Source organism: Cygnus olor, chromosome 2, assembly GCF_009769625.2.
Source record: "Cygnus olor isolate bCygOlo1 chromosome 2, bCygOlo1.pri.v2, whole genome shotgun sequence".
NCBI lineage: Eukaryota > Metazoa > Chordata > Aves > Anseriformes > Anatidae > Cygnus > Cygnus olor.
The window spans coordinates 14,213,134-14,357,312 of record NC_049170.1 but is presented as its reverse complement, the minus strand read 5'-3'; the positions used below and the strand labels follow the sequence as shown (position 1 = coordinate 14,357,312).

Below are 144,179 nucleotides of genomic sequence, written 5' to 3'. Positions count from 1 at the left end.
AACCTTCAATTGCAGAGCATCTTTTCTCATTTCCTCCTCTGTCAATCTAACTGCCAATCCTTTGCCATGAGTTGTATGGGGACCACTGCATGAAGACTTCTTGGGCATGAAGGATCCCTTCCCTGCTTCCTGGTAGATGAACGTGATTGGAAAAAAGCAAGTAACCTGCATATGCTGACTCCTGCTGCTGCCCAAGTGATGAGCTAGACAAGTATCAGTAGCTGCTGTAGTGGGGGTGGGGAGGAAAAGAAGCAGCTTCTAGGCCTTGGAGGAGCAGAGAAACGGTGAAGAGTGGAAATGGGAGGGTACTGATTCTTTCAATATAGTGTTTTTTTTGTGTGTTTTTTTTTTTTTTTTTTTTATACCACATTCCTTTTTTAAAAGGTAAGTAAAGTTATACCAGGGAAAGGAGAATGCAGGGAGTGTTTTCCAGCCCCTGAGTGGGATGACAGTATTGTCTTATCTATGCGGCTTATGGACTTTGATACAGAAAGCCTGAGAGTATACAGTGCTGAGGGCACACAGTCTGTGAACCATGCAGAAAAGAAGAAATTGCCCTGTCAAGGACTGGTGTCCAAGATGATTGAATTTTTGGATGGTGCAGCTAAATGGATGAAGAAAGAGTGTTTTCAGCAAGGCATAAGGTAAGGATGGAGGGGGTTGTGTTCTTTGTTGTGGTTGCCTCATTGCAAAAATGTTTCCTTGCAGTGTTGTTTGCAACAATAAAACTGATTTAAGGTAGTAAACTGGTTTCTGGATTAATACCTGTGTCTTTCTCAGTTACTGGTATGTGAACAGCTCTCACACAATCCATGTCTTGCCACAGTTTTGGCTATGAATAATTTTAGTCAGTCATCAAGAATGCTGAAATAGTTCCAAAAAAAAGTTTTAGGAGTAGTGATTTATGTGCTTAAATATCATAGACTGCTTTTTGCATTTTGTCTTCTCTGTATGTTCAATAAAGGAACATTTATTAAAGAACGTAATGGCTTGTCTCCTCTCTGTGTATTCAATAAAGGAACATTTATTAAAGAAATTAATGTACCTGGCTGTTTCTTGTAGCTCGGAGGGTTGAGCTGGTTGCTATCTACAACACTGGTTACATACAGACTAATCACAGGCCCTGAGCATTTGTGAGTAATTAGAAACACTTTGTTTTATTCATGCTGATTCTTATCACTGGGCATCATCTCTTGTACTGAGGGCACCCCAGGTGGACCCTTGTGTTCCACCTCAGCAAGGGGTACTTTCAAAGGGCCTTATCTATTGCCATATCAGTACAAGGCTCAAACGTATTCCATAATTTGTGTCGTAGGGTCAGGGGGCAACAGAATGGTAGATGATGAGAAAGGGTATGTGGTAAAGTAGGTTAGGAACAGGTACGATCTTGGTGAGCCTTGATGGACGCTGCAATTCTGACAGTGGTGACATGGTTTCTAATCTGTTTAGCTGTGGGGTTGTTGCTGGATACCATATGCTAGCTCTATGTATGTGGTTATGAACCTTGTATTTACAAGTTATCTAGATTTTCTTAAACCAGTATTGTTAGCTTTCTACCTAATGGTGTTGATAAAAGGGAAAGAGGTTTGTACTTAATGATTTTGTTTCATGAGCAGATGCATCTGTGGACTCAGTCTATAGAATCTCTTCTTAGAATGATCTAAATCTTTCTGAATGCCAAATGCAATGAATTGAAATGTCCAAAGATTAATATATTTTCAATTATTTTTGGTCTAATCTCAAAATCACCCAATTTTTACATAGAAATGTTAGTGCCTCCCATGTAACTGACTTTTTGTGGCCTCAATGTGGTGTAAATAAACACCTTTTTTAGTTGGGAATGCAAAATACAAGTGGCTTGTCAACTGATACGATATTTTCACCTTCTCTACATGTGTTAGCACAGCACCATATTAGTACCGTATTAATCGTTGCTGGTGGAAAACATGTTCATGGGATTTGACCTCCTTATAAGCAAGGGCTCTTCCAGGTCATGGAAAGCTATATCTTCAGCTCATGACTAACGTAGGACACTTTTCCTGTCATAGCTGAAATACTGACGCCTAGTTTGCACTTAAAGCTATTATCAAGAAGGTCTGTTAGGGATGGGTATGACTTTTTTTGCTGACATTGCTCTGTCAGCAAAACTCACAGTTCTAAGAATAGAATGGGATCTCTGTCTCCTGTTCATTTTCTGTCTGCAGGGTTGTTTTACAGCTGCAAGTTGCATGAGTAATGCCTGGAAATGCATGAATTGTCATGTTTAGTGCCTGTACTGATGGTGGTTCTAGTGTCAAAGATAGATTTAGGGCAACACTTGGGAGATGGTATAAGCACAAACATTGGTTAACTGAACTACTTGCAGAAAGAAAGAAGACTGGATGTCAATATGATGATGAAAGGGAAAGAAAGAAACTATTAGTGAAGCTTGTGATGAGCAACACACAAACTGAAGGATGAGAAGTACAAAAGTGAGAAGCTTCCTTGGGTGAAATCATTCCAGAAAAAAATAAACACTTTGAAGCGTTTGATGGATCAGGATTGTCATTTGCTGATCCTACATACAGCAGCAGAAATTGCAAATAGTTCTAAAGAAGTTGGTAGTGGAACAGAGGAGTAGGAATGGTGTAAGTGAACTTGGATTATGTCTTGAAACGTGTCCTTGTCTCTTATGATGCAGTACTGGCGTGCCTCTTTAATTATCTTTCATCTACATGTGCAACTTTAGTTGGAGGTGATGATCGGAAGAGTGGGGTCTTAGTGCCTGACTCCCTTTTCTCCTATGCAGAGAGAGACCCTAACTAAAACTTAGAGCTAGCCTCAAGCATGTGCGTATTTGGTATTTGTTCAAGTTATTTCACAACATCAGAAGTGAAAGCTGGACCAGATAGCAGAATACATTATTTGCACTAGCAGAAATAATTTTGCATCGCGCTCTGCAGGAATTTGGACTTGTTCTATTTTTGAGCCTGAAATAGGAATAACTTGAATGAACTTGGTGCTGTTTTGTTTGAGACAAAGCTTTCCTTTTTCCTCAAAGGATTTTTCAAGAGATGCTGGAAGCCCATTTCAAATAACACTGCCAGAACCAAAGCTGCATACGGAAGCTCTGTGGTTCTGCACTGAAGTTGATGAATCAGCCAAGGTTAATAGAAACTGGTATTTTCACTTCATGTCCTAGAGTCTTACCTTGGAAATAGATGAATTTGTAGTCTTGCAGTCTCCCTCACAGGTGAACCTAGTCTTGAGGATGACAAGGAGAGATATAACCATGGCATTGGTTGCAATCATAATCATAAAAGAGAGATATTTTGAGATACAGAAATTGCAAATTCAATCCCTGCTGTTACCGGTCCAGCCACAGGGGCCATTTAACAAAAGATCCCCGAGTTAATGATTGCTGTTCTATGACAGGGATATTGGACTTATTATACGATGAACACAAAGGTCTCTGATCCATGTTCGTGCCTTGTTTCCTACTTGGGATTCAGCACCACATGGTGGTAACAGTCTGCTTCAAGCAGGAAAGTGTTCTGCTGTGATATCAGTGAGCGATAGCATCAGAAGAACATCCATTTTCCATGAATTTAAACTATTACCGCAGTTAGGTGCAATTATTGAGAATCCCTGTAGAGTCATACAAAAAATGTTGTTTCTGTCCAAAGATGTTGATTCTGGAATGTAGCAGTGCCAGTCTATGACATTCTTAGTTTGGGGTCTTGGTTACTGCTATAAATTGTACCCTGGAAAATGGTTGCTGGGACTATAAATTATAGTGCTGCATTTCAGGCTCTATTTTAAGTACCAGTGGATTTGTGAAACTATACTTATAATTTAAATTTAATTTATATTGTGAAAATATGTTGAAGATGAACCAACAGAAGACAACTTCATGACAAAGAATATTGACTTTGCATATTAACTTCATTAACTTAATGCTGTCTCTTGTGTACTGGAAAATTTTTCAAGTGAGAATAATAGCTTTTGAACTACTTACAGGCTAATAGGTAGTGATTGTAGGCACTAAGACTTTGAATAGCTGTGGCTGTTGATTACACGGATTAAATGTGAGTGCAGTTTTCAATATGGCTGATTTTCCAAAAACTCAGTGTTTTCTGTCCTTCCTTTTGACTTCCGTGGCTAATGACACTGACTTCTAATACATATTAAATTCCAGCAGTGGGGAATTGAATCCCTCTTTCTCCATCCTATACTGGAGATATGGGTGCAGAAACATGCAAGATACTTATTTTGAATAGTTTAGAATTGAAGCTATATTAGTCACAGATAAGATTGCAGTAGTGGTAATTCCCATACAGTGGGGTTTGCTCTGTTTAAACAGCTGATTGGTTATAGATGTTTGTAATATTCATACACTAATTTTTCATGCATTTCATTCCTTATGTTTTTTCTCCTCATATCTGGACTGTCTGTGCATCTCTTTGCATCCACTGTGATTTCTCAGTGAATGCTGGTTCCCAAGTTCTTTCTCTATTCTCTCTCTTTTTTTTTTTTTTTTTTTCTCTCCAGGGCCTAATTATGAAACAGCTTCAAATAAATACAATTTTTTAACAAAAAACATTCTGCTTCCTGTGAACAATGGGCTGAATTTTTCTCTTTATTCTTGGGGAGTTCTTATTCAGTTGGAGTGCTTTGCAGTTGGCTAGTCCTGAGATTTCTGGGAGCTGTAATTGTGTCTCATTAATTCTTACAGTAATGTAGGGTAACTATAAGGAGCATGCAATTAGTGGTCTGGTCAATGAATAGAGCAGTTAATCAGCAGACAAAGGATGGGGCTCAGGACCTATTAGGCTGAAAGGAAGTGTTACTATTGTCACAGGCAGTAGGAATGCATGCAGACATGCCTTAAAGTTGAACTGTTTAAGGGAACTGTGTATGTCTTTTTGCTAAACCAGTTTTCCTACCTATTCCACTACTTGAGAGAGATTCATTTAAGGTTGCCTATTAGAAGTCAGAGACCATATGAGGTTTCAATAGACTGAACAGATTGCTTAGTGCAGTCTCTCACCTTAACAGAGGCAGCCCCCGGGTTTATCAAAAATTAAAGTGGCCAAAGAGATGCAAGACATCCTCTGTCGTCAGAAAAATGGCCAGTGAATGGAGGAGACCGATAAAGTTTAAAGCAGCCATTGTGTTGATTGTCACTCAGTCATACTCTGCATGTTTGTCTTCATAATGAACCTTGTTTGTTCTGAATGGTTGTGCTTTCAGTGCATGTAAATGTATGCAAATAGTCATAATAGTTTTAAAATGGTCGCTCTTATGGTAACAAATAACCTTTCTTACTTCTATGAAGCCGTGTCTTCTACTGCATCTATGGTTTTAAATGCAAAAATTACTCCAACTCCAGACAGTGTTGTTCCGTTTTTTTTTTTTTTTTTTTTTTAGTTAGCTCCAGATCAGAACTGGCAATTGTTTCTTCCTTTGAAAACATATGTACCTCATGAATCCTGTGAAATGTTATGACATATGATGATTATAAAGAAAAAAGCTTTATCAATAAAACACTGCCCTTGAGAAACTCTTATTTCTAAGTAGGCATTGCTTCAAATAGAAAGTCACTTCTTCTCTTAAGTAAAATAGACACTTGGCATAAAAAAGCAGTAATTAAAATAACTTTTTTGGGTGGGAAAAAAGGGAATTGAACTTTAATAATTAACTTGTATCCAGAGCCTAGTGTTTTTCTCAAAACTAAAAGTAATTTTTACTGTCGTCTTTGTATTAGCAGGTCTGTAGCTTTATCTCTTCTCATGGTATTCACATCAGCAGCAAGTAACGTTAGAAGAATAAAGTCTCTCAGGCTTTATTTTAAGGATTCAATTATTCTATATAATTAGCCCTGATTTGTTAAATATTTGAAACATTTTCTACACTTAGGTATGGAACAGCATACTGGAGTGATCAGAACCACAAATGACCTGTACCTTTACTCAGAAAATGCTTCTTATCAAATAATAAGGAAGATTAAGCCTAAGTCTCTCTCTCTCTTTCTGTTTGGATTTTATTCCCACAAGAAATATCAGTTTTGTCCACAATATCTCATGTATTTCTATTCCCTTGAAATACAAAGAAGCAATGGATTCTGGTATAAATTGGGCAGATTTAATGAAATATATGAATTGTAATTTGTGCCTTGAATATAAAATACTTGAGTGAGGCATAAGGCACTTTGCTGATGTCATCATCACCCTTCTGTTTTTTCATTCTTCTGTGCCTGTGTTTTGCTTAATGAAACATTTAGGGGCTGTGGAGTTTTGGGACTAACAGTTTTTGTATGCTATACATAGAAAATCTTTCCAAGGTCACATTTTCCTTTACTCTGTCTTTTATGGTAGCAGGGCAGACTTACCCTGCAAGAGAAAATGAGAAAATGGTACTACTTCTACACTCAGAAGAAAGCTCTTCCATCATATACATGCTATGTATCCATTGAATTAGAAAGTGATTTCTCATCTGATGTCTGACAGCCTCAAGAAAGTGTCCGCTCAGTATCATTGATAAGTGCTATAGGTTTAAAAGAAAGTCTGCCCCCCACCCCGGTACTGATTTTCCTGTTGAAACATGGGTTCAGTCATGGGGGCTACTGATGTAGAAGGGGTCCAGAATAATTCTAAAGTCACTGAAATATTAGTTGGGGAGGTAACCTATTAATTGTGGTCTTCCATGAGAGAAGACCACGATATTACAGCTGGAATGCATGTTATGATAAAAATGATAAACACTCCTCAGTATATAAAGACAGATTAAAGGTCTTTAACCTTATTTTAAATTAACAGAATATCCATCTCTGCATCTCCCTTTACACAGACACATATATATTTTTACTAAGCAGTAAGTGGTGTTACTAAGATGGACAGTATAAGGTAGATTAGACTGCTCTAACAACTCTCTCGCAGCTCTGAGAACTTTTCTTCTCTTTCATAGTGTAGTTGCCCAGTTCTCAACTCTGCAAGAATCCCAGAGCAGAAAAGGGTTACAGATGCTAAGTAAAAATGTCATAACACTGTATTTTAAAGTTCATTAGCTTTACAGAAATCTGCTGCAGATGTCCTGTTACTTCTGGTAGAAGATGACATTGACTATCATAACATACGTATGGGTAGTTACTGTCTAATTTATGCTAGTTGTCTATGCCTCATCTGTTGTCAGAACAGAGAGAAAGTGTTGCTCTCTGGCCAGTTGTCCCATCAGTTTTAAGCTTTGTTCATGAGTACTTTTATTCTTTAAGTGACAGGTTTGACCCTGTTGATGTTGTTTCTGCTTCAGCTGGTACTGTCACCAAGTCCTCCTCCTGTTATAGAAGAGAACCCAGATGACTAATTAAAAAATACCTGGTTTTAAAAGGTGGTTGAAATGAAGTGAATATTTCCATAGTAAAAGTCATTCCTTTGTAACTAGTTCACGTATTAGTTATGCAGTATTTCCATCCTGAAGATTCATTTAAGGGGTCAGGCTATGGTATACACATACACAGCCAGTAGGTTATTTTCTCAATGAGTTGAGGAACTAATTTGTATCATGTATGGTACTGCTGAGAGAAATGGATCGCTGAAGTCACCCATTGTTCCTTCCTGCCCTCCCTCCCCCACCCCCTTATTCCAAATATAAACCTAGAATGCGAGTTTGTAAGAGTAAACTATTGAAGTAGAAAACAATGACTGTGAGAGTGCCTCCTCCTTAACTGCAGGTTAGCCGTGGAGACACCTAAGGTCCATAAGCAACTTTACTGTTGTAGGTGCTTAGTGTACAGCTGAGGCCCAAAACAGCTCTGTTTTGGCAGATCTCATTACCCTGCTCCTTAAGCTTGGTTGGGATTCAGAAATCAGGTGCTCTGGGAGCAGTTACCTGAGAGAGCTGATCTGGGAAATGTTCTCAGAGCTCACAATATCCACGGACAGCTTTATTGCCTCACAAAATGCAGTGACAGCCGCTCCTGCTGGGAGGATGGGGCAGGCCCCTTTTACATAACATTCAGTGGCTAGATAGCCATCCAAGAAATATCTGAGGGAGTTTGCATCCATGTTGCATGTAACCTGTTAGACTGCCCTAGCTCCTAGAGTAGAAACTGGGCTGAGCTAGCAGAGCAAAATAGTTCTAGTCCTTTAATGGCTTTGCATATGAAATGGTTTGTCTGGAATCTGAACCAGAATCAATTCAGTGACCCAGAAGAGAAGTAGAGATGGGGTATTGGTGTGGCATGGTCTGTGTGATTTGTCATAACAAACAAGCTGCTGTGTAGGCTGCTTACTGCAACTGTTGTATAACATTTTCTGTATACAGTTTCTTTAGCAAGCCTGCCTGACTGTAACAAAAGCATGAATTAAAATGGCTAGGAATAAGAAAAGTAGTCTTTCTGATGGCAGTGATGAAAGGACATTTCTTGTGACTGTTGCTCCTCAGTTCAGTATAGTCTATACAGGAAATAAAACTGTTCGTAACCCTTTATTCCAACTGTGTTTGGCCTGTGATGATTTGGTCCATCTATGTACAACCTAGAAATTGTGGTTGAATTTATGACATTCTTACTGTATTGCACAATTTTTATGCATATCTACTTTTGTTATCCACCCCCTGCTGGAGGAGTAGAGGATGTTGTACCTAGTGAACATATTTTGGCTTGCATATAAGAAGGACTGGTGGTAGTGGGAAGATTTGTTTTCTTCCAAAGACCTGAAAAATGAAGAGCAGAAAATGTCCGCATTGTCAATAGGAGGATGGCAGGTATTAATTCACAGACAGAGAGGAAAAACTTTTTTTTTTTTTTTTTTAATAATGAAATCTTTAGCTGAAGGACCAGAGGATGTAGAGGAAGTGGATCAACTGTAAAGATGCCCCATGTCCTAAAGACAAATTCTGAAATATATGAGATGGATTTTGGACAACATGAACTTCTCCCAGGAGTAAAGACCATGGTGACAGGAATTCGCCCAGAGTTGACACACCTCAGTTTGAATCCCTTCACTGTCTGCTATGCCTGCATCAGCTTCAAGATTCATGTGATCCCTGAGTTGCACATAACTTTCTTCCTATTCACGTTTATGTCTTACTATCACAAAGTAAGAACAGTCACACAGGATCAGACTAAACATCTGTCTAGCCGGGTATCCTGTTTCTGACAGCAGCCTGGAGGAGAGTATGAGGAAACGTCAAGCGTGTAATGATCCTTTCTTGGTGTACTCTCTTACCTTCTACTGAATCATGGCTTTGGGACTTCCTGAGCCAGAGATAATATTAACATTTTTCATCCCTCCTCTCAATTCCATTAGTGGTGCAAGCCTTGGAGACTTATTTTCTATTTTATTCAAACCCATTTTCTCATATACAATATCTTATATAAGCACTTTTTCTTGAGCTGAACTGCAAAGCTCCTACATATTTTTCCCTGTTTAAATTCCTCTTTGGAACTCAGTTCTTCCTTGACATCTACCTTTATAAATACATTTATTTCATTTGTGTTCTCTGTTAGTTAGCCACTCATTTATGTGAGGGGAAGGGTGTGGGGGTCTCCAGGGAAGCTGCGGGCTGTACAGGCTCCAGCAGGATGGCTCCATTTTAGTTGCTGTGCTAAAAAACAGGGAGGAGCTAAGGCACTCAGTCCAAGACAAAATACTTGAAAGCTAACAGTTCCAGGAGCCTTTCAACTCCAGAAACACAGTGTTTCTGTGTAAGACAAAACGTACACACTCCAGGCCCCAGTATGACAGGAACCAAGCCAATTGCTGCTGACACTGTTTTTGAGTGACGTAGGTAATCAAATAGTAAAATAATTGATTTGGCTCCTGGTACCCAACAGGTTGTGACTGGCTCTTTTCTAAATCAAACCTTGTCTGAAAAGCATAAGCGGTGTTACACTGTGTGCTGCCTCCCTCCCCCATCGTTGCAGCAGGAAGTAAATGCCTCTGTGAAAGAACTGTGGTGTGAGCAAACACAATATTGAGCCAGAAAATGTGTATTCAGAAGCATGTGAAAACCTGAAGGAAAATGTAGATCTAAAATAAACCCCATACCCAACAACTACTTCCCAGTACCGGCCAAGTATAAAGGAATTTAAAATCATTCGGTGCTTCGATTTTTAGAAAATACATTCTAGTAGTACTGTGATTGTGAGTTAGGCCAGTTCTGTCCAGCTTCGGTATTGGCATCTTCACCTGGAGAACTTGATAGGCAAATGGTGGTATTGATATATTGTATTGAACTTGATGGTGGTATTGAACTTGATAGGCAAATGGAGAGTGGATCCTACTCTTTGCAGCTGTAGACGTGTAAGTGTCTGAGCTCCTACATTTGAAAAATTGCCCTTACTACTAAACTGTTACAATTCTGACTACTCAAATTCTTATCTTAATATCAGAAAAGAAGGAATAAGGAAGGAGGAAGTAATCTCTAAAAAGTTCATACACAGGAAAGAAACAAGAAATATTACTGAGTCATTTTTTGTCACATGGTTGCCCTCTCTAGATAAGACAAAAAGTTTACCATTTTTTTTCTATTGTTACTTTTACATGTTGATGGGTTAAACTGAAGTGATTAAGCCACTGGAGCAGAAGATGAAGTCTATGTGTCAGCTAATGCAGTGCTGACCTGTGCTTTCTAGTCTCTGCGGGAAGGTTCTCTTCTGCTTTAGCATCCTGTCAGCTAATATGAATGCTCTTAATCCTACTATATTTTGTAGTATAGGCCAGGCCAAAAACATGTCTTTATAATTCAGTCCAGGCAAATTAGATGATATTAAGGGACATGTTGAAAGGGTTTGCCTTCTAGGCAAACTCATGATTGTATTGCTCAAATGTTTCACTGTGAAAGCAATGTCTTGTTCCTCCTCTCAGTGTCACAGGAAAAAAAACAGGCTGAAATCACCTTTTCCATCTTCCCCTTCACTTCCATCTCTCAACAGTTTTGATGCCATGCAAACCTCTTTATGCATCTCCTTTTTTTTTTTTTTCTTTTCAGATCAATCCTCCTCCTACAACAGTTTCAAATTTAGAATTCTCCTATTCTTGTTGCCACATCTTTCCTTCTGCTAGCCATCTCTCAAGTCAGTCAAATGTTGCTGTATTTGCTAGTGACAAACCGATAAAAGAATCTGGTGAGAAACCTGGCTACAATAAATGGGAAAAAAAAGGTCTTTCTATCATAAGTTATGCCCTGCTTTTGCATTCTGCTTCTAAACTCTTGTGTGTTGAGATCAATTTTCAAGGGACTGACCATTAGTTAATTTTACACGTTCTGGATCCAAACTACTTTTGGGTAGAATAAGTTGGAAGCCACTTGTTGGAAACCTAGCAGCAATGCTAATTATTTTGTTCTGTTTTCAGGTTTTTCAATTGCACAGGATGATATACTAGTGGAAAAAAAAAGTGTTATTTTAAATTTCAGTGTTAGGAGTTTTTGCTCTTTCTGTGCATGGAAAAGCAAAACTGGTAATAGTAGACTAGAAAGGATTTGGAGGTGAGAATTTTTCATACATATATATATATATATATATATTATTTTTCTCCTGGGCTGGACTAATATCACATCAACAAAATAAAGTAGCTGCCATATTAGTGGCAGAGTCAGAGCTTTGGTCATAGTTTTATGAGTTACTATTTTTGGGAAATAAAACTATGTACCTTCTAACTTTTGCATGCTTGCCTTTTGTGTTGCCTTGTGGCTGTTATTGGGGGTTTCCTGCCTCTGATGAAGAACATTAGACAAAGCACCAACAATTACTCAGAAAGAGAATCACGTACACATGGCAGGTATCATGGGTGAACTATGGGCTTGATTAGTCTCTTGATATACAAAGTAGATACGAGTCTCTGAGGAATGGAGTACAAATGCAAGTAAAGATGAAGACAAGAGTCTTACGTTTTCACATGGCATGGAGCGCCGTATGACAAGTGATACTCTGATTAAAGTGATGGAAGAAGGGCACAGGTCCAGTGAGTCATGTACTAGTCTCTAAGGCTAGGTCCAACAGTCTTTGGCATTGACTTTCTGTGCTGATGATCTGGGGCTGTTTTGTAAACATCCAGACTCTGAATCCACTCCTCTATGCCTGCTTTATCTTCAGCAGGAGGGGTGGTTGTTGAAATACGACTTTGTGCGGGTGCCAGTCATCACCAGATTCACTATGAAACTGTATTTCTGGACTTTCAGTAGCCCTATCTGAGCTACTCTGTCCTGGCCCAGCTATATTGCCAAGACTACACAATTTGTATCCATCCACAGATTAGCTATTACTTTGTACAAAGTAGTGTTATTGCTGCTGAAGTTGTGGTTCAAGTTCACATTCTGGAGTTGTACTATGATGTTCATGTGCCCATTAATGGATGCTTCTGATACTCTGGATTATTAGAATATTGTTGTTCTGCTGTGTCAGACAGAAATTGAGTAGGCCTGGAGTGACTATAAGCAGGATGGACAGTGGATACAGACAGATCACCTTTCAGTGGAAGCAGAGGTAGGCTGTTGGCAAGACATCATGCAGGAGTGGCAGAAATGTACCATATATATGGAACTCCCCCTGCCCATGACATGCATTGCAAAGATGTGGTGGCTACTCGTAGTACGTGTTGAATTAGAACAGTGGTAGTGAAGGGATGGGTAATCCATCCACTGTGCTGTCTTTTTTACTCAAGTTACTATGAATTTGAATTCAATGAATTTTAATTCTCTGAAATTATGTGTATGTGGTATTGACTATGTAGTTTACCATGGGGCTTATTCACTATATTTTTAATTCTTAATGTCTGCTATCTTACCCATCATCTTATAGATGCACAAAGGGCTCTGAAAGCAGTTGTATAGTGAAATTTAGCAGTGCATGGTATATTTTAGTAGGTTTAAGAGCTTGTAAATTAATATAGTAGTTCTGAGAGCTTCAGGATATACCTGCCTGAAAAAATAGCAATGGTAACTTGATATGATATTTGTATGTTTGCTTTTAGTTTGCAGAATGTCTCTGAGAGACAAGCTTCCTGCTAGCCAATTTATTTTTTAGATAACAAGGACTGTCTAGAAGTACATTCAGAAGGAAAACACAGTAATTAATTTGTCACTGAAACCTGAGGGGTCCTCTTCCTCATATAGGTGATAATGAAGGTTTTGCATGTAATTAGCAGGAATAATTAGCACATTTCTGGTAACAAATAGACTGAGTGGTTCTCTGCAAATAAATTAATTGTTGTGCTAACACAGGCAATTGTCTCTTTATTGTCTGACAATGCCCCTTGTTTGCACTAAAGCTTATTTCAGACCTTAGCAGCTTTACGCAGATAGGAAAGAGAATCTATAAAATCGTGCCTCATCCATCTGCTTCTGAGAAACTTCAAGACCACCAAGGGACTTGTTTGTCAAGACTTGTTAAACAATTTGTAATCTTGAACATGTGTTTCACTATATTAACAAATGAATTGTTCAAATTAACTTAGTGGGTAAGCCAGCAAAACCACACTATCAATCAAATCCGGAGTCCGGGCATCTAGGAAAAGAAATGTCTGAAAAATAATATAGCAGTAAAATCATTGCAAAGCTTTGTGGAAGCCGAATGAATCCCAGAATGTTGCATATAATCACACAACCAAGCAGAACTGTTTTTATGTAGTAGATGTTCCTCATAATGCAAGATCACATTGTGATGTGTGTACTCTGCTTCGCTGCTGTAAAAAGCTAAGGCTTCACAGGTCTGCTACCATACCCTCTGAGCTGCCTTCATTTAGACAAGGCTTAGTCAGCCCATATTGTCTGTATTTGTTGTTTTTTGAAGATCTAAAAAGCTGCTGTTGAGCTAGTCTTTATTTTTTTCATTCCTTTCCCCTCTCTTTTTCCCATGTTTCCTCTCCTCAGACGTAACTGTTATCTTGGCAACAATCTTACATTAGCTCCTGGGTCTCTATAAACATGGGAGCTGTGGGTTATGTTGATGTCTGCAGCTAAGTTTAGTCCCTTCCAAGGTGCCCATGGATGGAAGAGGGAGAGGAAAGGGAGAAAATATAGTTTGAAGATGGGACACTGCAGATATAGGATTGGGTAAAATTATAAATTTGTTTTGTGGGAAATAGTGTCTCCTTTATTTTTTGTTCTTACAGTTATAATTCTCCAGCATTCCTCTGGAATATAATCATGGGTGTCTTTTTTTCTTTGAGTGTAGGATTATTGTTATTTTTTCTGAAATAACAATTTGTAATTTCATTTTCGGATGAGTATTTATATTGATGTGTGCTTTAATTTTCATTTTTTCATTATTTCCTAACCTGCCTCTAGTCCCTGTGGCACAGTGCAGGTTTTTTTTTTTTTTTGGTGAATCAATGTTGGAATAATAGTAGTATAAAAATTAAAATAAATCTCAAAACATGCTAGCAGTTTTTGGAATGAATTTCTAAAACTACAGCAAAAGAGCTGGTCCTGCATTTTTTAAAGAGAAATCTTGTTTAATAGATATGGTTTCCCAAGGAAAAAAAAATCACTCTCCTAAACTGATGTTTTCCTGCATGAAGTACTTAACTGAAAATTTAACAATTGGACATGCACATCCCCTTTTTCTGCCTAATTTGAGAAATGCATCATACCATATCCATGTTTTTGTTGCAGTTGACTAATATTGTATATGGGAATTTAAAACAAAACATACAACCAATGCTTTTGCAAGCGTCTGTGCAATTGTGAAATTGCACATTGAAAAGGCTCGTCTATACTTGTAGCTGGTTTACTTCAGTCCATTTATACCAGTGTGGTGGTGCCTGTCAACCAGCTTTTTGTTGTGAATCATGATAAGTGGCTCTGAAAGTGTTAAGATGTGGGCTGAGTCAGGTGAAACTCTGTAAGTGTAAAGGTATTCCCTACTAAAAGCTCCATTTGTGCATCTCTCTAGCCCCCTCAGGGACGTCCTGCAAAAATTTGTTTGGCTTCCTCTACTGTTTGTTTGCATGTCCACCTGATGTCCAATGGTCGTCATGCCAAGATAACTTCTGTGTATAAATAATACTCTGAAGAGGAATGCTGCACAGTAAAAACTTTTACTTTTATATGAAGTATCTCACTCTGAGCTAAGATTTGAACCTTATTATCTAAATAGGAGAAATATAGTTATTGATGGTAATGTCAATTAACGGTTACTATGGAATTTTAGAAACAAATAGTTAGTAAAAGTGTGTACAGCTACTTCTACTTCAAAGTAGGGAAGAGGGCTTGCAAATGGCCTTCTTGAATGCTCAGGTCAGTTTTAGAACCTCTGCACTGCTTGGAAGGTGTGTGGTTTCTGTATGATGTGAAGGCTTCTTGCATTCAACTTTGTGATGTTTCTGCCTTCTGGAATTTTAGGCTACAGCTCTTTTGCTTGCCTAGTCTGGAGTAAATTTTCTATCTTATTTTTCTTTCCTCTAAATAAACCAATACACAACCAGCACTTAGACTCACTGTGTGGGGTGTCTCTACCTGTATGCTCGCTCTCTCTCTTCACATACTTTCAAAAAACCCAGCTGACAAAGGTGGTGGCACTGCAGGAGTTAAATAATAGTGAGCTTGAAGGAAAACCAGTTTTGCTGTAGCTGCAGAGGAAAAAAAGCATTAGAATTATTTTTCTGGCTCACAGTTTCATTACTGCCCTCAGCTTTGAGCCAACATGAGGTATCGTGAGGTAATTTGGCCAAGTCATAGTACATAACACATCTCAAAGAAGAAAGATATTTTATGGCAATTCAGAAAAATGCTTCTTTTTGATTCCTGCAAAATTCTGTTTATCTTCTACTGTGCTGATTGTTGACAGCTAGAGAAGAGATGTTAAGCCAAAGTATTATTGACATCATGCAGAGGTGGCAATAGCAGTCCTGATATAGACTGACTGAATAGTTAACACAGTCTGTGAACCCTTACTCCCTTGCCCTCCTGTGGGTCCCCCCGCAGTGCTGGGTGCCAATGTATTATGTTCTGAGGGTCTGAAGCTCCCTTCTTGCTGCGTTCCACAGTGTGGCTCTGTTAATGCAGGGTTGTGCATTAAATCCCAAGATGGGTTTGGAATGCCCAGTTGTGTAGAAGCAATATGTTCAACCATGTGCTGAGATACACCTTTCTACAAGGATCTCACCATGGGGTGCATCTGTGTACCTGGTCATGTGTTGGCAGTACGCGCAGTCCCAAATGGTCGCAGGCTGGGGTGGGTGCCTGGATGTGTGCTGCAGCCAGAGGGCTGGGCATCATGAGACAATGGATTAAAGGACTGTATGATTTGTGCTAGCGACAGATGTTGACAGAAGAAAGATAAAATCTAGAATTAATATTGTTCTTGTTAAAATGCTTCCTTTGGTGTTCATCCTGCCTGCTGAGATATGGTATTCCTATTTGAACGGCTGAATTCTGAACTCCATGCACGGAATTTGGTAGGATGAACCAAGTGTGGTTCCTTAGCTTTTGAATAAAGCAGTCAAGAGTTTTGACTTCTGTTGATTTGAAGACTCCTGTATGTGATGACGGCATAGTGGTAGTAAAATAGAAGTCTTCTCCCTTTACCTGCATTCTGTTTGTAACAATGAGCTAAATTCACGTTCTTTGTCTTTTGCTTTATGGAACCACTCACAAATCTGTTACTGCAGCACAGATTAAAGTATCAGTTTCTGATTCTGCGTAATCTCAGTGCTTCATCTCCATTGGGTTTCCAGGTGAATAACTTGCAAAAGTGAAATATATCAGGATGTGACAGATGCATCTTAGCAAATTTCTGCAGTGATTCTACAAAAAATAACACTAGAACCTCTTGGAATCATACACAACACCACTGTGCATACTAATGAGTAATGCAGACACAAGAATTTGTAATGTTTGCCTCAATCATGTTCTACAAAGTTCTCAAATATGGTCCAAAATCCAGTATAGAGGGGAACAACCTTGGCGAACAGGTGGTTTAATTTTTCATGCTGGTTTTCTCTGAAGGCTCAGTAATACTGATAACCTTCAAAGGCCTTATGGAATTTGCTTTTAGCCATTGCTGGTAGCCTGACTTTATGTGGTAGGATTAACAGAGAACACTTACAAGAGCTGGAAAAGGTTTTCTTTGGCTGTTGTTTAGATTTTTTCCTCTTGATTTAATTTTAATCTAATCTCTTCTGGGCACCAAGCAGAGCTGAAAAGCGAGTGACTTTTTATCTAAATTGAAGTGATAGCAATTGATCAGGTTTTCATCATCTGTCTTTGCTGTCATTGGAGCTTCCTTTGTGATCTGCAGTTGACTTAGGGAAATGAAAACTTAATTGAATTCTTTAGATAGATGTATGTTTACAGATAGGTATGTTGAAGCATGGTGGTGTAGGGCACAGTTCTGTTCCTTGCCATGAATAGAATAGCTTTATTGATTTCACTAAGAGCAGGAACATACCTTTGAGAAAGCAGGATGAAACTTAGTTTTGCACCATGACTTGGGAACTGGTCATGGTGACTGACAGTAGAAAAGACAAATGGGTCATCCTAGTAAGGTTCCAGGTATATGCTCATTTCCTACCTTTTGCTTTTTGTTACTTAGAAAAAGGTTGAGAAGGCTTCAAAAATAAATATTTTGCAAAAATATGCTAGTCCCACCACGTCTGTAGAAAATGATAATGTACATAACACTACAACGTGCTGCAACTGAACATTCGCTACAACAGTGTTCTGAGGCCTTATTCCAGGTAGATATATTGTCAGTACCAACCCTTTTAGTCACTGTGCATTGATTCCAGCAGCATACAGGGAATTCTTCCAGTCCAAGTTAAAACATTAAGTTCGTAACATAGTTTTCTGATTACAAGCTCTGTGCTGCTTTTTAATTTAGACAGCAAGCTCCTTGACCAAGGATTTGATCAAATGAGGGACAAAAAAATAATAAAAAAAAATTACTAAAACAATGCCTTGAACCTGGTTTTAAATTTAATTCTCTTTAGAATGGAGCAGGGCATAATTTCAACATTTTTTCACTGAATAATTGTATTTCGAAATGTCTTGACATTGAAACAGATTAAGGAGTTTGGAAGTACGTACGATATTTATTGCAATAAATGCCCTTAAGTTCTTGCTAATTCACCATATATTTTCAGAGCTCATCTAAGCTTTAGAGTAAACATGGGCAGCTCAGATTATTATGGAACATAGGAGAAACATCTAAGATTCAGATGTTGTAAACCATAAACATAAAGGATTTTTTTTTTCCTTCCTTTCTCATATTGTGTAGATGGCTTTTCCCCTGTATTCAAGGGCAGAAAAAAAACAGTGGCTCAGAGCAAGAGTCTTTTTTTTTTGTCTGGATCTTTACCCATTGCTCATTCTTAATGACGCTGACTGAAATTCACCAACAAAACACTCTGAAACATTTATTCACTTTCATAGTCTATAAACTGCAAATAGTAGCTAAGCCTTCATTGGGCCTTTTTAATATTCCAGAGAAGTAAAAATGATTTCTATGAACATTGGAGTTTAAACATTCCTAATACTAATCAACAGCTTCCAGCAGTCAAGTAAACAACTCTTATTGAAGTTAAGGGTAAAACTGCAATATGTTTGACAGTAGCAAGACAGGTTCTAGGGGGCAGCATCTTCTTCTGTCCCTGAGAGTGTTATTAATTCCAGCCACTCATCACTGTCATTTAATCTGAATGAGTGCATGTAGTATGAAAGTTGCTGTTGTTGGCACTGTCATTTTCTAGTCTGAGGAGTGTTTATTGCTTTGATAGTAGAAAATGAAATCATATGTCCTGATCTAATAAAATGCTATAGATGTTGTCACTGAATGCTGAAATCTAAAGATATGTAATGAAATAGACCTGATTATGTCTGTGAGCATTCAAAGAGGTATCTGTGGATTACTGTCATAAATTACTTCTACTGCTTAATAAGAAAACAAGAATGAATAGCCTTAAACTTTAGCAGGAGTGAGAAAACTTTAAGAATGAATCAGAAAACCTTGTCAGTAAGAAATATGAATAGGCTAATATGACCTCTGTAATTTTGAATTCATTGTTAGGTTGAGGTTCAGCCACAGAATCTTCTTTTTGTGTGGAGGTGCTACGAAGGGAGGACTGCAGTAGAAAAGAACAAAGAATGGTCTGCTGTCAGAAATAAAGGTATTGGGTTAGGGTTATATATAAAGTACATAAAGACTACATAGCAAAAATCTTCCATGTGTTCACAATACCAAGTTCCAACCCAAGGTAGCATAGTTTTTTAATGGCTGGTAAGAATCAGTTTCAATTATAAGAAAGATGGATCCCAAATTCAGATTAATTTTTTTGACTTCACAAAAAGTGGTTGAGATATTTGCCAAGTTTCAAAGTCTACAAAGTCAACTCAGCCCTCATAGGAGCAATTATGCAATAGCAAAGGCTGCCAAGGGCTGTTTTGTAACCAGTATCACTGGAATATGCAAGACTCAACAAGATACTTATCTGTCAGGGGTGGTGTAGGATTAGTGAATTTATGCTGCAGGAAGCTTGGACTCAGATAGCCTTTGAAATCCTACAGACTGTAATTTTTCCTGATGCATATGATTCTAGGAACACATTGTAAGAGAAGTTACATAATGGGATCAGCATTAAAAAAGAAAATGTATATATTTTTCAAACTTTTTAAAACTTTTTAAAATCTTTTATGCTTTCTTGCAAAATAGTCTTTTTTTTTTTCCCGATGAGAATACATTTAACATAAAGTGTCTGATACCAAAAGTGAAAAAGAGAAGAAAAATCACATGTGTAGAGTTTAGTTATGATTAACCTTTAATAATGATCATTGACTGTTTTCAGATAGTACCAGCCCTTCATAATCACTTTTTCATGAGAAGAATAGATGATCTGGATTTGGTTACTTGGAGAGTTTCTTCACCAAAATGGGAAAATGCAGTTTCACATAAGGGATTATCAGGCATTTAGTGAGAAGTAAAGTGTTCAAAAAAACTCCTGTCCTTGTGATACAGCCGCTAGGTAGGAAGTTTCCTCCTCTACAAACTCTGTGCATCAACAGCAGTTTTTTTTTTTCCTTTCCACAGCCATTAGCATTCTTATAGGTCTGGTTGCAGCTTCTGGGCAATGGCTTTGTGAGGGCAGTTGTCTTTTATTGAAAACATATAGAATGTGGTCCAAGGAACTTTCAGTTTCTGGAGAGGTTAGATAAACTTCCATTCACAGCCAGATCTGCCTGTGAAATTATAAGACATCTAGACAGTCATCTAGTCCAAACACCTGCCCAAAGCAGGGTGAATATCACGGTTAGACAGTGTTGGAGAAGAAGTATTTGACCAGTCCAAAATTCCCAGTGAGTCCCAGAAAGGTGAATAGGCCTTTGAGGATGCAAAATTGATGGATGGTCCTCAAATTTACTGAACACCACTAAAGTTATCAACATTTGTGCTTACATACACTAGTAACACTTAATTTTGCCATTTCTTCCTGGAAATTTGTTATTTCTCTCTTCACGATGCTCTCTTATCCTCAGTCTTCCAATTTATTTTAAACCATTTTTTAGCAGTTTTCTTTGTTCATATTCTATGAATAGATTACCTGTGACAATACTTCAATTTATGTGTTTTTATTTTATTTTATTTTATTTTATTTATTTATTTATTTTCAGAGGTTCCTGTAGGTTTTGGAAGGATCAAGAAACATCCTCCCATGCTCCTGTGTTCTTTCTCTTTGAGTGAGCCAGCTGAGTGGACTGTCCATGCTAGCTATTGAAGCGAGAATATCCTGTGAAGGATAAATTAACTTTGAGACTGTATCAAATAATTAAAAATATTGTCATAATTTTTTCTTTACCCAATTGCTCCAGAGTCCTGTAAGACTGGTATGACCACAATTTATTTCATATAACTTCATGTATTTTGCGGAAGCATAATAGATCGGAATGAAGTAACTCTTAAAGATAGATGAGCACTTCCAGAGGGCAAGTCAGCTGACTGAAGCTGATAGTTTGCAGTACAGGATTTCTCTGTTGAGAACCGTGCCCATCTTTATGTCCCCCTGACTTAGCAAATCATTATCACTGATGGCTTGGCTACACGTTCACCTAGTCAAGAGTAGCCACTCCATAATTATTTCTGAATAGTTGTAAGTGCAAATGTATTTATTCCAACAAAATCTCCCCATGCAGTTGGTTATTCCTAATTGTTCATAATAGACATTGAAAGTTTACATGCACTTTTAATCCTAGGTGAAGCATAATCAGGCTCTAAGAGAGTCAGTAATGTTAACAATCTTTTCCTGCAGTTACAGTGCTTGCTAATAGGTGTTTTCATCCAATGTTATAGCCTTAATTTATCTCACCTAACTGTAGCACTAGACTGAGATTTCACTGCCAAGAATATTGTATTTTATCCTATTTCTTCAGCTAGACACCTATGGATAAGGCTTCCTCATAAAGCTTATCACCATATCAAATGTAGTACTTGTTTTCTAGAGATGTTTGTGTTTCTCTGTGATTACAGAAGGATCCTGAGAAGGGAGGGTACCTATTTAAGGACCTCAGCTAACTGCTGGTGTTCTGTGGGATGAATCTGGACCAGGGTCACTGAGACCTCCATCTGCACAGAAGAAGATGTTCAGACTTATGTTTAGACTGATATATTTATATAACCTTTAGAGCACCATGAAGTTTTATGGGTCTCCTTATGTAGTTTATTTTCTGTGGTTCTCATCATAATTTTAAAGAAAATTTTCATTGTATACTTTGAATATCAATGAGACAGTGATTTCTGCCATGTTTTCAATTTCATTGTAGCTTGGACTCCAAAACTCCATGATTTTCCTGTTTCTGATAAAATTGTAATTAGTGTGGTATCTAGAATGGCTCGGGTGAGTGTGTGTAAGGAGAATAAAGGTACACGTGTGAGAAAGTTCCTGTGGATAATGAAATGCAGAGGAAATAACCTAAGATGCAGGCATACAAGAGAAAACCGAAAATGTTGGTTCAGAAGAGTAGAAATGCAAAAGACAAAGACAGTGCCCTGAAGCTGATTGTAGTTTACACAAATAGGCTGGCAGTGAGTTGTGGTGGGTGAATGACCTCATGAAACTTCTGCTCACACTTTATAGGTGGGTTGGAAGTTGAGGCAGAAATTTTTTGATTCCGTACCTAAATCTGATAGGACCTGCAAGCTGGAAACCTAATTCAAACAAAATGCTATAACTTGGCATGAAGAATGAGTATCAGTTATCTATCTGGGGACTGCAGTTCCTGCTCTAGCTTTGGGACACCATAATGGAAAGTAGCAATGAACTGTATCTTCTGAGGAAATCAGTTGTTCTATTTTGAATAAAATCATTTTTTTGCCCATGAAAAGATATTTTTAAAGGTGGCATCCTGCAAAAAAACCCTCCCCCCCTCAAAAAAAAAAAGTACATTTTCATACTGACACCATGAAAGAGATTCATCTAAGCTTTCTATAGACTGGAAACAATCAGGATAGTGAAGACCATTCATTTCATTTCTACATACAATGTGAAGATCTGAGGTGAGTGTGAGCCAGAAGCATGAAGTTAGCAAAGTGAACTTTCCTAGAATGTAACGTGTATTTACATGAACCATTTGTTAAGTGATTTCAGACAGACACATTTGCATCTGATGTATCTGACTGTAGATAATTTACAGAAATAAAGTTTGTAAGTTGGCTGAGTAAATTCATCAGGGTAAATTTACAACCCCCCCAATCTGCTCTTAGTCCAGTTTTCTCTCATGTGGAACAGCTTTCCTGTTGCACTGAACCTTGCCACTTACCTATGTGACATTTTCTTTCTTTATTTGGATAGAGCCAGTAATTCTAGACACTTCTGATAAAACCCCAACCCACTGAAAGTAGTAGGGAAACTCCTGTGGATTTCCATGAGGATTTCTCTATTCTACAAAATAAACTTTCTGATGAAAGCAAAATGCATTTAAACTTCTGCTTTGTGTTAGACAGTGAATGTAAAAACTGTGACCATACCTAATTAGATCACATTCTCCATTACACTGTTTTGAGGTTATTTGACTTGTACCTAATTAAGGAATTACCATTTCTGGGTGCAGCAATCTAGATGTGGAACTTGAAATTCCCATATCACCTTCAGCTTATATTTTAATCAAAATGTAAATATTTCTTTGCGTTTTAACCAGTTTCTAGCTCTGATGCTGTTGGCAATAGACAGATTTAATCTTTTAATACTTTTTTTCTGTAAATTGTTAATAAAATGTTAAGAATAGCCATCTGATATAAATCCCATGCAAAACAATTCTTGCCATTTTATGGTGAATAGATACTTCAAATTCTGATCTTCTGCTTTCTGTCTATACTTATTTAGTCTCATAATTTTCCTTATCCAGTCTCAAAATTTTTCTTAGGGCAGCTTATATTTAACACTGTATGCACCAGTCTACCAAATGAAAAAATTGTCAAAGGCTTTCCAATAGTCTAGATATCTCTTGCTGTTATAGCTTGTATCAAGGACTATTTCTCTTAGAACCTTAAAGTTAATAAGACTAGTTTGATGTAATTTGGTTCATAAATCAAATATGATCTGGTTTTGTACATCTTTATGCAATTAATATATCTTGTATATCTTTAACTCTTCTGTTACTAATTTTTTAAATAGTCATTTCAAGTGGTGCTGAGGCTGAGTTAAAGCCACTGAAATTGAAAAAAATCACCTATTTGAATCTCAATGAGTTCTGGAGTACATTATTTTTCCACTATTTGATTTTACAGATGGTTAAATAGCAGAGTCCAGCAATATGCTTGGTAACATGGTAGCTTAGATCAAAGTTATCTTAAGCACAATCCCTTTCCCTTCCCCTTTCCCCTCCCCTTCCCCTTCCCCTTATATATTTTGACATATATAAAAACATGTATGACTTACACAAAGACAAAGGAGGAAAAATAACAGTGAAAGCAGTAATGATTGTTTAAAGCTGGAGACCAACTGGAATGAAAACCAGGAGAGCACACCAAGACACTTTGTAAGGGCCTTAGGAGCTGAGAAAGGGAGTGCTAGATCTAGTAGATGCAGATGACAAATTAGAAATGAAGCTAAAAGGGGGAGTAACCATGTTATTGTTGTGTTTATATGAATGCTTTTTCTTTTCTAAAATGTTAGATACATGGGGTGGGTGCTTTTTATTTTATTTTATTTTTTCTCTGTAAGTTTTCTATTATCCAGCCATTCAGCAGCCTTGAGAGTCAAGACATCTGCTTTGGAGATGTACTCATGTTTTGATGAGACTTAAAGCATCGTGATTTTTGACATAGCACTGAAATAATATCTTTGATGCTTGACAACTGCTGGCTGCTTGGAATTTTTATTTATTTTTATTTTATTTTTTTTACATTTTCAGTGTGATGTTTGCTACTTGTAATATGAATGTACGTCATTTTGAAGAGCAGTTTTAATTCCCTTTACCCAAACAACTTTCTGTAGAAGTGATAAATTTGTAGAAGTTAACATTCTTCCGGTGGAGAATGTTGGCACAGCTCTGAATGTGTGTGTGTGAGAGTGCAGACTGGGGATAAAAGGCTAAGTGAAGTTTTGCACATGGTAGCAAAAAGATGCCATCATATGTAATACTGCAACTGATATTATCATTTTGGCATCCCCGACCAGTGCTTACTGTACCTCACAGGGGAGCTGCAGTTGGGCTGCTGTCAGACTTCATAAAATACAAGCGAAGTCCCCAAGAAGCAGATGCAAAGGCTGTTACAGTGCTACTAATGGAAGCTGTAAAACCAGATGGTGAACTCCTGACTCATATGGGTGAGCAATGCAGGAGCAGTCACATTGCTGTGGAATTACTGTGGCCATGGAGACTTAAAGAGAAGTATGATCATGCAGCGTAGGAGCAGACAACTCCTGCTGGCAGTAATGGCTGCCGCCTCTGATCTGTGGAGTGATCACAGACCCAGTTACGATTGATAGTTTACGCTGATGTTATGACAGCCCTTAGGGCAATTTCTGTGCAGCATTTTATTTTCTGTTTATTAAAGATGTCATCTGCCCAGCTGCTCTTCACCAGTGATATTCACTTTTCGCTGAGGCTAAATGGAGAGAACAGCAACCTCTGTTTATGTAGTGATGGTAGAAATAATATGAAGCCAGTGTCCAAGACTTTGTAAAAGCCAAACAGGAACCCAAACCTGTGGGATAAGAAGTTTTGGAGGGAATGCTTGCCACCTCAGCTGATGTGCAGCTGTCTGTGCACAAGGAACAGCAGTGAAAAGAAAGTCAAATGAACAGAGAGAGGCAGAGATGGCAACAGAAAATGTAGAGATGTTTGCAGAGCTTAAATGTACAGTACTTACTAGAAGGACAGACTTAGATTCCAAAATAATTATATTCACCTTTGGTATTGCTTCTTTTTTCCCCGTTTGTTCAATAAAACAGACTTAGTACACATTCTTTCCTCCTCCAAATAGATGCAAATGAGCAAGGCCCCAACTACTGGAAAGCTCTCAGTCAAATGGGAAACAAACTTTCCTTAATTTGATCAAGCCTCATTACCTATGGCAAATTTGCAAATGTGCCCAGGCTTCACCACTACTTTTGGGGTCACTCCTGTGAGGTGTTAAAAATTCTGTCCATAAGCCAGAATGATAGATTTTGTGAGGGATTTTAAATGTGCACGTAGCCCCATGACTTCAGTGGGACTATTTATATGCTTAAATTAAACGTGCTTATGTGTTGCACTGCCGCAGAGCCAGTATGCTTGACACCCTACAGGATCCAGTCCTTGGAAATCAAACTGACACATTTTAGTGCCAAAATGGGGACAAAGGTCTTCTGAAAATCTGTCCTCCAAGTTAGGTGTCTAAATGTTAAATGCTGAGTTTTCTGAAACTCTAGCCTTTAAATATCAACACTGGTCATTTTTACTGATGACCATTTTAACAGAAATGTGCAGTCAGTATTTTTATTCCAATCCTAGATGCCTTTTATATATCTTCAGGTGGAGGTTTGTGAGTTAAATAACTCATGGGATACCATACTTTTTTGTATATTTTGTGGTTTTAGACATACAAATGTAGGTCTCTTGCAAACAGTGTAAGATCTAGTATTTAATGAAAATAAAACCTAGCACGTACTGAAAATGAAGTTACCTTTGATTTTTAAAATTAATCCTTCCAGAATGTCAGTTCAGAAATCAATTTGCAGTAGTAGTCATTGCAACGCAGATTGCATCAAACTTGTGTTCATGCACGTAGGGCTTTGGACCTGGTGCTGAACTGGTATTAGCCTTTGCTGTACTTGCATTTAGGAGGCACGGTACTGCTAACTGTGCTGTTTTATGGAGGTGGGTAAGGCTGTACTTATGCAAGGTTTATTGGTTGTGGTATGCTTACAAATTTACATAATTAGGAGTGCAAATTCAATAATTACATCTGCAAATGAGAACCATTTTACCAGAGCTTATTTTGACTATTGAATTCATGAGAAAAGGATTTTTTTTTTTTTTTTTGGTGATACAGCTTTAGCTATGCTAGGATTTTTACTCGTCTACCATAACTCCTCTGTACTTTTAACAAAACTATGGCAGAAAAAGCTTTAGTTATAGGTAAGTCTCTCCCTCCCTCTCTCTCTCTCTCTCTCCATTTCATTTTCTTGAGATTCTAGTTCCTATTGTAAAATAACTAGCCATTGAGGACTTGGAAGTTATGAAGCTGTGTTTAACTTGATTTTTACAAACATACTCAAAATATAAGCATGATGGAATAACCTTTATGGCTATTTCCTATAAAAATGAAGAAATCTTAATATTATGCAACAAAATCACAATTGCAAACAAGCAGTTTATACAATTCGTGTTCTTTCTATGTAAAAAATAAACCACATCATATGAAAGACATTTTTGAACTGTATTCATTAATAGCCTTTGATTCATGGTTTGTGATGTTATACCCATAGAAGTAAGTTGTCTCAGTGGCTTGGGAATGTCTCTAATGCTTCAGAAGCAGATCAGGCTTGCAATTTTTCCATTAAGAAGTAGCTTCATTGGTATTTTCTAGAAAGTTTTATTCTGTTAGTGATGAGTAAAAAATCCAGGAAAGGGGAAGTGATGTTTAATAAATCCTCAGCATAGTACACAGCGTATTTCAAGATGTTACTACTCGTCAGGATGAAGAGATCAGAACAAATTTAAAGTTTGCATCCTGTGGAAGGCAAAAAGAAGCCACTGTAGTAATGTTTAACTTCAAAAAGGGAAAATGCATAAAAATAAGAAAGCTTATTGGAAATAAATTTAAAAGAACAGCCAACAGAGTAAAATGATTAAAGACCCTACATTAGAGACTTGGAGTAAAAGTGTACCACCTATCAAAATAACTTTTTCAAAAAAGGCTTCTTTTCCTAAAACTAGTGTGGCCAGCAGTACAGCAAAAAGATACTACTCAGAAGTGCAAGTAATAGATCAGGATGAGGAGATGAATTGTGTCCCAGGATTCGCAGTTCCATGACAAGAGTTCTAGAAGAACTCAAATATGGAATTATTAAATTATTAGCTACAATGCAGAATTTATGTTCTAATCAGCCTCTAATTAAAGGAATGAATAGTGTTAAAACGTTTTGCCTATTTTTAAAAAGTCTTCTGAATGTATGTAAGCCTTAGCTTCAGACAGTAAGTCTAGATCCTGAAGGGGGTGAACTGTAAGAAGTATAACGAAGGATGAAAATTATTAAGCACCAATGGTAAAGATCATTTTGAGTAGTATGGGTGAGGGAAGACCATGCAGTACTGCACAAAGACATTGAGAGACTGACTGTCTAATAAAATTGTAAATGAAGTGTGGTATAAATACATATAGAGTAATGCACTTGGGGGAAAACAATTCCAGTTTCACATACAGAACAGTAGTCTTTAAATGACCATTACCATTCAGCAGTGGAGCTTTGGCGTTATGCAGTGCTCAGTACAATCTAGACATCAAATGAAATTTTGGGAGTTGTTAGGAAAGGAATAAAGAACAAATCATAAATCATTATGACAATCTTTGTATTCAGCCTTTAAATACACATTGAATAGTACATGCAGTTCTGTTCCTCTCATTTCATGAAGGATGTATCAGAAATTAAAGTTCAGATAAGAGCAGTGAAGAAACTCAAAGATATGGAACAGCTCGTATACTGGGCAGGATAGGATGTTTTAGCCTGGAGAAGAAATAACTTGGAAGTATGCAAGATCATAACAAGTATGAAAATGGTGGATAAACATTGAAGTGGTGGATAAAACATAAAAATGTTGATTGTTTCATCCATTGCAGTAATAAGGGATCATAAAATGAGTCTGGTGGCATCCAGGTTCAGAACAGTTAAAATGGAAATGGTGAAAATGAAACAACTGAATGTTTTCTTTGCACATCTAGTATTTCTGAGAATAGGTTCTGATTTCTTCCTGAGTGAAAAGGACAAATGGACCTGATATTTTTTAATATTTCCTATCTTGTTTTACTAATATATTTTCCTGAACAAATCATGATAAAAATGACAATTAAAAGCTTGCTTGATGATTCAGTCCAGCAAACCACACGTGTCTCAGACACTACAGACCTACGTACTATTGATTCTCTTTTTAAAAACTGGCCATGTAAATTGCATGGCTCTACGGTCCTGCAGCATTGCTTAGTAAAATCTTAAAATAATAATATCTTTGATACACGAGTGCCACTTCTAATTTAATTCTACTTTAGGATAGCAAGGATCACAGACACCTTCTTCCCACTTGATTGCCGTGTTTAATTTGTTTGCACAAATAACACAACAATTTGGGTTATAATGGAGACCCAAATAATCACAAGCTTAATTATAATTCTGAATCATTTTCTACTGTGCCTGACACTTGGTAGCTAGCAGCCAAAGCAGACATGAAGTTCATTGGTGACTGGTCTTGTGGGACATGCTTATACATCCTCTGAATATCAGCAAAGTAAACACTCAGTGCAGGAACTCATCATCCTTAGGCAGTCATTTCAGCAGATAAACTCTGATAAGCTGGTCTGTCCTGTTTTTCGCTAGGATAGAGTTAATTTTTATCCTAGTAGCTGGTATAGTGCTGTGTTTTAGATTTAGGGTGAGAATAATCTTGATAATGAACTCATGTTTCAGTTGTTGCAGAGCAACCCACAAGCTTTTAGTCCCTGCCCCTACCTACCCCGCATCCTTACCCAATCCCACTTGGTGGGGGGGTGGTAAGTGAACGGCTGTGTGGTGCTTAGCTGCCTGCTGGGTTAAACCACTACACCACCTCATTGCAACAGTATTAGAATATCTCAGGTTATGGGAACTATTGGAATTGAACCTATCAATATTAATGACCTTTATTCAGCCTAAAGTCAACAGATGCTAGGCTTTTGCTTTTCTGTTTTCATTTGTCCAGGTCAAAACTGATGGTATATGAGCTGACTTTTTTTTTTCTTTCTTCCTAAACAGAGAAATATATAGCTTTATAGAAGTAATATAGCTTAAAGTGTCATTGTTTCTGAGGTATTCCTCTGTGTCAGTTACTAATCCTTAGTCAGGAAATTCTCCTCAAAGGAAACTTTAGTTGCCCCAGATGACCAGAATCTTGGAAGGATGTATCATGAATTTACAAGTTTTGCAACATTTTTCCTTGCTGACTGTATTTCTTTGCAACTCTTTGATATCTGCTTTCAAGATTTCTGTTATATCTGGAGTAAACAGTGGATATGATGTAAAAGGTAACCTCTCATCAGCTGCAGAGAGAAGCCATATTGGCACAGATAATCCTCTTGGCAAGCGATGATTTCTTCAGATGATAATTTATGTGAAGTTTGTGTGTGGTACTTATGTGTGATACTTATGTGTGATACTTATTTAATCAACAGGACTACACCAACACAGTTTAAAGAAGGTACATGGATTTTGCTTACAGGTATCGTATGCTTCTCCTTTATGTTCTTTTGGAACAATGCACTAAAATCTCCCTTTCCCCCAGGTTCGATACATTGAATGGATTCAAACCTAATTTCTGTCTGTATGAATACCTAAAGAATACTTTGAAAATGTCTCATTCTCTTTGGCCTTGAAGGTTTCTCTGGAATTCATCAAGCGGACTGACTATCTGCATTGCCCAGTCACTTGTAAAAATTTAGATTGCTGTCATCTCTTCAATTCTGCAACCTAGAATGATGTAGCATAGCTTTGGGAAACAGCATCATTAAATTAGAGATGCAAGCTGCAGACTGCAATATTAAAAATGTGTTCTCCTACTGTGGTCTAATTTGCCTTTTTCTTTTTATGCTGATAATGTATCTGAACCCACACTGTGAGCAGTGTGTAATAAGTTTCTAGGCTTTTGGCATCTGTTATGGACAAACTGTGGATTCTCTGCAGCTTCAAACAGCAAACGAAATGAGAAGATCGATGGAATTCGTGTCTAGATGTGTGACATGGAAATCTGCCTAAACAAATGTAATTTTGCAGCAGGAGCACTTAAATTGTGTTGAGGCTGAAAAAACATATCTTGCTTATCACATGAATTAATTAACTGCAAAGCATTTCTTTCTCCCGTTGTCACACAAAGTAAAGGGCTGGGAATTTGAATCCTCTAATTTGGCATTATAAAACTGCTGTCAGAACCTCTGGCTCAGAGGAAGCCCTGAAACCACAGAATGTTGGAAGTGTAACCGAGGGAAGGACTGCTGCGTGCTTGCCTTGCTCTGTGACTTTTCCTTAGGCATCTGCTACTGGCCGCTGTCAGAGGCAGGATATCCAACTAGATAGACCTTTGGTCTGACCCAGTATGGCCACTCTTATGTAAGAATACATGTGACCATGGGTGGTTTTTTTATCTGGCCCCTTCCTGGGCTGGATCATCACTGAGGATGAATGAAGCTGTGACTGGAGTTAATTTTAAAACACTGTTATTCAGGTTTGGAGTCATTTCAAGGAATGTTGTGCTGTCCAAAAATATGAAAATCCACTGTATATACAGTCCTTCTCAGAAGAAGTAAATTATATATGTTCAAATATTCAAAAATGATTTGGAGTAACACAGAGAAAACTTGACCATGTGACTCAGTAACATAGGGTACATGGATGGGTGTTACACATAACTCTACACCCTTCCAGTGTTGCCTGCTATCTCTGTGCCTCAGTTTTGCAGCAATAGTCTGGAAATAAATGTTTTTTACTTGTTGTCCTTTTTTTTTTTTTTTTTTTTTTTTTGATGTTGCTACATCACAGGCATGAACAACATTTTGAGCTGAGATGGTAGGAGTTTTTTTATTATTATTTTTTTTTATGAGAGATTATGTGATCTGCTTGAGATGCACCTTTCCTTTCTAGGTCCTAGACATTTATGTAAGGCTGTATTTAAACGAGTGGGGATCTTACCTGTAAAAGTGTAGGTTAGAGTTCTGCTAGTAATGGAATAAATAATTAATTCTATTGTTTAAATAATACTCCCTCTTTCATGAATTACTGTTGTTAGGAAAGTAGGCACGCCCCTGTATTATTGTCTGTTTGTGACTATACAAGATGAGAGGCCTCAATCTGACACTGTCAGGTCACCTTCCTCGGTCAGGGAAAACTGTGATGGAAGGGGACGATTGAATTCAGATTTGAGTCCAAGAGGGCATGGTCAAGTGCTACTATAACTGCAGCTATTCACACTGTAGTGAGTAAAATGTACAAAAAAAGGGGTGAACACCATTGTATTTGTTAAGCCAATAGCTAAACTGTTTTCAGTCTCTGTTTTTACACTGGGTAGTGTTTGGACAGAAGCAAGATGTGTTTAGCAGCTGATGTCAAAATAAGGGAACTTTTCACTGTGAGCACATATTTTTTATTGGTATCAACCTTTCAGATGTTGAAAACAATGTTACAACAGTGTAACTTCTCATGCAGATGACTGAGCTGTACTTTGATTAGTGTCTGAGAAATATAATTAAAAATATAAAGAGCAGTATGGCCCAGTTTATTTGCTGTGGGAAGAGATCCTTATCCCACGCAGTTTGGTACTGCTGGCCTGAGCTAATTAGGTGCAGTTCTCCTTCAAATGCCCTTTGGATAGCATGAACTAAAGGTGGAAAATGAACAGGGAGCTAAATCTATTCTGCAGTACATAGACCAAAAAAGGAGAGAATGTTGCAAAGGAAGCAGGAAGTCTGAGAAAGTCTTGATTTAATTTCCATAAATGTTTGTTCTAAAGATACAGCAAGTACCAATGTGAAAAAGCTATTAAAATAATCCTGTTTCTCCCCTTTTTCTGGAATTTTGCTGATTACAACTATTTCTATAACTGTTTTGTTTCTTTTTTCCTTTGAGTGCTATTATTCTGTACAGTTGTACGAGTCTGTATTTAAAACTAATGCAAAGGGAAAAAGAAAATCCTGCAATCTCAGAAGCATGTATTTGGAGGGGCCACAGTTTCTGTTGAAATAAAGTTGTTAATGGAATTAGAATCACAGTGACATACTGTGAAAGGTTTCTCTTTATTACACCCCTAAGATTTATGAAGGAAATGGTCCAGACTCCTACAAATTCTTGTGAAAAGTGAGGAATATATATTTTAGCATGCCAGATTAGAGCAAATGAACTTTTAGTGTGTATTTCAGCTGGGATGGACTTCTGGAGAAGTTCACTGTCTTTCTGATATTTTTAAAAGCCCGTTTTATTGATCAAATTCTTGAGAGCAAGAGAGAGAGTGAAATAATTCCATCTGAATTAGTTTTACCTGAATCCTTAAAAAAATTTAAGAGGGTAGTTTTTGTCTACAGAAAATGAGGGAAATGAATTTACTGAGTTGTCTGAACTTCTCCCTTCTGTTGTTCATTTCAGATGTTTACACTTTAAGTTGCTATGATTTAGAAACGTTAAGAAACATGATGAATATTTCTTTTTAAAGTGAATTTAAACATTGACCAAATATGAGGCTAAAAAATTACTCAGGCACTAACGTTGTTAGTGGCCATGCAGTCATTTTTGCCTGGACAGCAGTTAAACATGACCTTCCCTATGGAAGACCCCATTTGGGTAGACTGACTGACTAGTGTATACAAAAATAAGCTGTATTATTGCAACTATTCCAGCATAGCTTCCAGCATAGCATATGGAGTTTCTGTTATAAAATATATATATTTTTTAATTTGTGAGTAAAACTGTTATTTTATACTATAGCCTTCTTCTATTGTTTTGGGATATTGTGTCTGCACAAAAAGCTACTCTGGAACAGAAAAAAAAAAAAAAGGCTGGTCTGAATCTAATGTGGTCAAGATGCTAAGGAGGTTAAAGAAGGTAGTTCATCCTTATTTTGCCTTTACCGTTAGTTAGAGTTCCCCTTATATGAATGCCAAGACAGATAGGGTGTCTGTGACAGAGCCAAAAAGTCCATTTAGATGTGGAAGAGAATGATTCTCGAACTTCCTTGCTGCCTGTAGCTGGGATCATATTGTTGGAAAAGGTGATTTTTTTTTGTCTGTTTGTTTGTTTCTTTTTTAGAACAAGAAACAAGTTGAGTGATGAAGTGAGAAGAAAAGTAAGGAATCCAAGTGTTTAAAAATTCAGTCCTAAGCTCTGATCATTAATTTGTGTTTCTGAGTTTTCCTAAAAATGAAATCCATATCTATCTTAAGCACTTTAATTTCATGTGAGGCCATTAAAATAAGATTCCTAAATTAGGTATTGTATAGCTGGTTGAAAATGACATTGTTCTGGTGTTCAAGACGAGATGTACTGAAGTCTTTTCTTTTTGTTCTAACTTAACTTCATTAAAATCAATGAGGATTAAAGGCGAGCCATCCTATAGCCATCATTCGTCAACATTATCTGATGATCCATCTACCCTGAAGATCAATCAAGTGCTTTTAAAAGAAGTCATTTCTTCACATTAAGGAACACTGTCTGCAATCTGTACCAATTCTTGTATAATGGGTTTGAATCAAATTTTCAAGCCCAAATTGCTTATACAGTTGTGCAGAACCATGGTTGAATTTTTGTGTAGAGTATATAAAATAGTTCTGTAGGGCATGTCTTTACAGGGGGGTTGTGGGACGGAGGTGGTAAGTTCTAGTTCATTTAGTCTTGAGAAATCCTGAAAGAACTCAGTCTACCAGATAGAAGATTTGAATCTTGCTGTTGCAATATATTACGAATTCTCTTTTCCTGAGATCCGATATCTGAAACAGCCATCAGATCAATATTTACAGTTAGAAAAAAAAGTATTTGGTGGGCTTTACTTGTGATGTTTTTAAAACAGTGAGATGGACTAGTAGTAAACTGGAATGATGCTGTAGAGGGAGAGAACAAGATTGTGGAGGAAAAGGGAAGAAAGGAAGCTTTTGAGATTAGATAAGCAGTTGTAATTTTCAGTACATACTTGATCCAAACCTCAGAAGACATTATGGTTCATATATCACTGGATTTTGACCTGTGCTGGAAATTCTTTTTAGCAGAACTACTGTAATAAATTCGCAAAAAACATATACATTTTCTTCGAAACCTTTTGTGTTTATGCCAATATAAGCAAGAGAAATGCTTTTACCATAAGCCTTTAGCTTTCCTATAACTGATCTTTGTTTCACTCTAAACACACTTAAGCTGTAGGTTATGTTTTTTTCTTGCATCTTTTTCTAAAAAATATAATAATTTTTATGCAGTTGGATGGGGGATGTCCTTCTAATGTGTGGTGGAATGTTCAACTGGCCAATTATTTTCTTCACATCTTTAGTTCTCTCATATTCAACAGTCATAGCATATCAATGGGCAACATTGAACATTAAAAAGTATTCAGTTAAGTTAGACTCTTCAGCCCCCCAAATAGCTCCATAGGCAGAATCCTTCTTGAAAGAAGAGTCATTTAGAAAGCAACTAGCAAAGAATACACATTTTACTGAAAGCATAGAGGCATTAAAAGTTTGAATTATAATCATAAATGAAGGAGTATCAAAAACAGTGGTGGAACGAAGCCAAGAATTTATCAGTTTTTCAAAACATTTACAAGAGGCATTTTTGATTTTTCTTTAGTTACACATCCATAGATATTATGCAGGCTGCATATTGAATCATGACAGAAGGATCTTTGGTGTATGAGGTGGTGAGTTTTGTTTCTTCAAGTTTTTCCTTTGCTGCTGTTTAATCTGGAATTGGTCCCTATTCCCATTCATTTTAATTGTCTGCTATGAATTTAGAGGTTTTATGTTGGTATACTTGGCATACTTCCATTTTATCCTTCCTTGCCATGCTGGATATGGGCTTCAGATCAGACACTGCAAAGGATATGCATTTAGAATCATTCTTTTGAAAATGGGCCTATCCCCAGAAGCACACATCTGCTCCTTGATGCTGCTTCACAACTCGGAATGGTTGTCATAGGTGCAATCTTTCAGTATCTAATAATAGCGGGTGAACCGATACGGTGAGAAACTCTCTTTCTAGCTTCTTTTTCATTGATGTTTTCAGGCTATTTGTGAAGGCCAAAAGATTGAAAACTTTGATTCTGGAGCATGCAGAATCTTTGCCTGACTACCTCTAACCAACAGCAGCAGCATTAGGATATTGCAGAAGAAAGAGGGCTTTCTGTCTCCCTAAGTTTCTATTTGTGACCTTTGTGGACAATTGAAGTGTCTGTGTCTGCCTTCTTTATTTCTTGACTAGCGTCAGTTTTCTTCACAAATCACATACAAAATACCTGGAGACACATAGAGCCAGACATGCTGCCATGTGTTGCTTTGCACTGGGTCAATGATGAGGTACTTCAGTTCTTCAGTCATACTTTCTCTATTTTGGTTGATCCCACTAGCACAGAGAAATAACATGTTTTGTGACACAGGTCTGATGCCTTCCATGATAGTTCTAAAGATGTGTGGCTGTTTTAGCATGCTATATATTGCAGCTGGTGCATTTTTTTTTTTACTCAGGGGCTGTAACTACATAACATGACCTTTTCCATTTTGTGTTTTTAGCATCCTGACAGCAATTACATTTTCTTAGGGTGGTTTAATTATTAGAATACAGTGTTTAGGGCCCCATATGATTCCTTGCTTCTACACAGACTTTTTCTCTTAAGTTGAACAAGTCTTTTAATTTCACTGTTCCTAATTTTACACCAAGGTAAATGGGGTTCAACTTCTTTAGTTGTAGTTCATAAGGGTGCAGTGAGGTGAGGCTGAATGAATTGTTTACAAAAATTTTTTGTGTTAAAGTTACTGATTAATGCAAAAGATCTTTCCAAATTTTCATGAAGAAGACTGATCTTCAGACTCCATGTCATGTGCTAGGAACAGAAAATACTCTAATGGAGAGGAAGAGGATTCAGGTGTGAAAATGAATGCAATGTATGATCTACTACACGCCAGCCTCTTATATTTATTTAAAAAAAATACTAACTTTCAAAAACAAGTCAATAAACTATTTTTCTACCACTTTTGTATGCCTCTTAAGCATGACCTGACTCTACTAATGTACATCCTTCTAAATCCCACTGCACTTTCCTGTCTAAAGTGTGGGCCTCAAAGAGACAGGAAACATATCTGTAAAGTCTCTTTTTTTTTTTTTTTTTTTTCCTGCCGTGTGACCACATAAAAGTGAAGCAGAATTTGGCTTGTTGTGAGATTTTTCCTTGTAATACTATATAGCATGTTTAAAGTAAACCAAAGTTTTCTGTCTGAGTAAATTTTGTTTTGCTGATGAAGTCTGTGGTGCTTAAAGTGGAAACCCTCTTTGGGAACTGAACAAAGCCACCAGGTATATTATCTGACTTGACAGTCTGGTGTTTGATTAATCAAACTGTTAATTTGATTTTAAATGACTGATGCTCTTTTAGTATGTCTGACTTAAGTGCCTGTTTATAATTACGGTACTGAATCAAAGGCTTCTCCAACCATTGTACAGATTAGTTTGGAAAGATGTGTTTTGATTTTAGTAGTCGTAAAAAAATAGCATTGGTGTTTACTTTAAAGCACAAATATGTTCAAAGAAACACATAGTTAAAGTGATAAAGCAATGCCCTCACACTTTTTATCTGAAAAAGGAATGCAAGGGTGCAATCTTTAATAAGTTATGTAAACAGCACACTTTATCTTCTAAAGAGATAACTAGTTTGGGGGCATTCATAGCAGTTTGATTGGTGGGCACTTAGCTTTGTGTAGTGAACATATATCATGCAAAACTTTTGTAAAGCTGCTGGAGGTAGAAGATTTAATCCTGCATGCAGCTGCTTGCGTGTTGTAAATTTGCTGTGAATCTGTAAATTCCCACTGAACTTGGAAACTAAATAATGGTATCCTGTAAGCGTATAATAACCTTGTGCTGTGGCATATTTTCAAGTGGATTGTCATAAATGTTCAGGTGTTAAGATATGTGAATGTTTGACTCTGAGTGAAGGTCACACAACATGGGTAAGGTCCTAATACCGTAAAGACAACCAAGCACATGCTTCATTGCAGTCACCTGTGTAGTTCCATTTGGTCTGATAGTTACATGAACTCTTAAAACAAATGCAGATGAGATCTATAAATTTCCACAGGCTTCACATACACGATTTCAAGGTGCATATGATTTCTATAACTGCAGGAAATTGTCTACATTGGAAAAAACAAAACAAAACACTAATTGCTACAAAAACTTTCTTATAAAATAGTTTGTCATTAAAAATCACTACTATGGTAAATTCAGTGTCTAGTAAATGTACAAAATATTGTAAAAGTATCAGTCTTGGTATAGCAAAGAAAAAATGTCTGAAGGCATTATTTTTGCCTATTTTAAGACTCTACATGTGTCGGATAATGTATTATCTTCCCTAGTTTTCCTCATGAGCTGCTTGAATATCTCAAGGGTATATATTGCAATACTGTGACTGAATAGCAGATAATCTGATCCCTTAACAATGATATTTTTTCGAAGTGTGTTTTTGGGCATTGTAGTTAAGTAGGTATTTAAAAAAATATTCTAAATTTAAAGAAAGTTTTCCATGCCTCCATTTTTGGTTTCCCATCTATATACAGTTTTAAGAGGTTTGATTTTTCAGAGGAAAGATACTCAGCACTTTCTGGAAATGAATTCCCACAAAGGTGATTTAGGCATCCTAACAGCCAAAATCATTAGTCATTCTTGAAAACCATGGCTGAAGGAAACTGGACAATACAATCTCTATTTCTGTAGGGTTTTCTATTTTTTTTCTCTCTCACATCATAATTTCATAAATTTTTTTCAGTCAGTACAGCCTTCCCAGACTACACAGACCTGAATTTTGACCATAAAACCAAGCTAAACCACCTTCTTGATTCTTCCCTATAGTTTTTCGTATATTGTAGAGAGCAGTAAGAAAGAGTGAGAAGTCATTCTTTTTTCCCTAGCAAGTCACCTCTGGGAGAGAAAAAAAATAAAAGATTATTCTCACAAGGAAAGAAATGTGGGGAAATGCAGTTGTCTCTCTTTCCCCACCCCCATCCAAATCCTAGAAGGCTGAAAATTCTCATTTAGCATTCCTAAATGACCCTTATATTGCTGGCCTGTCATTGCTAGCCCAGATATTTTTTACCTGGTTTATTGAAAAACTGCTAGACTTGCCTGAATTCATGAAGCTTGGAATGAGGTTCTGCAAGGCTGTGTTCTTTGAATGAGGTTCTGCAAGGCTGTGTTCTTTGCCTGTTTAAAAGTATATCCTGAGAAAAAAGTAAGTACTTATTCTTGCATAAGTGCTTGCATCTGATTTTGATTTTTTTTTTTTCTGTTCCATGGCTCTATGTTCTTCCTGTGATGAATTCACAAGCAGGTTACTTTAGGAGCAAAATACACTTGTGATAGTTGTGCATCCTGGATGTCCTCAGGACTCCAGGATAGACTGATTGTAGGGTTGCAGATGCAGAGAGTCGTTCTGGGCTCTGCTTTACTTTATACATCTGTGCTCAAAACACCAAAGGTTTGGAGTGGGGAGCCATGCCATTGTGATCAGTTTTTTTTCCACCTTAGATAGTTGGAGCTCCTTCTAGGGAATTGCATTGACTTAGAAAAGGGGTGAATTTAAAGTTCAAGAAAGCTAGATAGAAATTTCTACCAGGAAAACTGAAGTCGGTCTAAGGCAGCAGCAGTGGTTATGACTGTGAAGGCACAGAACCAGTAAGAATGGTATTTTTCATAGGCTGCTAGAAGCCTGGAGGGCCAAGTGGAAGACAGGAGCCTCAGTCCTATGAGTTTCTTGGGTTTGTGAGTAGAAATCTTTTTCGAGAATGAAGAAAGAAAAGGGAAATTCTTTTACTGAAAGAACCCTAGGGAGTTGGGCCAGAATGAATTTCAACTAATTGTAATACCCAGCTGAGATTAGAAGTCCTGTTCTATAGCCCATGAGAAGAGGCAATTTTAGACAGCAGCAACACTGAATTATCCTTTCAAGTTGCCTGTCTTTCAGCATTGACTTACATAGGAAGTCTTTGTTGATGGGACTCCTAATTAGGCATCCCAGAGAAATTCCTAAAGTCAGTGACATGAACTTGGGTCTCGGTGAGATAAAACTTCCTCAATTTGCCCTCCTGTCCACAGTAAAAAAACATACAGAGGAGTATAAGAACACTGTAATTCAACAGAAAGTTTTATTTTTAATTTGGAGAGTTGAACAGTAAAAGTAACTTTGATATGTGCCCTACCTTGCTAGACTAAGTGAATGAGTCAAGGCATGGAACTTTTTTCCAGTTTATTTTCATTTGTGCCTCTTTTGAGCATATTTTTACAGTCTGAAGTTAGACTTCCATTTATATATCGTAGTTGATGAGTGTATCATATCTAATGATGGTCTGCAGATATATTTGATTTGAATGACTGTCTTAAAGAGAAACAGAGGTAATAGCACTATTTACCTGTACTGGCAGCAGTAGAGACCTGAAAAAAAAAAAGAGGCGTAGACAATATTAGACAATAATAGTGCATGTGAATAACGGTTCTTTTAGAACAAGAAGAGCCAGTATTTTCCTCTTTTCAGCAACACAAAGTTTCACATTAGATTTTGGATATACTTTACTCATGCCCAAACTCATTCTGTCTAAACTTAAATTTTAGACTGCAATGAGTTTAATTATACTTTTTTTTTTTCTTGTCATTTGCATGTTTTATATGGATCTCCTGATAGGCCTGCACAAAGGCAAGAGTTAAATTATTTTCAAATTAGATAAAATGGTAAAATGGAGCAGAGAAATTCTGAATAGAAAACTTAATATTCATAAAATTGTAACTAACATTCATTTTAAAAAGTCTGTGCAAGCTGTCCAGATTAGTTCTTGGAGCCTGGAATAAGGATTTCCTTGCAGATAGCAATGTCTACTCTCTTCTCTAGCTGTGACCTCCCAAAGAAGTTCCTTCACAGAGAAGACATTTCTGTGGGAAAAAGGATGAACGTGAACTGGTGTATCCTGACAGGCTGCTACTACAACATTATGAACAGGACATCTAAACCTCTTTGCTGGCAGTTCATGCTCTTCTCCTTCAGAATGACTTTGGCTTAAAGAAAAATAATTGTTAACCATGGCAAGAAGACTGAAAGGGAAAGGAACAGATATTTATACATAACAAAGAATCTTGCTGCAAACCTCTCTAGTTTGTGTGTCCTGACTTCATTATAAATAAATGTCTGTGAGGTGATTGTGTTACTATACCTGTACTCAGCTTGTTATTTTTTTTTTCTTTTGCGAAAGCAAACTGAATTTTATATATGTAATTAGGAAATTGATCCTGTACTGTCTATGCATTGAAGTCAAAAGTTATTAAACTCAAGTGTTTACATCTTGAAATACACCAAGGCAGAGTATTTACAAGTGAAAAAGAACACTTAAATGGATTTACTGGTATGTGTAGAGCGGAGTTACTGGAATTTGCAGTATCTGAATTTCTTTGGGTATCTCCACACAGCATTTAATTGTGTGGTTAAGGGAGTGTCAGCTTCTGGGCGGGTTCCTAGGCACAGATTTATCCATTCACCAGTTTTGGCTGGGAGCTCATACTGGTTTTAGTACTATGCATTATTGGCTTGGATTTGCCATATCCTGAGTTTGCCAAAGTGCTGATGTTGAGCTCTGGGTTGGTCAGAGCAAGGAAGCTCAGCTTAGCCGAAAGAAGTATTTGCACTGGTATGGAAGGGCAAGGAGCAAGTTGTTTCTCGATGCCAAACAGATTATGAGAGTTCTGGGACAGTATAAATAGTACAGACAGGGAGCCTAGGTAGCTAATATGACAAGGGACTTCAGAGGGTTTATTTTTAATGCATTTGTTTGCACCAGTGGTCATTTTATTAAAGATGTTCAGTTGGAAGAAACTAATGCGGGGGCAACACTGGCCAATTGGTCTCAAAAGTTTACATGAAACACTTTTTTCCTAGTCATACCTAGCCATCTGCCCCATACCGTATGGCTTCCTCAGAGCAGTGTGGTCTTACAGGCCTGCAGTACTTGCTCCATCTGTTTGTATTTAACTTTGCTTGCTGTGCAGACTGGATGGTTTTTACTAATGCTCCTTTCATGTTAATATATTAAACTAGCTTGAGAAATCCTCTGTTAATTACTCAGGACAGAGTACTTTGCTGCCACCAATGTACTGGATAAAGTTTTTAGGGTTTTCTCCAGGGGGGTCAACTGTAGAGGGGTGAGTGTTGAGGTATCTAAGGTAGTTTTAACTGAGCTAATTTCAGTGTGGGAGTTAATCCAGGTTAGAGCTTTGTGGAGGTTAATGTTTTCATTCCCCAAATTAGTTTGCAGAGTTCTGTGCTCTGGAGCCAGGCTGTTCTTGGTACTTAAACTAGGTGTTTTAAAGCTGCTTTGTATGTTTTCCAGATTGCATGTAGGTTAGACATACAATTGTGATCCTCCTCTGTCCCCTATATGCATTTAAATCTTAACTGAAGAACCTGAAAATATTGTATCACTACTTGCCTACTAGCAATCTGAGGCATCTCATTTTTCCCCATATAAAGCATAACTCTGAGTATACTGATCTGTGGATCCCTCCCTTGTGTCCAAATGTCTAATATCTACATACCTCAGTGTTACATGTTAGGGCACAAATGCTTTTTGTTTTCTTTCTGCATTAATAAAGACTTTGGAAGGTGTACTGTTTTGGTGATTCTTGGAGCACTTGGGGAACAGGAAAGCGAGAAGAAAGTGATGTGTATATTCATCTGAGACCCTTATACATTCTACCCACAGGGAATTTCAGTTCAGTTAATTTTCCAGATTTCCATGTTTCCTACGTGAAAAATCATTTGTCAGGTCTCCAGCTCCTTAGCTTGAATACAGACAGTGCAAAACTTTTGGAGCTATCATGTTCAGTTTATCAAGAACTTTCTGATGTTCACCTACTTTCTTCCAGTAGGTCCTGATTTTTTGAGCAATTATCTCAATAATACTTTTACTTTTTTTTTTCCACATATTTTAGCCTATGACTTATTCACGAGTTATTTTGTCTGGTTGCTTGCTGTTAATTACTTAATAACAAACATTATTTCATCTCTTTGACAAAATAACTGAATCCTCTGTTGACTAGAGGAATTAAATCAAAGACCATTCAAAATGGCTGTGCAGGAATATTCAGCATGTGTGGAAGTATTTTTGATAAATATTCACAGGACTTAGTCATATTAACTTGCTTGCAACTGAAAGTATGTGAATGATTATAAAAGAAATGCAGTCCAGCTAGAATGTACACATTTTAGTCAGTGAATAGCCACAGTACCACTGTGGTATTGTCACGTACCATGAGAGAGGAAGAATGAGGTGCTGAATGTACTGGTATCCTGCAGAGACAATTTAACCATTCTGTGATTTCATTGTACTGGGATTGCTTCATATCTCTGAGACACATTTGGCTCATGGTGGTGTTAAGAGAAGCATTTAGGATGCAGACACCACTAAGCAAACTGTGTTCCTAATTGTTGTTAGAAAGAAGAAGATATGTATTGAATAAGTGGTGAGTAGCTGGTTACTCTCTGTTTCAGTCCAAGATTCATCTAGATTAGCTTGAATGTTTTAATTGTCTACTACATAAATTGGGATTGGATTCTCAAAGATGGTTTTATAAATACCATCTACAACCTAATATTTTGAAGTTTTTTTTTTACCATCTGATAGAAGTTTTTGAACTCTGGCAAGATGGAAGGGAGAATACTCCATCTGGCACAGTTATGCTGAATATGTTTTCCTGATAAATTTGTAGATTAATGTAAGGGACTCTTATAATAGTCTGGCCTGACCTTGCTGAGATGACAACATTTCACTCAGTAATTTTTTTTTTTTTTTTTAGGAAGCCCATTACTTCTCATTCTGCAGTGTTTTACAGTACATGATGTGATATAAAGATATATATACACACAGACACACATACATATACAAACAGTTTAAACTTAATTTAGGATGAGAATTTGGTTGTGGTCCCATAGAAGATGTGAGTTTCCAGAGCAATTACAATTGCTAAAGGGTAACCCTACCTAGAAAAGACTGATGTAATTAAAATCAGATTATTGCAAATACATTGATAATACTTTATTACAAACTCCAGAAACAGAGTTGCCATGCCTACATCTATATTGCTTGTTAAAAACCCCTCCTTTTTGTTTCGATTCTCTCACGCTGTGCTTACAGCTCCTATTTGATGAGGAATTAAACATTCACATTTGTCTTCCTGCGTCTTTTCTTAAGCTTGTACTGGACAAAATGAAAGAAAAACAAAGATTGTCTGGAAATTCTGAGGTAATTTAATTTTATAAATCCTTTCAGGAGATCCCATGTTTACTATGTGAACTATATGGGGTTAATTTACTGAAGTGTTCTGAAGGAATTAGCCAAATGAGAAAGGAAAAAAAACAAAAAACAAAAAACCAAGAAACAGGTTACCTAGAGTTGCTGTTCCTTGCCAGGAACAAAAGTAAAACAAATCAGTGGCAGGATGAGTGGATCCGGTTAAATAATAATGTCTCTGCAGCAGGAAGTCTGTCTGTCAACTGAAAGGTGAGACAGAAACATAATGACAATGCCCTGTGGATCAACTTTAAGGGTAAAAAACCCAGCAACAACACAGCCCAATCCCCTCAATGAAAATATAAAATGACAGAATTCACACCAGCATTTTTTAGTTTTTAGGCTCAGGTATCTGAAAACAATTTTCTTCTCAAGTTTATTCACATGCAGATTCATTGTTGCTGGTGAAATGCCCCAGGGTAACCGAGAGCAGAATTTGGCCCTTTCTGTTTGCTCAGTGAAGCTAAGTGCTACTTTCTCAGTGAAATACCTGCCTTAAAGCTCAACAGCTGTGATATGCAAGAGTAGCTTTGGCATTTCCTTTTTTTTTTTTTTCTTTTTTTTTTTTTTTCTTCCAGGAACAGGAGGTGAGTCCTGCAAATGCTGAAGATTTTTGCATGAAAATAAAGCATGCAAGGGTAAGTGTCATGCACAAGTTTTAGCCTGAGAACTTGGGGCATGTGGATGCTTTTGCATCAGCAATGATAGATATAAAGCTTAACAGAATATGTACAAAATTATAAAAAAAAAAACATCCACAAAAGCTTTTCAGTCTCTGATGCTCTGTTATTTATATTTTAGTTCCGGAGGAGTGAAATGCTGCTAGGGCATGTGCAAATTCCATTGAATTTGGGAAGAGTTGTAAGTGCTCATTGTCTCTGAGAGAGGCTCTAATTATTTAATGCAGTTAAATATGGATTTAACAGCTGACAGAAGTTTGAAAACTTCAGTCTCCATTTCTAAGACTTTCACCATATCATTTTTCAAAATCACCATGCTCATTTTTTTTGTATATGAAATCTTCTCACAGTATCAAGAAATCTAAAATTGACATTTTTTGTGCTTAAAACATCTGCAGGAAACAACTGTGTTCAGTTGTTTTGAAATGATCAATTCTGTTCTCATTTCCATTTGGTAATTGCTGTGAAAGATTTACCTGCTGTAACGTGGAAACGCCTTTGTTTCTGTATATGGCTGCTAAGCAACAGGCCAGATATTTACTGTCAAACAAATAAAACAAAAGACTCATCTGCCACTTGGAGGCCCAACTTCATTGTTATTGAACTGCTCAACTGGGTCATCATAGCTGAGAGTCAGGTTTATGCCTTACGATGCTAAACTCAGTTTTTCACTACATAGTAATTTAACTATAGGAATCCATTTGCTCCTCGCATCATCTAGCAAGTTTATAACTATATGGGAGTGTTCTAATGTCACATATATTATTTATTTTAAATTATTTTTTCCCATCAAAGGGGAAAAGGAAAACGTGCCTCATGAGACAATTTGGTTTTCAAAAGTAGAATTGCCTTCTTGGTTACCTTGGAACAATGAAGGATTTTTTTTTTAGTAAGTTCCTGCTGCTATTAGAGCTGAGACCTTCCCTTCTATTACCTCCCTTGCTTTGCCCAAAACAGGAATCAGAATTGCTTTCTTGGAACCAGCCTGGGAAAAAAAAAAAAAGGGGGGAGTGGGGGGAAGAACAGAAAACTCAAGTCCCAGAAGGAGCAGTCAGGCAGCTACTGTCAAAGGGAAATAATTACCATAGAGGCAAGTAGATAATCAATAGTAATCAAGCTGGTGACTGTAAAATACAGCAATTTCCCTCAAGACTTGTGCTATATTCATCTGCAGTGTGTCAGAGGCCAAAGCAGACTGATTGTGTCTGAGGTAAGCTTTTCAGAAGCATCCAGGTAACATGACAAATTTGCAGTTTATTAATAGCTGGAACTTGTCACCAAGGCTGTGGTTGCTAACTGCAGTCTGTATCACAACAACTGCAAGCAGGTACGTTGCTCCTCCTTGTTTCACTGCATCTGCATTGCTGTTCTAGTCAATTCATGAAGCACGGATGACATCTGCCTGTTGCATATCCATATACATACAGGTCATATGGGGGCTAAATATGCGGAAGGCCATGAATCATTCTGAAAAGAACTGAAAAGTTCATTGGAGAATAATTTCAATAATGTTTCTGAAACCTGTTGCCAAAGGTAGGCACCTAATACCCATAGCTCCCATGCACTGTATGCATAATTGTACAGTAGAGATAGACAAATATTTGCATGTAAGCTGAAATTAATGAATTTTGGTCTCTCCACCAGGTGTGCACTAGAAATGATTGTGCCTGGCATTGCAAAAGAAATGTTCAAGGAAGCAGTGGCACCAAAATACAGAAGTGTTCCAGAATTGTCTTTTGCAGTTGCAAGTTTCAGCATTGGAGGGGGAAGTACCAAGCAAGGCCTGAATAATAAAATGCATTAAATTGACTGTATGGATTTTGAAGTAGTCAGTGCCCATACAAAGTACTGCAGTGTATGGGCCGGAATATTAATTTTGCAGGCTAATCCATCTGGCCATCTGCTCATCTGAAATTCAAACAGGGCTGTGTTTTACACGTTAATACCCTATAACAACCAATAGCTATAAATGATCAGCAGAATATGTCATTCTGTCTTGCTCTTCCATCAATGAATGAGAGTGACATGTCATTTAAACATCAGCTACTGATTATTCCTGATGGGCGGGAGGGTGATAAAGCAAATGACTGAGCCAGTAGTGATGTTTGGCATGCATCTTGTGGATCCACTTTTTTGTTGCTCTCTCCTATGGTCCAATTATTATGGGTTGTGCCAAAGGCTAGAGGAAAGATTGTGTTTAGATCTTCAGATTGGAAGTAACGTGACAAATAATTTCCTCTGAGAATTACTTTCCTGTGGAAAGAATTGGTCTTGACTACTCAGTCAAGACCAATATTTCAAGCTCTTGACTAGCCTGTGGAAACCATGAATATATGCAGGTTTTTTCAAACCTAGTAAAAATTTGATTTGACATGGTTCCAACAACCAAACTGATGTTTTCTGTGCAGAATTAATAAATACATATTGAGCTTTCTAATTTGTACCTTACTTTATTAAACATTCATTAAATAGCTAATACTATCTGAATCAACATCTTTAAATCACTGACATTTGCCTAGTATTTTTAAAATTCTTACTCAGGTGTATCAGATCCAGTATTTTTTCTCTTCTTTTCTTCTAACTTTGAGCTATACATTTTAATTATCTTGTTTAACAAAGGATGCCTTTGCAGAGTATATATATAATTCAAATAGCTGCTGAAGTCTTTGTTGTGTCAGTGGCAAACTTGAAATGTTTAAGATTTTTTTGGATATTATAATTATACTCATTTAATTATTTATCTTCTTGATATGCTTATGGCATTAGTTATATAATAAACATATCTTCCACTCTAATCAATAGTTAGTTGTTTTTGTTTACTATGCAGTAACACAACAAGAAGAGGTTTTACAGAAATAAAATATGAGATAGTATCCAGCTCTTATGCTTTCCATAATGATGTGGCTGACCACCTTTTTTTTGCCTTTGGAACTTTTCACCTCTGTGAGATACTCAAAGCTTTTTCTTAAAAAATAAAATAACTGACTTTCTACCCTTTCTTGAATGAAGTTGCTTAAAGTCTGTTTTTCTTTTTCACATTCTGCAAAATGCATACAGTGAAAACTGTTTCACTGATTTTTAAAAATTATTGAATCAGAAACTATTTTTTCCCAGAATCTAAAAATAATTTGCTGTTGGAATAGTTCTATATATTTTCCTAGTCCCTGTGAGGAATGGTGGAAGGATCTGAATCATAATTTTGGAAAGAACTTGAAAGTCTTTAGAAAACTATAAAATATTACTAAGTGTGTAATTAATTGCTTAAACTCATAGTCTTCCTAATGGGTTTACTTTGTTGTTATAGTAAAAAGAGAAGTTGTATTGCTCTAGGAAACATATTTTTGTAAATTTTGAAGCCACAGCAATTTAGATAACACATTTTAGCCTAGATTATGGTCATGAGTTGCTGCATTACAAGGATTCCACTTCATACCATAGGAGGTAACACCTTTATGTAGATGAATAACCATGAGAAATCAAATGGAGATTCAGAAGAAACTGAGAAAAAAAAATAAAAAGAGGAAGCTGACTGTATGTAAATCATCACATCAGGGAGATAATATTTTCTTTGTCTTTGCTGTTAGTCATGAGAGAAAAAAAATGTCTTACTTTTCATTATTGTGTATGAGGGAGGAGACAGAAAAAAATCAGTTCCCTAAAAGCTCTGAGTTTTGGTTGGCTTCATGGGTACCATAGACCAGAATAACAAAGAAAGCTTTCAGTTTGCCTTGCTGTTGAGGTTCACTGAGAACAGAGTGGTACTGAAGGGAGAGTTTAGGTAAAGCCTTGGGAAACAATTAAATAATTTATGTTTCTCTTTCCTGCTCACTGGAAGACAGCACGGAGTTTGAAAAAGGCACAGTGAAAAATACTGTGCAACTCCCAAGCGAGCAGGTCTTCACTATTTTCTAGTCTGTCATGACCTGAAAGGAAGAAGCAAATTATGATACATGTAAAACCCACAGCAAGATGCTAAGTGCAAATAGGAATTTAATTTTGATGAATAATAAATGGAGGAAAATATAATAATATGAAATTTTAAAAAATTCCTGATAATTTTAGCCTATTCTGAAACTGTTTTCACAAACTAATGATTTGAGAATGTCTCACTGTAGATATTAGTAAGACATTTGCTAATTTGATCAACTGATTTTATTGAGGATACTCTATCTTCTTTTCAAAATTTATGTGATTTGGCTTCTCTTTCTGTGAATTGTTTTCCTTGAGGCTTTTCTGCATTTTAATATGCCCAGAATTATTTTCAAATTAGGTATTAAATACCTTCTAGGATTGTTGAAATTTTGGTTTAAATTTGGTCCAAAAAGACAATGTATATGTTATTCGGGCTGCACTGTTAGTAGGTGTGTCACATGCCTGTGTCCCAAGTTAAAATACAAGAACTCTGTTTGGTACTAACTTATTTTATGTTTTTCTGTTGTTGCTCTGTTTAACGCCTACTTTGACAACTCAAAATACTGAACAAAAAAAGTAAATAAACACTATGGAAACCATAGATCATAAAATATTCATATGTTTAGAAAAAATACACATTTAAGTTTCTTTTGGTCTCTTCAGGATGACTTTTGTTTCACTGTTTCAGTTTCAATAAAAGAGACAGCATGCAGTAAACAGATAATATATCCATTTATGTTTGAGGATACTGAGCCAAGTTTTGCTATCAGCTCTACTACTGTAAATGTGTTGTAACTTCCTTGGAGTTCCTGTGGTATTATCTTGACAGAAGTAGACAGTGATTAATGAGGAATTCAGTTAGTATATACTCCAGGAAATTGTAAACAATGATATGTGAATAGTGATATCTAACCACAGGACAGATTTCTCCCTTCATCCTAAATAGGAAACTAAAATCAGACTTAGGTAGGTTCTAGGTGTATTTTGTAGATGCTCATGTATTGCTCTGTGATGTAGTGCAATGCTGTACTAGAGCATTTTAAGCAAGTCTTAATTTAGTGATTAGGGCACTTTCTATGAAAACAGGAAATTAACATGTTTTGTCTCAAGAGAACATATTAGCCAAGTCTCCCAGGATCTGATTATATGCTTTAGTTGCTGCACTGTTATTTAAAGCAAGGGCACTGGCAATTTTTCCATCGGTGTTAAAAGTATACTCTATATACTATACTATACTATACTATACTAATCTGTTCACAGGAGAGAAGTAGATAACCTACTTCACTGCCCATGTGATGGAGGGTCCCACCATTTGTGAGCAGTGGCCATTTGTCTGGGATTTCAATGCAATAGAGTTGGGAGCTGTGAAATACTTGTACATGAATGAACTTGTCTTAGTTCATAAACTGTCCCTCACCAAAAATAGCAGTGACACAAAGTAGCAACTATACCATCAAAACACTTATACCAGTTTATTAGGTTCCAGAATTATGCTAGCAGAACACAGTAGCAGCTATCCTCTTTGTGGGATACATATTAGACACGTGGTACAGAACATTAGTGTGTTTGGTTGGCAGAGACTGTTTTTATCCGTCATTTACCCAGTAATTCTGTATGTGCTGGATGTGTATGCAGATATTGTAAGCAGGAGGGGAACAAAAGACTGAAAAATGCAATGATATTTCAAGGTGTCATGGTATGGACATTCCCCCCACTAAGTAGAAGGGGGTAAAAGCACTATAGAAAGTGAGATACTTTGAAAGTAGACCTCACTGTATCCCAGGTCTATAATATATATATAGATATATATGCAGTGTAGTTAAATATTGAGACACAAAAATTTACATCAGAGGAGCTTGTGCTGCCAAAACATCATCACACGTTCTACCAAAGAGTTTACAGTTTTAAATGTAGTGATGCTAGAACTTCTTGTTTTGGGATAACTAATCTAAATCAGCTGTTAAAATGTCAAAGCTGCTAACCAAAAAGAACCATCAAGCTGAACTAAATCAGGGGAGAAGTGAGGAGGAAGGAGAAGGAGGTCAGTAACATGGCAACTTCAATGCAAACAGAAGAGCTGCATTTGTAAGTGACGGGTTGGTGTGAATGTAATGAGAAATTCAGCCAATAAGTTTGGCTGATATCTTTCCTCCTTCTCTGCTGCTCCACTGCACATTTGCAAAGAAACAAAGTATTTTAAAATTTGAAATGGATACCTCTAGCCATATAGAAATATCTTTCAGCAGAAAAGAATGAAGATTTCTTAAAATACAATATAATTTACTAGACTGTTCTTTCTGTCCAAAGTCGCCATTCTTAAGGCAATCTTCATTGTTTATGTTGGATGGTTGAAAATGTTTTCCAAGTGTTATGCCTGTCTACAAAGTTTAAGAAATCTAGTGAGAGAACAGAACTTGTACTGTCTGACTGGTAGAACCAGCCACGTGGCTGGAAAAGCAAATTCCAAATACTAAGTCCACAAGTGAATAGTTATAAAGAACAATTCATGTGCATCCATTTGTATTTGCTTTGTTTATAAGCAGTGAATACTAAATACTGTGAATGATTATGAATGTTATGTCTCACCTGCAAACAGCCTCAATATGCAAATTGAGACAGTTCCTTGAGATTGTTATTTAATGACATCTAAGTGTAAGAAACAGATATTTTCTATTCGTACATATATTTAAACATATTATTTAAAAAAAACAAAACAAAACATATTTTGTTATCGTTCATATTGTTCATATGTAGTCAGGAAATCCTGAGTAAAGACTGACTGTCTCTGCTGTCTTATGTAGAAGTCTTTACTGTGCAAAACAAGTGTAAAAAGCTACCATACCGATGCAAGTGTAAATGATAGTGTGAGAGAGACAGGAACCTGTATCCCAGCAAAGTTGTGGTTCTATTAGTTATGTTAGGCCTTGGATAAGAGTTTCACTATTAGAACTATGACATATAGTACAAATTGCTTAGTTTAGGCTTGTGAAGCTTCACAACATGAAAATTTGTTCCTTCTAAAAGATTTGGAGCAAGTGTATTGAGAAAGTCAATAGGTTAATAATAAGATGTATAGATGAAGTGTATTTGGATGAGAGTTCGACATAAGAGTTGGAGTGTGGCAGTGGTCACAAAGCCACATATAAAAGGATGTACACACTGGTAGTTTCCAGGCAGTTCTTACTGTATTTGAGTTGTCTCCACCAGCGGGTACTTTGTGTGTGCATGTGAAGAGAGTAAATTTCACTTTGAGTGAATAAGCCTCTGGGCTTATTTTTTAGCAACACTTTTGTGTAATCACCAGAGTGTGCCACCTCCTTTAGCTAATATTTGTAGTAACTTTATATGTTAAAACAAAGCTGTGCAGTAGTTCTTGGTAGCTTAACCATGTGGCTGCAAAATTAACCTTTGACCTTTCTTAGCCTAATCAGGAAATTGACTTTAGGAGTTATTCCTTAACTTGGGATATGTGGTTAAAGTTAAACATCGCTAATAGGAAGTCTAGTAACAGGAAACGTGTGAATGCTAATCCATACAAACATAAACAAACCTTTGGCTTACATACAGTTTTATTGGAATTTTCCTCTTGACTCACTTTCCTTCAGTAAGTCAGAAAAAATTACAAGCAGCTTGTTAAAGTCTTTGAAAGACTTCAACCTTTTTGTGGCTACAGGTTTATTAGATTTCTACTTAAGGAAGCTTTAAAACTGGGGTAGGATTTTGTCAGGAATCAACTCTGGGCAGGTACGTGCAATTCACCTTCATAACAGTTCTAATTAATGAGGTTATTCACCTCTACATCCTACAGTTCAAAAACAGACTGTTAAGGCAAAGAATTAAATAAAAGGATTTATTTTTGTGGAACTTAAAACTGGATATTTTTGAGATATTATATTATATATATTATATATATTTGGATATTTTGAGAATAAGGAAATACCTATTTCCATAAAATCATTTTGAAACCTTTTTAGAAACAAAGTTGTCAGAAAGAGAATTGTATTCAGAAGTGAATACAATTCCAGTACAGTAAATTATCTGTGAGAATTTGAGACATTTTTATTGTTGTCTCTGGATTCCTTTTACTTCTCAATAGGAAAGTAAGGTAGTGTGACTTGAAGCTACACACTAACCAGCTAATCACTGTTTTATAAGTATAGACCTTAGCTTGGAAAACCTTTGAATATTACTTTGGTTTTCATACTAATCCACAAAATCTTTACATTAATGTTGAGCTCCACTGAGTTCAATGGGGCATTGTGTATGTCCATTGACATAGATCAGCTTCCAGTATTAGGCACAAAGTATTTTTTCTGGGAGGAGTTTCCTTGAAGTCAGGAGAAGGATCTTAGGGGAGCAGAACCACAGTCTAGTCTGAAGAGATTCTTAAAACAGAAAAGGACAAGATAACTGTCAAACAGTAGCCTACAATCTCTATAGTTCCTCTCTTAATCTCTCCAGAATGAATAAATCAGTGCTATTCACCAAAAAACATGCAAAGTATTTGCTATGCATATTAAGCAGGGAGTTTGTATGGCATCAGAATAATTTCATAATGATGTGTTCACTTTGTGTATTTGCAACACTGACTAATCCATGAAGTACAGAACTCAGAGCATTGTTTTGCAGATAATTTTTTTCCTAAGGGAACATTGTCAACAAAGTTCTTAAGGAGTGCAATTATGTTAGCTTTAATAAAAATAGTATTACATGTAAAATGAATATCAGATGACTACCTAAAATGTGTTTACTAATTAAGAACTGTGAAGTAAGCTGTACAAGTATCCTATCAGTCCAGCCTTGTTAAATAAATTTTGGATGAATTCAGTTTGACTTGATATAGTCTCCTCTAGACCTCATAAAAGCTTCTCTTTGGGGCACTGAAAAGTTCCACTCCCCTTTGAGTATTCAGTCTTCTCTCTATTTTCAAAGCCCTGTTTGCAGACTGCTATATTGTAGTCATTCACACTACTGTAGTCCCAAATCTTTTTGCCTACAATACCCAGGCAAACATGAGAAATTGGTTTATATCACAGCTTCATTAAACACATGTTTTAGAAAGTGGCAGTGATGAGTGAGGAATATGCAGCATGCAGGAGCCCTCCCACTGACATATAGTCATGTTTCAAAAAAAGTTTCTGTGTAAAGGTATGACAGTATTTATAAAGGCAACTGTTAGGGCATGATTCTCTCATTGCTCTGGTGCTGTTGGAATCATTCCTGAAGTCAATAAATTTAAAAACACCTCAGGATTTCATCCTGAGTTAATGGAATTTAATGAAAAAAAAAGTAAAGAAGAGGTGGAGTGAGCCTCAGAGTAATATTAAGCCACATTTTATTTTCTTGTTGATGTTTTGCTAGCAGAAATAAAGGCTCCTTCTCCTATCTCCTTCTCCTTCTCCATGTTGGCATTGGTCTTCACCAGTTCCCTTGAATAACAATCTTCTATAGTGAATTTCAATCAGACAATAAATTTAGCACTTTTAAATACTTGAACCTTGTGACACTAATCTCCATAGGAGAAGACTCAATTTTCCTATGAGTCTACCTTTTTTTTTTTTTTTTTTTTTTTTTTTTCTCCCCTGTTCAAATGTTGTTTCTTGTTTTCTCTTAAAAACTGCTGGAGCATTTGAGAAAGAAATTTGTCCATGTGAGACTTGTTTTTATAGAACAGAAATCACTGTCAACCAGGTAGTGCAAAGCATAACCTTTCTTTACTTCAGTGCCTTAAAGATGACATGCTAATGAGGAATGTAATTTGCCTAGTTAAAATGTTATCTGTGAAAGGAAGCCATCCCTGGTGCAGTTGGAGTGAACACGGAATTGATTGTCTGTACCCAGTGAACCAGGGTACTCCATACTTGTCCCAGGAAGGTGAGGTCTGGTAATTCATCCTGAAGACCAGTCTTGAGGCCTTGTAGTTGTATGTTCTGGAACAAATGATGAGGAAACTCCCAGGTTTTACCCTTCAGGCACATGTTTATCTTCTGATACATCAAAGGGTTGTGCTGCCATCCAGAGGGACCTGAACAGGCTGGGGAAATGGGCTGACATTCCTCCTAAAATTCAGCAGAGAGAAGTACAAAGTCCTGCACCTGGGAAGGAATAAACCCATGCACCAGTATATGCTGGGAGCTTACTGGCAGGAAAGCAGCTTTGCAGAAAAGGACCTGGGGGTCCTGGTGTACACCAAGTTGAACAGGAGCCAGCAAAGTGCCCTTGGAGCAAAGGCCAATGTTATCCTGGGCTGCATTAGGTAAAGTATTGCCAGCAGGTCGAGGGAGGTGATCCTGCCCCTCTAGTCATCCCTGGTGAGGCCACACCTGGAGTAATGGGTTCGGTTCTGGGATCCCCAGAACAAGAGAGATGTGGAGCTACTGCAGAAAGTCCAAAAACGGGCCATGATTAAGGGCCTGGAGCATCTCCCCTGTTAAGAAAGGCTGAAAGAGCTGGGCCTATTTACTCTAGTGAATAGAAAGCTCAGCGAGGATCTTATCAATGTATAGAAATATCTGAAGGAAGGGGACAAATAAGATGGATCTGGGCTCTTTTCAGTGGTGCCCAGTGATGGGACAAGAGGCTGAATGGAAAACACAAGAGGCTTCATCTGAACATAAGGAAATACTTTTCAACCATGAGGGTGCATGAGCATTGGCACAGCTTGCCCAGAGAGTTTGTGGAGTCTCCATTCTTGGAAATATTCAAAAGCCGTCTGGACATGGTCCTGGCCAACTGGCTCTAGATGGCTTCACCTGAGGAGAGGGGCCGGATCAGATGACCTCCAGGGGTCCCTTCCAACCTCAACTATTCTGTGGTTCTGAATGTATTTGTTTTCCAGCCATTCATAGCTAATAGATCCAATGACAGTTCAAAGGTAAGCTATATCAGTAAGGAATGTCATTCTAGCAGCCACTTATTGATCATGTGAAATAAAATAGTGGCACAAGACCAGTGGAAATGGAAACTTCAAGCAGAATATGCACTGTGTGGTTGCTTGGTTGCTAGTTCTAGTTTGATCTTACTTTTAGTGAGGAAGGATGTTATTATTCCTCATCTGTGCAGTGAAATGAGTTTGTGGACTCACCTCTTCCTTAATGGGCAGGTATCCTTACACTGTAAATTTGCATCTCATTTAGCTCCAGATGACATTCTTTTTGGTGATTTCAGTAACATCTACTAATAGAAAATTCGGGATTGTGTTCACCTATACTTCACTTTTAGATATCGCTGGAAGAAGCAGGCCCATTGTTTATGTTGTATTTGTATATGAGATGTCATCCTCTAGAGTCATCAGTCCAGACTAAGCCTTTCACAGACAAAAGCAATCCATCATCTTCTTTAATTGCTAAATTCTTCAAAAGATCTGTATACATCATAAATGGAAAAACTGAAGCCTTGACTTCTACAAAGGCAAACCAATATCTTTCAAATGTGCTTTTGTTGTTGTTGTTACATTGCATGCCTGAATAAGCAATGGGTTCTAAATGACCTTTTTCACATCGGGAATGTCCCATAGGGAGAACTGGTGGCTCAATCCTCTTTCTGTACTGCATACGCACCTGCTATCTCAACTGCAAGGGCTGTTTCACATTCACAACACTCACAATGGTACCCATTCAGAATTAATGGCAGGTAAGGTCCATTAATTTCAAACTGTTGTTATGATCATGCTGGCTACACAATGCATATTTTAAAGTAGTTTGAGTAAATGCTTATACAAAGGATATTATAGGTAATTGAAGATTTGCACATGCTGAAAGAACAGCAGCAGTTTGTTGTGTTGTCTTTTATAAGGCTAACAAGCTTTATAAATGGATATTTATATCACAGCATTATGGTGATAGCCAGCAGTAAATCTGTGTGAAAACTCTTTTAGGAAAACCAGTGCAACCCAAAGAACTCTCTCTTGGTTTTGGGTACTCTAATGAATTCAGAACTGCTTAGATCTTGTTTAAATCTCAACAAAAAGATGGAAGGTGACCTCCCCTGCAAAAGTAGATAGATAAAGCAAATGGAGAGGGATGCGAAACCAACCAACCAACCCCTATCTGAAACGTTTATATAAGCAAAGAGCTGTAGCAAGTTCTGCTCAACGTGATCCTCACAACCCAAATCAATTCAGAGCTCTTTGACTATTCTGTCATGGTGGGAGAGACCTATTAAAAACTAGGACTATCTAGTGAACCTTCCCCTTTATCAACCACTCCCTCATGTCTGAGAGTCTTGAGAGTCTACAACACATCTTTGACAGATGTTTAAACTATGCAAAACCCCAAAGCTCAAATTATAAAATACTTCAATGTGAAAATATTTTAAAGCCAAAATCTGGGAGTGGAAGCTAAAATTCTTTTTTTTTTTTTTTTTTTTTTTTTTTTTTTTTTTTTTTTTTTTTAAGAATGGCCAGTAGCTTAAATTTTGGGACATACTATTTAGTCAACCCAAAATATTTAGCCACAGCTCCCCCCATTTAAAAGCCTTTGTGGCTTAAGTTAGAATCTCTGTGTTTATTGTGCAAGTTTTTTTTTTTTTTTTTTTTTTTGTGGTTTAATAAATTTCCTTCTCTTCTTGGTACAGTCAAGGCATATCTGTGATGAGCTGTCACACCCAAAAGAGGCTGACAGCATATGAAGGCAGAGCAGTATGCTTTGATGCAAAAATGCAAATCCCAAATAAAACATTTGCAGAACCACTAATCACTATTTCAGTATAATTGAACAATCATAGGGTATTTATTACAGAATGACTCAAAGGTAAGGCTGACTCCTCATAAGAAATCCAACAAATAACCTCATATACACACACACCATTTATTTCTGCACCGCTAGGTTTTACCTAATTGAGATTTTGTCAGAACCCCCCAGTGTTTTGTGGAACCAAGGTTTGATATTTTTGGTCTAAGCACTCCCTAGTTAGTAGTTTGAAAAGTTGTAAGGTATAACAGCAAGCTACCAGAAGGAAAACATGCAGTTACTGTTAAGATAAAAGATAGCATCAAGTGAGGTTGGCCTCTTTTTCTGAGGTTTTGTTACTTGGTTCTTTTACAAAATTAACGTATGGCTTTATTCAAACTACTCTGGCCGATATTGTCAAAAGGAGTTTCTAAATTTGGAAGAAGGCGTGGCATTCTGAATCTGAGGTTTATAGATTCTAGGTAACCCAAGCTGTCATTAGTTTTCAAGGTAATGAATTCTGCACTTTGAAATGAGAGAACTGGCTGTTCACACCTGGCAATGCAAAAACAGAGCCAAATTCTCGGACAATTTCAAAAATATTGGTCTTATTTTTAATTGAAGCTCTTTGACTTAATTATAATAATTATAGCTACTTCTATCTATAATTGGTGTTTGCAATGCCATTGTATTATGTTTTTTTTTTTGTGTTTGTGTGTGTGTGTGCGTGTGTTTGTTTTCCTTATTTAGTTCAACTTTTACCATGCCACCTACAGGGAAAAATAATTTAATTAGCAGAAGCTGTTTTCATTATGAGCAAACCTTGATTTAAAGCTGTGGGGGTTGTAATTACATTTAATTATAATGAGTTTGGGTTTTGAAAAAAAACCTTGTTAGTCTGGTTTGGGTTTTAAAATCCTGCATCAGTTCATCATAGGCCTGAAGACTGGTATTCTACTGCATAAGATCACATTTTATTTCTACCAGTAGAGCTTGTAGGGAACTTAATCCAAGATTTAGAATTTTACACTTTTCTGCATTTAATAGAAGCTGGGACTTTGGGATAAATTTCTGTCTGAATGCATGCCTGCAGGTAAGCAGTTGCTTGTAGCTGGGCTTACATGTTGGCAGAGACCTACCCAAAGAACTTAGTTCAGTGGAAAGAAACATTATCTCCCTCTAGACTTTCTTCCCTTCTGACCACAAGTAGCCAACAGGCAAATCTTCTCAAAGGTTTTGCAGCCAGCAAAAGCAGAAAGTGTTTATTAGACACTAAGCCCAAGAAAAGAAATACATGGGGCATTGAGTTGTCCCAAGTTAAAATAACCCACAGAAGGATGTTTGACCTGAGAAGCTTTTGTTGTATTGTTACAGTGGAGGAAAGTAACTTTGAAAGGCTTAGTGTTATTTTGGATGAGAGGCAGAAAGGGTACCCACTAATTGTCACTTCTGTAAATGTTGCGTCTGTTACCATGCCAATTATAAGGAGCTCTTTCTGTAAGTCAAGTTGCTCTAAATTTTTGCTTCCAAGGTGCATGTACATGAAAAAAGACAAATACTAAGAGAATTGATGAACTTAGGTGTACACATTTTATTAGGAACAGAAAAGGTTTTAAGAGTCTCTGGATGTGTCAAAAGGATTATTTGACTTTTATTTTCACAAGTTGTCTGTTATGCTGATTCATTCCTTTTGACCTTAAATAATCTTTTCATTTTTACCCTGGAATTCCAGACCATTTTAAAAAACATAAATCTGTTATCTTGCACAATCTCAGGGAAAATAACACAAACTTGTCCTATCTTTTCCTACCTTCTTCCCCTTTTAACTTTATTTTCAGAATTTAACTCAGCATTCTCTAATAATTGACTATGAGGTTTTTTTTTTTAATCAAAAAATGTTTTATACTCTTTCTGCAGTTTTGTAAGCTTATTATGAATGTTCTTTTAATTTTCCTCCAAAACTGCCATTAAGTTACTGCAGTATTTTCAGTAAGCTGCTTCTTCCAAGGATCTTGCATGGTAGATGGATCTTGCTTTTTAGCACTAGAGGAATCAAGCCGTGCTATTTCTTACATCCCTTGTAGGTTTGTACCAAAAATATGTAGTTGGTGCTTGTTCCCCTCTTGGTTCTCCTCCTGAAGTGTCTGCTGCATTGTTGGATTTCAATCACCTCTGATGTAAATGTGTTTAGTAGTGTTTTTTTTTGTGTGTCTCTGTGTGTGTGTGTGTCTCTCTGTGTGTGTGTCTCTGTGTGTGTGTGTGTGTGTGTGTGTGTGGTATGTTTACCAGAAAGTATTGCTTGTGTCTCTTCTGAAGATTATGATAAAGCTATGCAGAATCCTCCATCCACACTTTGATGCTAGGGTACTTCATGATATGAATAGCACGTTCTCCAGGCATTTGGGGATTTCTCACTCTAACTCCTTCAGGTACTGTTCTGATCATCTTATTCTCTGAGACCTTCACTAGAGGTGCTCTTTAGTGTTTCTTTTCAACTCCACAAACTGGTCCATTTTGCTTTCCTGTCAAGGATTGTACTATTCCAGTAGTGCCTCATTCAGTTCTCTGATTCTTCCTGTTAAACTTTTTCCAGTCTGTAGGTGGAGAAGAGGAATTACAATTATTTATATTGATATTTATAAATCTTATTCATTTCCTACTTTAATTTGGACTCTAACTAAAGGAGGTAAAGTGATGAAGGAACAGGGATGAAGTTAAAAGCAGGATTCTGCAACCTACCCGGGTTATCCATAGCTTGAAGTTGTCTAAGAGGAACCAGATCTGTTTTTTAATTCCTTCAGTGATGGAAGGGTAATTTAATGGTAAATACTAATATACTTCAAAGGTAGAGAGGGAGTAGGTGAAGTCAAACTACTGCTTGTGCTAAAAATCGGAAGTCATCCTGTCAATGCTACTTTACTTTCAGAGCAAAACTGACAAGTCTCCTGAAATATCTAGTTCAAATGTGTTGTTTGCCATTGACTAAAAGGCATTTGTTTCCAAAGCTGTGGAAGCAGTTTTCATTCTTCCTGCCTTCTCACTGATTGATTTGTTTTCTGTTTTTCTTTCAGAGATCTAACTGCATTACTTTTTTTTTCAGGAAACAAGCACATCAAATGTCACAATATTAGCATAATCATAAAAACGTCAAGCATTCAGTACATTTCAATATGTTATAGCTAATTACAGAATGTATGTTTTTCATATGATTAAGAAGAGTATCTGGAATATGCCTTTGAATGGGCAATTCTCATAAAGGTGACAAGTGGTTGCTACAAATTATTCCCATTAGGGGAAAAGAATATTTATCCCTAGAGCAGGATAATGTTTGTCCTCAAAATCAGTAGATCCTGAAGGAATACACAGATATAAATGGTCATTTGAGAAGAGGAAAGTTTACTGATCCTTTGGTTGCATTCTGTGCAAACTCATGCTGTGTCTGGCTGACCCCATCAATCTCCTCCTGGAAGAACCTGGAAGCCTGGATCACAATTTTCAGGGCCTGTCATAATTCTGATACTATCATTTATGTCATAGGTGGTATTTTTTTTTTTTTTTTAATATTGGTGGTTGACTAATACTCTAATACTGTATGTTTAAGATGACTAGACAAGTTAAAAAGCACCATGTTCATTAATAATTTTTTTTGTATCTAATCTCTATAGAATTTGTTGCACTGCCTGCACTAGTTTTATTTTAGTCAGAAATTTTATGAAAGGATAAGGGGCTGTGAATTTCAGTGATATGGATACAAATCTGGGAAAGTGAGAGTTTCAGATACAGTCAGGCTTTTTTGATGGTAAATTTCCATAAAGAAAATATTAAAATTTATGTCCAAAGGTTCCTTCATCCTTTCTTGGCTATTACAGAGGGAAATAGACACACATTTCAATACAATTACATACTTTAAAATTTGGAGATGGGAAACAAATTTTTTACCGTACAGTAATTTGCTTCCCAGCATTTTGGTTTTGGATAATGTCCAGAGCTCTTCCACTTGATTTATAAAGCTATCTTCATTAAACTCATTAGTGCAATGGTATGAGAACTATTACCTTTAAAAGGTTCTTTGGCACTGTTTTTTCCATGTGTGGAAGGACATCTTAGCATAGACACAGTCTGCAATGCTCTGGTATGACCGTGTGTATTGGGTTTAGGTGGCAAGGGCTTGGTAGCAGGGTGGCTGCAGGGGTGGCCTCTGTGAGAAGAGTCTAGCAGCTGCCCCATGTCAGATCAAGGCAGTTCCAGATGGCTCCAAAGGGACCCGCCGCTGCCAGAGCCAAGCCCAATAAGTGATGCTGATTGGGCCTCTGGGAGAGCGACTGAAGAAAGGAAAAGAAAAAAAAAAAGATGCACAATAGCAGCTGGGAGAGAGGGTGAGAAACAGCCCCACACACCCCAAGGTGTGAGTGCAGCAGGAGGGCAGGAGGTGCAGCACAAATGTCCCCTGAGGCCTGTGGAGAGGCCCCTGGTGGAAGCAGGCTGTCCCCCTGCAGCCCATGGGTCCTACATGGAGCAGTCTCCACGCTGCAGCCCATGGAGGAGCCCCCGGTGGAGCAGGTGGATGTGGCCTGGAGGAGGCTGAGGCCCAATGGAGAGCCCCCGCAGGAGCATGCCCCGGGCCGGAGCTGGCAGCCTGTGGAGAGGAGCCCACTCAGGAGCAGGGGGCCTGGGGGGAGCTGCCGCCCGTGGGGGACCTGTGCTGGGAGCAGTTTGCTTCTGGGGGATGGACTCCATGGTACGGAGCCGTGTGGGAGCAGTTCTTGAAGAGCTGCTGCCTGTGGGCAGCCCATGCAGGCTCAGTTCGGGAAGGATGGCATCCCATGGGAGGGACCTGACAGATTCCCTTGGGGCAGGGGCAGAGAGTGACAGTGAAGGAGCGGCAGAGTCGAAGCGTCAGGGACTGACCACAGCCCCATTCCCCTGTTCCCCTGCACTGCTCAGGGGGAGGAGGAAGAAGAGGGTGTATGGGGAGAAGGTGTTTTTTAGTTTGCTTTTAGTTTTTCACCACCCTAGCCTGCTAGTAATCGGTAATAAATTATGTAACTCTCCCTATGCTGAATCTGTTTAGCCTGTGACGATAACTGTGAGTGATCTCCCCTGATTCTTATCTCAACCCGTGAGCCCTTTGCATCGTATATTCTTCCCTTTTTCCTTGAGGCAGGGAAGTGATAGAGAGCAGTTGGGGTGGAGCTCAGCTGCCCAGCAGGGTAAAATCACCACACCATGGGAGAGGAAAAGCAAGCATGCTGTGCACTGGGTGGCTTTGTCCTCTCCTGTCTCTGAACCACCTGCTCCACCTGCTATGGGTTTTGCTGAGGAGTATCCTACAGTGTGAGAGAACAGCTCTGTCTTTCTGTCCTAGTTTGGATGGGCAGGAGTTGCTATTCGCACTTGTGGAAAATACAACGGGATATAAGTAGGGCACAAAGCTGGCAAAAAAGTGCCAAGAAACAGGTAATCTTCCCCTTTAGATGAGTTATAAGAAAGTGAGAGCCTTGGAAGCCCTCTGTTTATGCTAAGCACAGAGTCATTGCAGATATCCTTTCCTTTCAGTCTTCCTATGTGTCTTAGCCCTCTCCCTTTAAGGAACAGAAATTAAAGCTCCTGATGGGTTCGCTGTTCTGTTTTGTGGGGCAGACAAAACAGCGTCAGCTGATGGCAATACGGCACTGGTGGATTGCTCTCTGGATATGGACTGCAGCAAATGGTTTACTTCACCTAAATTGCCAAAGAGCTGTCAGGTGGTGAGTGCTGCTGACAGCCCTGGCTAGGAGCTGAAACAGGTAGCTGAATCTGCATCCCTTGACAATTCTTCTCACCCTCTCTTTCCCTAGAGATTATTTTGAGCTGTTTTTTCCTTCTTGTTTATTGTACAGCTAACTGCCTGAGCATGTCTGGTGTTTCATTGACAGAGGTCACTTGTAGCTGCATGTGCCTTTCCATGAGCTGAAAGGAGCTGACGATGGCTTAGGTCTGAGAACTGAAAGTGAATGCAGGGGAGGGATGTGCACACACTCACTCACTGTAGCAAGCAGGGAGGACAGTTTTGCTCATTCACTGTCCTTCACCTCTCCTTACATTCTCCCCATACCTATGAAATTTGATTTCTTCTCCTGTAATTTTTGAACACCACCCTTTGCTACTCTGCTGGGTATCACTTTGTATTCCCTGAAGTGATGATGTCCAGAGATATCAAAGAGATGGCTTTGGCAGCAGTTAGCAGTGATAATAAAACAGTTGCAAACTGCACGTCAGATTTTGTAATCCATCTGCTGTACATCCAGGCCCCAAGGATGGATTCAAATATACATGTGAATGTTTCAGAAAACATTCCACATAACTGTGCAATAGAAATAACCTCCTTCAAAATCCCAAGCACTGAAATGTTTGCAATTACGTGTGTAATATGTACTCTTGTGATCATTAAACTCTGCTCTCTGCTCTGAGACAACAGAGCCATTTCAGCAAGTAAGAACAGGTCTTGCCCTTACCTTAGGGATATGAGGATCTAGCAGCAGAGGGAATGTGCCTGCCAGTGGAAATAAGGAAGGCCAATGGAAATAAGCAGGACTCAGGTATTGAAAAGCATACACAGAAAATCACTTGTATGCATGTGGGGAAAAAAACAACACACACAAATCAGGCAGCTTTCTAAATTATTCGCAAGTGTCTTTTTATTCCATTTGTATAGATGAAAATAATGGCAGATTTTTCCAAAGTCTGTCTTTAAAATGGATTTTGAAGTTAATTTCCAGATAATGTGTGCTTTCCATTCAGCAAGTCACCTTCTACCACATAAACTTCTCTCTTGCTCCTGCTGAAGGCAACTTAATATTTGACATTCACATCGTGAAGACAGTAACAAAATATTTCAGCCATTGTTTACACTCAGAGCATACCCCGAAGTGTCCATCACTGGCCCATGGACATGTGTACAGCTGCATGAGTGCGCTGCTGGTAGCACCTGCTGCCATGGGGATGCCCACGGGCAGCGCTCCCTGGGCTGCCTGTGCGGTCAGTGGAAAGGGGGTTGGGGCCAGCACCTGCTCCTCTGTTCGGCAGGCTGCGGCAGTGCTGCTCAGGAGTTTCTTCCCTTTGGGACACCATTGGATTTTATTCCTTACTTATCATACACTCTTTGCCCTCAGAAAGTGTAAACGTCTTTGCATGTTGGCTGCATACGAAGTCACTCACTTCTGCATGTCAAGAATCAAAAGGGAATGCATAAACAAAATGGGAAGCCCGGTAAGATGTCAAAGCAAGGAAAACAAAAAATCCAGAACATTGCATTTCTTTGTGGGTGGCTTCACTGAGATACAGATTGAAGGGAGAGACTTTTTTACTATTACTCCTCAGAACCTCAAAAGATGAAAAATTGCTTTGCTGGAGGCCAGTTCTCCCTGTCTGTGTTCATATACAGATGATTTGTTTCAGTGCACAGGGACATATCCTGCAACGTTGAAGTTGATGGGAATTTTGCTGCTGAACATAGGAAAAAGCATTTTACTTCTGTCTCTGGTAACTGATGTCACCAAGACTTTGGAGAGGTTTTGCTCCTCTTTTTACAGAAATTTCATCTTGTATTTTATTCTTGGTGTCTAATACCTCCATCATGAGTGGCATTTTGCTGTGCTTGCTACCCAGGATGCTCTCCCTTGTAAATTCAGGGAGAAGGCTACACACTGGAAAGGCAAATGAAACCAGAACCTATAGGAAAATAAATAATTAAGACAGCAGATTAGAGAAGGACACAACAATTTAACAAAGTAGGTGTCTGAGACTACGAAATAAGATCTGGGAAGGTGGGGTTTCAGATGAACTCATAGCCCAGAACAGTAATGGCTATACTGGATCCTCAACTTGTTGCTCTCTCAGCTGCTCCTTCCTCTCTGGCATCTTTCCAGGGCAGATGGTGCAGCTGAGGCTGCATGGCCTGAGGCAGAGTGTTGCAGTAGCGTGCTGTTAGCTGGCTTCGCAAAAATAATTTGTTCCTTTTTTTTTTTTTTTCCCCCTATCCATGCAGTATAAGATAGGGTCTAACTCTGGACTTTCTGTTCTCCTTTGGTTGGATGCAGAGAGGTTTCAGACTGTAATAATGTCTACAGATCATACCATTTCTTGTCTTTGCATGTTGGTCTGACAGAAGGACAGTGTTAGCAATGATTCTTGGAGCAGTAAGGATCACTTGTCCATCATATTTTCTTTTTCCCTTTTCCCCCCAAATGAATTAACCAGGCAGACAGCCTGAACAGACAAACCCAAGAGCAACATTTTTACAATGGTCAGGATATCTTGCGTTAGGTAACTTACTGGAGCCTGTGCAAAACTGGATTCTTGTTGATCCACTGGAGTAGTCAAGGCCACGCACAGCTGCAGTTGATGTTAGCATTTTCTTTCTTCCCTACATCTGAGTCCAAGCAGGCTGAAAGTGTATTTCTGTGAGGCTAGTATTCCTAGTAATAATTTTGTGCACCATCACGTAATGGATCATTAGAAGATGACCTGGAGCAGTTCTCATTCAATAGGTGTTGGCTGCAAAGTGGGGAAGAAAGTTCTGGGACTCCTGTTCTAGAGCTGGAGTTTTCATCTACATTTACATTTTTTCATACTTTTGGTAAACTTATATGTCACTCTGAGGCCTTCACATCTTATCTAAAGTTGATTTTACTTAGATCTTAAGTAGTGGGTTTAATTTTAGATACTCAATTATGCTTTTTTCTATTCAGAAACTACTAAATAGAAACTAAATTTCTCCAGGATGGTCCTCTAATTTGGATTCCACTTCTTTTCTCCAGAATGACTTTAGGAGTGTTAACATGATGTCACTGAGTTTGAACAGTAGCAAAGCTGAGCCCCAAAGAAATATGCAGTCTGTCTCAGGACGTGTTGAACATCCCCCTGCAGCTGTGATGGGCTATCAGCACATCTCCACCCTTTCACCAGAGGCAACCTCTTAGAGGCAACTTTGTCTTCAGACTTCAGTTATATATCATCTGTGCTCAACTAGTGTCAAAAGACCCAGGAGCTCTCTGCCTGTCTGCTGGGAACATTGATCCACTCACCACAGCTAAGTACAAGACACAAAGTCGTTTCTTCCCTTCCGTGTGCATTCTCTCTCTCTCAAAAAAAAAAAAAAAAAAAGCTGTCAGGATTTCAGAAGCTATGAGCAGCAGATCTTTGTGTACTTTAATCCATAAATAAACATTTCTTCTTTTGAACTTCATTAAAATTGGATGTGCTTTCCCTGTAAAACACTCCAGCATCCCTATCATTTAGACATATATGGTGATGAATATTGCAATTAATTTTTGTCTGTAGGAATACTTGTGGTCTAGAAATACTGAGTTTATGCCAGAAAAGTAAATAAGAGTCAGACAACAAGATATGTTGCTTATAACAGCAATTTCAGAGCATGATATTAAACTCTGCTCCTGCTGTTTTAACAGGATGGGCCAAATGCATTTGTGCTGTGATGACCCAGCTTGCAGGAAAGTTGTGGAGGGGTGCATTTGGTTTGTCTTCTGCGCAAGATTATATCAGACTTTCTTTGGTAATACTTGTTGATGCATCACATTCATATCTCCAGCTTTTCCTTTTATGCCTTTGACCTGAAGAAAGGAATTCTTGCTTTTAAATGCTCATCAGTCAGTGCTGCACAGTTAAGCTGATATAAAAGCTAAGGCTAAGCCGGTGTTAATTTAACCAACTGTAACATTACTGACAATATTCGTCAGCAAATTATTTAATTAGACCAGCATAATGAGATCAGTAGATTAAGAATAAGCAAATGACTAAAACTAAAGAGTGAGTCTGATGACAAACAAGTCCTGATGAGAGTAAGGATGAAATTTTTGCCACCAGTGTTTGAATAGCAAGTGGAAAAGGAGGACAATCCTAATCATGTGAGAAGTCACTTAAAAATAACACCGGTGCACTCGAGTGCTGTGTTGATCCACCTGATGTCGGGAAGGCTTGCAGAAGGTGAGCAAGTGCTGTGTAAACTTCCTGCATAGCCCTGCAAGTCAGTAACACCGCTCCCTTGGCACTGGCGGAGATTGTTTGTGTACTTTCCTTATGTGCCATACGTGAAACCAGCACTGGGAACAGTTGGGAAAGGTTAGACTGAAGAGGCAGCAGGTACTTGTGCTGGGAGCGGGGACCGTGGAGGGGCAGGTGGAAAAGGACCTCTTGAAGTTTGTGGCTGCAATTAGGAACATGGAGGGAAAAAAATGGGAGGAGGAGACAGGGAAATTTGCAGTATTATTTTAAGAAAGAAGTAAGAATAGAGACAGTATGAAAGGGAACATTAAGTGTTGGAGAATGGAAATGTTTCGGCTGAATAACTCATCACTGCATTTCCCTTTCTCTCCCTACATAGATGCTTTGTTCTGATTTCTGATGAAGTATTCTGGCCCCTGTTTTATTTCTCGCTGCTTACCCATGGTCTTTCTGAGACCTGCTGGCAGAGGCAGGTTTTTGCAGCCTGCAGTGTTAATTCTGAGAAGTGTGAAGGAAACTGAGCGATGCTGGATGATGTGACTCACCTTGGAGAAGTCAGTGTTTTTTGGCTGAGTGAAAGTGGAAAGTTTCAGGCTTGCTAGTCCAGATGTTTTAATGGACATCGCTGCAGTAGGGAAACCCTCATCTGCACACCCCGCTCAGGAAAGAATAGGAGAGTAACAAGTTACATACTAACATGAATGTTTAATGATTTGTGATAAAAAAATATCAGATGGTGAGCAAAATACTACGTTAATTAACTATGGAGTCCTAAATTCCCCAAAATGTAACATTCCAGCCAAATATGGCTGAAATATTAGCTGTCATATGATGAATATTTTAAAGAAGATTCTATTATACACCTAGGGGTTCATTCGCTTCAGTAATGAGGACAGTTACCTCTAGGGAAAGGAAGCTATGTTATGCTTGCCACTTAACCAGGGGCTGGTTTGACAGGCATCAGCTCAGAATATGTGTATATATAGGGAATCACAGCTGCTTGTCTCTATCTCACCGAGCAGGAAATGTTGTGCTGTACAATACTTTGGATTTCTATCTATGGATTTCTGCATGGTACTGAGTGGGATTCAGACTATTTTTATTCCTGAGTCTGATTGTCGAGGTGGAATCCATCACCTACTAAATATTAAATCAGCAGTTTTTTTTTAAAGAGCAACACTGTCTCTGCTGACTTGAACATCCTTATGTGGCCCAGAGGAAAAGAGAAACAAAGACAAGATGAGAAAACTATCATCCTTTGCATTCTTCTTAATATTAATGATTTCTCTAAAGTTTTCAAACTGCTGAAGACAAAAAGTGAGACAGAACTTTCACATGGTTAGGAAATGACCCAGGTGAAAAAAAAAAGCATTCATTATAAAAACAGCAGTGAAACTTTTGGAGTTGAATTACTAGTTGGAAGAGACAGAAAAAAATTCATCAACAGATTGTTTTTTTAAACCAGCTTTGTTTGATTGCTTCCAAAGAAACATAGCTGAGAAATTAGGAATGCATCTGTTCAAATTATTTGAAGAGTTTCATGCAAATATAATTTTTCAGATTTTGCACTGAGTACTGCTGCTGAAAGTTAATGTTTGCAAATGTTGAAGTTTTGAGATATCTGCCCAACTTACATGGTATTGTCCGTCTTGCCACAATGACTGGCAGTTGATATAATAGGCGATACCCGAAGGCAGCAATCTGTGAGGTTTCAGAATGAGCATTTCTAGTATACCTGTAGTTCCTATATCAATATTCATTGTGCACCACTGCACAAATGAAAGCCCATCTCTCTCACCCTTAAAGTGTCTGCACAAAAGACACTTTTATGATAATGAGCAAGCGAAATGACAAAGGCATGATAAATGTTGGCACGTTTTTTTTTTTGTTTGTTTGTTTTTACATCCTGCAAAATATTAACATGATCACTTCAGTTCCAGAAATCAAAATGAATAATTGTTATGACAATCTTCTAGATGCAGTAAAGGTTCTTAAAAAGTTTCTGTTTGCTAGCTGCTAAGATGGAAGCTTACTTCTTATTTCACAATTAAGACCTCTGATGGCCTGCCAAACTGTACTGGATGTCCTGGCATTTTAAAAGGCACACCACATCCCATCCTATGTTAGAAGAATTACAGTGCTTTGACTAATTTCAAATAATTCTTCTTGTTTAGCCAGCTGAATTATTTAGGTTGCAGAATAGAAGTGATTTATTCTGATGCCTTTTGTTAGAGAAACTGACCCTTCAATACAATACAGGGACAAAATGAAAATACTCATTAAATTGATGCTTTTGCATAATTCACATGCATTTTTTAAGATCATGTTACATATTCATCAGTTTGTATTACTTACAGAGTTGCTGCCATGAATGCTGTGTAAATATGTGAATATATCAACTGCTTTGTGAGGTTGAGGGGAGGCAAGGAAAAAGGAAAAAAAAATTCAAGTATGAGAAAGGGGTTGGAGTAAGTAAGACTAGGAGTTAGGAAGTAGTCTGAGCTATGTAGTTCCCTGTTTCTACATGTGAATATTTAGAGCTTTGAGGATTCTAAAATTAATTTATTATTTTAAATGGGATTATCCTTCCCTGTATAACTCTTGGTGTGTATCAGGAGTTTTGATCATTTTTTTGATGTTATTAAAAAGCTAATAGTTATTCTTTTTTACCTTGAGATAAGGGTTAAATAATCTTAAACTGATCGGGGAGCATGAAGTTCTTTGCAATCCTATCTGTTCATCCATTACTTACAGTGCTTTTAATTGTGAATGAAAATGATATTTAAATAAAAATGTTTTGTGTTCTGTTTAAATATATTCTGGATTTTGTTTTAGATCTGTGCCCTGTGTGACGTGATGTCCTGACATGTTAGTGGTGCAAAACCATAACATAAAGCTATGTCAAGATCTGGGAAGTCTGAGGAAGTTAAATGAGGCGTGTATGTGTTTTTCTTTCCCTTTCCCTTTCCCTCTCCTTCTCCTCCTCCTTTTTGCCCATCACTTTCCATAAATAATGGTTTCTTCAGATTGTGATCAAAAATAGGTGAATATGTCGCTTTATTTGCATAGTGGTAACAGCGAACTGTGAAAAGGGGTTTTTGGAGTAGTAGGCAAATGTCTGCACAAAGCCAGTAATTTCATCCCAAAAGTCTGTAAAATTATGCTACAAGGTGTTTAGTTTAACAAAGTTTGAGTCCACAGTGATACAAAGTTGGTAGTAACACTGGAAATCCAATCCCAAAAAATTATTCTCTCTCTCTCTCTCAAACATATTCCATGCTGACCTTATTAGGACAGACTCCTTAGCCCTCTGACACATCTTAGATTTGGTTTTCTAAGAAGATGTAAGAGAATAATTTTTAGTTGGTGTGTAGCAGTCAGATACAGGATCTACAACTTCCAGAAGGCCTGAAGGTCCTCTGCTGTCTCTAGGTAGGGTTCAGCAACATCGCAGCTGCCTCCAGTGGCCAAAATGGAAACGTGGAACTTCCACAAGAACCTATCTATTACACAATTATATATATTATACTGTTCTGGGAGCACTCGTGTATGTATTTTATACATGCATAGTTAGGCATGCTATTACTCAGCAGTTGGTTTAATACTCTGATTGAGTGTTTTTTACTTGTTGTGTAACGGGCAAGAATCAGTGACTGTTGCTAATCTTATCTAATCTCTACAAGATCCTGTGGAAGGAAATAAGCAAGTGGTTGGAATGTGCTGCTACCAGTCATAATGAAGACTTCTTGAAACAATGGGAGATTCGGGGGAAGTGAGCTATTGACATGGCAGGCTGCACTTGAGAAAGCTCTGAATGTTTAAAGGAAGATCATTGGGCATAAATTTATAAGTTCCCCCCCCCGCCCCATGCCCCAAAGGCCTCAGCATGCACCTTACACTGCCACGGTCTTGTGTAGGAGCTGTATGACTGACGTGCTCTCTGCCTGAGCTCTGTAGAAGGCTTATTTAATTGCCACGTGTACCTATCCCCTGTTAGGCTCTTAACTGCTCATTTTTCTTCCCAACTACTGGGAAGAACAGAAAACGGGTTTTCTGTTACAACCACTGATTTTAGCCAGGAGCAGCTGGAATGACAGAAATCTATAAAAGGGGCTCATGGTTGGAAGTAGAGCGCTACATGCTGAGTGTTGCCTGCCAGCGTTTTACTTGGATTTTAAGTGCAGGGGGGGAGGAAAGTAAGAGTCCTCATCTTTGTTTTTAATTAATGCAGACACCATTTTCATTCTGAAGTGTCACACACTGGAAATCAAAGGAGCCTTGTATAAATAATAATAAGAAAAAAAAAGGTTCTCTCGATTAGTAATGGAAAACATTTTCAAACAAGATCTACAGAATTATGGTAGGGCTGGCACTTCCTCAAGGTGAAAGTCTTTCAAAATCATAACATAAATTATTGATTTGTCCAAGTCTCTTCTCCATAGGAGATTTACAATCTCATTTTCATAGTTGTCTTAAGGAGGGAGGAGGAAGAGATACTTATCTAGGTCAGAATGAAAGCATCTGATTTTTACAAAATAATAATACAAACCTATTTTAGCTAAAGCGAGTTGCTGTGCTATGAAATTATGGGGCTGTCTGCTCTGACATTTGTATAATGTGAGGGAAAACTCCATTTAAACAAATAGATTTATAGCTGTGCTAGTGTAATCAGAGCCACAGTGTATCACACCTTAGATACAAAGAAAGATTATTGTGAAAAGTAAGCAAGATATGTAAGGAAGCTGTCTGGCTTTCTCTGAGTATTTGTGTTGATAACAATTGGCTTCACCTCAAGAGAACTCCACAAACAAAGAGTGAAAGGTGGAAAGTAAGAGGATTGTGGCAAATTACAAGAAAAAAAGATACAAATCTGTCTCTTTCTTGCTACTGCCTTGATTCAAACATAGCAGTATATGGGTCTAGCAAATAAAGAACAGGAACCTTCAGTGTGAGGATAATAAGGTAGCATGGCATATCAGAGAAGGTTTGGAGTTCTTGGAAAGTTTACTGAGTACTTTTTTATAAAGGAAAATACATTGTGTTATCATGACTGACTTCAGTGTGAGCAATGAGATATAAAAGGACATTTTATTACTGCATATAGAAGTGTAGGTTAAATGAGTAGCGATATATGCACTGTGACATGCACTTGTGAATGTTCTTCATTTGTAAAAAGGGCTAATGTAGAAAAGAACTGGGGGATTTAAGAAAAATATTAGATACTCCAAAAGGCATTTCTACAATTTAGAAAGAAGTCTGTCTTAAACAAACAAACTAAAAACCTTCATGACGTATAAAAGAGCACAAAAGGAGTTAGATAACTTCATAAACAGAATAGTATTTAGTATTGAATAAGCTGATATCAATGAATACAAAGTAGTTGTTTAAAGTTATAGAAAATTAATAAGGGAAGAAAAATCAGAAAAGGAAAAATCAATGGCTAGTACAGTTAAGGGCTGGGAGAAAGTTAGTCACTTTGATAACAAAAAGAATCCTAAAAAATGTTGTTGGTCTGTTAATACAGGAGATGGTACTGATATCATTGACAAAAAAAAAAAAGGCACAGGAGGAAAAAAAGAGTATTTGTCCATATTGGTGAAAAAGCGGGCTAATGAATTTGTATCATGTAATAATATAAAATACTTTCAATTTTCTTAGTATTTTAAGAAATAGTAAGGGAGAGTAGTTACTGCGTTTGGCTTTTATGAACTCATGACATATATCTGAGATTTTAAGAAACTGAGGCTGAAGAGATTTTTCAATCACCAGTGATATTTATAAATGTGTCAGTCTGCTGGGAAAGTTTCAAAGGACTGCAAGATTTAAAATATTTTAAAATGCTATTTAAGTGCCATTTCTCAATGTTTAAAAGCTTAGGTTACTTAATGCCTGACTTCAATACCAGGTGAATTTTTTAGAGTGCATCAATTAACAAATAAACAGGGGTAATAATGCAATTAATGTAGTCAGCATGGATTGGAAGCCTGGAAATCTTCTCAAAATCACTTTTTAAATAAGATTACAATTTTGTTTGATAGATTTCTCAGATGTGTTGCTTAGTACCCAATGACATTTTGATGAAGATAGGAGAAAGGTACAAAATTATTATGTTTGATTACTAGGTTTCAAATTACAACTGTAAGTGAAAAATTGTTACCAGGCAAAGATACCTCTGTTGTGCTCCTGCAGGGATTAATTCCTGCCCCATTCTGGTTATGCTTATTCTGAAGAAAAAATTAAATTATTGCTAATAAAGGATGCAGAGAGCTCAAGGTCTGGGAAAACACCAACTAAGAATAAGAAAGCATACAAGCAGTTGGAAACAGGCAACTTTATTTTGGAAGAAAGACTAGAAGCCAAGTGTACTAGAAGAGGGATTGTCCCAGGAGCAGTCACTCTGAAGACAACTAAGGGAGATATAGGATGATTGCTCCTGGGTTGAGCCCTTGGCAACAGCAGTAACATGGTCTTTATGTAAGCAGGAGTATAGGCCCTGTGTCAGGCTTTTGTATGTTCATTTCAGGGATATAATATTCAGTTGTATTCACAGTTCAGGGAGGATAAACTGGGGAAGTTTTAGGAAAAAGAAAAAACTAACAAGTAAACCCAAATGCTGAAAGAGTTGGAAAACTTACTTTATAACCCAAGGGGAACAATGTGGACTTCCTGTCTCCAGACAGGCTCTTCAGTTTTGGGACTGCTTGTGTGCTGACTGTTCCATCTCTATTGCAGGTTGAACCTGAACCTAAGATTACTGCATTAGAAAATAAATAACATATAAAAGAAGAGTGAAAGGAAAAAGGATTTCATTTTAACTTAGAGAAAACCAAATTATGGCAAGTAGGGAATCCTGCTTTGGTCTTAGTCTTATGGCTCAGTCTCTGCTATGGCACTCCCTTGTTGCTCCTCCCCAGCTGGTTACTCTGCTGGCAGAGGAACTGAAGTCAGTGTTGCAGGTGCAATAGGCAGGATTAGGAAATACTTTTCTTGGCCACATACAGATATCGAGGGAACTACTGTATTGCAAAAGGCAGTGTTGTATCCTCTTTGGGATACAACAATTGTCAGGCATCTGAAATACAGCCTCAAATTTTTGGCAGTTTTTGGAGAAGAATAACGGCCCTGTAATAGTGATACTTGAACAGATCTTTTCAGATCTGCCTTTATTACTTGGCTTTGCCCCAGATTTCTGGTGTACTTTTTGGATGAATCAGTTTGGGTATACTCGTAGCATGCTCTGTAGTCTCAGCCCCAAAATGGAGTTCTGGAGCATGAGGCAGAAAAGCTGCACAGGGACTTCATCTATCTCTACGCAGTGTGAAGCAGGTAGTTACTACAGGTGACAAGAATTAAATGTATACTCACATGAAAACTGCAGATTCAATGCTGAGATGGCAGCTGTGTCAAAAGTAACAGTGCCTTCAGAAAGCAGCTGGATCTGCATGGACTGTAAGCTTCCTTGCAAAGATTGCTCATTGGGGCTTACTGTTCCACACAGCTCCTGAATAGCTTCTGTCCTGTATGGCACTGAATATACTTTTAAGTCACCCTAGAAAGTGTTTTGCCCGCATACATGTCTATTTCTGACTGACCTTTCCATTGGACACATGCAGACTGAATTTTTATTCAAGAACTGCAAGTGCACCTTTGAATCCAGTCCTGTTCTTCACATCTAGGTGTGCTGTAACTCCATTGCAAGTCCTGCAGTCCTGTGTAGCCTGCAAATGAAGTTTCACCACGAGCATTGCATTGCTGGGGATGTAAAAAAATAAAAGAATAAAATAAAAGGGAAGGAAATGAGACTATGAGACTGATCAATGAGGAAGGAGTTGCTTTTACCAGATCATTTTCTGACCATGACTGCATACCAACCCCGTCCCAAACACTGACTTCATATATTCTATGTGGAAGAGAAATATTTTTATTCATGAGTGAAAGGATTCATATGCACCAAGCGACAGTTTTGCCAGAGGACTGGTGATTGTCATACAGTAAGCAGTTCAAACCAGGAATCCCCCTGGGCTGGTGGGTTTGTCTAGTGTGGAGCTCTTTCCTTTTCTTCCCATTGTAAGCATACCCTTAGGGCTCCTGCATGACTTTGATTCTGGTCTTGTTTATGTTGGTGTAAATCAGGAGTAACTTAGTTCCCATCAGTGCAGTTCAGGTAAATGAGATCACACTCCAGCATATGGTATTAGCCTCTCTAATTCTGTTAAAGGAGCTACAAATGGGTCCTCATCTAGCTAAGCTTTTCACAGATCCTCTGTTTTGTAGTTTTTCCTATGAATTATTTCATAAGACGTTCTTCCATTTTCTTCTCCTAATAACTAGTTTTTACTTAAAATGAAAGAGTTTTCATTTAAGATTGTGAAATGGTTTTTAAAAACGTCAGTGAACTAAGTTTCATAACATTCCTGTAATAGTGAGCTTCTTTAATCAGTATTATTGTACAACTGTTGCATCCCATCAAATATAACTCCCAGACCAGAATTAAAAAACCCAAACCAAAAAGAATGTTAAGACAAGATTGAGTATGCAGTATTAATTAAAAATGTCATCAGAATTCAAAGCAAGATGTCTTATCTGCTTTACAGGAAACTTTTGAGGAAAAGAAAAATAAACAAATATATTCCTTGATATGGAACATACAGAAGAAATTTCAGATAGGAAGTGGACTTTGTGGATGGATTGGAGTGAGATTTAAAACTCGGTCTGCTGAGTTACAGTTCAGTTGTGGAGTAACTGCATTTTACAGTTGTCCCTGAGGGATATTTACGAATCCATCAGGAAATCTGGGAGCTTAGTTTCCTCATCAGTGTTGGGAATCTGTGTCTATATAATAATTCAGTTGCAAAGTGTGTAACACCTCTGATTTTCCTGCTCTATCCTGTGCTACCTTTCCTCCTGACAAGCAGTGACTCTTGGCATACTCTATGCTTTGTGCTGTGGGGCTGCTGTGAGGGGTTCATTCTTTGTAGATATAAATGTGTCTTTCACAAGGTATTTCCTCCTGTTGGTAGAGCAGAGACGTTCTGGCTTGCAGCATGGGAGCCCCTAGGCTTAAGGTATAGTGCAGGTAAATGTGCACAGGGATTCTGGCTCATCAAGGCAAATGAGATAATGACATGACCACAAGATAGTTCCCATGTGCATAGAAATGAAAATAATTCAATTTTCAGATAGAAAAATTGAGCTTTCAGACAAGTAGCTTTTGATGAAACCTTATCTATCTATCTATATATCTATTCTTTTTGCTGTGAACGACATTTTATGTTCCAAAAGTTGAGGGAAACATTTTCAGGAATGCTGAATTACAAGTCAACATATACCACTAATATGATGTCTACTGCAGCAATAAGGAGACTTTGGGACCAAGATCTTAATTATTGATTCCTGTGAGCTCAGCTGGTGGTCCTTGGACCTTATTAAATGGTCCTCAGTTTTTATTCATATTCTTATTCCCTTGAGCTATAGCTCAACTGTGTAACTTCTTCCAGTAGATGTCAATTGTTAATAAAATTTGTTGAATGATAAAGTTCAAGGTTGGATCATCCTTAAGATTAAGTCTTTTTAGCTTTCAGCACAGTCAATCATGTTGCACTTAGCTTGATTTGCTTTGCTTAAGGCTTTCTCAACAATCAGTTTGCATGGTGCTGTTGCTAACCCCAGTTCTAGCCCTGTGATGACCTTTCTCCAGCCCTGATTATTTATGTGTATCCTGCAGTTCACTGGGGAAGTGTGTGTTGGCTTCCAAACAAAGATTGCTGTCTATTATATACAACCTAAAAATACAACTGTGAACATGTGTAGGAGTTTGAAACCTGATTTTTTTTTCCCTGGAGTTTATTAACATCCTGTTGTATTTATTTCAAAACCTACAAGATGGATGTTTTTAGAAGTTTATTGTTCAAAAGTTGCTGTGATTATAACAACTGACAGACTGATAGGTGCAAAGTACAATTGATTACATTCATGGACTGTGTAAAGCAGTTTAAATGATTGTATTTATGTATTGCCATCTTCACTGGAAGCCTGGACTCAAAATGAGAAATGCCTGAGCTTTGGTAGTGATGTACATATGCTGTACAAGTGTTGAAAACATGAGTAGAGGTATGAGTGTTGGAAATGTCCTGTTGCCCAAAAGCAAGTACTATTATGTGTCACAAATCCACAAATCTACTCATACAAAAAGCACCCCCAACGACCTGTTTGATTAGTAAATCTACTCTCTGCTCCATCTCTTTGGTATAATTTGTTTAGCTAGATTTCCTAAGAAGATGAGACTTATATATCATCCTCTCTCGTATGCCTGTGTCTGCGTGTATACATGACAAGCATGTGTCTGGGTGTTTTCTTGCTGTGGTGTATGAAGAGGTAGATGATTTCACATGATTTTGGCCAGAGAATAAAATTGTCATAACCAAATAATTAGTGGATAGGGAGAGGAAAGGGACAGACTGTGGTAGTGCCTTGGCACATTGCAAAGTAATCTCTCCCATCATGGAAGACCAGGAAAATTGAAAGAGAAAATTTCTGAATATCTCCATCATGCAGAAAGCTTCATCTGAAACTCATGGCTATCCCAATGTACATCAGTCACAGCTGTGATGCTCTAATCTGCTAGGCTGCATTAATCTGGGGACTCACAGGACTGCTGCTTTTATCTTTTTGCCAATTAAGAGGTAAGTCCACAAACTTAATGTTGACTAATCAGCTGTGGTTTCTTTTCCTTTAAAAGCAGTAAGAAAACCCTCTAATCAAAGAGAGTAGCATTTGATTGTGTGTTAGTGGAGTACACTGTATGAGAAAGACGAATAAACTTGTGTCAGTCCCTGCATCTTACAGAAGGGAGAGCTTTCTTCATTCCTCTTCAAGCCAAGATGAACCCCTTCTGTTTGGTGCTGCCATGCACGAGCAGAGAGACAGCATAAGGCCAGTTCAACAAAAGGGCAATTTACTATATTTACAAATATATCTCATTGCTTCTACTCCATGGGTTCTTGCCTGGCCCTGTGAATTCCTGAAGTTTGCACTCACCTAACTCCCTAGACATTCATGGTGATGGTATGAAGTTCCTGTTATGCTCTAAAATGCCATATGCTATAATTTTTTTTTCCACCATACCCATTCCCATGAATATCTGAGCACCTGGTCTGATGCAAAATCTAAACAGACAAAGCAAAACAATGCAGAAAGTGGTACCAAGAATGATAGGAGTGACAGTCAACATGTGAAATCCATACAAATGCCAACCTAATGAGTGCTCTCTCAGACCAGCTGCTCTGAGGAGGGAGTGCATGAAGCAGTAGCAGGGTGGAGAAGTGAACTGAGGTTAGAGTCTAAGGCCAGTTGTACAGGAAGGATGGACAGAGGTGAAGGGGAGTTCAGAGGGCAGTGAGGCGATGTGAAGGAAAGAACAACTTCCAGTTGTAGAAAATTGCAGGGAGGAGGCCAAAAGAGAGCTATTCTCACAGACTGTAAATCGCTATGCTATTATAGTAACTCAGATTAATAAATATTTATATTATAAAGCTGTCCAAAGGACTTGGACCTCACCGGGATGCACTCTGAGTAATAATGAAGACAGTCTCATTCTGACTTCCCAGTGAGATTCAGTGAGGTTATTAAAAGAAACTTGTGACATCAGGACAGGCTCCAAGCACACAGGTCTTCTGGGCAAACTGCTTTGCTGTCTTCTTTTAGCAAATAGTAAACTCTTCTGGGCTCAACACAAGCTCTAACAATATTCAGTGCTTTTCACAGTGCACTTCACAAGAGGTTGGATATGTAGAAGTGCACTGTCTGATTCTCCAGAAGGTTTTGCTGCATGCTGCTACTGCACCCAGCCTCCTGGAGGTGACCATCTCTTGTGCTTTCAGATGGCATGACAGAAGGACCACAGTCCATCTGTGTCTTTCTAAGATGTCTATGCCCACAAGAATGAGATTGGGTTAAAGAGATTTAGCAATTCATAGAATCATAGAATAATGAAAATTGGAAGAGACCTCCAGAGGTCATCTAGTCCAACTCAAAGCAAGCATAATTCAGATTTAAATCAGGTTGCTCAGGACCTTGTCCAGTCAAGTTTCAAAAATCTCCCAAGACTGAGATTCCACCACACCCTGGACAACCTCTTCCAGTACTTAATCACTCTGTTTTTTTTTTTTTTTTTTTTTTTTTTTTTTTTCCCATTATGTCCAATTAGAACTTGTCTTGCTGCAACTTGTTGTGACTATTGCCTCTTGCTGAGCACCTCAGAGAAGAGTTTGGTTCCACCCTTGTGATTACCTCTTGTTCTGTAGCAGAAGACTGCAATTAGGTTCTCCCATGCCATTCTCGTCTCTACTTCGAACAAACATGTTCCACCAGCCTCTCCTTGAATGTTGTCTGCTCCAGCCCCAACTAAATGGTATTTCTCAGGACTATTTACAGTTTGCAAAATAAACTCTTCTACTGGTAAGCCCCGAACTAGACACCTATGCAACCTCTCAAGTGACAGGAAGAAGCAGTCATTCCTTTGTCTTTTTGGCTATGCTTTTTTTTGCTAATGTAGCATAGTATGACATATCCTGCATGCTTTGCCCAGGCTTCTCTTGCAAGCTGTTAGCTAGGAAGCTACAGCTTCCCAAGGGGCACACAGCTGAGTGCCAGCCACATGCTTTCCCATTCCTTCATCCCTGCACACTGTTGGAGATATTAGTATCAGCTCCCCTTTGGTTCAGGAATACAACCTTCAACCAGGAACACAACTAGCAACCTCCTTGACTTTGAACTTTTGTCCACTACCTTTAGAATGTGACAGTGCATCCAAATTTTCATCTGCCCTGTTGTAGGTTACCTGCTTGCTAGAGTGTGTCATGCTAATCTTTGGGAAAGCTCTATAACCAGATAAGAAAAAAAGAGAGGTCTGAAACTGAAAGTATTTTAGCCATAGTTTTCTTTCATCTTTGTGGAAAATTCTCAGAGAGCTGATTATGGATCAGATTAATCGTATCTCACCAAAACTACTCTTATACCTCAGAATAACAATAAAAAAGCTTGGAATAAAAAAGCCCCTTAGACAAAGTCTCGGAAAAAGTAGCCATAGTTCTTGAGTGAATAGGAACCCTTTGTAAGTGTATATTTCTGTCTTTCAATCTATACAATGCTTCAAAACAACTGAAGGACAGTATATAGTTAACAAGAAATTCCCTAGATCTATCATATGTAGTAGCTTCCTCATGTGATATATATTTTTCTAAATGGAGGAAAATTAACAAAGCACAGTCTGTTTTCATTGCTTTTGCCCCTTTAGCCACTGAAATCTCAAGCAGCCAAAAACCTGTTGCCTTTGTGCAGTCCCTGGGGTGCAGAGGGCATCAAACAGTTCACACTCTGAAAGTCTACCAAAGCCACTTCATTTAAAATTCAGCACAGTGTTTTCCCAGTTGGACAAAAGGAGCAGTTGAATGCAGTGGTCAATCTGAAATTTAATTCTTTTCTACCTGAGCAAAATGAATGTTTCATAGCCATAACAGCGGCTGAAGGAGGGGCCTTGTCCAAGTGCAGCACAGGAGAGGGAAGTGCATCCTGGTTCTGTCTGCTGTGAAATATACCTCAGACTTCCATTTCCAGCATTTGTCTCTCTTGTATATGTGAAAATAAATAAGATAAGACATGCTTATTTATGGAGATGCAATGCCCTCTGTTTCTGTAGCCAGAGGAATGCTCAATTTATCAAAAAAAAAAATAAAAACATGCTATATTCTAGATTATTTTCAGATAATTTCCATTGGCAACAAGTAAGTTCTTGGTTGACTTTTTTTTTTTTTTTTTTAAATAAATGAGTTTCAGTAGCCACATAACAAAAAAAAAAAAAAAAAAAAAGGTTCTGCAAGGTCTCAAGAAAATCAGCTTACATGACCAGCTAATGGTTTGAGGAATGGACTCTTGGCATGCAGTGCAGAAATGGTTAGCAGTAACAGCCTGGCTTATCAATTGGTGTCTTACATGACAGCTGACACAGTCTTATGGTCTTGCAAACCCTCACACTCAAATAGTTTTGCTAATCTGAAGTTTTCTACTAACTTTCAGGAAAATGTGGGAGAATGAAGACTACATGTGCTAAGATTTGTAGTTAACAGTGAGTAAAGCAGATCCATACATTTTATGTTGAACCAAGATCTGTTTTCAAATATATTTTGCAGGCTGATGAAACAAATGACATTCTCATCTTGTTATTGTTCATTAACTCAAGGATGTGAAATTGTTCTGCATATCTGGTCTCTCTTCTCTCACCAGACATCCCCCCCATTCTTGTGTAAATAGTGCAAGTTCATCCATCACTATGTAATCAGGAGACTGTCAGGATCTACCAGCTACAAAATTTGTGAGTTCTTAGAATTTCATTTGAAATACAGAGAAAACTGTATTTGAAAAGCTGCTGGAAAGAGATGTGGAAAGAGATGTATTTCACTGAATAATTAGTTCTTGTTTTGCACCAGATTTCCATTAATTTTTTCTTAATGATGTGGACTGTTTCTCTTCTGTGCTGTTCACATTTGGCCTGCTTTCAGTGAAACTTATAAACAGGGGCAATTGCTGTAAATGAAATCTGGAAAACATGTACAAATACATACAGGAAGAAAAAATAATCTTGATACTATTAAACTCACGAAATTAATCTAACAGAAGTGGGCCTTAAGTCATAGTTCTATGGAATGTAGAGGATTTATTTAAACTAGTTTCCAAGGCCAGTTTTGATAGTTTTAAAAAATAAACTTTTTGTTTAAGAGAAATGTCAAGAAAGCCTGCTGTCCATTTCAATGTATGTTAACATTCCTGTGCTTGGGACCTCCCTGAACTCTCCTATTCTGTGACTTTTATGCTGTTGACATTGCCTTTTTGTGGGTAATGTCAGGCTTGCTTGTCCAATCTCAGCTGTGTGACTAAGGCACTCATCATTATCCATTGTTTGAACAAGGTCTTGTTGTGTGCTCTGACTGATTGATTGCTTATTCTCAATAAACAAAGACTTGCACTCAAGGTCTTTGAAACATTTCTTGCTCAACTAGACCACTTATATGCACAGAAGGCCAACTGTGCCTCTCCACTATTTGCTTATTCAAATAGATATTTTTTTTTTTTTCTCACAAAGAGAATGGCCATCTTAGAAAGGAAGAGACAGAGCAGTCAGGAGGAAGTATTATTTTTCTAGTCCTATTGTATCTTTCTGTTTAATCTACAGTGTTTTTCTGTTTTTTTTTTTTTTTTTTTTTTAATCTGAAGTCATAATACTAGATTATGTATTAGTGAACTTGATTTTTCTGAAGTAGGATAAAGTGAAATTCCAGTGATGCTAGCAGATGAGGAGCACTGAAAACCGTTGTGTCCCTAGGAAAAAGAGGAGGAGTCCCCAGTTGCACAGTGGATATCAGTAATAGGTAATGCTCAGCTCACAGCTTTGGTTGGGAACAGTATCAGTTGTGAATATAAAACTTTTGCAGGTGATTTTAGCTAATAGTCTTTGCATATACTTCCTCCTTCATTGACATAATGGATTAACATAAGCAGTTTTAAAAATATCCTAATACTACAGTGTCAGACTGACTGTTCAGTTTGCTCTGCTGTCATTAAAAAGTCCTCCTCCATTGTGATTATTTTTTCAGTCACCCTTGCCATTTAATATCTTGAATATATGAACAATAACAGCTGAGTAAAAGTTTCAATGTACAGTCCAATGGAAAGATGTAATCTGGTGGTGCAAATCTGCTATCATTTTACTAGGAAGGGGAAAGAGAAATATCTTACAGGTTGCTGACATTTTATAAGGTAGTAATGACTCCATTGTGCTGTGCAGACAGAAAACAACACAGTCTCTTCTCCAATATGCATTGCTTGTTACTACAGTATTCCTGTGCAAGGAGGAAAATTGCCTTAGAAAGGAAAGGTCCACAAAGCTCTTTGAAATAAAATTCATGATGTAACTCTAAAGGCGGACTTTATAAGTCTTGTATATATGCATATGACAAGTTTTATGTTTATGTTTTTTAATTGTTTTTAAACTAACTATATAAAATCCAGTATTTATCCTGATCTATTTGAATAACGTTCTCTACCCATCCCCTCCTACTCTCTTTATTAGGATTGAATTGGGATGGAGAGGGATGAATGATACTTTATTGTCCCCCTCTCCCCTTTTTTTTCCTTTTGTGTGGTCATAAGTAAAGTTTTATTATGTACAGAAGTGTCAAGGTTGATCCACACCTATAATGCTGTGTACATAAAAATACACATGAAAGTTCACTTGTCCGTCTGCATTCATTTACTGCATAATGGTAAATAGCCAATTTATTCTTATGCTTACAATAGTTGAATCATTTATTCTTTTGAAAACTTCATTACAAACATCACTTGGTCATTTTTCCAGGTTCTGCATATCGTTAGTATTTGGGAGAAAATATTTATCTTGAAAAGTTAATTGAAAGAGCAGATTGGAGTCTTCTTCCACTTGTACAGGTAGAACACTTGTAGTGAGACATCGGACTTACATCAAATCAAAACGTGTGTGAATATGAGAGAAGAGTCAGGCTCTATCTTTCCTGTCTGGGAATAACGGCTAGTACACAAGAGGCTAATTCAGGAGGAACATTTAGTCATGGCCACCTGTAACTGGGCCACTATGTGAAACAATTATAAACCAGTAGCTGTAAAAACTGTAGATAACAGTTCACTGGAAAACTGAAGACATTCTAATAGGAATGGAGCCGCTAACTTTGTAATTTTAAGAAATGAACAGTAATCCTTATTTAATCCCTTTTAATGATAAAGTGTTGGCATCCACTCCCTACTCTGCCCCCTTCTCCCCAGTATTAAACGTTATTTGATAAGTACTGATCCAACCTTGGGGATTCTATGATTCCATGATGCTCTATTCCTACTGCCTGTATTGCTGGAAATGGCAGTTACTGCTCCATGCCTGTCAGAAGGTTTCTGACTTTTCTACACGGGGCTGTTTGTCATTCTGCATTCTTATGCTTTGTCCATTCCCAGTACATTTTCACCTCAGTAATTCTCACTATCTGGTAAATACGTAATTTCAGTTGCTGTGACAGGGACCTTACACTTTATTTGCTTCCATGCTGTTTGTTTATAAATATGTAAACAATGCACAGTCTCCCTATGACCCTCACTCCATCTTTTTTTTTTTTTTTGACTTGTCAGAGACTCTGCTGTTTTTGAATAATTATTTTGACTGAATAATCACTTTGCCTCTAGAGACAGACTCTGCTAATCTCATTTCCATTTAGTCTTTGCATCCTGTGGGTTGCACACAGCATCCTGCCTTCCAGATCCACATTAACTGATATAACTAAATCTCCTGCATCTGGATTATATTATTATTATTATTTTTCATGTGCAATACAGAGTTTTGAAATTCTTTTTGTGGGAGTGTATAAGCATCCCAACACATATACACATATGCTGCTAACCATCTGTGTGAGAAGACAAAGTAGCAGGAGGTAGTCAGGCTCCTGAGAGTTTTACCTTGCAGTCTTGCATTAGCCCTTGAAATTTACCCTGATGGTGGAAGTCCCAGTACGCTGAGTGGGTGATAATTTTGCCATAATCTTTATCCAGAAGTTTTAGTCAATCTTCTAGATATCAGTCATAAGTTATCTTGTACATAATGTTAATATTTTTATTTTATTCAGTATTCCCTTAGATATTATTGTAGAATGTGGGAAACATCTGATATAAGAGTAGCATTTCTTGTTGTACAATATAAGATGTAGTGCAAGTTTTTTAGATTCTGTGGACATTGGTGAGGATTAAGTACTTTTCTTACCTTGAAGTTAATGTTAAATGAGAGCTTAATGACACTGATGGATGAAGGAGAGAAACATTTAGCAGTAGTATAGATTCTCTGTCCTAAGGGTCTCTGTCCTAGGTCTAAAAATACATCAGGATGCTTAGCTTCTTGTTGCTGTGAGTCTTTATTGGGTTCGCCTTCATCCAGCTGCTTCAGGTATGAGTTATTGAGAGTGGGAGAATTCAGATAAGCAGGAACTGCCCAGTAACTGGGAAAGAAATGGGTCAATCTGTATCAGATTTTAGTGAGTTGAAATGAAAGTGATAGAGAACCAGTTTACCTAGTAAGTTCTTCCAATTTTTATGATTCCAACTGCAAACAGTGAAGTTACTGAAGAGCTATATCACGCTTCAGGTTTTTTAACTTTAAGGGTTAATGAGCGAACAGATGTGAAAGATTAGATGTAGCTGAGAACAGCATGCCGATGGAAGAAAATACTGACTCTTATTACATTCAGTCTTTTCTTGAGAGATAAGAGAAGAAGAAATCACCTTCCCCAGTTGAGGGGTTTTAAAATATGTTTGCTTTTTTTTTTTTTTTTCCCCCAGTATAATTTATTCTTTTCATAATCAGCAGTTCTTGAATGACTATCTGAGAAAGAGGCTAGTTTTGCCAGATGATTTACTGAATAAATACCCATATATCAGGTAACTAACCTGAGCATCCTCCACTCACTCTATACTTATAGTGTCACTTATAGTGTCAGAGAAGGATAAGAACCAGTCTTTTTGGCCTAGGGTAAATACTAATTGGCATATTTTACTGGAAGGGCTTGGCCTTAGTCACAATGGAAAGATGTTTTTGTAATCATCAGTTGTAGCTGTCCTTACTTGGTAAGTCATAGTATTCTCCATGCAATATTCTTTCTGTTCTGTAAGGGTTTTACAGGCTGCAGCATTTGGTCAATTTCCTCAGCCTGTGTTGTTATGCCAATAAGCTTGAGTAATGAGAAGCGATTCAAACCCAATCTAGAATTGTTCAGGTGTTCAGAACTGGGATGATCAAAGATAAAAAAGGATATGAATTTAGGTGAATAACTATTTAACATGAGAAAAAAATAGAAAGAGAAGGACTTCTAAATTGCAGACAATAGTTCATGTAATCATGAGTTTTCAGTGCTACTTTTCTTTAGATTTGCTGGGAAAAGAGGAATGTGATACAGAAATCAATATTTTTCTCAAATTGATAAGAATGTAGTTTACACTGACAAGGGTTTCAAGGCTCGGTTGAATGGTCTCTCTTTGACCTCATGAAACCCTTGATACGTGCATACAAGTAACTTCGGCAGCCGGTGCCAGTGGCCAGGCCCAGCCCAGGTATATGTGAGTGCATAGTTTTGCAAGTAGGCACATAGAATTACAATCATATCTCTCAACCTTAATTGCCTCATAGAAAATAAACACTCCTAGTTATGTGATCTCCCCATTGCCAGGATAATACAAATCAAGAAGATCTGTGATAAGAGCCTGCTTTTAATGAAAGAAGATTGTATTTCTCCTTAAGTCCCTCTGAGTCTTTGACTTGACTGAGGGGAGAGAGGCAACTAAATTAAATTGAGTTTGAGCAGTAAGAAAATTAAAGGGCCTCCTAGGACCTCTGTTAGGATCAGGGTTTGAAAAGCTTTGAGATTAAGATGCTAAAATCTTCACTCAGACTGCCAGGGTGGGCTTGGGCTGCGCAGTCCTCTCTGTATCCTGAGAGCTGCTGAGCACCTGATAATGCCCTGAATTTTGGGGTGAGTTCCTGAGGTTGAGCCTCCTGCATTTTCATTTGAGTGAAGCCAAACGTGAGCACTGTGTCAAGACTGTGCGCTTCTGTCCTGCTAGTGGGACGCTGTGTAACTCTATACATTTCAATATTAATTTCTGTGGTACTTGTCTGAAGAAGTACTTGTTATCCCAGACAGCTGAGACATGGGAAAGGCTGCATTACGGAAGTGGTACCAAGAAGAAAGCTGTAATCCATGCCTAAGTATTGTGAAAGATCTCATTCACTTACGCCAAAGTGCCAGCACTTACTGTGGTTTTATCCACTTCATAGCAGTTGCCATTTGCAAATGTTCAGAACTGGTTAGACCTCTTTTCCACCTCTACATGAGACGACGGGATTGTTTTAATAATCTAAATGTTTAAAACAAAGACATTGCTTTTGGGAAGACCATTTGCTTTTAACAATCAGTAAGTCTCCCGCTCCAAACCTGAGAATCACTGTTTGCTGTGGGAAGCCCAGTTCTTATGGCCACGTGGGACATGCCACGGGGCTCCAGTCTCCAGTGCCAAGGTGCTGGGTGGCCCTCCACTCCTTCAGCATTCATCTGTGTTCCATAGATCCTTTTGCCCACAGCTTCAGGACTGTGCTGCCCAGCCAGGTGGGAGGAGAGCAGTGAAGGTGACCATTCCTCTCTGAGAAGGGATGAGGGCGGTGGTGGGAGGAGGAGAGGTGAGGGGTGGGGAGCTCCCAAGCAAAGAGCCTGTTCTCATTCAGTACACAAAAGTGAAACTTGGTGAAAGATTAAGAACAAAAGGAACAAAACAATCTCTGCTTTGCCTGCATACCTTCTCAAGGAGGTTAATGCTATAGTTGCTGAGAGTTTTCATAAGATTCCTGGTAAGCGGGAAATTACCTTTCTAAATCCACATTTGTTAATAGGTAATATTATGTGGCTGTGGCCTTTGAGAGAACTTATAATGTGCCTACAGTTCAAATAAGGGCATTAATGTAGAATTCTTAAATGTTGGTTAACATACTGTGCAGAGGGCCTAAGTTTCAAGTGCAGAAGCAGGCAGCTGCTGTGACTGCAAAAATGAATATTGAAATGTGCTGTCCTGCAGGTACTACCTTGCTTTGAGAGTTATTTTCAAAGATTAACTTCTGGTTATAACCAGAGATCAGTTTGCATATTCACAGTCATTGAATGCACATACCCATGTACAGGAATATTCAAGCCTAACTTCCAAAGATGACATAGCTTTTTAAATATAATCTGAATCCCACCATATTTAGAATATAGAAAAAAAAAAAAGAAGAAAAAATCTTACCTGCTAGAGATGCTACAGCCAACTCTTCCTTATAATAATATATGTATATAACTGTGCAATCAGACAATTCCTTCAACATGTGCTTTCTAGTGATTTCTCTGTGCCTTTTTGTTTGCTACTTGGAAATTCTGTGAACCTTCTTATGGGGTGACATTGCTTTCCCTGCGGGTGCCTGTGAGATGTACAATATTTCTAGCTACTGCCTTTCAGTGTCTGTCAGCAGGCAGCTGGCCAGAAAGCCTTTATTTAGCAAATGTGAACAACTGGAGAATTTTTGTTTGCAAGACTGATGGGACATGCCACAATTTACTGAGAACAATAACAATGCTTTGCCCCCACTCAATAGATCTACCTTGAAGCTCCCTGACATTAATAAAAGACTAGATCAACCTCTGTCACCTCCCTCTTTTTCCAGATACAGGTATAAAGTTTGGAAAGTGAGGCATGAATAATACTTGCTGTAATTTGCTTTAAGAGTTGTAGAAGAACAGGGGAGAAAAGAAACTGTCCTGCTGTTAATGTATGTAAAAGCTAAGAGTTAAAATGTAGTGAAAGACTTACTCATTAGCCAAATATTATTGCATTATGTTTTTTTTCTGGAAGGAAAGTATTAGAAACCCAGCTGTTCATTTGAATTTAAAAAGTTTAGAAGACAAAACTGTAATGAATATTTAATCTGAAAACAATGTTGAGGAGAACTTTTTTTCAGTGTGAGAATGGAAATTCGGAGCAAGTCACTGAAAAGATCTTGTTTCCAAAATGGGTAGAGTCAATGTTATTTCAGCAAATTTACTGACAGTTTATGAAGCTCTAAGAGCAGAAATAGGATTCTAGCTGGTGCTCAGCTAAGCCCAGACTGACAGCTGTTTTAAGAGTTCTTTATCTTGATGAGTTTAGGAAATTTCTCTTTCCTCCTCATTTAGCCACACAGGGTTAAAAGTGTTAAATATCAATACTGGGAAAAGAACAAATGCATCTTTGCAGAGTTTATTTATAAAGACTTTATAGTTTTGTTATTTGTTGGGAAATTATGAGTTTCTTGCTAGTTCACTGGCTGCTTACTTCCCTTTGATCCTTCTGGATTAGCTGTGGTTAGATGCACAGTCTTTTTCTCTGTAAGGCAAAAGTATACCCAACAGCTGTGAAATTTTTTTGCTTTTTGGTTTAAAGGGAGCCTATGAAAACTTCATGTATATTTTGTGTACATTTTCCTCTGACAATACTTGCAGTATTCAATGAATAAATGGAATTTAAGGCTTATTTATTTATTTATTTATCCATTTATTTATTTATTTTAAGGGTGAGTTTATCTCTGGTTTGACTAAACATGTCATACACATGTGAAAATGCAGGATGCCTTGAAACATCTGTATTATTTAAAGCATCTTTTGACAAATGTCAGATGCCTTCGTGGGTCATAAAGAAACTTGACACCAGCTGAAAAAAGTGTTTCGCTATAAGAGTTTGGAGCTGAACCCAAGGTTCTTGAGCTTTGGGTTATTACTTGGACAATAGTGATATTTCATCTTTTGTCTCGCATACCTTTATTGTTAACAAAACCTATACCTTTGCTCTTTATTGAATGTACTACCATTGCAGTGGTGTGTATATGGGACCTTTGGGTGTTTATATTTATACCTTAAATCAGCTTGAAACAACTGATATGGAGTACAAAGGCTCATATTAGCTAGGACAAGTCACACGAGTAAAGGATGCAGAGGTTTTCTGTGTGTAGCATTAGCTGTCTGTTGTGTCCTGGGGAGACCTGGAGACACTGGTGTAGGTTCACAATTTCTGATTTAAAACTGATTTTTTGAGAAAACACAACTTATTCTGCCGTCATATCAGAACTGCAAAGACTGGGGCATGTAACCAGGTACCTTTGGAAACCTTAGTGGGAAGGATGTTACCTGTCAGTGTGTCAGCCTTGAGAGCTTCTTGGCTTCCATACCAGTCACCCTTGGGTTGAAATAGGAAAATTGGATCTTCAGACCAAATCCAAGTCTCCAACTACCTGGTGGGATGTGGGAAACTCCTGACAGACTGATATATGTGAGGAAATAAAAGTTCTGTTTAATTGTCATTTGATTTCATTTGTAAGTTTGGAAGTGTAGAAGTCCTGAATTCAGCTTTTACAGGCATGTTTTTTTTTAAACTTATATCACAAGAATGATCAAGATTAAAGGAGGATAGATATGAAGCACATCTATTAGAAATGAATTACTAAAACACTTCAGACTTGTGGTTGAATTTAACCTCAGTCTTCTAAGAAAGGGAGATGTAGCTGTCCCCTTGCAAGTATAAGGTACTTTAAGGCCAATGTTTCAGAGGTGACTGTTGATTGTCTCAGTATTTTAGTGCCCAGTAGAGAGATTTTGATTGCTTACAGTTTAGCATGTCCTAGTCTAGATAATTACAAACCAGTGCACAGCAATAGTCTCTTCTGAAACATTTACATAGCCATGAAACAATCTTGAGACAGGTTGGGAATGAGAATACAGATTTGGTAGGTCCCAGTCACTGTCTTGAACAAGTTTATTGCTGTTAAATCTTAAGTGTGTGTATATATGCATTACAAGAATGAATTACAAGCTGGGATTTTTCATTTGTATGTGATATTCATATACAAGTTATTGACATTTTCTGTTTACTAGACCTGGTGGGGTAGAGGAGGTCCAGCTGTGTATAAATATGATAAATTAATATGAATAATTCATCTATTTAAGCTGAAGTTTCAAAACTGCATCTATTTTTGTTGTATTTTTAAACTGCATTCAGTGTTTGTGGAAGCAAATTTTCATTTTTAATATTGTTTTCATTCTGTGATACTTTTATTTCAACTAGTGCCCTCTTATTTACAAATATAAACATTCTTTTTCTCTTGTGAGTGAATTTGTCATATTCTGGTTATGTACATTCAAGACCAGGCTTGCTAGCATTTTCACTTCATATGAAGAGGGTTAATTATGAACTAGACTATGGATCTCAAATACATCAGCAAACTAAGTAGCTGGTGACTGCTGCAATCAGTTAACTGCAAGGAAATGAAACAGGACTTATTTACATTTAGAGTGATGCCTGAGTTCTTAATCACCTCAAAGCATTTAAAAATTAACTTTACTACCAACAGCTCAAGAGGCATAATGAACCCCAGGAGGGAGTTTTCTTCTCTTTCATTTTCATTGAAGCTGTCTATTCATTTACATCAGACTACCCTCACTCCAGTCTGTTTGCCTGCTAAAACCTCAAAAGTTTCCTTATTTAATTTCTTAAATAACTTGTGGTTCATTTGGTATGCTTCATCATAAATTAGTATTAAAACTGTGGAAGAACTCTCGGTAACTACTGGAGTACAAGCAGTTACAAATTCTTTAAGGACAAATAAAAGCGAACAGTATTTTGTTATAACATTGTAGATGCATATTATCTATGTATAAAAAAGGCAACAAAATACTTTATCACCTTCATGCTTTCTGCACTTTTACACCTGCAGAAGCACATTTTATGATTTTATACACGGACATGCTCACACTCCAGGAAGACAGCTACAGTATAATCAAATAAGCAGCTACACCCTGACCAGTAATGACATTTGACAATTGGCAATTTAGAAGATGGAAGCAAAGATATTGGAACTACTACAAATTCTCCAAGCTTTTCACCATAACTTGTTTTATCTTGACTCTTATTTGCCCTGAATCCCCTAATAGGAGCAATCCTTTCATAATATACTCATCCAACCCATTATTTCTATATACTTTTTTTTTCCATTGCTACAAATATGAAACACTAACACCTCCAAAAGTGGTCTGTTCCCTTGGGAAAGGTCTCAGCTATGAGGGGAAAAAATCTTGCCTTTGGAAGTTTCCCTTTAAGGTTTGAACTATTTTCCTGGGCTATTTACAGCTGAAGTGAAGGTGATATTTTGAGAGACAACAGTAATGAAGAGTAACTCAGCAATCCAGCAAAACTTAATAGGGGTGAAGCTTAGTGCAGAACCTTTTTTTTTTTTTTTCTTTTTCTTTTTCTTTTTCTTTCTATCAGCTATTTAGTGGGTAAATTGAATTTAAATGTTTATACATCTATTAGATAAGCAGAAGTGTTAGTAGTACAGATTATTTCCTTTTTTTTTTAATATATGTAAGAGTTAACATGGCAGTTGTAGTAAACATTAAATACATAGTTACAGTAAATATATATGTTTACTTAATAAAGCTATGCACACGTCTCTTTTAATATTTCCCCCACTCCCAGCTCCTTTAATGAAATGTTAGTTATAGATCTAATAAACTTATAAATGAATCCATTGTGACAGCCTTTGTCACCAGTATTTTTACAATGGAATTAGTATATGCCACCGTAATCTCAGTTCCCTAGTTGTTTAGGCCTCTTATGGAATAGGGTCATGAAACCATAACATGGTGTTACAGAAAACAGCTGCAGTCTGGGGGACATTTGAAGCAGGGTGGCTGTCAGAGGGGTAGCCCTGCTCTGGCAGCTTCCCTCTTCCTTCTGCTGGTCGTGCCAGCTCTGCACCCTGAATATAGTGGGACTGCAGAGTTGATACTTTGGGAAAACAAGCAGTGGTAACACTCGCACAACCTGAGCTGGGCATGAGGGCCATGGAGGGGAAGGAGCAGGTAGGGTCTGTTTTTGATGGTGATTATGTCACCTTACATGTCAGACTGTGGCCTTGCTGGAGGAAAAGAATGTATAGTTACAGTTGAGGGGAAATGTTCTTTTTTAGGTAACCTAGACACTTGTAAGGAAAGGGTATTTATGAAACTACTAAAGTTCAGTCTTGTAAATTTTTTTCCTCAGTTGTAAAGGTAAAAATTCCTCTAACAAAATCTCTTTATCATTTTACCAAGATGATAAATACTCAGACTGGGAGATGGATGGATTTTTCTGTGTTCTGTCCTGGGAAAAGAGAGGACTGCTGGGAGCTGTCACCCCATGGGAGGCTGGCACAATATCTACCTGCTTTTCTGGTGATGCTTGAGGGATTGTTCCATTTTTTTTAGGCTGAGGTTGCATAGCTCTTTTTCTGTGTAGGAAATTGAATATGACGTGGTGAGACTGGGGTCTAATATTGCTTCAGCTCTCTGTTTTGTGTAAGAGTGTAAAAGTTCCTTATAATGGTTTAAAACAAAAGGGCACTGTTATGTATAACAGTGCTATAATATATCAAATCTGTAAAATGATTCTCAGGCAACTTTCTTAGGATGGACCTTGTTGTCTATTGGATTTGATATTCGCTCAAATTAATAGCTATGTACATGCTGAATTTTCCTAAACTCCAGGGTTTCTGTAAACAACTTATTTTGACTACAATGAGATGCAACTTATCATTTAAAAAAAAATCATTTACAACTGAGTGAAACCATTGTATTTCTCATCTATTTTCTTATCCTATTTTAACCTACCACCTTTTCTTTTCTTTCATTTCTTTTTTTTTTTTTACATAATACTGTATATATTTCCCATGCTATGAGCCTTGACCAATTGTAGAAATATCTAAAATTATGTTTTTAAATATATATATGTTTTTATTTTACAGTTTCAATGCATTTTGCTATAGATAGCCGTGCATCAAATCTGACAGGGCTGAAGGAGTGAGCAGGCTTCCATCCTGCATTTAATGCTGTGTGAGCAGCCCACTTGCCACTACCCCCAAAAGGAGCACTGCTCACCTCTGCTATCAGTTTCTGGATAAAAGCTCTGAGGAGAGAATTTCTTACCTTTCATATTCTTCAGCTGTTTGTTTTCATCACTTTTTCTCTTCAGAGTGTTTATTTATTTATTATTTTTTTTTCCTTACTAGAAAGCATCTCTCTCTGGAGTTTATCTCAATTTTTCTCTGTAAGGCCATTTATATTTTCACCTTGATGTTAATTTGCTGAGTGAGAGGAACAGCAGATCTGTCTGCCAGTTCAGCCAAATTCTTTCCAAACATTTACCCTGTAAAAGGTTTTGATGCAAAACAATACATTTGAAACGGTTTTCTTGGTATCATTTCGTAGAGGTTAGTTTTTCTGGCTGGTGTTACTTGTAGTCTGGGGTGCCTGAATCCCTTCTGATTTAGTTTCAAATGAGTCCTGATATAAATGTCTTCAGGGCTCCTACCAAGCAGTAGACGACGACTTTACTGGTCTTTATTTCAGCCAAACCCTTTTAAAGTAGTTTTATTGTTTTGACTAGTTGTGAAATTGGTTTTGAAGGATTTGTAATGTACAATAAAACACTATACTCATTCAAAACATGAAATTCTTCAGTAAAACTTTTATTTTTAAACATACACTTTCATTGGTATGTAGATATTATTTGACTCTGACTAATGGTGGAGATCATGAGACCATGTTAGCACAAATGTTCTTTGCCCCAAGTTCTACTTATTTGAGGACATTGCTGTGGAAAAAGTTTGGTGTATTTTTGTGTATAATTAATGTAAGATAACAAATTGCTAAGAATGAATTATCAGTGTGCAAACAGAATTGTTTGGATCCAGGTACTCCTCAGGCACTGTCAGCAGAAATTGAGCTGAAACTCTAATTCCTGAGTGTTGTCTGCTATTGCAGATTTAGTGTCCTGCTTTACGTTGTTTGTACTGAAGGAACTAGAATAAGGCTGCTTGGCAGCTGACTCCTTTGGGAATCCCTGCTAAAATGAAATGTATATTTCATAAGGCCATCCCAGGGAGCAAAATTTTAAACAAACATACATTTTAAATGAGTAAGCAATTGTCTACTGGGAAACTGCATAGAGGTTTATTTTTGGATGTATGTGCTCATCTCACAGTGTAGAGAATTACAATCACAATCCACAAATAGAGGAGAACATGCTAGTTAATGCTTAATATCCCTCTAAACACAGCCTTGCAAACTAAATTAGTAAACTCTATAGAAAGGATATTCTCTGCATAAGGTGTCAAAGCTCTGCCAGCACCGGAGAGTATTTTATTGAAATGTAAACCCTATAATGGATCTGGTTGAGTTTTCCTTGAGAGCATTTTTTGATGGGAGTTACATACAGTTACTTGAAGGCAACAGTATATTGGGAATATTTGGAGATATTGATATGTATTTGTGTGGCACAGTTCCTGTAGTCATAGTTCAGCTGATCAAGGTTAGTTATTTAAGGTTTGTTGGAGACTAGACACAATGGATGTGTTCAGTCTCTTGTGAATTTAGATAACTATGGGGTAGGTGTTTACACCTAAGCTGGTATATTCTAGGCTGTCCTTACTGTCAGTGGGAGAAGTGGATTCTTTGGGAATGTATTCAGATAGTTTATTTTAGATCTCTGCTTAGGATGAGGTGTCGACTTGTCTACATTGTCTATGTACATACTCCCTGTTGTCTACATTGACTATGCACAGAGTCTAGGATGGCCAGTTCAAACCCAGATGTCTGTTTCCAGATGAAGTCATGGGAATCCTAGCAATGCTGACTATCAAGACTTTATTTTCCTTTGTGAAAAAAAATCTGCAGTTATATCTTTAATATTAGTAATTTGATAGAATTCAGTTTGGATTTATATGTTTATGTGGAAAGATAGGACCTGCATGATAAACAAAGAAATTGTGATGAATTATTCAAAGTTTTTCTCTTTATTCACTTCTACATTTCAAGAGAGCCATAACAAAGGCATTTATTATATGTATATATATGTATTTGGAAAAAAAATATTCAAAACATATGTGAACAGACTGATTTCTTTGTTGCTTTTACACTCCAATTCAAGTGTGCTGCATGATACCTTTTCTGAACTGATTGCATCAGTCTAAAAGAATAGATTGTTGAATACGCCAAGGAACAGAAGTAAAATAAAGAGAAAAGTGTCTTCAGATCTGGACCCTTCATCCTTTTAAATCCTCTTGCATTTTCAGAAAGCACTCAGATCTTACATCCCCTACAAGAAATAGCCACATCAAAATTAGCAACACTCAAAGACAAGGTAGAGGATGACTGCAAAGATTTTAAGGTAGACAGCACAGCACATCCTGTACTCATAAGTACATTTAAAACTGCTCAGCGAGTCACAGTGTGGGGTAGTTGATTCTTTGTTAAAAAGAATAAGGAACTGTACCTGTTCTATACATATAAGTGGGCTCTATCATTAACAACAAGAGGCCTCCTTCAAGGCATTTATGGTATCAAACGTATTAATTCCCTTGTCCTTGCCTTGCACTGGTTGGTGAGTAGGAATTAGATGCAATCAAGAGTGAGCTCTTATGGGACTTATTTTAGTCCCCCTTTCACCTAGGAAGAGTCTGGAGAAAGGGTTCCTCTGCCATGTGCCAGGTGCATGCTACATGCTTGCACCACTGCCTTCTCTGTGCAGCAGGTACAGCAGGTCGTCATGCAATTTGGTAAGGGACTGAAAACAAAGGGAAGAGTTGGAGGAAAAACGTGGAAAAGATAAAGGTTTTACAGCGTCTCAATCTTACAAGTTTTTCTTATCCTGCGTTCTGTACTTCTTACGTTACTTATATCAATACAGAAAATGACATCAATATCCAGGAAAGGATCAATCCCAATTGCAACAAGTCAGTATAAAATTAGAAGATTCAGTAAAAAACTAGATGTCACTTTTATTTTTCTTTCCTGTGGCAGGAGAAAGGAGTCAGTATTTAAAGTATGTGCAAATGCAAAAAAATGTCAGTACACTCAGTATGATTAGAATTCAGCCCCACTTCTCAGTGTGATGTTGGACAGGCCATTCAGCTTTGGGCATGCAAACTTGTCATAGAAACTGCAAAGGTAGAAGACAACTGATCGTACAGGGCTGACTGAGCACAAGGAATAAGAGAAAATTTTTCTCGGATAATTCCTATTTTCCTGACACTTAGTTTCTTTTTCTCCCCCTACCCTCCTATTTAAAAAAAATAGTTTGCAATTTTTCAACTGCAGATTAATGTAATATTCAGGTGGACAATGAATAAAGGTTAAAAGAAAAAGTCATTCCTGCTTACACCCTACAATCAGATTTTACAACTCTTTCTTGTATTTGTGTTTGTTGCAGTTGTATAATAGTGTAATAGAGAGGTGTGAAGGGTAGCTGTAGGTAAGCATTGATACGTTAATTCTGACCACTACATGTAGTGTAAAATTCATGTTGAACTTGAGGTATACAATGCATTTTCAGTATACCAATCTATTTCTTTTTTTTTTTTTTTCTTATATGGGAACTAACTAAATTTAGCATTTTTAACAATAAAGAATCCATGTAGGTCACGAGATGTTAGATCTCCCTTCTTCCCTTGTACCGTTTTATTTCCTGAGCAACATGACAGTAACATGAGATCATGACAGCCTTTATGAAACATATACTTTAGTGAAGAAAAACAGAGAGTTTGAAATTCTGATCAATCCTCTGAGGGACGTTTTTGGCATTGATAGGTATTACAATGATAGACTACATCATAAACTAACAAAGGCATGTCTGCTTACTTCCAGCTGATGGTTGTCAAACAAAATTTCCAGTGGTAGTACTTTGAATTGTTAATTGTACTGAAATTGTGCTGAAATCTTGACCTAAATATTTTATGAGGGTATTGGTTCTATAGTGCTTACATTGATGCCTGCAATCTGTCTGTGTAACCAGGTGTAAACACGGTTATTCACATGCTCCAGAGAGACAGTGGCATGCCAGGAGTGAGAAGTATCAGACCCTGAACTTGGGTGGTTTATCTCTTTCTGTGTCTCATTTTTCCCCCTGCCAGATTCAAACATTCCCTGACGTGTGGTAGAAGACAGGAAGAATGACACTTGCTAATTTGAATTTCAGAACACACCTAAACCATATTCTGATCTCCAGGTAAGTGTCTGTGAGCCACCTTGGCTTTGACACTTGTTAAAACTTAATCACGTATCTTTTTGTTGCCAAGCTACTGTACACAGACCAAAGAGCGGCATATGCATGTGCATGTGCATGTGTTTAGGGGGTGGGGTTGGGAAGGGAATATTTTATTTGTTTGTACAGAAGATGTGGAAGGGAAAACATCGCCGGAAAATATGAGATCAGCTTATGAAAAAGGAGGAAAGATTCAATGGCAACTGAAAACCTGGAAACTACAGGTGTCTTGATGCAGTTGTTCTGTATGAGGGCTCAAGAAGGAAACATCTGGGAACATGTAATTTACTAATTTAGATCAGGCATTATTTTTATGTATCACTCTTTTCCTTTCTCCCCCAGACTGCTTTTTTAAAATACCCTCAGGCATGTTGCTGGCTATATCAAAGTACTTAAGCAGTAACTGTCCAACTATAAAGGGGAAGGAAAACCAAATAGCATATTTAAATGTCAATAACAACTCAAAGGTTCTCTTGTGAAGATCTGGGTATCTTGAAGTAGTTTGGAATCCAAACCTGTACAGTGAAATGTGATTTTAACCACATAATGGGTAATATGTTGACCAGTGACTATTGTTTTAGATGCCTCATCATAACTGTTAGCATGAAGACTGCAAAATATTTCCTGTGCTGTCAACTATGATAAAATAAACAGTTCATTTCAGTCAGGGCTGGATTTCTTTTGGAGGTGTTTGAGCCTTTGAGTTTTGTCAGCCTGAACACTTATGGGAGATTTGTTTTGCATGGTCTTGCTCAAATACTGTATATATCAAAAGAATGTGCCAAAAGGGTTATGATGAGATAAACACCTATGTTAGTTCTGATGCAAGATCATCTCACGGTCTGTTTTAGATATCAGATTGAGACACAGTCTGGTCAACCAACATTTAGAAGTCTGAATTCCTCATAGAGTCAGTGGAAAGGGGTGAGCACCTCTGAAGGGTGACTTGTGCAAACTGTCAAGTGGGAGATTATGAGTATGTACCATTGTGTTTGCCTGCAGCCTAAATATATCCGATGAACAGTACTTCTATCAGTTTCATTGTATGTTTACTATTAGCAATGCCAACTGGCATATTTTACGTATCTGGCTTAAAGCAAAAAATTGAAAGAATTACCAAGATTACTGGCATGGATACTTCACAGGATACAGGGCAGATTTGCAGTTAGTACTGTGTATGTGATTAATGAAGGGGGTGAAAAAAGACCATTAAATGCTGTGCGATGCAGCTACTGGGAATAGTGAACAGAGCAGAGGTGTGTGATCCCTTAAACATACTTTCCATCAAATAATTAAATGCATCAGTCCTTCTGCACTCCATCTAATCTCCGGAACAGCATGATCTTGTGTGAATACTTAACAGTCTTGAGGTATGCATAATGACCTTGTTTAGATGTTCAAAAGTAAATCAAAAAGCGCACAGAAGAAGATAGTTTGTACTCCATAGGCTTGTTGGACAGTATAGGAAATGCGATATATAAGAAAAGCCTTTCTAAGGAGCACTAAAAGTGTTTCAATGTGGACTATGTAAAGATGTCACCCCCAGTAATTTCTAGCATGGAGAAACACATCTGTCAGATCTGCCACATAAAGCTGAGTGGCTGCTGAGCCTGCGGTGAGTGCTGGCAGAGGCAGGCAGTGATATCTGCAGCTGAGACGGAAGCTGGAGCGAACATCTAAACCACACCAAGGGGATGGTTTGCTAAAGAGTGGAGTTTTGTCTGTTCTTCTCTAAGGCCAGCACCAAGACTTCTTGGTTTCTGTGTTACTGGTCTCTGACTTCCCTGACACAGCACTGCTTTAGTAGTAGGGAGGAGCAAGGAAGCTTTGCCAGCAGAGCAATCTGGGAGTTGTGCTCGAGGCCAATTACTCTGACAGCCTTCAGGAAAGGCTTGTTTACCAGAGTAGTTTTCTTCTGCAATTTCCCACCTCAGAATGGAGCGTGATCCTTTTCACATGTGTGCTGTGCACTATTTATAGCTGAGCAGCAAGAAACACACTCACAGCAGAAGTGGTACAGTCATTCAATGCAATACAAAATTTCTCTCCAAACCCAGACTTAATAAACACAATCTGAGATATATATTTTATGAACAAACATGATTAAGAATGATGATTAACTCACATGAACTTTTATCACGTTAATAAAGTGAAGAAACATTTCTTAACAAGTATAATAATGGGGTCAGTAAGGACGTTCCTGAATCACTGTTTTACATACTGTGGACACATTGCTTTGCCTCTTTGTGCTCAGTGAAGACCCCAGAGAGTACTCCACCTTCATGAAAGCACTGGATAAAGCTAGATTCAGGTTGGGAAGTTCTGGAGATGAGAATGTCACTTGCACCATGTGACGTTAGTGTCTTTTCATAACAATACCTAATGTGCATTCTTAATGTTTTTGAAGAGGCAATTTGTTAACTACTTTTCAATTGGTCAATGCGTACATAGCATTTTATGGCATTCCTAGAAAGGCAGAATCCTCTTCTCAGTGCAAAAACTGGTCTTTAAGGAACTTATGGCTTAAATGTTGCTTGTTGCTGGAAAAAGGCTGTGCTTGTGAAACACAAGCTGGCAATGGATGGTGCAGAGCTACTTGAATGGAGCTTGTAAAAGATGTAATACCCCCCCTGTGACTTTCTGGATATGTCCTGTGCCCAAGTAAGGGAGAATATAGGCTTGTCTTTAGATCCATGGATCATCAACCACATCATATTGTAATCCACACATCAAAATTGAGGCCAAGATAGTAGGAAGCCGGGTTAGACCTTCTCCTTGCTCCTTCCCACCTATCCGGCATTTCTTTCTCCCCTTTGGTACACAGTGCCTGTATGCCCAGTGGGGTAACATTTTGAGAAGGACTATGCAAGGAAAGAAGGAGAGGGAGGCCTAGTGCCTTGCTCACAGCACACCATATAAGTGCTAGCTGCAGCTTTACCCTGAAGGATCTTATTCTTGGTGACAAGCAGTTATTTCTGTGGGATGTTGTAACTGGTTTATGAATGGGGTGACTGAGATGGTTGGCAAGATAGCTGGGCATCAAAGCCCAGTGTATTATAGCATTGTCAAGGCTTAATGCCCTGACTGACCATTCTCCCAGGTCTTGCAGTACCCTTTGAGACCCTCTAGAAACTGCCTGTGAAGGGAAGTTATGTTCCTGAGTACATCTCCAAGGCATGCCCTGCAGCCACAGGGGCTGTGTCACTGCTGCTCCAGGGACCCTCATGGTGGACCTGGGCCTGCACTCACCATCAGTTTTGCAGGCACTCAGTGTCTGGGCTGTCAGTGATGCCATCTCTGCAGTTTATCCAGCAATGGGTTACTGTGCCAAAGAACTTCTCCATACCACCTTATCCTTCCTCTATGTGCAGTTTATTTGCTAGTTCAGGCACTGACAACACCTGGGAACCAGTGTGGAGGGCTCATAGCCCTGGGGCCTACATCCAGCCATGATCCTGGTTTCTTCCTCTCCTCTGCAACCTTTTTCCAATGAGACCCATTGTCTTATGCAGGGGTATGTGGTAGGCTCACTGCACATTCATATTATAGAAAAATAAGAGGAGCCTGAGTGATAGAAGATACTGCATAACATAAAATCTGTGGCTCAGGTTCCTGCTTGTGCATACCCCCAGGAGGTACAGCCTGGATATGCTAGGATGATGGTCCACCTGAGCAGTGTAGACACATTCCCACTGTCTCCTCCCCTATACCCCCATTCTATTTTTATCTCAATGGTAGAATACAAAATTCAAACCAAATCCAGCTCTGGATGTCCTTAAGTTGCTTCCAGCTTTAAATACAGCAGACTAAACTTTCCTGGGCTGAACAAGGCACTTGGAATCTGAAAGCAAGCCTGAGTTTTCCACATGGAGTCAGGACCTAGTTAGAAAAAAGAACATATTATTTATAGTAGGAAATGTGTACTTGACTAAAAGGGTGCGGTGTATTTTTGCAAAGGCTTCAGACTGAAAATCGAGCAGGTTGGTTGTATGGTCAAGTCAGGTTGCATTTCAGCAGAGAGGCTCCAGGTGTGCGTTTCCAAGGCAGAAGGCATGTGTTTGTTAAATCCATCTTCCTGTTTGAGATAAATCACACTCAGTGCTTGAAGGTCTGCCATATAGTGTGCATATAGGATTTGAATGCGATATTATTCATGAATGGATAAAGTAGAAACTAATTGTAAGAGAATATGTTGAAGGGAATGGAAATGGCATTCAGGATGACAAGGAAGACAAGGCAGTACAGGGGCAGCCTAACGAAGTGGCAGACCCAGAAGCAGATCCAAAGTTCTAACACAATTTTTCCTGGACCCTGTCATCTTAGCTGCTTTGGCATGTGGTCTGGTAACTGGGAACAGAGAATAATGATCAGAGAAGCAGTAGGTTGTGGTTTTGTACTGCTTACCACAAGGTCTCTCTCTCTTGTCACAAAGTATGTGTATTTGTTTTCAAAAATAACTTAAAAACCTTTCTCAGATGCTATTTTTTATGACACTGATTTTGGAGAAATCCTGTCAATGAGGTAAAACAACTTTCTAAAATACTGTTTTCTCATTATGCTAGATGTTATGAGGAGAAATATGCGGAGAATATATTATGAGGAGATGTTATTAGGAAACAGTCCCTAGTAGCTCATTTATCTTAGAACAGAGATATATAGATAGATCTGTTCAAAGGCAAGTACAAGTATCCATAGTGACAAGTATGATCTTGTGAAGTCTTCTAGTATAAATCTACTAATGTGAATGAGATTGTGTGAATGACTTCTGAGTTTTTTGAGCACATGGCAACTGGGACAGGTAAAATATCAGCTGTTTTTAACAGTAGGTATGCCTTGCTATTGCTCATTCTTTTCAAGAATAGGAAAAGTGTTTTGTGGAAACAAAGGACTTTCAGTTGAAGTTCTGGGCAACCTCGGAACATTGCCTTCAAACTGTTCTTGGATTTGATCATCCTGCCATCTCTATGTGCAGACTTTCAATTGGTTTTGATAGTACTTCTCCACAAAGATGGAGAAGTCTAACAGCACACTTTTGCCATTACAGTACTGTCAAGAGCTGGTAATGAAGGACGTCACAGGCTTAATTAAGCATCTCTATCTTATTCGTCTCACAAAAATTGGGATAAGAGGTGACAAAGCTTTGGAGACTACAACAAAGTAGAGAATGTTTGGAGCTAGTTATGTGAGTGAGACCACAGACCACTGTGACTCTTAATGGCCCAAGATCTAATTTTCGTTATTTCAGCTCTCTGAGAAACTTGGAGGTGTATCATATCCAGATCGCTTAAAGGATTTGCCTTCATATGGTAGGCTGATACATATATTAAGGCCATAAACATGCTGATATAATGTAAATATCCAGAACATTACATAGATAATAACCTACCAAAAAATTCAGAGTGGGAAAGAAATTGAAAAGAATTGACATTCATGAAATAATGGATATGCCATAGCTAAGAGCTGCAGGATAGAGGAATTGATTTTATTTTATTTATTTTTTAATAAGAAGAAACAGAAAAGTGTTGAGCATGCAGTAACCTTAGAAGCCAATGCAATATAAACTACTCACAAAGGCTTTCACATTTGGTGGGTGTATTTAATAATTAAACTCTGAACTATTTTTTTTTTTTTTTTTTTTTTTTTTTTTTTTTTTAGCAATGAAATATCTGGACAGAAGGTAGAGGTCTACTGTGAGAGATCTGTGAATAGTGTATGTATATCCAGTTTCCGTTCCTCTGCTGTATTCACTAGCACTAGTTAAAGGAATTTTGAATCCTTGTACATGGTAATCATTTTACTTTCAGTTTTTATGCTTGATTCACATTATAATGCTCTTAATAGAGATACATGTTTAGCACCACTGTCTATGCAATAAAGCAAAGGTAGAAAGTTGCATATTGGTTGATAATAACACATTCTGAGTAATATTTATGAGATACACTAAATCCAATGAAGGATCAGTATAGAAAACCAATCTTCACAGTTTGGTTAATTCCTCCTTGAAATTTCTGACAAACAGGAAAATCTCCATAGGTCTGTTACTCATTGTTACTCATACTCACTGTTACTCATACTCACTGTTACTCATACTTAGTTGGCCTTACACACTGAAAAATTTCTCTCACCTTTAACTTCATTCTTCCTTATTTTTTATATATATATATGTATATTATATATATTTAGAGGTTGTGGAAAACAATTCATTATCTTATTTCACAAAGTATTTCTAAACATTTGAAAACTGTTTTCAAATACTTCTTAGTCTTCTCTCTCTTGGATTAAGCAAGCTCAGGTCTTGCAAAGTCTCATGCTAGATCATCTTTTTTGAAAGATCACTCATTACTTTTCTTAGAACTTTCTCCAGATGGTTGATGTATTCCTTGACATGCGATAACCTGCACTGGTCACAGAGCTCCACATGAGGATTTATCAAGTCTGAGCAGAGTGGAAGAAATATTTTGTGAGTTTTACATACCACATGTTCATTTTCTCTAACCCATCATTATTGCTTCTTATGCAATGATATGATTATATTGTTTGCTTGTGATCCATTCCAACTATTAGATTCTTTTCTACACTGTGCTTGTCTTGACACTTCAGTTTGTGCAGATTTTTTTTTTTTTTTTTGGTGTATGTGTGCACACATGTGAATCCATTTATTTAGTTGAATTTAGATTTCTCCTGTTAACTAAGACCAATTCAGATATGTATTCTGTGCTCCGTAGGGTTTGGAGCCTTTTTAGCTTAATGTCATTTTCAAAAGCAAAAAACATCTTAATTTATCTACCAGTTCAATAACGAATATTATGCAGACAGTCTTGCAGAACCTGACCTGATACATCTTTGCTCATTTGAAAATTAATCTTTGATAACTTCTCTTTGAATAGGGTTTCCAGTTCCAAGTAACTGTCCAGCTACCTCAAATCTACTTGCCTATGGGAATGTCCTGTGAGATGTCAAAAGCCAAAATCCAGATGCATGACAGTATTTATTCTCCTCTATTCTTACAGCTTGTTATCTGCCATGGAGAGAAATAAGTTTGTCCTGACATGATTTATTTATGAAAAATTCATGTTGGCTCTTACTCACATCCTGGTTATAGTCCAGATTCTTACAAATAGATCTTTTCATTATTTATTCTGATATTTTTCTAGTGATTTGAAGTTAGGCTCTGTTCTCTTTTTTCGAGGTTCAAAAAAAATAAGTAAATGTTTGCCCTTTCTAGTCTTCTGGAATCTGTATTCCTCAAGTTGCTAAACAAAATTGCTGATGTCTCTGAAACTGTTTTCTGTGTTCTCAGTGCTGAATTACATCAGGTCTAGCCAATCTGAACTCTACTATATAATCTGTGTAGATTCTACCATTATTCCTTCCTTTTACTAGCCTGATTTTCACCTTTCTATTTATGATTTTATTGGGCTATGACATGAAAACTGCCCTTTTAAGCAAAGTCTGAAGTAAATAATTAAATAAATAAAGCATCGAACGTGCTTTCAAGTTATAGTGGTTATTAGTGTAATCGTGATAGCCTGAGAGTGTAAAAAAGGAAAGGTTGTGGGAAAAAGTGATCTCTTTTATTAGACCAATGGATATAGCTGGGAAATAAAGACAGACATCTGTTTCAGGTCTGTTCCTGAAGGCTTATCTATTTTTTTCACTATTAAATTAGACAGTCTAATAAAAGGTATTTCTCTCCACAAATCTTGCCTCAAACTGAATACTTTAATTTGCTTGCAATTAACTATATTGTGTTGTTAACTATCATCTTCAATTTTTCTCTTGTTAATGATGTACTTGAAAGTGATTTGTCATGATGTTTTATTTACTTTTTGGATTCAGTCGTGGTTATGTGTTTGAACCAATAGATTTTTATTTTTATATGTTTTTCATATCTTTTTTATACTTGACTTTAGTAACTTGTGTTAATTTGTGTAGCTCATTTGTTTTTTTATTGTGTCTTTCCTGAGAACTGGGTCATTCAAAAATGTATGATCAGGCCAAACTAGTCTCCCAGAACACTTACGTTTCCTCCAGGTGGAGGTGGCTGTTGTGGTACAGATGTTGGTGGCTACAAGCAGTGCAAGTTTTGCTTCTCGTCTGAAGCTAGGGGTGAAGATTTCAAGAAGTGTTTTCTGTTAAAAAAAGAACTTGAAGGAATGTAAATGAGACATGAAGACTGATATACTTAAAGGAGAAATATTAAAATAAAAACCATCAGGTTCATTCTATTTACCTTGGTTCTCTGTAAAATAATACTGAAATAATACAGAAAAGTACTGCTAATTTCCTGAAGTTGCTCTTAAGAAACTTATTAATTTGGTGGTTTTCTTATGTAAAGTGAGAAGAAAGACTAATAAAATAAGCCTCAACATGCTAATGGCAACAAATATAGTAGATTTGTAGACTTTGAGGTGGCTATCCAGATGAACCTGATTGTTCTTTTGCCTGTTTGTCTATAGAAATATGAATTTGATGATCTCATTAAAAAAAAAAAGTGTGTTATCAAATTTATCATTTGATAGCTATGTATCATGAAATTCTCTGTGTAAAAATTAAAATATGTTTGTCTAAAATCTCCACAAGTACAGAGTTACTGAGGATATCATAACTGAATGAAGAGAATAGCATGTAGAGTCATGGTATGCTTTGAGCAGCTGTCATGCTTCACTGTTGAAGTGGCAGTTTTCAACTGTAAGACCTGTATTTGAAAGTTGTCACTTTATTACACGCTTGTTTCCCCAAGGGTAACTGGGCATTTAAGTATATTGGGTTAGTTTCAAACACCCCTTCATTTTCATCAGGGCTAATTCTAAATACTCATTCATACTACTGTAACCTCAACAGCTGAAAACAAATTGTAAAAGAGATGATCCTGCATGTCTGTGCATATGAATATGGACTTTTAAATGTATACACAAATGTAATATCTAAAATTTCTCTTTAAAGTTAGAAAATATTCCAAAAATAGCGATCAAAATGCAAAATATATGTCAACCATTATCATCATTGTGAATCCTTGGAAACTTGCTACTAGTGATCTACCTTGCTCCCTGTTCTTTGTGCTGGGACACTCCTGCTACCCTTCCATATCTCCTTGCTTTTATAGGTGGAAGGGGAAAAAGAAAGAGGATTGTATTTCCGTTGGTTTGTGTATCTGGCTCTGCTCTTCTTTTTCTCTTTCTCTTTCCAAATTTCACCTTGAAGTCTCATCTTGTACTCATTCAGTCATGATTGCTCAGTCAGTGTGCTCAGGTGGCCAAGAAGGCCAACAGCATCCTGGCTTGTATAAGAAGCAGCGTGGCCAGCAGGTCTAGGGAGGTGATTGTCCCCCTGTACTCGGCTCTGGTGAGGCCGCACCTCGAGTACTGTGTTCAGTTTTGGGCCCCTCGCTACAAGAAGGACATGGAGGTGCTCGAGAGAGTCCAGAGAAGGGCAACGAGGCTGGTGTAGGGTCTGGAGAACAAGTCTTACGAGGAGCGGCTGAGGGAGCTGGGGTTGTTTAGCCTGGAGAAGAGGAGGCTCAGGGGGGACCTCATCGCTCTATATAGGTACCTTAAAGGAGGCTGTAGCGAGGTGGGGGTTGGTCTATTCTCCCACGTGCCTGGTGACAGGACGAGGGGGGATGGGCTAAAGTTGCGCCAGGGGAGGTTTAGGTTGGATATTAGGAAGAACTTCTTTACTGAAAGGGTTGTTAGGCATTGGAATGGGCTGCCCAGGGAAGTGGTTGAGTCGCCATCCCTGGAGGTCTTTAAAAGACGTTTAGATGTAGGCCTTAGTGATATGGTTTAGTGGAGGTTTTGTTAGTGTTAGGACAGAGGTTGGACTAGATGATCTTGGAGGTCTCTTCCAACCTAGACGATTCTGTGATTCTGTGATTTCCTGGCGAAGCATTGGGGATCAAGATTACATATTACACATATAGAGGATTATATAAAGCGTAATGCATTAAAGTGTTTATTGTAACACACTAGAGCAGCATATTCCTTGAGCTGGGGCTCAGAGTAGACTCAACAGTCACAACTTGGAGAATGCTTTCTGGGCTTTACAAAGTAATGCCTGAAGAGATGGGTTCTGAAGAAGCATCATACTTTGCCCATATCTTAAATATGTTGATCCTTGACTTCACACTTGATAGACAGGGTATAAAATATATATTAGAAGCAAGAGCACATTTTAATCCACAGCAAACGTAGATCACTAGAGAGAGTAAATCATAACCCAGCCAACTATGTTTTTCTCCTCCTGCTTCCTCTCCAAGCTCAATTAAGACTCGACATGTTTTTTCTTCTCCCCAGTTTCCTTTTATCTGCTCCCCTTCTCGTGTTCCATGTGTTTCCCCCATCCTCTTTATCTGATGAGGATAGTGCTGTAGGATAATGAGGTAATTCCTGGTCGTGTTGGAATTCCCAGACACCTGGATGATATATTTTTTCTTCTATCACAGACTGGGTCAGATATGACCTGATTATCCATGGGTATTTCAGTGGTTTATGTTCAGGTTAAGTTAGTTCTTCTGGGATCTAATACAGTCTCTGTGCATTGCAAAATATGTAAATGTCCATCTTTATATACAGTGATTTTGGTCTGGAAATTCAGATCTAGATGAATGGCTAGGAAATAGCTTAGATGTGTAATGAACAGAAGTGTTTTAGGTTTCTTCCATCCCATCGAAAACTTTACAGATGTCTAACTGCCGGCTTTCTGTCCTGGCATGGATCCAGTTCTGATTTGGCACTAACTCACTCTCCATATGCAGTGAGTGCTCCCAGTCTAGTGAATTTTTAAATATAACTACTCTGCATACACTGTGTAAATAAAATATTAACCACCCCCAACTCCGCCCCTCCCCCAACAAAATTCTGCACAAAATACCATTCCCAAGGCTGTTTTAGTGAGTCTAATCTAAATTAGGTCTCAAACAAAGTAGTTTCCTTTTTTTTTTTTTTTTTTTTTTTAATTTTATGTAGCCATTAGAATTGTATGATTATTTCTTAAAACATTGGATTAATTTAGATTCAATAAAGCAATTACATCCAGCAAAGGGATTAAGAATTTAACAGACCTCCAAAAAGGCTAATTACAGGGCCAGTAATTTAGCTGACTGTGATGATTCAACTCAGATTTCTATTTCTTAAGCTTTTGTGGACTCACTCTTTTCCCTGGTGCTTTAATAACAAGGTTGCATGCAAATACTTGCTTCTCTGTGACTGAGGCCTATGCTGCTTTGGACCAAAATTGATTGCTGAAGTTACATGACTGAAATGCCTCAGGTAGAAAAATCGCTAAAAAGAAAAACATCCAGTAGACAGCTATGTAAAGTGTGCTGCCTATCTGTCTCTAATGCTCCCAAGATGGAAAAGGTTCTGCAGATAAGGTCAATAGAATTAACACTCAATTACCCCTTAAATATCAAAGAGGGTTCCAGGCATAGTTCTGACAACATTTGGGGATGATCATAATTATGAGCCACATGCTACATGAGCTTATGTCATTAGACGCTTTTTCTTCCTTAAAATAACTACTCATCAGCTAATATGAGCTCACTCAGTCATATTTCATACTATTTAACAGCATGGATGGTCATATACTGTGTAAAATCCCTTGTCCTTTTTGGTTCAGATCTCCCTGCTGATATAGACTGTCATTGCTCCCCTGAAGCTGATGGAGGCCTAAGGATTTACACCAGCTGAGGTCACACTTGTTATAGCAATCAATCAATAAACAGAGAGAGAATGTAAATCCATTTGTATGCTGATTAAATAAGTAGTTTAAATTTGTTTAATGCTGATTGAAATAGATACAGGCATTCTCATTTCTATAAAACACCGTGTTTTAGGTTCTGATATAAAGCCTGTTGAAATCAAGGTTTTTAATTAACCTCAGGGGTTTTTAGCTCAGAATGACAGTCCAACCTTTGTGAAATACAAAGTTTATTTCTAGCCTTTCTTAAAATCTCTTTTAATGGTATTTTCCCTTATTTAGATCCCGAATCTGTTTTGTATCCCATATTTTCTCTTTGAAGAAAAAAATCAAACAACAGTAAGCAGGACTGCAAAGTGTCTCTGAAGGAGATGTCACACAGTCAGTCATGCATTTACTATCTCAGCAGTACAAAAACTGACTCATATGTTTCCCCTTTTCAATTTTCATTGTCCTCTCCCCACCCACAGCCCTTGCTATCAGCCCCAGCAAGTAGCTGGTATTAAAGACCTCCTCTTGCCTTTCAACAGAAGAAAAAAAAATATTTTTTTTTTTTGGTGTGCGTGTTTGATTGTCCCAGTTTAGTCCCTAAGTCTCAATGGGGTTGTGCAATCTGAAATCTGACCTTTCAAATTGGGTTTGAAGAATGAAATCACAGCAGAAAACCTTTTCTTCACATTTTTGTTCATATGCTTTGTGGCTTGCAATCCTACAGTATATGAGAGTTCAATTAAGCAGCATGTAATTGACAGGTTCCTGAGTTAAATAGCTGGGATGGGATCATATACTTAAAATAGCTTTAAAAGAAAACCTGTAGACAGACAATCAGTCAGACAATCTTTTCAGGCACTTGGAAAGCCCCTATTTTCCTAAGCACTTGCCCTGTAAATGATCTGGAAGTCTTGCACGTAAAAGTAGTTTAATATAAAAGATCGCTTGAAGGCAGTTGCAAACATACCCCTTGATTTAATATCTAGGAGGCATTTTTTGAAGTTATTTTTTTTTCAGAAGTATCGTTGTTGCTCATTATGTGTGACATCACTTCCCCTGACCTAGTGATATGTGTACTCCCTACTCTCTGATTTTTAACTTCTTTAAGATCAAAGCCTCATTTCTTAGGAATTCAAGCCCACCTTTCCTTTTGCTCTGTTAATTTCCAATATCTAGAGGAAAAATTTACCAACAAAGCAAAGGAAAAAGGAAAGCTAAAACAAGATTCTTGTCTTCAAATGTCGGTAGACTGCAATTTGTCAGGTTGGATAAAACTCCCCTCTTTTATTGCTGCTATACTGTAGCAGAAACCCATGCATACCAGAAAAATCAGAAAGGAATGTCTTGCTTCTCTTTTCTTCAAATAATGTCACAGCATTAGTGTACAATTTTCCATTTTTATTTCTGTATTTACAAAAATTAGTTCTTTAAGTTGACAATTTCAGGAGTGAAGAATAACTTTTGGATACCTCAGCATTTGAGCTTAAGATAGATACCTTATAGAGCCCCTGTTATTGCAAAGGGCCTAATAGATTAGAGCTTTAAAACTGAAACAAATTTTTCCTTTTGCCTTCCCTTCACCCCCTTTTTAAACAAAGCTGGAAAGTTCTCAGCAGCTCACTAGTTGGAGCATTTGACCAGCATGCAGAAAACAATAGTTTACTGTTTTAGTTCTGTGAATTTAAATCCACATTTCTTATCTTTGAAGACAGTGCCCTGTTACTGATCTAGTTTGAAGAGAAGACACTCTCTACCCCTTCTTTTGAAGTTGCTCTACTTACAAGAAGCCCTCCTGGACCCAGCAAGTCAGAGGAGGGTTGGGTGCCTCCACTGCCAGTCAAGGCATAATTTGTGAGGAGAAACACCTGGAAGCAGTCACCTTTATGAGCACTCTTCTGGAGCCAAGAAGGGTGGTTTGAATTGTCTCCAGCAAAAAGAGATGAACAGAACCAGGGCTCTCTCAGATCCAGTGAGTGCTTTGCATACAATGCAATATATTCAATATGAGGCTATGGAGCATCCTGTGCTTTGAGGTTTGAATTCCTTATGAGAAGGTTTTGAGATTTTTTTTTTTAAATCCTGATCTGGAGTATGTAAAACCCCAAAGAGGGGTGGGATTTAGTGGTGGCATCTCCTTGTTCTGAATATTTCCTATCAGCAAGTCCTAAGCAGATCCTACTCAGCATGCTGTTTATGTGATGGTTTCCCACTGTCAGGAAGGAAGCAGAGACCAGAAGTTCAGCATACAGCCATATGTTTTTCTGTAAATCGGTGGTGAATCTGCATCTTCAAAACTGCCAATGGGATTGGTATACCCTCTGAAAAAATATATATAGCAGCAAGAAAATGTAGAGAGAAGAACAAGAGTTATGGTAATAAATATGAAGCAGTTTTCTATGTGAAGATAAACTAAATAGATTAAAGCATTTCATTTCAGAAAAGAAGTATTCAATTAGAGGCAATAGATATATGAGAGAGGGCTAGAAAATTATGAATAGGGAAGTTGATGGGGAATCATCTTCCACCATTTTTCACAATACAAAAACCAGTAAAAGAACTGAAATTATAAGGTAGCAGGAAGTAGACAAAACAATACTCAGAACTTTTTATCACAAGTGTTAAGGAAACCAAAAATATATGTGCCTCTTATATATATATGTTTGTATGCATATATATATATGTAGCTATTAGATATGATTTTCCTCAATCTGTCTTCAGTGGAGGAAGTTTCTAAACCTATAGTTGCCAAAAGCTGAGAGGACATACCAAAGGATTACTCTTATACATCATCGGTTTCTGATGCTCTTCCTCTGAGTTATTCATTTGCTCTTAGCAACCCTCCGTTCTCCCCTATGCACTGTGAAGAAAACTGAGTCATGTAGCAGCAGGTTCCAGGTTCCGCAGTGGGAAACCAAGGGCAGCTAGCACAGACTGCACCTACCAATACTGTGAAGAACTATTTTTAGAAAAGACACAGGGAATCCACAAATTCAGTGGGCACTAAGGAGAACTGAGTTTGCAGGGATTTTGGCTGAGCTGAAGAACGCTTCTGTTAAGTTGCAATAGCTGAAGAGAATCACTGCTTTTTAGCAAAGAAATGATAGGATTTTTTTTGTAGGGTAAAGGACTACGTTTCTATCCATCTGTAGTAACTGATACAACATAAAAGTCAGGGAGAATCCTTAAAATTACTTTGGTAAGTTTTTTTTTTCCAATATTGTAATAATTTGCTGTAGTATTTTATTTTGATAGTATAAATGAGACTCATTCTTTTTTCTCAGTCTTACCCAGTAATCTATGTGTTCTTTGAGTGAGTGGGTAGCTGCAGGGGATTCTATTTTTTGGGAGCTGTGAACAGATGATCTGAGTGTAAGCTATCCTGGGCTTCCTGCTCTCAGGTGTGCATTGTAGTGTCCCGGGTTGGTGCAAATGCTTTCCTCCATGATGTCAGAGAGGCTTTGGGGATAGCTGGCATCCAGTACAAAATCTGGACAGGACAGCTTCCTTTGGCACTTTGACTGTTTGTTACTCTGGAGTATTGCTACATCTTAAAGGACTTTGGAAACTGACATCCTTTTAGGCACGTGGAGGTACATTTCTGTTTATAAGTTCACCATTATTTTCAAAGAAACTGGTAGACCAATAAGATAACGTTTGTCTCTAACGAGTGTTTGGATAAAGAGCTGGTTAGGTATCAATCTAATACACCTATTCAACAGAGCAAAGCAATGCTTGAGTCTTTTCTGAAATTAACATTTTTGGAACTGTTACTTTTGAATCAAGAGGAGCAGAAATACTGTGAGTATCTACAATATCATTTTGTATTTCTCTTTTTGCAGCTTAATGTGATATTATGGTGCTAACAGTTTCTGGCCTATGACAACCTTTTTTATTTTACAGAGTGAGTTAGGAAGATTACAGGGAGATTTACAAAGAATTATAAGCTATATCAGGAGAAACTTCCAAGGAACTCAATACTCAGTATAAATGTTCCTTATTCAATAAACACACTTATGAGATAGCAGTAGTTTCCAACAGGCTTGAAGGAAAATACGCATATGACTTTAACCTGAGGACTGGAATAATCTTACCGAGAATTTATTGCATTTTCTATAGAGGATTACTGACAGGATGTCACAGAGCCTTTAGTGACTGTGAAATAGGTGGGGAGGGGACATCACCAGGGCAGCTGACCTAAACCAACCAAAGGGATATTCCATGCCATATGATGTCACACTCAGCAATAAAAGGTGGGAAAGGGGAAGGAGAGGAGGAGCTCTTGTTATGAAGATGTCTGTCCTCCCAAACAACTGCTATGGTTATTGAGGCCCTGCTTCCTGGGATGTGGCTGAACATTGCTCATTGACGGGAAGCAGAGAATAACTTTTTCAACATTTTCTTCTTCCGTTTGTGATTCTGTGTGGCCTTTTCCTTCCCTTCCCTCCCTTTCTTTCCTTTCTCCATTTCCTTTCTTTCCTTTCTCCATTTCCTTTCTTTCCTTTCTCCATTTCCTTTCTTTCCTTTCTCCATTTCCTTTCTTTCCTTTCTCCATTTCCTTTCTTTCCTTTCTCCATTTCCTTTCTTTCCTTTCTCCATTTCCTTTTCTTTTTTTTTACTTTTCTTTCCATTTTACATTATTCTTCTCCTATCCTTTTGAGGAAGGGGGGAGAGAGAGCAGTTGTGGTGGAGTTCAGGTGCCCAACAGGGTAAAACCACCACAGATGCTGATATAGTCACTTGATTTCTTTATTCTAGTTTATCTGGCCTGTAGCTGGAACTTTTGGGAAGAAAATAAAAAATATCTTTTCCCCTAACAGAAAGGGCTGAAACACAGGTAAAAAGCAAGCAGGGAGTTTGGGCAGTAGATCAGGCAAGAAGGTTTCGCAAAGGAGCAGGAGTGTGATCTGCTGCAAGGAGCAAACCCCCAGACCAAATATTGGAGGTGATGTAGAGAAGAAGAATGGTCTAGGAACCAAAAGATATAAAGTCAGTACAATGCAGAAACTCACTGAACCTTACTAGATTGCAACTTGGAACTGTCCAAAAAACAAAAGTAAAACAAACACTCCACAAAAACATCCCCTTCAAACTCTCCCTGGTTAGGAGGGAATTCATTTTCAAAGTTTTTTCTTTATCTGTCTCATGCAGCAAATTTGAGTAGTCTCCATTTTATTTTGTGGGGTCAAATCTACCTTATGGTTACAGGTTGGAAGCCAGGTGGTATCTTCCAGCATGTTCCTTTTTCAAGGCAAAGGGGGAGCAGTCCCATAGCTGGTCCAACACCTATAACAGTTGTCTAGATTTATCTGTCAGAGTTACTACAAAGAGTGCATATGTCACTTCTTTTTACTGTTAAATTTTGTTCCATCACCATTTACCAGATTTTCACATTTCCCCACTGGGAATGTGCTGGATGTTAAATACAATTCAGCTGTATATTCTGCAGATAGGGCATGACGTTTTTTGGCATGACAGATTAAGTACAGGTACTATGTACAATAGGTGCGGAAATTTCTTGCTGTGTTCAAAAGCTTGAATGAATTGCGTAAAACATAAGGTCATTTCTGAGCTCCCTAGAAACCTGAATAGTGCTAGAGCAAAAGACAGCTGCAGACCAGGTGCCCTAAAATGGCAGAGACCTGTGGAAGAGAAGGATGCTCACAGTTAGCAGTGAGAGAGGAAGAAAAGCTTTCATGGGGCAACTCAGAGGACTGGCTCACTGAGAGAGGGGTGAGATCACTGGACACCTCGGTGCAAATCTCACTTTTGTTCAGATATACGCCTGTACTCATCTTCACTTCAGTTATCTTCCTTCAATAGGAGAGTGGTAATTTAAGCTCGGGAGCATAACCAGTCCCTGAGAAATATTGCAGAAACTCAGTTCGCAGTCTATGTGTCTGGCTTTTACTCATTCTTTTCTCATTAGAGAACCTTGAGTCCCCACCAGCCTGTATGAAACAGGAATAGGAGAACAGGATATTTTATGGGGAAAACTATTGCACAGTAGACATACAGCTACACTTTCATACTTTCACACAAGTCTATCCCCTGCTCTCATGATTTTACAAAGGTTTCCCCAGGTTCCTCTCATAAATGATGTAAAGCAAAGTTTTGAGAGAAGAAAAGACCATTTGACTGAAGACTTTCCTTGTGGTGAGGGCTGGCCAGTGTTTTAGCAGAGGCAATTTAATCTCTCCTCAACTGGGTATGGGCTGACTGATTAAAGCCCCCCTTTGTGCTCTCCTGTGGCTGCTGACCTCATCAGTGAGGGACTGCTGCTGCTTCAGTGTGGTAGCGTGGAGCTCCCATCCAGATTTAGCAACATTCAACATAAAGGAAGAGCTGGTGTGTAGGTCTGCCATGGAATGAAGTGACTTTGTCTTAATTCTTTTTTGAGAGAGGTAGCACTGCTGGGCCCCTTCCATTGTACATACTAGAGCACAGAGCAACCGTTTGGGCTATTGATCAAATGAAGAAATGCTGTCAGACCCTTGAAGTCTGAACCATTAAAAGGGATACATATGATAGGAGAATACAAGCCCAGCCATGCGTTTCTCTAGAAGTCAGAGGGAGGCTCTTCTAACTGCACAGACCTTAAATTAATTTAACTTTTAGACATCAAAAGGTAGACAAAATATATAAACAGACAAAATATATGAACAAAGTAATTGACTTATAAGAAAGTATCATATTACATTATTTCAGTCACATTCTTGACACATAGGGAGCCAGTCAGAAAATTCCCCATGTTTTACAACCCATTATACACATTTCATATTTCAAACTATTCCATGGAACAATTGATATCCCAAAAAACATTCTAAAAATGAACTGAGGAAGTGAGCTTATGTGGTGAGCTTTGTAGCTCAGCAGTGGGAAGAGGTTTGTGTGGGATTGCTCTGCCTCAGGTCAAATTTTAGGGAGAGGTGGAAATGGTTCCTGGAGAAGGACTGGTATGATTTGTCTACACCTTGTATGTGATTTCTTTTTATCTGTCTCTACAGTACCACTCACTCTTTCCTCCTCCCTACAGTCTCCATGTACTTAGCCCCAGCAGCTTTTCGATCACTTCACGTAAGTCAGCTCTTTGCCCATTGTACCTGCTGTTATTTTTCAGCTCCACTGGACCTTGTTGGGTTCTTGTACTTACTGTGTCTGTCATCCTCCAGATCTTAGCTACCGTGACACACAAACTCCTGGCTTGCTACCATTATACAGGTGCTATGAATGAGCTCATATCACACCTTTTTCCTAACCATCAGATATATTTCAGCAACAACTCTATTTTTAAATTCCTCTACCCTGTTTTGCTGGATCTTATATGTCACTAACATCCTCTAATTCCTTCCCTTCAATTTACTATAAACATTTTATTTTAATTTGGTATGAGAATCCATTGTCTTCTACCTCCTGTTATCTAAAAAGAAAAGCATTTCGAGCTCATTGTCATACCTTAAAACCTGTTTTCTCTCTATAATGTCGTCTTTGCTATCGCCCATTTAAATAACTGCGCTACTCAAGTTGGTACATCATTTGGAGATAGATTTTGCATGAAAAGCACAAATCAAAATTCGTTTATGATGCCCAATATGGTATTCTCATCTTGAGGTTGGACTCTTTCAGAGACAGTAACCTACACTGAAGTGTCTTATGTTATCTTGTTACTGTGGGAACAGTGATGCAGTACTGTTAGGGGTGGAGATCTGTGACATTTGATAGTACAGCATAAAACTGATGCAATCCGTATCTTGCATTTTTATTCAGCCTTAGTGCTATATGATAGCATAGCATCATTGTTGTAGTAGTTATCTTGATCATGTGTATGGAGAAGTAAAATGTGGAAGAGGCAATAAAATAGAAAGAAAGTTTGGGGGGACTGAATAGGGAATAAGAGATCTGAAGGGTTCAGACCTTCTGCCACTGATTTATTGTATGTCTTTGGAAAATACTTGTCAAGAAATCAGTCTGTCTTAATTCCCCACCTGTAACATGTCCTGTTTTTCACTCTCTATTTTCTTTATTTAGGTGACAAACCTTTCAGTACAAAAATGCCTCTCACTGTGGTTTTAGAGTGCATGGCACAGTTTTGGATAAGGCTTCAGTAAGCAGCGGCATTGCAAAAAAGACATAATAAGTCTGCTGCAATTGAGCTGTTCTATTAGAAGCAAAGTATATCAGTATATATAACAATAATAATTATTTTTTACATGGTAGGTGGCATTCATTTCAGGGAGTTGGAATGGTCAATGGGATAAATATACTCTCAAGTAACCATGAACAGAAGATAATAATACATTATGCTTCAAAACCATAAAGAATAACACTATATTCTGAAGAACTTGAGGAAAGCTTTTTTTTTTTTCTAATTAGAAAAATTAGTCTAATGTGAAAATGTCATTTTTCCCACACAATTTGACATCTGTAGACTGTTATAGCTTCACCACCACAACTTCTACTACCTCTTTTATTATGTTTATTAACATGCAAAAGAAGTTTCTAATTTCATGTGCCGCAAGTACAGAGTTTCAAAGTGAAGTTTGTTGTTGGAGTTGGTTGGTCATTGTTCTTTTTACTTAGACGATCACAGAAGTATTTGTTGATTTAATTTTCCCTCATACATGTGTTTTTAATGAAGTCCCTAGGTATCAGATGTAGAAATGTTTACTGAGAGAAAAATCTATTGCGTAAGAAGAGCTTTATGGAAAGATTACACTATTAATGAATGATAGATTTACTATGTACTCATTTGCATTGTAATGCCTAAGAAGCGTAATCACAGACCAAGGTCTCATTTTACTAGATGCCTGACAAACGACTGACAGACTCTGAGGTAAGGGACAAACTTCTGAGCTCCAATGATCCAAACTTAGCAACCATAATATCAAAGCAAGATGGAACGGCACAAAGAAAGTCATATGAATTTCAGCCTCTCACTTTTCTTTGCTACTGTTAGTTTACCCTAGGTCTATGCCGTATTTCTGTTTTCTGTGCTGATAGCGTAAAGCCTTCATCTCCAGTTTCTGGCAGGAATTCTGAAATGACACTCTTTGAAATAACTCAGTTGCTTTCTGCTGTGGCAGCTATGAATGAACTGATGACTGATGGTTAAAAGGATTTCCAGATCCCTACATAAAGGTGTTTTGTTACCTTGAATTCAGAAGGGAACTTACTATCTATGTTAATTATTTATTTATTTATTTATTTTTAAAATAGGCTGCTTGTTAGTTTTCATGGAGTGTTCCACAAGTAGCAGATCATTGACCAAGCCCAGACTTTTAATCTCTTGAGCATAGTCTGAGCCTTTTGTTTTTCAGAATTCACCTTGTGAAATTTGCCTTTTAAAAATTCAAAAGATTTTCTGACAGTCGGTGTAAAAATGTGCAGCTGTGCTGTCTCATTTTAAGTGGTTGTCCCACCTACTTAATTATTATGGCTGTTTCTCTCAATGGCAGCCCCCCCAAAAGGCTTAGAGAAAGTCCAGTTCAGCCTTTTTAGTATTGAAGGTTATAGATTTCTGATTTAACATCCATAAATAAATCCCACCACCAAAACAAGAGATACTGAGAAGGACAGTGTGGTGATGCAGAATTACGATATGCAAAAGTGATTTTCATAAAGAAAAGTTCTCATATTTGTGGGATGGGATCAGTCTATTACTGAAAGTCTACTGCTGCTTAGCATACCTACAAACTAACCTTTGTGTTGTGCTTAGATCCCTACTTCCAAATTTTATATAGTAGCTTATCTGTTGTAAGAGGAGGAATAGGCACCATGGAGTTTTATATATGATCTCTCCAATGAATTACTTCATGAAATGTACAACATGATATATTCTCCTGTTACAATTATCATTTGTCACCTGTGATTGGAGAATTTCATCCTTCATGAAGTACTGGCAGAATTATATCTCCTCTGAAGTCTGTAAGAGAAATAAGTTTACACAAGTGGTGTCAGCACTCCCACATGGGCCCAAATTCTTTTCTGCCTTGTTCTGCCCCACAACACCACAGTGGATCTTCATCTTATCTAATTTCAGCCATCTTAATGTTAGAAATTTAGACTAAGACATCTCAGCTTCAGTACACTTATTGCAGACACCTATGATAGCATCATAGAATCACAGAATCATAGAATAGTTTGGGTTGGAAGGGACCTTAAAGACCATCTAGTTCCACCCCCCGGCCATGGGCAGGGACACCTCCCACCAGACCAGGCTGACCAAAGCCCCATCCAACCTGGCCTTGAACACCTCCAGGGATGGAGCATCCACAACTTCTCTGGGCAACCTGTTCCAGTGCTTCACCACTCTCTGAGTAAAGAATTTCTTTATTATATCTAATCTAAATCTACCCTCTTTTAGTTTAAAGCCATTATGCCTTGTCCCATTACTACACCCCTTGACAAAGAGTCCCTCTCTAGCTTTCATGCAGACCCCTTTTAGGTACTGGATGGCCACTATAAGGACTCCCTGGAGCCTTCTCTTATCCAAGCTGAATGACCCCAACTCCCTCAGCCTGTCTTCATAGCAGAGGTGCTCCAGCCCTCTGATCATCTTTGTGGCCCTTCTCTGGACTTGTTTTAATATGTCTATGTCCTTCTTCTGTTGGGGGCTCAAGAGCTGAATGCAGTACTCCAGGTGGGGTCTCATGAGAATGGAGTAAAACACCCTCAACATGCTGACCATGCTGCTTTTGATGCAGCCTAGGATACGGCTGGCTTTCTGGGCTGCAAGTGCACATTGCTGTCTCATGTTGAGTTTCTCATCAGCCAACACCCCTAAGTCCTTCTCCTCAGGGCTGCTCTCAATAATGTGTGTGATGTGTGCTGTCTTTTGGACTACCTTATTTTCAACATCTATGTTTTTCAATGAATGAAATGCATCCCCACTCTCTATATCCCCACTATATATATATATATATTTCAAAACAATTATAGTTATGTTTTATACTTTCTCTGTATGCATATTTACAGGTATCTGAAATGTGAGGGAAATCAGGTGAAATGTAACCCTTGGTTACTCAGATGGAATTTGTTAAATGATATCCTGTAATCAGGCAGCAACACAGTTCATAGATACTGTTATAAATTGTTTTAAAATTGGAAATATCAAATGGTTATTGTTGTGGTTTAGCCCGGCTGGCAGCCAAACACCACACAGCCGTTCGCTCACCCTCCCCCCTCCCTCTCCGGGATGGGGGAGAGAAACGGGAAAGTGAAGTCTGTGAGTTGAGATAAAGACAGTGTATTAAGACAGGGAAAATAATAACAATAATAATAATAATAATAATAGTATTAATAGTAATAATGTGTACGAAATAAGTGATGCACAATGCAATTGCTCACCACCCTGTTGACCGATGCCCAGCCTATCCCCGAGCAGCCGGCCCCGCCCTCCACCCCGGCTAGCCACCCCTATATATTGTTCAGCATGACATCAGATGGTATGGAATACCCCTTTGGCCAGTTTGGGTCAGCTGTCCTGGGTCTGTCCCCTCCCAGCTCCTGCTGCACCCCTAGCCTGCTCGCTAGCAGGACAGAGCGAGAAGCTGAAAAGTCCTTGGCTTGGTGTAAGCGCTGCTCTACAACAATTAAAACATCAGCATGTTATCAGCGCTCTTCTCATTCTAATCCAAAACATAGCACCCTGCCAGCTACTAGGAGGAAAATTAACTCCGTCCTAACTGAAACCAGGACAGTTATGTTTTGCTTAGTGGCCATATTATGGTCCTGTGATAAGGAACTTTGGGCAATTCTACTGCACTGAAAGAAAGATGTACTGCTTGGAGAGACAGGTAAATATCTCTTGATTTTGGAAAAGCTGAGGGGCAGATTGCCTTTGTATGTGTTTGTGTGCAATATGTGTTGAACACCTTGCTTGCTTGGTGTTGCTTTAACAGGAAACCTCACCATACATTCTTCTTTTTCTCCCTTATTGACCAGAGGTGAATTTCCAATAAGGGTCAAGGAATACATTTTTCCTATTGAGCTCCCAAGCTCTGTGTGTGGACAATGCAATCTACTTGGCACTGCAGTAATTGCAACTGAAAATAAATTAGAGTGACTTCCGTGGATTCAGAGGAACATTTTCATATGGAGATGCCTACACTACAAGGAGACAAGCTCTGGCTCAGTCTCAAAGTATCCCTTCTTCAATAACTGAGCTGATGTATTTGGTGGTGAATGATTTCTGGTGTTTAATCCATCTCCACAAGTAAGAGTTAGGGCCAACAGTAGTGTGTTGCAGAGCAGTTGCTGTCTTTCCCTCTCCAAAGAGCTGTGGAGCTTACGTGGCAGAGATCTTAGCATAACATAAAGAAACTGATTGTTGTAACAGGCTCGGGTTGAGCCTTAAGTGTCAGAGAAGGCATATGCTGAATGCTTCTGCAGGACATTTCAGTGGGGCTCAGGAAATGCCATATTTATGAATGTATAGAGCTTTGCCTATCCTCTTGTTATGATCCTCTTGTTATGGTTTAAAGCCAAAGACATCTGTCCATCCTGTCACCTGGAGATGCTGTTATCATTACAGAACTGTCATCATTGGCAAAATGTAAAAACATTTTGAGATAAAGTAGAATGTAGTTCGTTTACCCACTTGAATAATAACATAAGCATCACAATCATTCCTCCAGAACACGATAAAAATTAAAAAAAGGCTTGGAAAAAGGGAGAATGAAAACAGACTAGTGACTATTTTATATTTGAATCTAAGCCTCTCTAAGTACTTAAAAAGATCAGGCTTATGCCAGTCTTTGTGAACTGTTTGTTTCACCAAACTTGTGTGTAACCAAAACCAAGATGCATACAGTTCAGGTGCAAAATCTATCTCCTCTTTAGATTTCAAGCACAATTTTAGAGATGATTATTTGGCCCGGCCAAATATGAAACACCAGTAATTTTTTGATTTTCTAATGTCACAACAGCGCCAGAGGAAGATTTCCCTCTGACAGCGCTGCTGTGCTAATTTTCCTGTGCTGAGCACTCACCTCATTTTTCTTTCAGGTAATAAATGTAATAATGCCTTTCGAGCTTTTGCAAATCCATAGCACTTCATTACCAGAGCAGGCCTTTGTTGATTAATTTGTTGCAGCAACGAGGTGCTGCCTGAAAAAGGGCTTCTGAGGAACAAAACAGCCCAAGCGAATTGTGCTTTGCTATGGAAGTTTTCTTTTGTCTTTACAGTATTCTATGTGTACAGCTGATCTGACAGGACATTAAGGGAAGTCCAGTGACAGAAATGAAAGATAAAAGACTTTTCAAGAGTACCAGACTTATAGATAAATAAGGGACTGCACCTAGAATACTTTTGGACTTGTGTTTGTATGGACATAATCAGAATGTTAGCACCTGCAATTTCAACACACTGAGCTAGGAGAATGATGGTCTTGCATAACAGTGCTTTTACTGTCTCTCCAAACATCATTGCTTTATCTGCAGATACTATCTTTGAGATTCTCATACCCAAAGTTATGTAAATTTTGAGGCACTTCTCACAAGAACACTTCGTAAGACTCCGAGATCGGTTATTAGTCAGATCAGGACACAGCAGTTATAGTCCAGAAAGTCTAAAGAAAAGGAAAACGGAGGTAGTTCCTAGGCATTCTGTGCAAACTGATTGTGTTAGGTTCCTCTGTTGAAGTAGGCAGCAACGTGGAACAACAAACATTTTGGCTGCTAAAGAGACTACTAGTACTTCTGTACTTAAAGCGAAACATAGTCTGTTTCTCTGGGATGAAGAAATTTCAGGTGTTTCATACAGTCAGTCTGGCAGCAGCAAGAAATTAAAGCAAAGACCTATCTATTTAATAAAGAGGGAGTTTGTTATATTTCAATAGAGTTGTTAAACAAATTGCACTGACCTTACACAAGAGCAGTCCTTGAAGGGCAGACTTTGTTCTCCACCCTCCCTGTGCTAACCTCTTGAAACAGTCATTAAATATTCATTCCAACAGTTACTCTGCTTCCAGTTTGGACTGTTTTGCCTTTTTGCTGGTGAGAATCTCTAGTGGTAGGAGTAAACTTTTTGCTGTTTTTGTGTCTTGTGCTTCCACTGAATAGTAATGAATGCAGAGTACACTGAATGGCAGGCTAAAATTTATTCTGGACCATAGGTTCCTGAGCCTTCATTTATTCTTTGCTGTAATCATGTCCTGCAGTCTTTTTCATGCTGCGGCTTCATTTGTGTGCCATGTGCCATCAGTGGCACAGAAGCTGTGATTCAAAAGACCCCTGTCACTACCAAGAAAAATGATAAGGAGAGAATAAATAGAAAAATGTGTTGCAGATTTACAATATAGAATTTCCATGTGTGGCTGCATGCTTTGGTTTCCACTGGATCTGGAAGGGGAATTTCCAATACAGGGTGAGAAAAATCTGGAGTAAACTAGAAGAAAATGAAAATAAAATGAAAACCTCTTATGAGGTTCTAAGTCAGATTTTAAATTCAAGATATCTGTATATATAACTTAATATTTAAATGCTTTCCCTGGCCAAACTTTGATGATTTTTTCTTAATTACTGTTGATGGATCATCTGGCAAACTGGACCAAAGCTCTCATCTGTACATCACCTTGCATATTTACTGATTATGACCTTTGTCAGATAGTCAGCACAAATTTTCTCCCTGTGATGATGGTAAATGGACTTGGGAAAGTATTTTACATTATAAAAGAAAAGCATTCAATATTCATTATATCACTCCTCAGGACGTTTATCCTGAGAAACAGAGTCTGTGCTGAGACACAATCACAGACTGTTCTCCAGAAGCAGACTGAGCAATAGTGGCTTTGTCTCAATTTTATGCTTATAGAACAAAAGAATGATAGAAATGAGTCACATCTCCGTAAGAGAGAGTCCAGATTTTGTGTTATTAAAGCCAGTACCTATCTCTGTTGATAGCTTCTGCAAATGGCAAAATCAGGCAGGCAGGCATGCTCTGTGCTCATGACAAAGACCTGCAGGAGATGACCCCAAACCTGAAACAGTGAGGTGGTTTTATATTTCTGAAGAAAAAGGAGGTGTTGTAGCTTCTTTTGGACACTGGTGGAAGTCAAAGAAGGCTAGTGCTTCAGTGTGCATAAGAGTGAGTGTGAAAGCAGAGGTGTCACTGTCCTTCTGATGATGTTTTTATCAAGGAAGGGTTCTGGGGAAATCTCAAATACTTTCAGGTGACATCTCCAATACATATAATGAAAGTGTGAACATCATAAACATGCCTTATAATAGGGGTAGTCTTGAGCTTTATTTTTAATACTGTATGCTTCTGAACTCTTTCACAATGTGGGTTGCTTCTCAATACCAATCACGACCCCCTCCCATCCACGGACACACAGGCTGCTTCCTTTCCTCCCAGAGATCAAATAGTATCTGTAAGGCAAGCTCAGCAGTTCTTAGTATGGAAAAGAACTCTATAATAAATAAGTAATAAATTAATATTTAATTTAATCTTCTTTTAATGAAAGTTAGTACCTGAAAAAAGGTGGGGAGACAGACCTATGTGACCAGTTAACTCTCTGCAGAACAGCAGCGACCACTTTGCAGAGGCTGACGTCAAAAAGAGAAGCTTGTATTATTAAAAAAAAAAAAAAAAAAAAACAGCAAGAAACAAACAAACAAAAAAACTCCTGCCTCTCTTAACTGATCTACATGGTCAGTGCAGGACTAACACTGCTTCGAATGTAATTATGTGGCCTGAAAGCCTTGTGCGATAGTGCATACTGCAGTCCTGTGGTCCACTGGCCAAAGGTGCAACTCTTAAATGACTATTTGACTTCAGTCTTTTTTAGTACTAGAGTGTAGCTTTTGTTAAATATGGGTCAGGAGGTCATTATATGAATGACTGCCTGTTGGGACTTGTATTTTCTGTGGGCAGAATCTTTTTTTTGTTACAGTCTGTTTCTGTCTATTTGTGTTTCTGTAACATAAAGGCAGTTATGGTAAGGTAAGGGCAGCTGCAAACTGTTCAGCTTTTTGTGACTGCCCTCTGGTTTCTGAAAAGTTGCTGGAACAAAAGTCAGCTATGTAAAGGTTGTATGCTCCTTGGTTATTATTATCCAGTTTTGCTCAGGATCTTCAGTGGATGGAAACAGTATGTAGATTTTTGGTAGTGGTTCAGGTGGTATGAATGGCTCAATTAATTTAGGGTCTTCCTTTCTGCTGGTTTGGCTTGCTCTGTGCATAGAGAGGGGGTTTAGTTCACATATAATGGCTATACTTTTGAATAGGTATATATCTAAGTGACTGAAAGAGCTATCACCTTTTCACATTCCGCCCAACTCAGCCCATGTATTAGTATTCCTTGCATTTTCTTCTGCATCTCCTCAGAGAGCAGATTAAAATTAAAATTCTGCCAAGGTTAGGTAGCAGAAAGGATTAGTGAGCTAGGTCTTCACCTCTGGAGAGAAAGGTGACATGCAAATGATTGGACCGGACATATCCTTATTCTGGCAACTATTTATTAGATTAAAAAAATCTCCATGTGACTGACAGTTTGTGCTGAAGAGATATCCAGGACCAAAACAGCAAAAAGGCTGAAGGTCAGGATTGAAGTACAGTACATTGAGAGGGTTATACAGACTTTGCCTGTTTATCTCAAGCTATTAGCATTTCATTTTCAAGATCAGCTCTTTACTGAAAAAAAACTTTAAAAATTGTGGTGCCCAATCCTCCTCCACAAACATTCTTTCAAAAGCTCTGAACCAGATGAAAAAAGAGAAAAATAAAATTGACCAATGAAATAAACCCCTGTGTTTCATAACTGCTTTGCAATTTAAAGGCCAAAAGTAATATCTCATTTTTGAGGAAAAACTTCAATAGGATTTTCTCTTGGATGAGCAGAGAACTGTTTGAGCAACAAAAAATGAGCACTGCACTACTCAATTTCATGCCTGTGTCAGGTTTAGGAATTGAACATTTGGCCTAAATTGTGAGGATAAAGATAACCATTGTAAGTATAGAAAAGGGGACCAGTAAATGTAATTGAAGGAATGTCCTTGCCTGCATAATTCACCTTGCAAATCTTTTACATAAATGGTAAGAAAATGAGCTTTCTGAACTTTCCTTTGCTTTTTGTTACCATATTGTTAATGTATGGTAAAACTGGGACAAACACACACACTATATATACAATCCATAGAATGTGTAGGTATATAAATATACAGAAATTATACACAAACCAACATTGCCCTTAAATATAGAATCTCCACTGTTTGATTGTTATTAGCAGGAAAACCCCACCAACAGTGCAGTCATCTGTGCTTCTGAAAAATGTAAATGTCATTTTTTTGTCTTTAAAAATTATTAAACCTGGTAAAAGATAGCAATTTCCAGTGTTTGCTTGGTTGGTAAGATGCACGAGAGTGAGCTTTACTCCTGAGAGCTGCCATTGGTTAGCTGGAGGGAAAATGGATATCAATTATACATAATCTAAGAAGCCTCTGCATAATAATCAGGCCCAGTAGGGGCTTTGGGGCAGCTTCGTTATTCTCTTGTAAACACAAGAGCCCAGATAGACATGTCAGTCAGGAGTAGCGGCTGCAATTCTTCCTTTATAACACCTTCACATTCTATTGCTTCAATATGCAAACAAGGCTGTTTAGCTGAAGGTTGAGGCTGTGCTAATGAGCTCCCTGCACTAACCCTGATGTAAAAAGATTCTTTTTCACAGCTGCTCAGAGACTAGCTCCTCTGGGCATGCTCAGGTATTGGAAAATAATTCCTTTTAAACAGAGAAATGCCAATCAGGATTTCTTGCATACTCTACTCTTTTCTCAGCGTGCTAATGCAATTACCTCATAACTTGTGAACTTTTTACGGTGGCAGAAAAATGTTTTGTCTTTGAATTATGTATTTTTTGTCACCAAAAAGAAAAGACTTGGAAAATTCAGCAGATGTAAAAAATCATACCCCTCCTTAATTCCTGGAGGACCGTAACTCAAGGCTAATTTTCACTTTTCTTTCTTAAAGGTGGACAGTTCTTTCATCCTTCCCATCCATACATTTCTCCTGATAGCATGATTTCCATTTTCTTTTAGCTGGTCAGGGTTGTAAGTGACAGAGAAGCCTCCTAGTGCAGTGTTGCCAACTTCATTCCTGCTTGACACCGAAGAGGCTAACTTCTGTTGGTTGAGGACCTTGACTCTGTCCTAGAGCTAGGTTTCAGGGCATTGCTGAACTTAACCAGCTGCATAATTGCCTTGGTAAAAACACACAGACCCCATGATAATCCTTTACGGATGAGCCAACATTTACAACTCATGATGTGAAACGTGACGATCTCTCCAATATCCAATTATTCTTATGAATAAAGTAGTTTTCTGCCTGGAACAGTCAGAAATCCCCGCTGGGTTAATTTGGTGTCTGATAGAAATCATTTGGGTTTTCTGTTTAAAATAGGGCAGTGTATGACTCCTTACACTAGGAGATGCTCCCTGTCTTCATTCATTCATTCACTCTTCCCCAGGACTGTGCCTTCTAGCAACAAGGCACAGGAGAGCAGACCTATAGACAGCCACATAAATATCTGTCAAGTGCAAGTTACAACTATCTCAAACTGTAACACATTCCTATGAATAGAGACAGCACATTTTAAACTATTTAGCAGTCAAGTATTGTGATCTACTCTTTTTCACTTTGTTATCTGTTGGATTTCTAATGGCTGTCTCCATGCGTGACAATCCACATTACTGAGTCGGTGGGAAAGTCTTAGCTTTGTAATATTTCAGCACTTAAATTATTTATTATGTTAGCATTATGGCATATTAAAACCTTGACTAGACAGGTAGAGCTAACTTCATTCTGCCTTGCTGAAGCTCATTAAATGGCCATCATAACTGGACAGACTTAATTGTGTTACATCCAAATAATTCTGTCATTTGGATTCAAATCCAAGAAAGGGGCCTACTCAGAAATACCACTTATGTGACTGTGACTGGCAAAAGATTAAATGATTAAAGTGTCCTGAAAACATTTTACTTATGGCATGTTGGTAAAAATTTACAAGTAAAATTAAGAAACTGAAATAAGATGTGACTTTCCTTATTTCAGATTGTTTTTAAATTATACCATCCCACTGTAATACTAGTATCCCCAGCCTGCAGAAAGTTCATTTATTCATCTTTTAAAAATAATAGTTGCTAGTGGTTACATTTATTTGTGGTTTGGAATTCAAAGTTTTCAGCTCAGAGAATAAGTGACTGAAAAAAAATATCTGCTTTCCATTCAGGTCAGCTTTCCATATGTCAATTTGCAGTTCTTCACTTTGCATGGTCCAAGTGCTTCTAAGCCCAGTTATTATGCAATAATTCTGTTGCCTTATAGCTGTCAGAAAGAAATAGTGCTGAGGTAATTAAAACATCTTTCTGGGACTGAGAGGACCCCCTCTTCTTCTGAAAAGTGTCTGTGTCCCTTTGGACAAATCACTTGACATAAAGGCTTTACAAAACACTTAGAGGAATTTGGATACTTCAGACAAACAAACAAAACCAGACCACCAAAACAAAACAAGCAACAACAAAACAAAACAAAAAAAAACAAAGGCATTATGTCTCAAAGCTGGATTACAGGTGTAATATAACGTGTACAGTGCTCAGCTACCCATATGAATGTCCAGCCCAAAGCAGGGGTCAACTCCAGTGTATGTGGACATCTAAGAAAGGATTTCAGAAGTTGGCTGGTAGGGTAAAAGCCTTATTATCAAGCTAGGAGTAAAGCTCTGAAGGGCTAAACTAAAAGGGGAGAAGAGCTTAAGCAGGTAAGGAGCAGACTGAATCAAATGGGTGATCTAGAAAAAAAGAAATTTGATTCACTTAGGATCACCCCTGCAAACAGGTATTGTAAGAGGCTCAGGTGTGTATGTATTACTCCTAGTAGCTGGGTCTATCTTTGTCTGCCAGTTAAATTTGTATTTCTCTTCACATTCTGCATTTCCATGTGCATCTGTATCTTTTTTTGGCGTCTTTTGCAAATCTCTACTGCTATTTGCATAAGTGGTCTTCTTGTGGTAAGTCAGACTTGAAAAGGTAGAGGGATACCCAGATTAAGCCTACTAGACTAACTTGTGCTGAAAGGCTATTCCTTACAGTGGTGAATCCTACTTGAGGGATCCAGGTTGTACTCTAGCTCTGACTAACTCCTTTAATGTGTGACATTGTGAGAAGAAAGACCTTAGTACCTAGAGGCTTGCATGGGGATGGATGTATACTGAGAATGGCTTTGAAAGTGCCAGACAACCTTAAGAGGTCTTAGATGGCCAAGAAGAGCAGCCCAGGCTGTATATAAGGACTTGGTCCTCAGCCCTATGGTACCTGTAGTCCCCACCTGAAATGAACTATACAGTTTTGCTTCCTTTGCTCTGTATTTTGCTTTGTCTATCTATACTTTAGTCAATTAGGACAAAAGTATGCCCATGTCTTAAAAATATTTCCAGGGTAAAAATTCCATTCTGACTCTATTCATAGAATCACAGAATCATTAAGGTTGGAAAAGATATCCAAGATCATCTGGTCCAACCATCCCCCTACCACAAATATTACCCACTAAACCGTGTTCCTAAGTACCATATCCAACCTTTCCTTAAACACCCCCAGGGATGGCGAATCCACCGCCTCACTGGGCAACCCATTCCAATGTGTAACCACTCTTTCTGAGAAGGAATTTCTCCTGATTTCCAACCTGAACCTCCCCTGGTGCAACTTGAGGCCATTCTCTCTAGTCCTATCACAAGTTGTCTGAGAGAAGAGGCTGACCCCCAGTTCCCCACACCTTCCTTTCAGATAGTTACAGAGAGCAATAGGGTCTCCCCTGAGCCTCCTCTTCTCCAGACTAAACAACCCCAGTTCCCTCAGCTGCTCCTCACAGGACTTGTGTTCCAGACCCTTCACCAGCTTCATAGACTTTCTCTGGACACGCTCCAGGGCCTCAATGTCCTTCTTGTAGTGAGGGGCCCAAAACTGACCACAGTACTTGAGGTGCAGCCTCACCAGAGCAGAATACAAGGGGATGATCACCGCCTTGGTCCTGCTGGCCACACTGTTCCTGATACAAGCCAGGATGCTGCTGGCCTTCCTGACCATCTGGGCACACTGCTGGGTCATGTTCAGGTGGACATCGACAAACACCCCCAGGTCCTTTTCCCCTGCACAGCTTTCCAGTCACTCTGCTCCAAGCCCATAGTGTTGCATAGGGTTGTTGTGGCCAAAGTGCAGGCCCCAGAACTTAGCCATGTTGAACCTTATCCCATTGGCCTCTGCCCATCGATCCAACATGTCCAGGTCCTTCTGCAGGGCCTTTCTACCCTCCAGCAGATTGACACTTTCCCCCAACTTGGTGTCATCTGCAAACTTACTGAGGGTGCACTCAGTTCCCTCATCCAAATCATCAGTGAAGATATTAAAGAGGATGGGCCCCAACACTGACCCCTGGGGAACACCACTGGTGACCGGTGAGCAGCTGGATTTCACTCCATTCACCACAAGTCTCTGGGCCCGGCTGTCCAGAGACTTAGTTTTTAACCCAGCTAAGAATGTACCTGTCCAACCCATGGGCTTCCAGCTTCTCCAGGAGAGTACTGTGGGATGCCATGTCAAAGGCCTTGCTAAAGTCTAGGTAGACTATGTCAACAGCCTTTCCCTCATCCACCAGGTGGGTCACTTGGTCATAGAAGGAGTTGAGGTTGGTAAGGCAGGACTTGCCTTTCATGAGCCCACGCTGGCTGGGCCTGATCCCCTTGTTGTCTTGCACATGTTGTGTGATTGCAACTCAAGCTGATTTGTTCCATAACCTTCCCTGGCAGTGAGGTCAAGATGATAGGCCTGTAGTTCCCTGGGTCCTCTTTATGACCCTTCTTATAGATGAGTGTCACGTTAGTAAGTCTCCAGTCATCTGGCACCTCTCCGGTTGACCATGACCATTGATAGATGATGGAAAGTGACTCAGCTGTCATGTTCTTCCACTCCCTCAGCACCCTTGGGTGGATCCCATCTGGTACCGTGGACTTGTGACAGTCCAGGTGGAGTAGCAGGTCCTTAACTGTTCATTTTTTCATTTTTCATTCATTCATTTTTTACCAGCCATCTAACAGATTAGGACTTGTATACACACTCAGTGATATCTAATAGAGGTGAGATTAATCTCATGTAAGTATGAAAAAAAGCTGTGAAATCCTTTCACTATGTTCATATACAATTTGATATTGACATTTTGGTTCTTACAAGAGGTGAGAACAGGGTTGTGACACCAAAACAGGAAAAATACCTTAAAATAGTAAGTGAACTGTAATGTTTGATTGGAGGAACTATGCAGTGATATTATATTTATTTTTGACATTGTAAAGAAAAAAAGATTGAGTTATGCAAAGGAAAGGTACAATTATAATACCATACTTTTCACCAAGTCTCACTAAAATACCAATACTTATCACTTCATTCCATTTAAAAAGAACAATAGCAATAAATAGCAAAAACATAATAGCAAACAAAAATAGCAAACAAAATAGCAATTCAAGGTAGTGATGTTCAAACAGTGGATTTTTAAAGACCTCAAAACCAGACTTTTTTATCAGCTCACAGAATAATTTCCTAATTTTCTAGGATTTTGCAGAAGTTTTGAAAGTTCTCATCATGCAAGTTGCTTGTTTGCAAGACTAAATGTAAAAAATAAAGGACAATAGGATACATTTAATTACTCTTGGGATGCCTTTTCCTTCTTTCTAATCACAAATAAAAACCTTTCTATATGTTCATTCATTTGATTTTATGCATGCAGCTGTCAACACATCATAAGAAATGATAACTAGCTGGATACTGATTTTTGATGCTTAACACATCATTGTATGCACAAAACAATAAAAAATGCTTGTACACAAATATTACTATAGAAAATATCCTACTTCTCTGAAACTGGACTATTGGAGGCAAGAAATTCAAGCTAGGTAGACTTGTAGCCTGCTAGGAAGTGGCAATGTCTGTTGTACATTCTGGGCTGTGAAGTAAACAGTAAAGTTGATACAACTTTGATTTAGAGGGTACAGATTTTCACAATTCATGGCTAGTAGGTCATGAACTGATCTAGGAGGTGAATATGTATGAAATAAGGTTTTTTCTCTCTTCCCTTGAATATGCCTGAAATAGTTCCTGTTCAGCTCTGCTTGAGAACCACAAAAAGATTGTCCACCCTAGCTTCAGAAATAGCATGGACTTGTGTTATGCAATTAAAAACAAACTATTCTGAAAGTGAAACCATCAAATTTCCCTAGGAAAATCAGAAGCCCCACAGTAAGACAGTAGCTAGTGAAACAGAGTAGTGAAATGGGCTTTGTGGCAAATACAATGGCTGTCTGCAGTTGGAGCTGGGATGGGCATATTAGTGAGATTTACCTGTTTCAATGATGGGAGGCAGACAGCGCCATGCTTTAGCCTGTCTTTGATCCTATTGAGTCTAATACTGGCTTTGTCATATTACATACTTTAAGATTACTTATTTATTAATCTTGTTTTCCTTTCATTGAGGGAAAACAATTTTATTCCTAGTTAGTTTCATTAAATATTTTTCAGTGTATAAATATTTTCAAATTAAACACTGACTTCATAAAATCATCCTAGGTACTGCTTTAGCTTCAGGTCATTAATTCTATTTTTAAATGCATTAATACATATGAAAGAACTTTGTTCTTTGTCTCTGTCTACCAAAGTGCCTGAAGTAAACCTTTTCCCTCTACTCCTGCTAAATTACTAACTAGTTTGGTGTACTCAGAGATGAGAGCCTTTGAGATTGGTAAAACTTGTGTTTTCAACAAAAGTTTATTAAAATAGTAATTGGTGCTCTTGACGGTAGATTTAAGGAGAAAATGATATATATATATATATATATTATTGAGTATCAAAGAGTGAAGCAGTTGACTGAAACAGACACAGTGTAATCAAAATTGTGCAATAGTCTAAGTTTGCTAAGTGAATAGAGACCCTTCATCCCCCCCAAAACAAACAAACAAACAAACATTACGTATCTTCTCACAGGGAAGAATTTTTGACACACGCTGTTTCAAAGCCTGCTGGAAAGTCTTAGGTTTGGGCTGGACATGTTGTACCTGTTGGTGCCAAACCTGTGACACATGAAGCTGTGTGGGAAAGCTTCTACTGCATTAGCTCCTTCTATGCAAAAGGAAGAGAAATGGGAAACCTAGGACTTAGGTAGCTGTCCTGGGAGTGCTTGAGTTCAGTCTGTCTTTCCTGGGGTAGATATGTTGAGGAATTAAAGCAATGATTCACAATGCACGTATTAAAAGCAGAAATGTCAATTAATATTTTTGGCAAGGGGAAGATGGAAAAAATTACAGATAAATCTTTCCACCACTCTTATATTCCCCTTTGAAAACAATGTGGAGATTGAGTTGATATCCATGGTATTTGAATGTATAATGACTTTAAGAGGATAGAATCATAGAATCATAAAATCATTAAGGTTGGAAAAGACCTCCAAGATCATCTGGTCCGACCATCCCCCTACCACCAATATCACCCAATAAACCATGTCTCTAAATACCACATCCAAGCTTTCCTTAAACACCCACAGAGACAGTGACTCCACCACCTCTCTGGGCAACCCCTTCCAATGCCTAACTAAACTAATAGTTGTAATGTAAAATGCTGGCTGACATATAAAGGCTACTAGGTTTTCAACAATGCAGAAAGAGGGCCATAACATATTTAGGGATAACATATTCCTTAAAAAAAAAAAAAAAGAAAAAAAGAAAAAAAAAAAGATTACCAAATATTTAGTAACACAATAAAGAAAGTGACACCAAAAAAAGTATGTCCTAATCAGCTGAACTTTCAAGTATTAATGTACAGAAGATTTTTAAAATTACATGCTTTTGTTTGGACTGAAAACAGTAATGAGATATCTCATAACTTTGCAATAGAACTATAACTTATACCTAAAACTGGGAATATCAAAAAGCTATTGCAACACTGCAATAAACAACCAAGTTATTTATGGCGATGAATTTTATGATACACTTAGCTAAAATTTCTTTTTTCTGAACTGTATTTTTCTTAATGGATAATAATTCCCAACAGAGTCAAATCAAAGAAAAGTACTTATATAGCTTTACTTACATAAACTACTGGTTATAAAGATGACTAGATGTATAGAGATTTTGATGCAGGATCAGAAACACAGAAAGAGCAAATACTTGATATTGTTACTGTCCCCATGTCACATATCAGGAGCTCTGACCAAACAATTAAGTGAATTGTTTAATGCTATATGATGAATCAGCATACATATAGAAGAAGGGCTGAAAGTGAAAGGAGGAAATTTTCGCTGCATAGAATATCTCAGATCTGTCATTTTTTTCAGCCTTTACCTGGAAAAAAATCTTTTCCTAGGCTGTCCTTTCAGTTGGTCTGTCTTCTTTAAGTCTTCCTTGTTTAGTTTAGCTTTGTCAATAATTTCCTTAGTAAGCTAGGGGAGTTGGGAAGGAGAGATCTTAGAAGCTAAGTAAACTATTTACTTTGTTAGTACAGAATGTATTTCAGATACTGAAACCTTGTCCTTGCATGTAGTCACCATTGTTTCGAACACTCTGAGGAAGGAAACAATAGTTGTGTTAGAGTGTTTTGAGCACATTGTGAACCAGAATTTTCACACGTAGAACAATAATGTACATTTCCCAGCAGCCATATTCACTTTTAGGAAGTCTTTTAGAAAAAAAAAAAAGTTGATTTTGGGCAATAAAACAGGTATGCCCTTGGTACTGATATCTTTTGTAAGTTCTATTTAAATAAGAAAACTGAAGGTCTTTTCTTTACTGGCCCTTTCATACTGGAACTTTTAAAAATGGGGACATGATGAGTTACACAACCTCTCTCAGCTTTTATTATTCTAAGATTATTTTATTATTGCTGATTTGCCTCCAGCACTGGCCCTAACCACTAGGAGACCTTGTGTTAACATCTTCCCAGGCCTCCAGGGCGGGGTCTTGAGAAATCTCTTCATTTTTTACCACTCTTACCTCCCCCTCCTTCCTTGTTTTGCCTGCTTTCAAGCCAGTGACAGGTTGCATCACAAAATGAGATTGTTTTGTAGCCCTCCTGGGGACTAATGTTGGAAAAGAAAAGAACATAAACAGAAGATGGTGTTTTCTCAGGCTATTTCACAATTTTCAATCCACACTGGAGAGATTTTTGATTAACTTTTCAGTGGTTTGACTGCATGCAGAAAGAAAATGATAGGGAAGCAGTGAGATGAGAGTGGGAAGAGAGGTAGACCATGGCTACTTCTTCCCGAGCCCCTTCAAAATGAAGGAGTCCCTCCCAGGCACGCATTCCCATCTACACCCTAAAATCCCAGTTTTTCAGTTCAAAGACTTCCCCCAGAAATCTCACTGTTTCTCTGAGGTCCTCCCCAGCAGAATCCATTTTACTGATACTGTAAAATCATATTTATCTACAAGACTGGAGTCCTTTGAGCTAGGACTAAGTTACAGTATCAGTTATCTCTGAAACTGTTGTCCCAGTTTGCAAGCATTTCCTGAGGTCCCAGAATGGTCTGAGACTAGATCTGATTATCAGAGAGATGATCCAAGACAGGTATATCTTCAATTATCCTCTTGCCCAATGCCATGAACCATCAAGGACTGCCAATCCTATAATTAAGTATGTTAAAAAACAAAAAAAGAAATTTGGCTTTTAATCTCTTAGTAATTTCTCTAAAGAGATTACCGGTGTTAAATCATTCTCATCTAGCTTGATCACTATAACTGTCTACCCTTCATTTTATGTTTCAAAATTATACCCTGTTGAGACCTATCTTTCTACATATGGGGATTTGGATGGTAAGAACAGAGACTCATTTAATTCTGGGTGCCAGGAGGGAAGATTTTGGAAAATGAGTTAACTGAGGAACTGAATTAAGAGCCACAACTGCACTGTTCACAGTGAGTGACAATAGTGAGGGAGTGGAATAAAGTCCCCCAGACCACCTCACAGATATGGGACACAAAGGTTCTATGATAATATCTTTTTGTCTCTGATGATCCCCCAAATTTGCCACACCCACTAGAATGATGCTTTCCAGCTGCAGGTGGTCAACCTACCTGCCTAAGGAAGGTATTTTGCATGAGCTTTGCAGAGAATGTTGCTTTTACTTAGCCTCTATATGCTGAGTTCCTGGAAAGAAGGATGAAGTTTTGTGATTTGGAGGTGAAGGGTAGTCAAGTAAACAGAAATCATGTAGGAATCAAAATAATCCATGCTCTAAGCTGTCTTTATGATGTATTTCTATGTTTGGCAGTTTTGTTTAATCTCCATGGCTATGGAGATTAGGAAATTTGGAGTGCCACAGTCTAGGTCCGAGTGCTGGGATCTGATTCCCTGCAGGGTGACATTAGTACAGCTGCTCACTGCTTTCTCCCTCATTGAGTAGGGACACCCAGCCAGTGCCTGGGCATGTTCACAGTTTGGCACAGACCAGGCACAGTTCCCAGGGCAGTCTGGAATTAGGAGTTGTAGGGACACGAAGCGTACTGTGCACTCTGAGCTCTCCCTGGGCTGTTTCTTTTACCAGTGTTCATGTCACATTTTTCATTTTACTCACCTGGGTGTTGCCTTCTCATCTTTTGAAGGTAACATGAGGGTCTTTGATCAGCTGTGGATTTAGCCCTCCCTTAACACTGGCAGGAAGCTCCAGAATCATAGAATGCTTTGGATTGGAAAGGACCTTAAAGATCATACAGTTCCACGCACCCCTGCCATGGACAGGGACACCTCCCACTAGACCAGGTTGCTCAAAGCCCCATCCAGCCTGGTCTTGAACACTTCTAGGGATGGGGCATCCGTAACTTCTCTGGGCAACCTGTTTCAGTGCCATACTGCCCTCTAAGTAAAGAATTTCCTCATTATATCTAATCCAAACCTACCCCCTTTTAGTTTAAAGCCATTACTCCTTCTCCTATCACTACACTCCCTGACAAAGAGTCCCCCTCCAGCTTTCTTGTAGGCCTTTAGTATAACATGTGGTTGTGTTTTGTTCTCCTTGGAGATCTTCAAGAGCTGCCTTAATTAATAATAAATCCTTTAATAACAATAATCTTTTAATAAATATGAATATTAAAATATAAATACTAAAAAATCATTTAATAACAATAATCCTGTAATAATAAATCTTTTTCACAGGTTCATGGCACAGTCACATGTTAAGCTCACTTCTGCAGCCTTCAAGCAAAACTCATGGTCCTGGGCACCCTGCTCTGGGTGGCTCTGCTTGAGCAGGGTGCTGGACCTGATGGACTCAGAGGTCCCTGCCAGCCTCAGCCATTCTGTGGTTATGTGTTGTAACAGCACAGTTGAGAGCCATATTTGAAAAGCTTGATTCACAGCTGAAATTGGCATTACATGGGGAAGTTTGTTCAGCAGTACTTCAACATTTTTGCATGGAAATGCTTATGGGCTAAAGGCTTTATCTATTTATGGTCTTCAACACCTAAAGCCTGCTGGTCAGTCCCTTAATCATAAATGCTGAGATGTCTTCCCAAAGACCTCCCAATGCAACAGGTTGAATAATTAATTGCTGTAACCCTGGACCTAAATGCCAGGTTGTCTAACCCCAGATGATCTTGAATGAGCCAGCCATACACTTTATCCCAACTGAAAGTTTTCGTTAAAACAGCAGTGCATTCGGAGAACATGACTTTATTTGAGATCGTATTAAAACCAAGTGAAGCAGAAATGTGAGATTAGCCTGCTTGTGGCTGAGCTGATTTAAAAATTAAAATCTATTAATGAATTGTGCTACTTCTGGTACTGTTAAAGTAGATGTAATCGGAAATTTTCATAGCACTGTTTTTTCAGTGATGCAGAATGGATTTAGAGTTTTTGTATAAAGGATATCAGTCACCTAATAAATCATTTTCACAGGTTCATGTAACACTCACACCTGCAGCTCACTTCTGCAGCCTTCAAGATAATCTGTTTCCTGAAAATAAGGGAACAATGCTGGGAGGGCAAAGGTAACTTTGTTTTCACTGATATTTTTGTTAGGGCCAGACGGTGTCAGGCAGGACTCTTTCCTTCCCCCACTCTCTTTGTATTTCCTATACAAAGGTCAAGTGCAATCACAGACCACAGCGAAAAGGCTTAGGAGACTCAAAAGTTTGAGAGTTATCACTGGTGACTGAGCTACTGAATCCAGATGGAAGAAACCTGTTTTAGGCAAATAGTTGGTCTGCACCAAGAAATTTTTCTCCAAATGCATGACTTTGCTCTGACAACCTCTGCAGCAGAAGCTGCTGCACAGTTTGCAGCATGCTCAAATGACCCTTGAAACAGAACTGGGAGGTGAGTTAACCTCCAGTGTGGTGATGAGGACATTTACATGGGCATCAGTACTCTGAGAAATACCTCAGAGTACTCTATAATACTCTGGTGAGGGCATGCACTGTGAAGGACTGTCAGAAGTGTGCCCTCAAGTCCCATAAGCAGAGGCAAGAACTGTAGTTTGGACATTACAGCACGTGCTCCAGTGATTGAACTAGTGGATAAGCAAGCACAGGTTATCATGTAACAGATTTGTGAATCTCATCCTTCATTTCCTTCACCCCACTGCACCCCACCCACCCCCCAATAAGTACATTTAGGTGTTTTAATTTTGTCTCCTAGGAAACATTTTGTACATATAGGAAATTGTGTTTCCTTTTTTTTATTATTATTATTTTTTTAATTTGGTTTTGGTACGGAAAATAATTCAAAGTAGTTTCAATTCAGATATTTTCTTCTGTTTTGTTTTTGTTTCTGTGTGGATTTGGGTGGAAAGAGTAGGTTCAGCAGTCAAATGAAGGATTTAACTGTGTACAGAGCCTTACTCTCAACACATTTTGAAACACTTGAAATACCGTGCTTTGTCCTCACTAAAAGGAAAAGCTGTTCCTTCATGTGTTAGTTAACAAAGGTTAAGTAAAGCATATTACAATCTGAATTACATAGTGCTGTTGCAGCTTGCTTAAGTGTTAGATGGTCAAAGAGAACTCTGCATCCTTGATAAAGTTTTAGTTTGACCTGCTAACAAATGTTAATACATCCGTCTTGTTCAATGTATTTTTGTGTGTGAATGTGCATGTATTTAAGGACTAGAAAAGAAATGCTACATGTCAGATGAAGGTCCTTTCAGCAAGTGTCATTTAAATGAACAGCAATAAATCACAGAGTACACTACACACACCCTGTACAGGACACAATGCTAAGCAAATTAAGACTTTATGTACAGTAATTCTTCAAATATTCTTCTAAATAACTTTAAGCATTTAAGCATATATCTTTTCAAAGCCAGAAAAAAAAAATTAATTAAAAATTGGTTAAATCATCAAAATGTTCATAACAAGCAGTAATTTTTTATTTGGGGGAACATTAGCAAATAAACAACAGTCCTATCACTTGCTTAATTTCTATTATAAAATATTGAAGGTAAATCTTAGTATCTTAAATATCCTTCATTGTTTTTTTACAGAAGAGGATACGCAATAAACATTGCATTTATTAGCTTCTTGTGAGTAAATATTTATCTATCACTCCTTGGCTGTATGCTACTATTGCACATTCAGTACTCCCTGACCCACATGCACTATGTGGTCTGCAAACACTCAGAAGAAAATTCTTCACCACACGGCAAGACAGACACAACAGGTAAGTCCATTGAAACCAGAGGAAGCACAAAGAGACGAGTCAATGCAGAGCCTCATGTGTGGCAATGATCTCAGGGCACTGGCTGCCTAGCCACTGTCAGGGACTTGAAACGTGAAAATGCTTGTTTGTGAATTTAAGGTGTGGGCAACATTTTGCTAGTCCATGACAGCTAGCAGGAGCAGGCTCTTAAAGGCAAAGGTGAGAAGTTCATGGCTGATGAGATAAAAAGTGGGAGTGCTGAAGGTACACAAAGAAAGGAGCAAGGTGTTAAAAGCACATAGTCCAGGAAATGGTTGCAAGGCTGGGTGCATATGAAATATCTCAAGCAGTTTTAATGAGATGAGATTAATGAGTGTTCTAGCTGTATCCCAATATTGCGACTTTGCTCTGTGATGTCTTTTACGTGCCAAATTCATCACCTCTCAATGCCCTTTTCTCCAGAGGGGTCTTCTTCACAATGCCGAAGATAACAAAGGTCCTCTGAAAGACGGAAACACATTGCTTTAGCCACTATAGAATCACTACATACCACCAGAACGTATACTAAAATGTAGTAGGGAAAAAGAAAATAAAAGGATCATAGCTATAAACTGAAACAACTTTTTTTTAGAGGATCCCTGGAGGTTTTTTCTCCCATTGTTTGCCTTGCTTATTTTACAGATTACAAAGCTTTTTAACCTGTTATTAGCAGGCAGAATATCTTACTGTGTTGTCTTCAAATTCTTACTTGGATAGATTTGTAAGTAAAAAAAATAGTCTTTGTTATAGCATGTGGTATTCTCCACTTAACTAAGGAGATGAAAAGTCACAACTGTGCTATGATGTTTTATTAAAATATAAAAATATAGCAAGCTATCAGCACAAACCAATTAAATAATATTTCGTGTCCACACAGATTTAGCCTACATGCAGATATATATTTACATTTATATTTTATTTGGAAAAAATAAACAGCTTTTACCCAATATAATCAGGCTTGCTATTCCAGAAGGATTAGCCATCCACTGTTGCTGGAAGCTCAAAAATAAATAAATAACAAAAAATTTCTGTCCCACACATCAGACGTTTTAGAAACCTGCAAAGCAATCACTCAACATATCAATTGAATTTCAGAGTCCACAAAACAGCAAACATGTAAGAGTAAATACTTATTAAGACTGATATGTGGGTCATGGAGATGACAACTTCAGGCATTCCTGTGTCCCTTACCTTCACTGGTGCTGGGCCCATCATGCTCACAAAAATCATTCCTGAATGGATGAATTGTTTAACAGTTCATCAGTGCCCCAGGTCTGTTCTGTTTATAAAAAAACGCCTCTAGCTAAATAGGTGTAGCGTGTTGTGCGCAATTCAGTCCCATGGATGGCATTTACAATGCAACCTAACCTAATGAAGAATTGTCACTTCAAAGTTGGCCTTGTGTTGAGCAGGCATTGGATCAGATGGCCTTCATAGGTTTCATCTAACTTATTTGTTCTGTGATTCATAGAATCATGGAGTGTTTCAGGTTGGAAGGGACCTTAAAGACCATCTAGTTCCAACCCCCCTGCCATGGACAGGGACACCTCCCGCCAGACCAATTTGCTCAAAGCCCCATTCAACCTGGCCTGGAACACTTCTAGGGATGGGGCATCCATAACTTCTCTGGGCAACCTGTTCCAGTGCCTTACCACCCTCTGAGTGAAGAATTTCTTACTATATCTGTTTTTTAACAGCAATATTTTCTAAGAATATAAATGTTCTCAGAAATCTTTTGAGTTAACTGACTGTGTGCTCATTTAAAGGACCTTACTCATGTGACTTCTTTCAGTTTTAAAGGGAGTTAAATATTTTGGTGTTCAGGCAAGGTGAGACCACTAAAAATGAAACATTTGAAAGAAAAGGTGTAAAGCAAGGTTTTTGATCAATATGATTTCACCAAAAGAGAGCATTTTTCCAACATAGTTTCATGTTGATTAATAAACTGATTCTCTTCTGGGAGATCTATACCCTGATACCTAGCAGAAGTAAATCAATATGGTCCAAATGACTTCTCTGAAATTATGTCACTGCAAACCATTTATGAATGTGGTCCATCCCTTCCATTAAAATTAATGGAAGAAAGATGAGTCCAAATGACCTAGGATACTTTTAATTTATATTTTCTTGAATTGTGTCAAAATGACGTTTTTAATGCCATATATCTTTATATGTTGTTTGTGTGTGAGTATTAAATGTGCTGAATGACCTAAATGTAAACTGTGATTAATTATTCCTATATAAGCCCAATCTACTTCCAGTACATTGATTAACATACAATAAAAGACTGTTTCCATCAAGGACTTGGCATCCTCTTGAAAACTGGATTTGGTTAAGGCAACAAGAATGAACATTGTAGAACATAGCCAGGAGAAGCATGAATTTGTTCTAAATGATGGCTCTGATTAGCCTGCAAGAACATTTCAATGCAAAAATACTGTACTTGCATGTGCATGCAAACAGTGACTATTGAAATATTTCTAGCACTGTCAAAAGAAGCTAGCTTGTCTGTCCATCTTGTGTGGCCTCGGAGTGATCTCTTAGAGCATTCATTGACTCTATACATTAAGTGTTATGTTTTCTATGATTAGCTCTAGGTTTGCAGTATTTGCTAATGCTGCAGACTTCAGGAAGGTTGTGTGTTGCTGATATTTCAACTCAGGTAGAATAGAGTGATATATATGGGTTTTGTAGCTACTTGCAATGAGCTTAGTGAGAGGAACTCTAGCTGTAGAAGGATTTGGAGGCAACATCAAGACATCGGTCCATGAGCATATGATGAATTTAAAACCTAGCTGAACTTTAATCTCATAATGAAAAATCCTGCGTGTTTAGAAGTGGGGTGTTCACAACAGCTAATTTAGCCTTGGGGCTTTTTCTTCCTAAGCTGTCCCTGTGCTCTGTAGCAAGAGTAGCTCCAGCGGAGGGTATTTCAAAGAAGTAGCCAGGAGATGTTGCAGAAGGAGGTTAGCCCCTGAGGCCGAAAATGGCCTTTGTAAATACCCTCCACTGCAGCTTTCATATTTTTACTCAAACCTGTGGTACATGAAACTGCGTTCATTTTCTTTGGGAGCTGACTAGACATGTCGCACAAGCCAGAAATGTGTACACAATTAACATGTTTGTTTCTGACAGACGGTGCATTATAGTAAAAGATGTGTATCTCATAATTAAGGAACCAAAAAAATGAGCAAATGAAAAGCCAGTCTAGAAGAATGTCATAATATTTGAACGCTGCTATTTTTAAAAATTAAAAATGCAGAAAAATGTTAGGTCTTTTTATTTCTTAGAAAGTATTTTTAATTCAAATGAAGACAATTTGGGGGACTAAATAAGTCAGCTGTCTTCTTGGTAACTATGCATACTCCTTTCTGCTTTGACTGTAGTTTTAGTTGAGAAGGCTGGGAAGCATTTTCTCTGGCATTGATATGTCTGAATCTGTCAGGAATGGCCTGACACCTATCACTTCTCCATATTTCCAGGCAATTTGGAGCTTTCTCATTTGCGATTTACATGTAGTATAAGTGATTATATCCCAATGCTTTAAGGGAATTTCAGAGATTCTGCACCCCTACATTGCACTGAGACCTGTGTGCAGTAGCTGTTTACCTCTCTCAACCATTCAGGAGGTCAATTCCTTGTGAAAGAGGAAATTCAGTTTTCTGGCCCCTGTTCCTAACACTGTGGATTACTTTGTCTTTCCTACTTGGCTAGAAAACAACCCTTTCTCAGACCATTGCAAGTCACATAGGAGGGAACAGTGGACAGTTGTGGGCTTGTGAAACAGGAGGGCTTTGTCCATCCTAGTGGTCACTCTTGGCAAAAGAAGCAGCAGACGAGTTCTGTTAATGGAGGGACCTCTTGAGTGCGGCAGTCAGGGGACATCTTTAATGAACCAATAACATACCACATGCTCCTAGCAAGAAATACAAAACATAAGGTCATGTTAAAGTTGCTTTTACATATCAGGTGATTCTCAAACTTGATATATGAGATAACTTGTCATATATCACATGATTTTAAAACTCTATAATTAACAATAATTTTTTTTTTTTTTTTTTTTTTTTTTAATGGATGAGCAAGGGCT

The 144,179-nt window shown here is 38.1% G+C and overlaps 2 long non-coding RNA genes across 2 annotated transcripts; both read left to right on the top strand.

Annotated features, from left to right (window-relative positions):
* Positions 1–44,269: 44,269 nt before the first annotated feature.
* Positions 44,270–47,177, top strand: LOC121065795. The gene is made up of 2 exons (XR_005817313.1): positions 44,270–44,340; positions 46,027–47,177. It is a non-coding gene; the product is annotated as an uncharacterized LOC121065795 (long non-coding RNA).
* A 22,627-nt stretch (positions 47,178–69,804) lies between these two features.
* Positions 69,805–105,299, top strand: LOC121065698. Its single transcript, XR_005817263.1, has 5 exons — positions 69,805–69,904; positions 97,579–97,673; positions 103,365–103,419; positions 104,074–104,169; positions 104,597–105,299. It is a non-coding gene; the product is annotated as an uncharacterized LOC121065698 (long non-coding RNA).
* Positions 105,300–144,179: the final 38,880 nt, after the last annotated feature.